General features: G+C 37.3%; 4 protein-coding genes across 4 annotated transcripts; 3 read left to right on the top strand and 1 right to left on the bottom strand.

Annotated features, from left to right (window-relative positions):
• Positions 1-18,443: 18,443 nt before the first annotated feature.
• bcl2l16 (BCL2 like 16) lies at positions 18,444-26,121 on the top strand. Its single transcript, XM_028458130.1, has 2 exons — positions 18,444-18,962; positions 25,987-26,121. Exons 1-2 carry the CDS (start codon positions 18,480-18,482, stop codon positions 26,119-26,121), a joined length of 618 nt encoding a protein of 205 aa, XP_028313931.1. The 5' UTR covers positions 18,444-18,479.
• A 3,958-nt stretch (positions 26,122-30,079) lies between these two features.
• On the top strand, positions 30,080-37,639 carry srrd (SRR1 domain containing). The gene is made up of 6 exons (XM_028457940.1): positions 30,080-30,352; positions 30,421-30,461; positions 31,301-31,479; positions 31,554-31,652; positions 35,942-36,093; positions 37,261-37,639. The coding sequence occupies exons 1-6, from the start codon at positions 30,204-30,206 to the stop codon at positions 37,499-37,501; spliced, it is 861 nt and encodes a 286-aa protein (XP_028313741.1). The 5' UTR covers positions 30,080-30,203; the 3' UTR covers positions 37,502-37,639.
• Positions 37,640-42,541: 4,902 nt separating this feature from the next.
• LOC114469791 (clustered mitochondria protein homolog) lies at positions 42,542-79,310 on the bottom strand. Its single transcript, XM_028457601.1, has 28 exons — positions 79,016-79,310; positions 76,623-76,726; positions 71,823-71,994; positions 69,406-69,543; positions 69,174-69,328; positions 68,935-69,089; positions 65,395-65,517; positions 65,190-65,322; positions 64,999-65,091; positions 64,731-64,897; positions 62,294-62,476; positions 61,744-62,220; positions 58,964-59,037; positions 58,785-58,889; positions 58,583-58,683; positions 58,084-58,236; positions 57,945-58,007; positions 53,902-54,149; positions 53,725-53,809; positions 52,753-52,906; positions 52,489-52,628; positions 50,169-50,249; positions 49,963-50,088; positions 49,244-49,350; positions 48,245-48,338; positions 48,036-48,161; positions 47,866-47,939; positions 42,542-43,287 (listed from the first exon to the last, which is right to left on the bottom strand). Exons 1-28 carry the CDS (start codon positions 79,062-79,064, stop codon positions 42,774-42,776), a joined length of 4,194 nt encoding a protein of 1,397 aa, XP_028313402.1. The 5' UTR covers positions 79,065-79,310; the 3' UTR covers positions 42,542-42,773.
• A 5,889-nt stretch (positions 79,311-85,199) lies between these two features.
• ddhd2 (DDHD domain containing 2) lies at positions 85,200-120,326 on the top strand. The gene is made up of 18 exons (XM_028458306.1): positions 85,200-85,324; positions 97,459-97,623; positions 101,085-101,277; positions 102,677-102,864; positions 102,954-103,043; positions 104,757-104,877; positions 104,957-105,046; positions 107,199-107,340; positions 107,438-107,646; positions 107,717-107,778; positions 107,872-107,991; positions 108,073-108,168; positions 111,472-111,648; positions 112,632-112,787; positions 114,283-114,385; positions 114,473-114,634; positions 117,856-118,024; positions 119,826-120,326. Exons 2-18 carry the CDS (start codon positions 97,510-97,512, stop codon positions 119,905-119,907), a joined length of 2,274 nt encoding a protein of 757 aa, XP_028314107.1. The 5' UTR covers positions 85,200-85,324; positions 97,459-97,509; the 3' UTR covers positions 119,908-120,326.
• Positions 120,327-121,257: the final 931 nt, after the last annotated feature.

The raw sequence follows: 121,257 nt of genomic DNA, 5'->3' as shown, positions 1-121,257 counted from the left end.
ACTGAATTTTCACACTTGTACAGGTGGTAACGGTTAGAAGAGTTAGGGGTTATAGTTAGGATATAATAGAAGTTTTTTTTTTAATGGCAAGGCAAGGCAAATTTATTTGTATATCGCAGTTCATACACAAGGCAACTCAATGTGCTTTACATGATAAAAGATTAAATTGTTTAAAATCAATAAGAACATTTAAAATCATCAGTAAAATCAATTAAAATCATCAGTAAAATCAATTAAAATCATCAGTAAAATCAATTAAAATCATCAACAAACACATTACATCAACAACACAACCAAAAATCTCTCTCTCAATCATATGCAGTAGAGAAAAAAAGTGTCTTTAACTTTGATTTAAAAATGTTCACATTGATGCTGACTTCAGCTCTGCTGGCAGTTTGTTCCACTTCTTTGCAGCATAACAACTAAAAGCAGCATCACCATGGTTACTGTGAGCTCTGGTCTCCACTATCTGACCTGTGTCCATAGATCTGAGAGACCTGCTGGGTTCATACCTGACTAACATGTCACTGATGTATTCTGGACCAAACCCATTCACAGATTTATACACCAGCAGCAGAACTTTAAAGTCTATTCTGAGGCTGACTGGGAGCCAGTGTAAAGACTTAAAAACTGGACTAATGTGCTCTGACCTCTTTGTTCTGGTTAAGACCCGAGCTGCAGCGTTCTGAACCAGCTGTAGCTGTTTGATGCTCTTTTGGGGGATTCCTGTCAGAAGACCATTACAATAGTCCAGTCTGCTGGAGATAAAAGCATGGACCAGTTTCTCCTGATCTTTCTGAGTCATTAAACCTTTCACTCTGCAGATGTTCTTTAGGTGGTAGAAGCTGTTTTTGTGATAGATTTGATCTGACTGCTGAATGTAAGATCTGAGTCAATCAGAACACCAAGGTTTTTGACTTGGTCTTTAGCTTTTAAAGATCGAGACTCGTGATACTTGCTGACAGCAGTCCTCTTTTCCTTGTTACCAAAGACAATCACCTCCATCTTGTCATGGTTTAGTTGAAGGAAGTTTTCACTCATCCAGCAGTTTACTTTTTCTAAACAGTCACACAACACCTCAAAACCTGATAAATATAGTTGTGTGTCATCTGCGTAGCTCTGATAATCAACCTTACAGTTCTGTAAAATTTGTCCTAAAGGAAGCATATTAAGGCTAAACAGAAGAGGTCCAAGAACAGATCCCTGAGGAACCCCACAGGACATTGGTAATCTGTCAGATTCAAAGTTTCCAATGCTTACAAAATATCTTTGCTCCTCCAAGTATGACTTAAACCATTGCATTACTTTTCCATTTAGTCCAACCCTTGTTTGCAATCTGTGCAACAAAATTGTATGATCTACAGTGTCAAATAGGGACGAGACATTTTTTTAAAAGTAACAATACTGTGAATATAACTAATGTTTTGTACAAAGAGTTTTATTGCTGTATTCCAACTCTTGTACCTCGTTGGGCTTTCACATAAGATGTTATAATCAATGCACTAAAATGCAAATATAAAGATGCTAAAATGACATTGTACACAAAAAAATGCATATACTCATCACAACGCTATACGAATAAAATTTAGTAAATGAGAATGTAATTATAACTCAATTTAATTGTAATTTATTTGTGATTGAAAAAATGTTGGTTATCGTAATCATATTTGAATTGTAATTGAGCATTGGTAATTGAAAATTTATTTGAAATTGATCCCAACCCTGGCACTACAAAACCATTGGGGCCAACTTATGGTTCAGTGTCTTGCCCAAGGACACTTCAACACATAAGATTGGGATTGAACCTCCAACCGCTGGATCAGAAGACGACCCCTCTACCAGAGGTTTCCTCCTATCTGCTAAAACGTGTCAAGTGATCTCAACCTTTATTGAAATAAATGCTCGGCCACAGAAAGGAGGTTAGGAGCTAATTAATTGCATGTTGTTGGCGTGCACACACCGTGTCTCTGCTCGTGCACGAGGACACCACGGGCGTCTGCAGGCTGGCGTGCGCGTCACGTCCCTCGCCCCCATCCCTCCTGTCTGTGTTTTTGAACTGAGATGAAGCCATCTGCACGGCTCTCCGGAGACACAGCGCTCCCCCGTCTCTCCTCCGCTCTCTGTAATGGGAAAATTGCTGTCTTTCCGCTCTACTTGGGATCGGCAGCGATGATAAGCATTGCAGGGACAATTAGAGAAAGGAGTTTTCATTGAGAGGTTTTCAAACGATGTTAAGCTGCACATCTTTAGGGGTTCATGTCCCTCTGGGACGTATGCTTGTGTCCAACGTGAGTCCCTGTCTCACAGTAGGAGGACACTCCTGCACCTCAGCCCAATGTTTGAGGGGAAAAAGGCCTTTTTTTCCTTTGTTTGCTTGGTTATGATGAGCATGTCATCATCCCAGCAGGCTACCGCCAGCACCACTTGACCTCGCTGCTCTGCTCGTCTTAGAGATGGAGAAGAATCCGGGAAACATCTCGCCGTGCTGCGAGTTCAGCAAGCGGCGAGAGGCCGGAGCTGAAGTATGAAGGTGTGGAAAGGGCTGCGGGCGTTGTTTATAAGCTGAATGAAGTGGACCATCACAGAGGGAGTCAGGCAGAGGCCAGGAAAGCGATGGAGGGAGCGATTAGCGGGGGTAGGGCAGCATTCCTGTGCAGGACTCGACCCCCCCTTCCTTTTCGGTAACAGGACACTCATGTCTTTGCAAGTCGCCCACATTCAGCAACTCTCCTCCCTTTTGTGTTTTTCCCGAAGCTTGAAGTGCCGACTTTTCACATCTGCTACCAGTCTGTGTTGTTTCCCCCGCACTGATCATCTCCTCAGATTCTCAGGTCCAGATCTCTAATTTCCTCATGCATCCAGGGGTCGAGGAAAGCACCGAGTCGCCAGCAGGTTTCTCCCGCGCTCAGATAAAAGCTGGAATAATAACAACACTAAGTGAGTCACAGGCGCTGCATTCACATTGCGCTGCTAATTGGCCATAAATGAGCCCATCTGGTCTGATTTGCTGCCGTTTGGGGCAGCGGGATGAAGGCTAAGCCACAGAGCTCCTGGCCCCACTGACAGCAGAGACCACCAAAGCTGAACTCATAATGTGAAACCTGAACTACACCTCCCAGCGCCGGCACATTAAAAAGGCTATACGTACAGCTTACACCTAAGCCTTCCTTTAATGACTGCGTTATGAATAAAACCTGAGGCCGAGGCCTCCGTTTGAAACGATGTGTGACATTTGTTCTTTTCTCCTCAAGTGCTGAGAGTCAAACTACGCCAGGATTTAATTTTCCTGCTCCACCAAGCACTGATTTGACTTCCAGTCAGACATCATGTATGACTTTGGATGGAGTGAAAATAATAGACAGAGATCAAAAATGACATTCTTTGGACACAATGTGAAAAACTTTCTACCCCTTCTCTTTATCAACTGAGAAAGAATGATGGTGTTTTGCAGTATGGTAGTAGTAGTATCATTTCTAAATAATCAGATATCCAAAGGAATATCAGGAAAATAATACCAACACTGTTATCCATTGCAATCACTTTCTTATCTCTAAACTAACAGAAAATAGAATCAACACCACAACTGACTTAACAAAAATTAATATCTGTTCTGGTTTAATTTAGTCTAGCCTTGCCCAACCTAACCTCGTCTAGTCCAGCCAAACATTGTGCCGTCTTGTTTGGTCTTGGCTGGCCTAGTCTTGTCTATTCTACTCTATTCCAGTCTAGTCTTGTCTAAAGTAGACCATCAAATGTAGACATCTTCCAATTGTGAAGACTAGTCATGAGTAGACTAGTATGGCCTCATAGAGCCTAGTCTAACCTTGTGTCATAGTCTAGTCCAGTCTAGCCTTGCCTTTTCTTGTGTCACCTCCTCTAGCCTAGCCTAGCCTGGCCTATCTAATCTTGTCTGTTTGTGTCTTGTTTAGTGAGTTCCAATCTAGTGCCGTCAAAGTGCAGCGCCCATTCATCATGTGCCAACCGTTGATGTGTATGTTTTAATTTGTTCTGGTCTCTGCTTTGGTTTCTTTTCATACAACACATCTTCAGCTATTCAGATCAAAGGAAAACAACATGCTTCAAGTGGAAGAGGGAAAGGCCCTATGCTACGAATCTAGATAGTTATATCCTCAATTAATCTCTGTTAGCGGGCTTCAACTTACCAAACATTCCCTGTCAGAGAGAAGCTGTTTTATGACAATCGATCACAACTTGCTCATTTAAGCCAAGTGTTTTCAGCCTCAGTACGTGCGCGTTCACATAAAAGCGGTGGAGATTGCAGCGTCTGACCAATCACTACAATGGAGAAAACTGACGCTTTTACGCATTCACAGAGTCGGCGATTTGCATTTACAGAGTCAGCTGATGAAGCCTGTGTCTCGATCCATATGTGCGGATGAGTGAAGTCATCCACCTCAATGCTAGACTTGTAGCAGCTAGCACAGACAATCCACACTGGACAAGATGACAGGGTTCAGAGCCAAAATGAATAAGTCAATGAGTGACAAATGAACAAAGTCAGTGGATAAATGATTGTAGTGGACAGTCGACCACTCTCTGTGGTAGAGGATGTGGGCGGGGCTAGAAGCGGTGCTGGAGATCGCATCATCTGACCCAACTTATGAACTGCTATGTAGAAAGACTATTTCAAACTATATTCATCAGCTTCATCAGTTGTTCTGTTTATTTCATGACACAGATATTCAATTTTTCACTGTTTCCTAAATGCTCTTTTTTTTTAAGTTTAATACACAAAAAATACCCTGAAAAGCATTAAAATAGCTTGATTAAATTGAAGTTTGTAATTTGTGAACAATGCATTTAAAATATTCTTTATTCATATTGCACATTTTGTTAGCACTCAGTGATGGAAATAATAAACAGTATTTTGTTGTTTGAGCTCATTTATTGTTTTAATTGATTCAGTCATATACCAAAATCCATTTAAACTTGGAAAACATTGCTTCTTGTGTCAAATCATTGTTATGCGTTTAATTTAGATTAATCGAGATCAAATAATTACAAAGTCTCCATTTAATTAGATTAATTTATTTAATCAAGTCCCACAACAAGTTTTGATTCATTGAGTCAAATTGACCCTTTGAATGAATCTAAGGCCAACTTGATGTAAAACATTTTACGTATGGACACATTGCAGTGTTAACACTCAGGACCCCCTTCCCCCCTCGTTATTTTACAATCTAAACAACAAACAATCAGGTCCCGTCCCTAAAGTCACCCACTCTATTAACCTTTGCATAGTTTCAGCTCAAATAATGCTAGGTTTGAGCGGTTCCACTCTGTGGGGTCCAGACCCGTTGGCAGCGGTTGCCCACCTTTAGCCTGAGATCAGAGTGTTTGTACAGCTTGCCGCTCACATTGATACATTAGGTTACCTCGAAGCACGGCAAAGCCCTGTGAGCTGTGGTGCTGTGGAGTGGATGCAGCAGCAGCATCAAAGAGGAGAACCTGCTCACAGCTGGATCTGAGGTGACCTCCATGTCGGGGTCAGACGTAAAGCCTCTGATACAGACGTACAGAGAGCGTCATTGTTTTCAACAGTTAACGAGTGATACACCATTACTTAATTATGTTGTATTTATGTCTTCATTTTGTTTCTATCTTTATTCAAGTTTTACTTTCTATATCTAATGTCGTCGTTGTTGATTTTATTTCATAAGCTAATCATTTGTAGCAAATTTTCCTGACCCTTCTTGAGGGAAAATACAGACGTATTAATAATAGCACTGTTTCTGTCCTTTGTCACAGACGTATAAAGAATATTTTTATGTATATAATGCTTTTATTTTTACAGATGTATAAATAACAGATCTGTTACTGGCATTCCTGTCCTCCACATCTTCCAGGGCTTTTTCTGACAGTCTGTGCAGTGACCGTTTCATATTCTTTACAAAACGCCTTCAGGTTGACGGCGTCTCCCCAGGTAAGGCCGGTGTCACGGTCTGAGTTTACCTCCGTGTTGAGATTAAAACCCTAATCCTAACATAGTCCAATAAACAAATAAAACATGTCAGTTCACTTTGAAAACAAAAATAAACAAACATGATTTTTTTTTAACAAAATATCTTTTTTCGATGATGCGCATATACAATCTCAGTACGTAGTGAACTGGTGTTATGTACTGAGTTCACATCGTACTGAGATTGTATATGCACACACGTGCACTACCAAAAAATGAAATTTGACCCCAGTTTGGGAACCACTAGAATATACAGAAATCTCTACAAACATTTTTAACCTAGGGAATATGTATTATCTAAAATAAAATATTAATGCATTCATTTATTTAATGTTTACCTATCAGTATGATATGTTCGTTAAAAGGCCATACATATTAGACCTATGTATACTGCTTAATACTTCTGTAGTATTAAATTGTATTTCATTTGACTTTAAAATCTCCACATCCTAAACATGAAATTAGTCTATTAAATAAATCCAACCATGATGTGTCTTACTGTATCAGCCACTGACACTGAAAACTCTCTAAAGTTGGACATTTTTAAGGTTTGAGCAGCGCTGGCGTGTCGTCTCTCTCTCTCTCTCCAACAGCCAGTGAACGCACCACAGAGAGCGAGGGTCCAAGGAGATCCCGCCATGACAATGTTGTTGGCCTCAGCATTTCCTGTGTTTTATTTTGTGTGTGACGGTCTGACAGACATGTCTAGTGTTCTGGTCATTTATACAAATACGGAGCAAATAGAGTTCTGTTTTGGCTCAGTACAGGGCACACCAATTCATAGCCAAATTAGGAACGGTTCCGTATTTTAAGGGACGGGCGGCAACTCTATCCATACCAGAGACCAGTCCCACATGTTTGGGTCAGTAAACGCACGCACAAAATGATCCCTAAAACAGACAAAATAACAACCAAGTACACAAAACAACAGCAAAAAAACAGAAAAATTTACAAAAAGACAACAAAAATACACTAATTGACACTAAAAATACACATGAACAAATTCAAAAACACAAATAACAACAAAAAAACATAAATTGACTGAAAACACACAACAAGAAAATTACATAAAATAACTGTTACTGCTCAGATTGCTGATTATTCTAATGCTAACATTAATGTTGATCATGTGACCCTCATATCAGATCCAATCACAGTTGTGCTGTGATAAAAGTCACAATTTCTGCTCTAAGGTTAAGGTTTCAGGTAAGCAGAGTTTTATATCCTACTCAAATAGAAGTAATGTTACTGGATTGAAATTGTACTGAAGTACAAGTACGTCATAGATAAAATACTCAAGTCCAAGTAAAAAGTAGCTCAATTAAATAGTACTCAAAGTAAAAATTACTAGTTACTTTCCCTCCATGTTTATTTTTGGTAATAAATCTTGCCACGGATCCCTTGCGTACAGTAAACATCTCATATATAAACTTAAAAGGCATCTGTATAAAATAAAAGGTTTGTCAAAATGTACAATTCTTTTTTAAAACAAAATACCACCAATGAATTCAATTCAAAATTAAAATAAATGATCAGGCTCTAAGTATAGCTACATTTGTGAACTTTAAATCAGTGTCGTGTAGGGAACAACATAATAGGTAGAAACCCCAACCTGAACCAAAGAAAGTGGCACGAATAATAACATATGGATTATGTTTAATGTGTGTTATGTTTAACAGACCATGAAACAGAAATAAAAAAAATAATCACAAAAATTACAATTTACTCAGGAACGGTTGGGTGAAAAAATGTAACACATTACTTTACTTCTTTTAAAATGTACTTAAGTACAAGTAAATAGACCGATTTAGAAATACACTCCAAAAACTACAAGTATCCATAAAAGCTACTCAATTACAGTAACCTGAGTACTTGTAAAACGGTACTTTCACCTCTGCAGGTAAGGCCTGCTTTGGTGTTGGATCATGTGCACGTCCCTTGTGTTTACGTGCACACTCGTGCTTCCTGCTGCTGGTGCACACAGTTGACTGGGAGTGCTGCAGCTCATGCTGGGATGCTGCGGAAACAATAACAACTTTGTGAGTGTGACAAGCTTCCAAGTGGCAAAGTGGGGAAGGCAATTTCCTTCCCATTCATTGTGGTAATGGTGCAGTGCTGTGGAATGTTCCCGCTAATGCAGCACTCACAGGTAAACCCAGTGACAGGAATAGTGCTTTAATCTCATTGTCTGAGGCTGTTGCACCGGGTGTGTGTGTGTGTGTGTGTGTGTGTGTGTGTGTGTGTGTGTGTGTGTGTGTGTGTGTGTGTGTGTGTGTGTGTGTGTGTGTGTGTGTGTGTGTGTGTGTGTGTGTGTGTGTGTGTTTAAAGGAGGCTTCCTCCCACCCCCGGGTGCTCTAATTGAGAGCAGGCTTTTGTTATATAAACACGCCGTGCACCTCCAGTTGAGAATTAAATGTGTGTGGAGCAGGCGGTTGAAAGCGATGCATTGCGGTGGGTGAGCGCCCAAGTCAAAGATGAGCTGCTGAAGAGCTGCTTATGGCTTTGGAGAGGCTGCTCTCTGCACTCTGCTTCCATCCATGATCACAAACAGCCTCTAAAGAGCTATTTCTGTTCCACAGCGCGGGAAAGTGCTCGTCTGCCAATCTCCTTTCTCTCGTTCTCTCCATTTACACAAAGGGTTTCCTCATTCCAGCACAGAATCCACAGGAGTCTGTGTTTTGGCCCTAACATTAGCATGTTAGCAAGTCCTGGGGTAGACACTTGGGTCCTTTCTGTGTGGAGTTTGCATGTTCTCCCCTTGCTGCGTGGGTTTCTTCCCACAATCCAAAAACATGACGGTCAGGTTGACTGGAGTCTCTAGATTGCCTATAGGAGAGAATGTGAGTGTTTGTCTGTCTGTCTGTCTGCGTGTTGCCCTGCGATGGACTATTGCCCTGTCCAGGGTGTACCCCCGGCTAATGCCCAATGAGAGCTGGAGATGGGCAGCAGCAGACCCCCACGACCCTGAAAACAACAAGTGGGTCAGAAAATGGATGGAAGGGAAAATTTTAATTTAATTTAATTTAATTTAATTTAATTTAAATCTAACATCAGTACATATCAATAACGGATTTCCACACATATCCACTAAATGACTGCTTAGATTGGAGATTTGTACATTTTGGAATCAGTGTGTCCATTTTTGTTGTTGTTGTGTATATTATTTTATAATTAGTGTCTTCATATTTAAATTTTGTGTGTTTTCATTGCTCTTTTGCATATTTTTTTTGTGATTTTTTGTCGTCCTCTTGTTCCTTATTGTAGAAACTTTTAACATTTTAGTTGTCTTTTGCGTATTTTTGTTTTCATTTTGTGTATATTTCTCAAATTGTTCATGTTTTTAATAATCAGTTTGTGTACGTGTGTTGTTATTTTATGTATTTTTCTGAAATGTATATCTTTTTGTTGTCATTTTATGTACTGTTGCTGCTGTTTTGACAAAGTTATAGTCATTTTGTGTATTACTGTTGTCATATTGTGTATTTTTGTTGTTGTTTGGTATATTTTTATCTGTTGTCTTTTGTGTTTTTTTTTGTAGTTATCTGATGTTTGTCATTTTGTTTAGTTTAGTTTGTTTTGCATATTTTTTATTAATTCAGTTTGTTTTTACAGAGTAATTTCATTTGTTTATGGAGTCATTTTGTGTGTTTAATTTTGGGGTCACACAAAATTAGTCCAATGGCTCTTGGGCCACCAATTGTCATAAATATGAATACACACATACACGTACAGGTACATAAACGCACATAGAATAAATAAGCAAACAGATCAATAGATAAATAGCCAAATATATATATATATATATATATATTAGGGATGTAACGATTAATCGTAAGGTAGTTAAAAATCGATTCATAGGTATCACGGTTGATATCGATTTTCTGAAAATTGAATCGCAGTACTTTTTTTGACCAGCTATCCACTAGTGTAGGCGGCGGGCGTAGTCTGCTAATACTTTCTTTCTGGCTGCCTTCTACTCTTAAATATGTTAATAAATGATTCATTACCCCTTTAGCACCGAAAGAATATCTGTAATATTACTTGAATATCTGTAAAAGTCACGTTTTTCTATTAGCTCTGTCTGCTAGCATAGCTCCTCTTCTTCACTGCAAGATATCTGCATGCCAACCGACCACTGTGTTACCAGCGCCCTCTGCTGGTCCAAACAAATATGATGTAATTTTTTTTTTAAAGTCCAATTGTTAAGGCACAAAATACATTTTCAGTTGCACTTTTAAAAAGAAAAAGAACTATTATGCAGTTTTGCATTGTTTATTATAGAACCAGAATTTAAATTAATAGGCTTCATTTTCATTTGTATTATTCCTTTATTTATTTCATTCAAGATTTATTTTTAGTTAAATTGCATTGTTTTGAATAGTTTATCAAGGAATTCTTTTGACAATGAAAAATAAAAGGAAAATAGTACCGTATTTTCTAGTTTTTTTCCCAAAAAAAAGAGGGAGGTTTAGTTAAATGGGCGTATTTATTAAAGGCTCAGTAATTGTAATTAATTAAATTTGAACTCAATTGTAATTAACTTGTAATTTTAACTGTAATTGGAAAAAGTGTTGGTCACCATAATCATAACTGAGCTGTAATTAAACATGACTAATTGAAGATGTAATTGTATTTGAAAACATGTAACTGACCCCAACCCTGCTTCTCACATTAATATCCAAGTGTTGTAGTACTCGTGTACTAATACATTTGTGTGTGTTCTTCTATCCTAATCAAGGATGTTACTGACTTACTAAGGCTGAATCTAAATCCTCAATCAGCAGCACAGATTGATGACTGGCGGTTCCATTAGGAATCATCAGCCAGTGTTTGTGTGCTGTGACAGATTGAGAGGGAGCTTTTTACTGGACCCCAGTGACACACAGTGAACCTCCACAACGCTGTTCCCACTGCTAATGGGACCTTTAGGAGCGCTTCAACTCTGCAGTGGATAAAAGAGATGTTGATGGATTTGAACAAGCTGGAATAAAAATGTTAATCATTGCACTGTTCGAGAGTACGTCAAACGCTGGGAATCACTAAGTTAAAGTCGCTATGTTACCATATTTTGACATCTTGTTCTAATAAAGTACTGTCTGCAGCGTGCCTCTAGGGATTTTTACCAGCAGCTTAATCAAAGATCGAACACAAGTAATAGACAAGTTTATTTCATTGATTACAGACTTTGTAATTAATTATTCTCAATCACATCAAAATATTTGACACAAGTGAGTCGAAAAAAAATACTGATAAATAAAAAAAACCCCATAATTAAACAAAAATGTGTGTAAAAAATTAAGTAAGATACAATTAAAAGGAAGATATAAGTTGCACAGTGAGGAAACTATAATATGATATATAATTAAACAAAAATGTATGTCAAAAATAAAAAAGTCATTTAAAATAAAGAGAAAGATACAACTAAAAGGTAGATATAAGTTCTACTGACACGGATAATTCTTTTTTAATTATTGATGTCATATAAAGATGTATGAGAGCAGCATTAAAGGTGCAGTCTGCAACTCTTATAAAAGTGACTTTTGGCATATTTGCTAAAGCTGTCACTATATAAGACAGCTTTACATGAAACTAGTAGTTTGTGTGAAAAAAACAGACTCATTGAGTCCCGCCCCCTGCTACGCCTGCTGCCTTTGGCAGATTGCCAGAATGCACCGTGACCGAGCAAAAAGAACCAATCAGAGCCAGGATTGTGTTTGATGGGCTGTCTGACAGCTGTTGCTCACAGGCCCCGCCCCTTTCCCAGCTGGAGCGCTCTCTTTTTTTACAGTGTATGGTCTGGAGGAGTAGAAGATGGAATTGGTGACTTTTCTGCTTGAAAGGTAATTACTGCTGCTTGATTTACATTATGTTTGATTTGTAATTGTTACACTAGAACTCTGTAGTACATGTGTTGTTCATGTGCGCGCAGCAGCCTCTGTGTGAGCTGCTTTAAGTGACACTGTGTTGTTGCTGCTGCTGAGGTGCGTGTACATAAAGAGAAAGAAGTGTTGCAGTAATATGCTTTTAACAGAACACATTATGTTACTGTGATGTTGCTGTTGGACTAACATTAGCTTGTTAGCTCCTCTGAGGTAGGGACTTTGGAAAGTTTGGAGGCAGGGCAAGAGAGCAGCGGGGAGGGAGGGAGAGAGGGATCTGAGAGTTGCAGACTGCACCTTTAAACACATCACCCTCATTCACAACCCTCCATCACTGGTGGTGGTGGATTGTGTTTGAATGTAATGTTGATGTTCTACTATATAATTTTTGTTTTTATTTCCTATTTTTAGGTTTAGGGCTTTGTTTCTAGTGGTTAGGTCCAGCTTTTGCAAATAAGTAGGTTTTGAGTTTAGCCTTTAATTTGGAGAGAGTAGCAGCTTCCTGTACTAATGATGGCAGCTGGTTCCAACAGCAAAGAGCCTGGTAGATGAACGCTCTGCCTCTTGTTCTACTTCTAGTCATGTTTGGAACTTCCAGTAGACCAGCAAACTAAGAGTTCTGCCTGGATGATAGGGCACTAATAGGTCTTTAAGATATACAGGAGCTTGAACATTTAGAGCTTTTAAATTCTATTCTAGATTTTACAGGAAGCCAATACTGGAGACGTATAATCTCTCGTGCTTCTACCTGTTAGTAGTGCAGCATTCTCAATCAACTGGAGACTTCCTAGTAAGTTCCTGGGACATCCTGACAGTAAAGAGTTACAATAACAAATGTATGGATTAAATGGTGACCACCGTGTCTCCCTGTGATCGTGTGTTTTCATGTGTGAAGTCTGTAATTTTGTATTTGTGTGTACCGTGCCTAAATGCAGTGGGTTACCTTGCCTGATCTGAGGTCAGGGTCGTAGAGTATAGTGACGTACTAAAGTCTGATCGAACGCTTCACATCAGCTGCTCGATGAGAGCAACAAATGTCTCGTTTACTGCAGAAAGAGTCTCTAGATTTGTCACAAAAAGTCAGTGGAAGCACTTGTTCAGGGTGAGTAGTTTCATAAAAATGATGACAGTGACTGATGGAGGGTCGTGGTTTAGAAGAGGTTCAAACATCCCCGAGGTGACGGGTGTTTATTCCCAGTTTCTGCCATTAATGAGAAACACATGAACATGAACATGGAGCAGCAGCAGCAGCTTCACGACGTTGCCACCATCGATCGGAGAAGAAGAAAAGGGAAAAGTTACAGCGTTTAGCCAAAATACAGCAGCTCTGTGAAAAGCCTGCCGTGCTTCGCCTGGGGTAAATGGGAAGTCTGGTGTGAATCAATAAAAGCCATCAAACTCCTGAGGGGTCCCCCACTATCCCACAAACCATTCCACCCCCTGGGCCGCGGCCAGACAATGGACGGGCATCAATACCTGCAATTGGGAGAAGTCAGCAAGCAAGGAACACAACTGGGTCAGCTCTTCTCCAGACGGTAAATGGGCGCCGGATCGTTTGCATCAATTCAGTCCTGTGGGGGACGGAGGACATTAGGAGTGCAGCGTGTGGAGACGGAGACTCAGGGGGATAAAGGTGTTTTCAATTACCCGCAAATTCACAGCAATTTCCTCTGCTTTCTGACCACACCCCCCGCGGTGAGGCTGATGGGAGTCCTAAACAAAGAGGCGTGGAGAAGGCGATTGTTTGACTGCGGGTTGGTGGGCGGCTGCTTTTTCATCGCCTGCTTTGTTCAACCTTGCTCTGTCACCTTGTGTTTTCATCCTTCCTCTTTCTCTGATGCCAGAGCAACTTCAAAGTGCAGCTAAACTTCAGCTGAGATCGTCCACTTCCTGTGAGTGACAGATAGCGTAGTACTAGATAACAGGTGCTCCGACACTGACACACACCATTTTTTGGAGTCATTTTGTGTATTTTTCCATTGTTTTGTGTGTTTTTCTTATTATTTTGTGTGTTTTCAAAGTCATTTTGAGTATTTTAGAGTTTTTTGGTTTATTTTTCTCATTAATTTGTGTGCTTTTGTAGTAATTTAGGGTATTTTTTTTTTGGAGTCATTTTGTTTGTATGTTTTTCTGACATTTTATGTATTTTTCTTATTTTGAGTGTTTTTGAAGACATTGTGTGTTTTTGTTTATTGTGACATTTTATGTTTTTGTTGTTGTATGTCCTTGAAGTCATTTTGTGTGTTCATGTGATTAATTTTGTGTATATTTAGAATTTGTGTATTTATCTGATCATTTTTATGTGTTTTTAGTGTCATTTTGTGTATTTTTGTTGTAATATTAGGTGTTTTTGTTGTTATTGTCAGTTTTTCTGTCATTATGGGCCAGGCAGCTTATCCTGTGTTCTTCTTCTTTTTCTGAGAAAATTTTCCATTTTCAGCTTTGAATATCTTAGGAACTACACCACATAGGAAACTGAAATTTGGCATGGTAATACAGCTCCACCTACTCTCTCAGAATATGTGAAACTATCTGCTATGAATCCGATCTGGTGGACATGCTAGCCCCTCAAAATTGGAGAATGGTTTATCACAGTTTGGGGCTGGAACATATGCCTTAGCTTAATTACAGCATGCCTATTACATAAACCTGGAACAATTGGTAAGAATTTCAGAATTTTTTGAGACCGAAGTCCGAGGGTCATTTGTTTAAACGACATGGAAGGACCCAACAACATCAGAGCATTGCTAGGATAGAGGGGAAGAGAATGAGAGTAAGACCAAGAAAGTCCTGGATATACAGTACAATATAAAGGATTGTACTGGAATGAGCTGGTGAAATAAATGAATGCAGAACTGTGTCATCTGACCCATGGAGAGTAGAGTCGAGAAGAAGAAGAAGAAGAAGAAGAAGAAGAAGAAGAAAGTGTTGTTCTGTATTCACAATATTCAACATTAGAACCACTGACTAAGGTGGCATTGTTGAACCAGTTTGATTGACGTGTTTGCATGATAAACACGCTGCACTGTGAGGGTGTTCCACTTTTATCGTAAGCTCCAGTTTGCTTCAATGTTTGCAGCCAAATGAGCTTTTTCTTTAAGAGTGATAAAAACAAAAAACACAGCTTTGGGCAGGTGGCAGGAAATTTCCTGATGTTACAGATGTTGCCACATGAACGTATGAGAGGAGCCCCTATCAAAGCATGTATAACCTCCTGTGTGTGTGTGTGTGTGTGTGTGTGTGTGTGTGTGTGTGTGTGTGAGGTTATTTCCGCATGATTAGCCTTATCACCCCTCTCATGCACATTCACGGTGCATGCTGCAGCAGATGGCCTGAGAGCGCAGAGTCGCTAATGGTTGCATTTGATCATGTCTTTGCTCGGCAATAAATCAGTTTATTAACAGAGAACACACACACACACACACACACACACACACACACACACACACACACACACACACACACACACACACACACACACACACACACAGACACACTAAACAAAGCTTTCACTCTGTAAAACAGGGATGTCAAACTAACTTAGTTTAGGGGCCAAATATTTATTTATTTTTTTACAACAAGAAGCGCAATCTTTTTAAGAGAGCAAAAAATATATATTTTAACATCATTGTTCCCTACTCTTTAATATTAGTCCCTGCCCGATCTTCACTTAAAAAATTATTGATTTTGTAACCATTTTTTGTGTAATTTAGAGGAATTTAGTGGAATTGTTTGTGAGAAATTGCAAGATCTGTGTAAAAATTGAGAGTTCTTTCCACAATTTGCAATTAAAAATGACTGCATTCATGTGATATGAACAAATGAAATAATTTACACAATAATTCATGGTTTTTCTGACCTTTTTTACTTTCTCCTGCGGGCCGAACTATGTGATGGCACTAGAGAGTGGAAAATGAACAAATAAAGTGTCAGTCAGGTGTATGATGACTGGAAATGATAAAAAACTATCAAAATAAATCTATTCAGGAGCCACTAAATAACTGTTTTTCAACCTTGGGGTCGAGATGGAATGTGGGGACACCTGAAATTTCTGAAAAATTAAAATAGATTTTTGAAATGTTTTGATTATTATTATTATTATTTTTAAAACTGTATTTGTATACTTGTACTTTGTGAAATATAAATCTAGTTAAACTAAAATGCAGCAAAATATATATATCTGAGCTCAAACATGATCAAAAACTAATTGTCGAAAAAAAAAAAAATGTTTTTGGGGTCGCCAGAAATTCTTGATATCAAAATGGGGTCACGATCCAAAAAAGGTTGAAAACCACTGCACTAAATACTGTTTATTTCAACTTATTTACAAGATGAGATTCTTTAAAATGTGTTTTATCACCAGTTCATTCTATCATTATGCTCTATAGTTGTTTTTAATAGTTGTCTAAGCAAAATGTTGTAGTTGGACAAAGGGGGTACATGGGTTCAGAAATTAAGAGAAAGGGTACTTGAGCCAACAACGTTTGAGAATCACTGCTCTAAAGGGCCAGATTTGGCCCCTGGGCCCTGAGTTTGACACATGTGGCCTCAGCCAATCAGAAAACAGTTTCCATCACTGGAGAAGATGTTGTTAATAAAATATTGAACAGCCATTTTATTCAAACGACCGTATTCGTAAATACTGGCGGATATATACCGAAGTGTGGATCAAAGGGTTTCTCCTTTCAAAATAAAAGAATAGGATTACGTGCGGCTGTCTTTTGGGTCCCAACCCATGAGTTGAGAACCAAGCACGTAGCTCAGGCTCTGAATGTTACTGGTGTGTGTGTGTGTGTGTGTGTGTGTGTTCATAAATCGAGCCTGCCTTGGTTGTACAGTAGCGCCCTCATGCGGTGAAGCACAAGCCCTGCACAGTTTTTTAAAAGAAGATTTTAAAATTTACGTTTGTTTGTGAATAAATTCAAATTGTCCAAAAATCTATCATCCACGTCTAAAATTCTAATTTCATTTTCCATTTGAGCCCCGCCCACCACACAAACAGCAGACTCAATGAGTATATACTGTAGTATATACTATAAGTATGATTATGAGCATTCCCACTGAAGTATACTTCCAAGCAGAGGTGAAAGTAATGGATTACAGTAAGTACTCACGTTACTGTTATTGAGATGTTTTTATGGGCTCTTGTACTTTCTTTGAGTATATCTAAGTAAAGTAATTAGTTACATTTTTACACCCAGCCGTTACTGAGTAAATAATTATTTTTAGTTTTAAATGATCAACGGACATTGTGAAACTAAAAAAATTGAAATGCCCAGACAACAAACAAATGCATCACATCATTGCCGACCAATCAGATTAAATGAATAATGCACGGCGCTAAAACAGCATAAAATGGAGGTTATTTTCTCAGTTTTAGAGTTCATAAATGTAGCTATACTATTACTTAGAGCCTGAATTTGTGTGTTTTTGGATTATTTTTGGAGTAATATAACTTTGGGGGCCACATGACTATGTCTGCTGTACAGCAATAATCCAGATCAGACATTGGCTACCTGCCCATGGGCAACATGCAGTGTGGCTCTAAAACAAACACACAAAATTCCTCCAAAAACAACCAAAAAGTGAATAAAAACACAGAAATTACCATTTACGATCATTTGGATTCATCTCCGTTAGCGAGCTTCACCTAACCAAACACTCTCTGTCAGAGAGAAGCTGTCCTATGACGGTCGATTACAACACGCTAACTGCGTTATTTCTTTAAAAAATATTGTGTTACAGTACTAGTTACAGTCAAAAGTACCCCCCAACACGTTACCGCCCAACACTGACCCTTTTTTAACCTTTTTTCTTTGGCCATTTTGCAACGTCTTTTGTCCTAGTTTTGCCCCTTTTCAAAAAGTTCTGACATTTTTTTCAGACTTAGTTGCCAATAAATATCCCCTTTTTCCTATTTTTTGTCAATTTTTGCAAGTTCTTTTTTGGCATTTTTATCAAATTTTTGTCTTTCCTTTAATTTTTTCTGGCCACTTTTCATCCAAATAAGCTAACCTTTGCAGCATTAATACCACTTTTCTCAATATTTGGCCTCTTTTGCCCTTTTTCTCTCTTGTTTGCCACATTTGCTCATGTAAGCTACCCTTTGCCATACCACCTGGTTCATCTTTTCTTGCCACGTTTTTGACACTTTTGGACCATTTTAGTCACCTGTTACCATGTCTGCCTCCAATCGCTCGTCAAAAAACCCCCCAAAAAAAAAACAGGTAGTGGACCGGGCAGGCCCACTTCGGGTCGACGCCCACCGGGACGATGTCCGTATGCCAGATGGCCAGTCCACCTCTGCCTGCACCTCACTCTAATTTCCCAGCCTGCAGCACAGTTTGGTGGAGATTGTTCAACCCATGATGAGGAAACATTTGAGCAGGTATGTGAAAGTTGATGTGATGAAATAAAGAAGGAAAAAGCCATCACGCTAAGCTGTGGCGCTATGTTTAGCTGCCTGTGTTATAGCAGGTATGTGTGTCTGGGTGCTGCGGCTCTGATGAAGTCGCTCGGTGTCAAGTTCCAACATGGGCTCTATATTTAGGAGCAACACACACACTCTGCAACATTGAGAGAGGTGCAAACCTGAGTGTGTAGCGTGGTAAGCAGTCACCATGTGTCAATCTGAGGTAGCAGAGCCGGGAATGGGTCTGAAGAGTCGTGACCCCCTGGTGAGAGAGGCCCACCTGATGGCCTATGACTATCTAGAGTACGTGACCACAGGAGGGGCAGAGGGCATTATGGGTAGCGCCCCCTCAGCTTGCACCGCTGCCCTGAGGCACGCAGGAGACGAACTCCTCACCCGCTTCCCCATCTTCTTCAAGCGCTGGCCACGCGTCTTCCAGAACGTGACGGCGACAACGGCCTGCCCGATGCTCATCTCCATCCTGGACGATCACTTCTTCCCGGTCACCTCTAGGGGGCGCCGGCGGGACCTGGCGTGGAGCGCCGTGCTGTCCGTTTACGTCCTGGCGGGGCAGATGGCGCTGCACTGTCAGGAGAAGGGTATGGAGGAGGTGCTGCCCGAGCTGAAGGCGTGTGTGGGCGAGTACGTGGAGAGAGTCGTCTGCCCCGATATAAGAGACAAAGGAGGATGGGTGAGGCGGCGCGTTGTCACCGACTCTCACAACCACATCACAAACATATCAACACAACAGAGCAGCGTGATTACCATGGAAATAAAATGACGGGCCTGTACTACGAAGCTGGATAAGTATATCCTGGATACAGTATCTCTCCGCTAGCTTCACCTAACCAAACAGTCTCTGTCAGAGAGACCCCAAAGTAGGATATAAACACGTTCACTTTAGCGAGTTGATTTCAGCCAGGCTACTTTCGCGCTCCTGTGACAGGGGGTTGAGATTGCAGCGTCAGACCAACCACAATTACGGACAAACTGTGTAGAGCAATTTGGGTAATATTTTTCCTCAAAATAGTGATATACAATATAAATCTCAATAATTTTATTACAAATAACGTTGGACCAGAAAGATAATTATATTTGCTGATGCAAAATGCCTCACAGGCACATTTATTGAGAAACAGATGCACGTGTGACACGTTAGGCTTTTTCTCCTGTAAAGGACCTGTGAGTAGGGATGTAACGGTTACCGGTATCACAGTAAACCACGGTAAAGTTTCCGACGGTGAAGGTTACGTTTATGTTTTAATTACTATGGTAACCGCTGCGGTCGATAACCACGGTGAGATACTTTATCAGTCTCCCTATGCATGCGCAGCGTCCAACGTGCGCTTCTTTTGTAAAATGGTAAATGGACTTGATTTATATGGTGCTTTATCACCACACTGAAGCAGTCCCAAAGCGCTTTACATATCAGCTCCTTCACCCAATCACTCTCACATTCACACACCAGTGGGACAGGACTGCCATGCAAGGCGCTAGTCGACCACTGGGAGCAACTTAGTGTTCAGTGTCTTGCCCAAAGACACTTCGACACATGGTCAGGTACTGGGATAGAACCCCCAACCTCTCGATCAGAAGACGACCCTCTACCACCTGAGCCACGGTGGAAGACATTTTTGGTTTTCATAGAGGATTGATTGAAAATCCTCACAGCGTTTTTTTTTAAAACATTTTTTTATTATAATGTTTATTTTGAACCGTTTTAAAAAAAAATTTTTTTACTGTGGTTATTGTCAATGTTGCATTTTTGATACATTTTTGCTGTGACTTGTTGGAGTGACTTAGTTTTGAGTCTTTTTTATTTACTGTATTTATTTTTTTTATACATAGTTAATGTTAACTTTGCAGTGTTTTGTTCAGGTTGTTATTGTTAAGACTTAAATATATAACCAATCTATTTAGATAATTTAGATATAAATCTTGGTGAAATTATTTCAATTTATCAGTGTTTTTTGAAGCTAGTATTTTGAAGACATTTAAAAAAAACCGCGGTATACCGATAATTGTGATAATTTTGGTCACAATGTAGTGTGTATTTGGAGTATTTTAATATATTTTTTCATTTCGTATTTTTTATGTATTTCAGCTGCTTTGTGTAGCTGCTAAAAAGTGTGAATAAAAAGGTAATTGAGGCTGAGCAGTAAAATAAGAAGCTTTGGGCTCACTAGCTCCTCCTAAATACACAAAATGATAGAAAACACACAAAATCACACACAAAATTACTCAAAAGACACACAAAAAAATAGAAAAAACACAAAATGACCAAATATAATACAAATTGACAGAAAAGGACAAAAAATGAAACAAAACGATACAAAATGATTTCAAAACACAAAAACTAAGATGGTAAAATACACAAAATGTGAACTGATGGTCATATTATAAATATTCAGCATTTAGAATAATGATCAATCTGAGCACTAACAAAGGAAACAACAAAGGGTCTGCGTGTGTTTTTGGAATCATTTTGTATGTTTTTTTTCCATAATTATGTGGTTGTTTTTTGTTTTTTTTGTGTGAGGGTGGTGTCTTTTTGTCACTGGGTATTTTTTTCCTTAAGTGTGTTTAAGTCATTTACTTTTTTTTTTTTTTCAGCAAATGTTAGTCCAAACTTAGATCAGTAATCAACCCAGATAGCACACATACATCTCGTCGACGTTGGCATGATGAATGATGTTGCATTGGCGAGACGTATTATGGACAGTGTTTGCTCATTGAGCAGACATTGCGCAGACACCGGCGTTTGGCCGATGTTTGGACGATGGATTTAAGATGCTCAGCGCGGCCTCACTACAGCTTATATTAACCTTTATTTAGCTCGGATCATTCAATTAGTATAAATATCTCCATATTCATCATCGAGTATTTACTTAAATCTGATAGGAATATGGCAATATCACAAAACCATATATATATATATATATATATATATATATACTACCACTAAATAGCTTATCATGTGTGGACAAAACAAAAGAGAGAGACCGTTCATGATCATAAATGTATTTTCAGCAGCATAGCCAAAAGAGCCCCAGCACAAAAACAGCTTCATGGAAGTGACATTTTACAGTTCTACAATTTTATAAGTGGTATCACTGATTTGGGGGGGAAAAACACACACAAAATAATGCATTGGGAGTAGAATGCCAACGCACAATCTGAGGCCGACATTGGCGAGACGTATGCGTGCTATCTGGGAATTGTATTTAGCTGATTTCTATACTTGAATTATTTTAATACCTTTTCAAGTGAAACAATTCACTTCAGTAAAAACTACTTCCGAGACTAAAGTATGATCAATGCCGATTCTATTGTTTGTGAGTAATTTAGTTCCCTGGAGGTACCAAGATGGCGCACTAACAAGTCGTATTTTTGAGAGCGCTGCACAAGACCGCATAATTTGTTGACTGAAGGTGCTTTAGCCCATCCAAAGTGGTAATGACCAACCCTCGTAACGTGATTAAACCTGCAAAATTTCAAATGATGCCTCCAAAGACTCTAAAAAGACTCTCCTGTCAACAGAAAACAAGCATGGCTATACTATGGATGCTGCAGCTTCACTAACCAAACGTGACCGCACTGTGGACTCCACGCCTTTAACGCCAAGTAAGACACCTGTTGAAAAGAAAGTTAAGCCAGCAAAAATTGAAGACACTCCGTAAAGAGTTAGGATAAAAAGATAGACAGTGTGGAGACTCAGCTAGCAGATGTGAAAGAACTGACGCGACAGCTAGAGCAGTGCTATGATTGCTAGCTTATCCAAGGCTGTGCAGTACAACGCGGAGGAGTTAAAGTAGTGCAAAGTAAAAGTCTCAGAGCTGGAAAAGGCTAATGGACATTTACTAAAAGAGTTTCAGGAGCTTAAAGAAAGCGTGAGAGAGCAAGAACAGTGCAGAATGAGGTGGTGTCTCAGAATTAAAGGACTGAAAGAGAAAAAAGATGAAAATGTTCGAGCTAACAATATTCAAATGCTACAGAAGATTGTTCTAGACCAAGGTGTGAAGAGGGACGAGGCGGTGGCCGTGGTGCACAGGCTTGGGAGAGTGGCTGATAACAAGAACAGACACGTTATCATCTTATTTGCACAAAGAACAGTGGAAGAGGAGTTTGGAAAAAATCCACTTTGCATAGATGATCCCGTGGGAAGATTTGGAGAACTGACAGCTCCTGTGGCCCCTGATAGAGAAAGCAATATGAACTGGTAAGCAGGCCTTTTTCCGAGGGCCCCATGTTATCATCGAAGATACAGGGTGAATTTGCTAAGAATTTTAATGATTAGAAATATACATGCGGTCTTGATGCTCTGTGTATTTATTAACAGTTACTGTTTAAATCCTTTTGGTTAAAAATCTGTGTTTATAGTTCATTTTGAATGTGAAGATTTTTTTGGGTTCGTTAAATGTTTGGAGTTTGAAAGATTTCATTAAAAGAAAAGCTTTATTTTTGTTTTGTAAATGGCAAAAATCAAACTGTTTATTTTTGCAAAAGACTCATTCCTCAGAGGTGGACACTTCATTTTTGACAAATCAATGGGGCGATAAAAGCCTGTTTAGCCATGGCTCTTCCAGATCTGGAAGTGTGGCAATTTGCTTCCATTAATGTCCAGGTCTGATTGAAACAAGGAATTTCAGTCATAATTAGTGAGACACAATCCGTTTTTTTTAAAAGGAAGGTTTATTCATAATAATATCAGACTTGTCTTGGACCTATTGATTTATTCTTTTTCTCATTTTTTACAAGACTTTTGACTCAGTTGAACATGACTTTATTTTAAAGACACTTCATAATTTTGGTTTTGGAAACAGTTTTTAAATATTATTGGTATACTATACAATGACATAAATAGCAGTGTTACTCTTGGCCATGGAACTTGCAAAAGATTTACAGTAATATTGAAAGAGGAATTCACAAAGGATGTAAAAGTTCTCCACTTTTGTTTATAATGGTTGCAGAGATGCTATCCATCCTGATTAAAAACTGTGGTATAATGGGTCTTGATGTAATGGGAAAACAAGTGTTAATTAGTCAATTGGCTGGCGACACATCATTTTTTTAAAAGATTCAGACCAAATTCATCTTGCATAACAGAAGATTATTTTTTTCTCAACGGTTTCTGGGTTGAAAATCAAATTGAATAAATGTGAATCACTGGCTTTAAAGGAGCAACATCTGCAATCAGTAAACAACATAAAAATTAAGAAAGAAGTGAAATATCTTGGTATTGTGGTATCTAGGGGGTTTGGGGTGGAGAAAAGGAAAGGACTGCCAGCCACTGGGGGGCGCAAGCATGCAGCCTCTTGTGAACGCTTCACCCGCCTCTCCTGTAGCTGGCAGGGAGGGAGGGCGGACGCTTCATTCTGATATAGTCAGATGAATTGTGACAAACTTGAGTAGATCTGGTTCAGAAAACAAAGTTCCAGGTGGCAGTGGGGGAGAGGAGGAGGATGGGACAGACTGTAATTTCTGCAAAAACATCCTGGTGGATAGATGAGACAGCCTTGGACGACTGACTTGGGGGAGCCAATGATGATAAGCTTTTTGTTTTTGATTCAGGCTAGTACAGTTTCAATAGCCTTGAGTCTCGGTCTCTAGCAGTAATCCAATAAGGTGGCCTTTTAACTTGCAAGCCGAGCATTTAACTTCTTCAAGATGGATTCAATTCCGCGTAAACGTTCCAAAGTTGTCTTCTGCTTATTTTTGAGTTCGTTCATCACATGAGTCTGAGTGTTGAGAGCCCTGCCCCATCAATCAGAAATGGCTGGGAACGTAATACAGTCTTGCGTATAGGTCAGAAAGCTGCCAGCTCCAATCAGCTGCATACCTGCTGACATAATTCCAATCATGTAGATGTCTTCACATCCTCTATGGAAAGAACCGACAGACCCATGACCCGCCACTTTTCCCAAGAGTCGAGCGCGTATGCAGCCGCAAACGTACCGTTCGGACAGGCAGGCTTATCTCTGCTTGTTCTTTTTGTCGAAAAAATTTGGTCGATTGCATTGAGAGACCAACTGATCAATTCCATAGTTTCAGTTTTGGATAGAGATACTGTATAGAGAGAGGCTCCAATTAGATTCACAAGACCAGACAAAACAAGCAGCAGCAAGGACAGATAAGGGTGGGAGAGAGGGAGCATAGAAAATGTGACGGACCGCCTTGGTCAAGTGCAAGAAGAATATATACTGTATATATATATATATACATTCCAAAGTTATTCCTAAATTAAGAGTTTATTAATGTTGAATTTTGAAACCCTAAATGTAATCACAAATTTATTAGAAACACTTTTTTGAGTTCCTGTTCCACAAACTCTGCTAAAAGACATTACATCCTCAAAGATTTTAAAATTGACGAAAGGAAAAAGATTAGATGCAAATATTATTTAGGTTATTCAGTTAATTTCCCAAAGCGAAATAAATTCAGTTCAAGGTTATTAATGATGTTTACCCCACAAAATAATTATCGAGACAGAGATTTAATTTGGATGTTGCTATTGTATATTTTGTGAATTCGGAAATGAGGATTTGGATCATTTTTTTTCTTTTTTTGTGATGTTCAGAGTTTGTTTCTATCTAAAGGGATTCATCTTGATGTGTTCACTGTATCAGATGTCAATTTTGGCTTGTTTGTTAATGATAAGATGGTTTATTTTGGTGTGAATAATATTGTTTTGTTAGGTAAATATATGCGTAAATGTCGTTTCTTTAAATGTAAGCCTTATTTTAGCCGCTGGAGGAACGAGCTTAAACTTTTTGCCAGTTCTTTATCTTTTCTTCATGGCAGAAATGCATCTAGACTCGTTTCTTTTATGAAAAAACTTGACTTTGATCAATAGCCCAATTTGTTTTGTTTTTTTATTGTAAGTACATTGTTTAGCCACTTGGTTCTTTTATGTTTTGTCATTTGTCTTTTACCCTCTATAATCTGTATTATTGTAAAAAGGCGCCTTGTTTTTATCTGTACTTGTTAAATTTTTAAAAAAACAAACAAACAATGTTTCCTATACAGATGCTGCCCCCCAGTGGACAGAGAATGAAGCCGCACAATGTGTGTTTATATGTATCAAATGTGATACAGGAACATCAAAAAACTTTTTTTTTTGAGTAATATGGGTTTTGTGTATTTTTGGTTTTGCGTTATTAGATCGATCTATTATTATTATTATTATTGTTATTATTATTATTATTATTATTATTATTATTATTATTATTATTATCATTATTATTATTATAATTATTATTATTATTATTTGGTGTTTTGAGTAATTGTTATTTTTTTCAGAGCCTTTAAATTTAACTGATGGGCATCAGTCCTCAACGTGTGCTTTAAATGAAAACAAAACTTGCAAAATAAAATCTAGAACTATTTTAATTGTGCATGAAAAGTATTTCACGTTCAAGGTCTAAAAATCTAAGAAACTTCATCAGTACAGGATGCAGATTTTAAACATGAATACCACCATTCATATAAATATTTAATTTTCATGGTTGTTGCAGAGAAAATTATTCAAAAAATGTTTTATCTAGAAACAAATGTATAGATACATTTTAGTGGTTAATAATTAGATTGAATAATTCAACTTTAAATTTTTTTTTTAGCATTATTTGTTTTTGAAAAACTATTCTCTATCTTCTTTATTCATTTCCACCAGAAAATAAATGTTTACTGCTGTAACCAAGGTAATTTCTCTTTGACAGAGTGGATTCGTGTCCCGTTTTGGAGCAAAGCTGGACTGGGAGGTGCAGGTGAAGAAGGTCTGCAGCTGGACTCTGATGGCATTAACAGTCTGTATCCTGACTCACTTCATCTGGAGAAGAACCTACTGTTTGTGAAGCTTCACTGCTCTACATGAAACTCCATTATATATATATATATATAAATATTCTGATCAATATGTAAAATAAACACTGAAACCTTTTGTGTTAATTCAGCTGTTCTAAGTGTACTTAGTAATTAGAGACACATGTCAGATTCAGAACTTAATAACCTCCTTCATGGACATGTGACTGCGGAAGATGGTGGCGACGGTGGGGTAGCCCCCTCTGTGTCGTGGCCTTTTGCCCAGTTGCTACCAGCACCACTTTGACCTGAACACAATAAGCTAACTCAGTTTTCTGTGCACCAAGTTTAAGACAAAGATATTTGAAATTCCATAACTCACCAGAAACAAAGTTATCTGGCCTAAAGACCTGCTCAAAAGGTCCAGACCTGACAGAGTCCATGGTACCAGGCTCAAGGTCCACAAGCACAGCGCGGGGCACATATTTGCCACCTGTGAAAAACATTAAACGCATCAGAAACAGGAGGAAGAAACATCAGTTAAACAAACGCAACTCTTTATCTGCTCGTCACTAATCACCTCCCAGAAATGCTTAGGAATACAAAAGTGTCTTAAACAAATCCATGAAGTGCTTTTAGCAGCTCACAGATACTGAAAATAGTAGCATTGCCTGAATAGATAATGCACAGAATGAGGGGAATACATATTGGATGCAAAACATGATATTCCTTCTCCTTATGAATCCTTTATGGTGCTTCTCAGCTAAGCAGTTCCAACTCAAATGCCCTTTGAAAAACCACCAAAACGTATATATAGTTACACTAAACACAGTAAAGGACTTAGACTTGGTCTTAATATCTAAAATAGGTCAGGTTATCTAAATAAAAATATTTTGTTTACTATATTATTGATATTGTTTATCTCTTTCTTTTTGTTGTAGCCTGCTGTGGAATTAAGTACAGTCTAATCAAAGGGTTTTTTTGAAACACTTGACACATTACCCTCAAACTTCTTTAAAACTGTTGTAAAGTCACTGATTAGTGTCAGATAATTAACTGATCATTCCAATCAGGCACCGTACCAAAAATCCCTGAAAGTAGCTGCTGTGAAACCTCTGTTAAAAAAGAGAACACTGGATGCCTCTATACTGGCTAACTATCGACCAATCAGCAACCTTCCATTCATGGCCAAGATCATTGAGAAGGGGGTTTTCAACCAACTGAGTCAATTCTTAACATTCAACAAAATATTTGATAAATTTCAGTCAGGTTTTCATTCTCATCACAGCACTGAAACTGCTCTGATCAAAGTGATCAATGACATAAGGTTGAACACTGATTCAGGAAAAGTATCTGTTCTCATTCTATTGGATCTAAGTGCTGCATTTGACACTGTAGATCATACAATTTTGTTTGGCAGATTGCAAATATGGGTTGGACTAAATGGAAAAGCAATGCAATGGTTTAAGTCCTACTTGGAGGAGTGAAGTTATTTTGTAAGCATTGGAAACTTTGAATCTGACAGATTGCCATTGTCCTGTGGGGTTCCTCAGGGCTCTGTTCTTGGACCCCTTCTCTTTAGCCTTTATATGCTTCCTTTAGGACAAATATTACAGAACTGTAAGGTTGATTATCAGAGCTACGCAGATGACACACAACTATATCTATCACTGAACCCAGATGACCATGGTCCCATTGAGGTGTTGTGTGACTGTTTAGAAAAAGTAAACTGCTGGATGAGTGAAAACTTCCTTCAACTAAACCATGACAAGATGGAGGTGATTGTCTTTGGTAACAAGGAAAAGAGGACTGCTTTCAGCAATTATCTTGAGTCTGGATCTTTAAAAGCTAAAGACCAAGTCAAAAACCTTGGTGTTGTGATTGACTCAGAACTTACATTCAGCAGTCAGATCAAATCTATCACAAAAACAGCTTCTACCACCTAGAGAACATCTCCAGAGTGAAAGGTTTAATGACTCAGAAAAATCAGGAGAAACTGGTCCATGCTTTTATCTCCAGCAGACTGGACTATTGTAATGGTCTTCTGACAGGAATCCCCCAAAAGAGCATCAAACAGCTACAGCTGGTTCAGAACGCTGCAGCTCAGGTCTGAACCAGAACAAAGAGGTCAGAACACATTACTCCAGTTTTAAAGTCTTTACACTGGCTCCCAGTCAGCCTCAGAATAGACTTTAAAGTTCTGCTGCTGGTGTATAAATCTGTGAATGGGTTTGGTCCAGAATACATCAGTGAGATGTTAGTCAGGTATGAACCCAGCAGGTCTCTCAGATCTATGGACACAGGTCAGATAGTGGAGCCCAGAGCTCACAGTAAACATGGTGATGCTGCTTTTAGTTGTTATGCTGCAAAGAAGTGGAACAAACTGCAGCAGAGCTGAAGTCAGCATCACGTGAACATTTTTAAATCAAAGTTAAAAGCACTTTTTTTCTCTACTGCAACAGGTCAACACAGTTATTAAAACGTATTTTAATGCTGTAGTTTGTATTTTTACGTGCCCTTGAAAGCATAAGGTCTATGGATTGAGCCCACCATGGGCCACATTTCTAATTTTGTCTTTTTGGGGATGTCTAGAAAGTTGTAAAAATGTTCATTCTGCACCCGCCAGAGACATCGTCTCAACTTTAGGCCTTCACGTCATTTCAACGTTGGTCTGCTCAGCAGACGTATTCCAGACATCCCAAAAAAGAAAGATGGCCCATGGAGGGTTCGATGACTAGACCTTTAGCTTTCAAGCGCACCTCCTTTTCTGTTGACCTCCGTAACCACATGTAAACTAGGAGATCTCAGCATGTCGCATCAAATTAACGTTAAACTGAATCTTAATAACTGTGTTGCACTGTTGTGTTGGGAGTGTACCGTGAAGTGCAGCTGGTACACCTGCCATGACCGCGCGTTCGATCTCCGCCGCCGGGAGAGAACCAGCCATACATATCACCCAGGCAGGCATCGGTGAAGGGTGAAGAGGTGGGTGGAAGCGGCTGTGTGTGTCTCTGCTTGTGTATTGGTTGAGGTTACAAGGGGCGGGGTCAATTAGCATATGTGCGAAACATTTAAGTTAAACATTTAGATTTAATATTTACATTTAGATTTAGATTTAAACATTTAGATATAAGATTAAGCATTTAGATATGATATATAACATTTAGATTTAGATTTAACATATAATATTTACATTTAGATTTAAACATTTAGATTTAGATTTAATATTTAGATCTAGATTTAACATTTAGATATTACATATAACATTTACATTTAGATTAAATATTTAGATATAGATTTAATATTTAGATATAACATATACCATTTAGATTTAAATATTTAGATTTAATGCTATTTTTACCTCTATATATGTGGTTAAATGTTGTGTTAAATGTAGGAAAATGTGCTAAATATGAGAAAAGTGAGATAAATAATGAAAATGTGTTAGCTACAACTTTTATACTAAATTTTTACACTTGGCACCCTATAGTTGTTAGCATCTCTTATGATAACGCATCAGTTTGACCCATGACTTAAATCAGCTGTAAAATACAATAAAAACAAATATCTAAACTAATAATACAAATACATTTGACACTTTTAACACTCAAAACAATTGATACAAAACTAGAATTGCTATAACTGACAATTCTTATAAAACTTTCATGGCAATTACAATTACAAAGTTAATTGTTTAAACTCAGTTACAATTGAATTACAATTACGACAGCAACAGTTTTTTCGCGCAGCAAAAAATAGACTGGCGGTTAGCTTTACCATGTACTCTGAACAAAGGGCTAACTTTACCGCAGTACTAATATGAAAGCCATTCAGACTTATGATTTATGTTTTATCTTCAATATTTTTTGTATAATGTTTTATTCTGAAGTTGTGCCTCTGTTTTTTTGCCCTCTTGTGGTTATTGCAATATTTTCACATATAGAAAGTTTTGTTTTTGTTTTTTTTAAATAAAGTTTGGGAAGAAAAAAAAACTAAACCGGAAGTGTATCACACCAAAATCGGTCCTACGTGTTTCTTGTTCGATGCGCACAGACAGCACCTAAACCGTCCTCATCCTGCTTTAAACTCCTGTTTGAGTGATTCAGTGCGTGTATGTTTAGATGTCAGCACACGCATGTCGGATTGTGCAGATGAATGGCAGGTTGCTCGGCGAAGGAAAGGTGCGGCGAGGAAGTCCAAACCACTTCCGGTGTGTGCAGTCTCGAGCTGCCAGCACGAGCGTGTGGACGTGAAGAAAAGTGTGAAACGGATCACAGACACAGTGTAAGAACACATGTACCTCAGACACCTCAGAGCTGTGTGAACAAACCTTTGTTTATTTATATTTACAGAGCAGAGTTAAGATGTGAGCACATGTTAAAGGACTGGACAGGTCAGTGAGTAGATCATTATCAGCTTTCATATGGGGAGAGATTGGTCTCAAAAATATTTACTAATACATCCACAGTTTTCATGTGTTTTTTTTACAGTTTCACGTTTTTTACTTAGATTTTCACATTTTTTTTATTTTGTCGTATTTTTTAGATTTTCAACTGGGGTTTTTTTTTTTTTTTTTTTTTTTTTAAGATTTCCACATGTTTTTTTAGATTTTCACTTTATTTTAGATTTCTAAATGTTTTTCAGATTTCTAAATGTTTTTCAGATTTCTAAATGTTTTTTAGATTTCACGTGGTTTTTTTGAGATTTTCACCAGATTGTTAGATTTTCACACGTGTTTTTCAGATTTTTACCATTTTTTTTAGATTTTCACATGTTTTTCAGATTTTCATGTGTTTTTCAGATTTTTTTTTGGATTTTCACGTGTTTTTCAAATGTTCATTTTTTCACGCATTTTTTTAGATTTTCACGTGTTTTTTAGATTTCACGTGGTTTTTTGTTTTACGATTTTCAGATTTTCACCTGTGTATTTTTAGATTTTCACGTTTTTCAGATTTTTACCTGCTTTTTAGATTTTCATACATTTAGATTGTCTTGTTTTTCAGATTTTAATTATTTTTTTTTAGATTTTCACATGTATTTAGATTTTTCACACACCTTTTTTTTTTAGATTTTAACATGTTTTTCAGATTTTCACATTTTTTCAGAAATGTCATCGACACACAAATTACGCTTGTGAAAAACCTGAAAGAGCCATGTGAAGATTGTGGATATATTTGTGAATATCTCTCCCCATACTTCCACTCCAGCCTGCTGATTCTTCTCTGTGCTCAGATCATCTCCTGGCAGCAGCTTCCTCACTCCCAACGGCCATTCCAGGGAACAAGGAGCACAAGGAGAGAACATCAGCTCAACATCTGGAGTGCGTGTGTTTTGGCCTGGGCTCCTTCTCCACATGTATCTCAGCTCGTTACCAGCTGGCTCTGCTACTGCTGCTGCTGGATGCTGGGCAGGTCAGGAGTCGCACACTCACAGGGTGGCGTAGCTGTGGTGAATCAGCAGGTTTCTTTGTTTTTTTTCCTCACAGATCGACCTGCAGAACTGCTTTCTTTATGATCCGGTTTTCTCTCCGGCAGAGCAAGATGTGTTGAGAGAGCTGGGCTTGACTGTGCTCACAGAGAACGAGGTGAGGGGATGAGGAAACTATTCCAGAAATATTTCATTCATAAATAAAGGTATTTACAAGATAAATCTTACTCTGTAGAAATCACGATTGATGTTCCTATGAAAAACAATGCAGAATATAGTAAGTTTTAAAATTAAAAAACGCTTCAAAATACATAGATACATTACAAATTCAAAACTAATAATGAAAAAACATTTGGTTTAAAAGTATCGCTCTAAACACTCAAGGGCACTTTGCAAAGTGATACAAACATAATAAAATAACTTAAGGAACAACAATTATACAAAATTGCTCAGACATCCAACAGAAATGACATTATCAGAACACCAATAGTATATTTTAGAAATTAAAATTCCATACATACATTTTTGTGATTAGAATTGATTAAGTTACATTTTTGGGAATAATGACCAATATATTAATGAACTTTATTGAAGGAAAAATACCCTAAAAAAATGTAGAACATGGAAAATGTGTTATTAATAAATATTACATGATCAAAAATAGATGTTTTTCTGATGCAATGGTTTCTTATACTTTTTACACAAGCTTATTTTAACAGCTAATGCTTCTTTTAAGTCCTGTCTTCTGAATAAATGTTGTGTATTACAGTTTTAACTCTGTCCTCCAATGTAGCATTACAAATAAAATGTATTAATATTATGTTAATAGCAGGGGTGGAAAGTAACGAAATACATTTACTCTCGTTCCTGTAATTGAGTTGCTTTTTTGTACTTCTACTGTTTTGAGTACTTTCTAAAATCTAATTTTACTTTTACTTAAATAAATTTAATTTTAAGTAACAGTACTTCGTTACATTTGAAATAGATTCCGTTGCAGTGTAAAATAAATCCCGCATGTGGATGGGAGTCTGCTACATTTGTGCTATTGAACGTACCCTAGAGGTGTTGTTAGGATCAGCCAATAAAATGTGTGTATGTCTATGGCCTGCTCTGTTGAGTCACATGACGTCACTCACATTGCTGCATCGTGACAAAGCGAGAGCGCTAAATTCAGATGGAGAGCAGGAAACTTGAGAATCTGCCGTCTGAAATCATCAAAATGCCCATATTTTGTGTTGGTTACGCTAGGGATGTAACGATTCACTCAACTCCCAATACGATTCGGTTCACGATACAATTCTCTCACGATTTATTTTACAAAAAATGTAAACAAATGATGACTGAAAAACATTCCTTTATTTTTTTTGGGAAAATACTGTACTATTTTCTTTTTATTTTTTATTGTCAAAAGAATCCCTTGATTAACTATTCAAAACAATGCAATGTAACTAAAAAATAAATCTTAAAGAAATAAATGAATAATACAAATTAAGAAGAAGCCTATTACTTTAAATTCTGGTTCTATAGTAAACAATGCAAAACTGCATAATAGTTCTTTTTCTTTTTAAAAGTGCAACTGAAAATGTATGTTGTGCCCTAACAATTGGACTTAAAGTCCTGGTCACCCAGTGGTCGGTTGGCATGTAGAAATTCTTGGAGTGAAGAAGAGATGCTATGCTAGCAGACAGAGCTAATAGAAAAACGTGACTCTTACAGATATTCACGTAATATTACAGATATTCTTTTGGTGCTAAAGGGGTAAGGAATCATTTATGAACATGTTTAAGAGTAGAATGCTGCCAGAACGAAAGTAGTAGCAGATTCCACTCACTGTCAACACTTCTGGACAAGAGAAGGATATACAGCGCCCTCTGCTGCTTAAAAAAGTACTGCGATTCAATTTTCACAGTATCGATGTGAACCGTGATACATATTAATCGATTTTTAACAGCCTTACGATTAATCGTTACATCCCTTGTTTACGCTGCTCCAGTCGTTCTAACTGAGAAAAGGTAAAGAGATTTTATAGAGAACCGAAGATTGTCGTTCACAAAGGTGAGAAATGTAAAAAGCTCACAGAACAACGCTGTAAAAAGTGGATTTTAAACCTACGTCTGTGGTCGGGAGGAGCAGAGTCTGCTGATGCTGTAGCGACCACTTCATAAGGTATGTTAGCGAGCTAACTTTGTTTTTGTGGCTGTTTATATAGCATTAGGTTGTCATTAAATGCTCATTTACTATTATTTATTTTATTTCTTTCACCCCTGCTGCACACTGTGCACATAAAGCTGAACACCCTAATGTTATTTCACTACATGTCATAAAGTCCTACTTAGTAGTAGTATATATATATATATATATATATATATATATGTGTGTGTGTGTGACAAACAAACCTCATGTATCCTTGACTGTCAGACTAACGTTGTCAAGATGTTTTGCATGTTTGTTTACATTATAGCTGTTAGTGCTGAGGACGTTGTGAACCCACCTGCTCAGAAGTGCGCAGTGTACCCCCCGAAGTTCTCTTTAATGCCCCCCATTTAATATTGCCTGGCTCCGACTCTCTCTTATGCGTACGGCACGGTCAGAGCTGCCGTGGAGGTGCGCACATTATCTCGCCAGGTTTTTTTTAATAAGTCCCAAACGTTGCTTATAAGTGGTGTACGCTTTTTTACGTACGCAGCGTTTATAAATGAGACCCCTAAAGAATGGTTCTGTTAGTTGTAAATGTCTGCACTGACACAAGCACCGTTACCTCTCATACATTTTTTTTATGTTTTCTTTGATGTTTATGCACAATTTAAGCATAATAATGTAATCTGTTTATTAGACAGTTTGTTCTAAATGCATAAATGCAGTTTTTGACATTCTACCTAGAATGTTTTATAGACTTTATATAACATGCTGTACGTGTTTCTTGCTTTCAGAGATTCCTAAAGATAGGAAATGTTTTATTGGATGCTCTGACACATTGGATGTATTGACACAAGCGCTTACATCATCGAATTGACATTTATTTTATTTTATTTATCCAGGTTAGCCTCTGTTCTCATGCAAGTTATTTTTAAATGGTGTTCTTTAGTAATATAGATCGTAGTTTGATCTTTATACACGTTTTTGTACTTTTTTATTGCATGTGAGAGATGCCACCCCCCCAAAAAAAAAAAAAAAGACTTTGACTTAGATTTTTACACGAGTAACTTTACTTCTACTTAAGTGAAATGTAATCAAAGTAACAGTACTTCTACTTAAGTAGATTTTTTTCTGTACTCTTTCCACCCCTGGTTAATAAAGAAAAACTAATAAATACTAAATGATTATAAGACACAGAGGGGTTATTATTCCAAGTCAATTCACAAATGACCCACGCACTTCGATCTCAAATAATTCTGAAATTTTTATCAATTGTTCCGTGATTATTCAATAGAAACCCTACATTTTTAGTTTGATAGGATGAATACTTTAGAGATTTAGTGAGGGGGTGGATTTCTGTGCGTCATTATTTTTCTGCCGTTTTCAGATTCTAATATCTCAGGAACTACATCACATGGGAAACTGACATGTGGTACAGTAATACAGCTCAACGTACTCTCTCAGAATATCTAAAAATATCTGCTATACATTGTGTCTGATGGACATGATGAGACAAATTTGAAAAAAATGTTGTCTGGGTTTGAGGCTGGAACATGTTTGGTCCTTCAGTAAACAACTTAACCTCAGCTCCCTGTGATTGAATCAGCTTTAAGCTATGAACATAGACTGTTCACATCACTAATGGTTAGTCACAATTATGCATTTGTTCTTTGGTGACAGTCTCTTAAAATCAGAAAAATACTTTTAAAAACATTTTTTTTTTACTGGCAATAACTGTATGTGGGAAAAATCTGATCTGTTTTAATTTATAGAATAAAGGTTACTCTTTATTGGATATAAAACCATTTTTCTGTTTGAGAATTCTTCATTTTTTTTATTTGGAACCCAACTATGAGTTATTTCACTATTCGCAAATATTAAAAATCCTTTACATGAGGTCATTGTAGTTTGTCTCTGTGTCTTATCATTTATTGTTATTTAGATTTTCACTTGTAACATTCTCTTTTTTGGGGGATGTTTCTCTTTGAAAATACATTAATATATATCCAATGTTCATAATTATACTGGTCATTATTCCCAAAATATGGAATCCTTTTAAATCACAAAAATGTACTGTATGTATGGAAATACATTTTTTTAAAATACTGTTGGTTTTCATTTCTGCTGTATCTCTGAGAAATCCTAATCAACAAAATCCTCCCCAAATTAAGTCACAAATTCAGTCGTGGATTGTGTTTGTATTGGTTTAAATTAATGCACACGTAGAATCCAACCTAGACATTGTTGTTTAGTATTATCCCAGAAAGCTGTGCATTAACGGACAGATTTTTGTCTCATTGTAACAAACAGGAGGGGAAGCGTCTTGTAACGCGGCCCACACTGTTCTACCTGATGCATTGTGGGAAAGCGCTCTACAACAACCTCCTGTGGAGGAACTGGAGTTTGGAGCGTCTGTCTTCATTGGTGATCATTGGAAACAGCTTCAGTGGCATGACGGAGAGGTTTGTAGCAGAACTAATGCCGATTTTTCATTTCAAAATATTCTCAATTCTGTTTCATAGTCGACCTGTTTCCCATTCATCCTCTTTGCTTATTAAGATGTCTTTATTCTAAAACTTCCTCACATCGTACCAAACATGCAAAATATCAAGTCAACTACTCTTATTACTTTAATATTTATACGCTTCCGATGACTTGGTGGGTTAAGCTGAAATCACACACGATTATATGGAATCAGAACAGTATCATAATGAATGAACTCTTGCAGAGTTTTTCCACGAATGCACATGCTTTGTTTCTCAAATATATATTTTATGCAAACTTGTAATATAAAATATGAAATGCACATGCTCTACTTCACAAATATTATTTTGTGGCACACTTGTAATATAAATCCTGAAATGATGCAAATTGCTGAATGTGCATTTACAAACTGCTTCTCTGCTGTGAAACATCTGCGTTTTTGTGAGAGAAATGTGTGGTGAATTATGAGACTGCCCTGACGTCGCGGGTCAATGAACATCGCCATTGGCTGATAAAACTGATTGACAAATTGCTTTCAGCCAATCATATGGCTTCTTACATTTTCTCTACACTCTTGTTTGAACACTGCGTATGCGCGCACACATATCAGTAGCTCTGCAATTGGTTTAAACCCTAGAACTCACAATATTAACAAATATATCCACAAATTTCCACATGTATTTTTCACATGCGTAATGTGTGTGTTGATGTTCATGAAAAACATGTGAAAATCTTAAAAACACATGTTAAAATCAGAAAAATGAGAAAATCTGAAACACGCGTGTGAAAATTTGAATACGTGAAAATCTGAAAAAAACTGGAAAATCTGAAAAACGTGAAAATCTTAAAAACCCATGATAAAATTTTTTTTAACACATGTTGAAAATCTAACAAAAAAATGTGTGATATAAAAACACGTGAAAGTCTAAGAAAAAAAATTGGAAAAAAATCCATGTTGAAATTTAAAAAAAAATGTGAAAATCTTAAAAACACATGATAAAAAAATCTAAAAAAAAACACTTGAAAATCTCAAAAAAATCCATGTTGAAATCTAAAAAAACACGTGAAAATCTAAAAATAGCACGTGAAAATTGTGGATAAATTTGTGAATATGTTTGAGACACTGATGACTGTTGTGTCTGCAGGGCCATTGACAGAGAGTTCAAACAGGACTACAGCTACATCAGTCAGGCTGCTGGTTGGTGTGAAGAGAGGCTGCTGTCCTGCCCGTCTCGTCTCTCTGACGTGTTTGGTGATACGTCTCTCATCAGTTTTCCCGCTTGCAGCCTCAATGGACTCCCACAGTCTATGTGGGCGGAGCCATCTGAACCACAGTACCAGAACTGCTCCGACCTGGAGATCATACTCAGAGACACTCAAAGCTGAGGCAGGACGAGTGATACGCTTAGATATGTTTAAGTTTTAAAAAAAAGTTGTTTCATGAATCTAATAATTATCATCAAACATCATAATTCTATGGACATTTTTATAAGTTTGTACAAATAATAAAACTTACACAACGAATACACAAGCTCCTTTCCTGTACCATCATGATAAAGCAGTGGAGTGCTCTGATGCTGTGATTTTCAGATTGGGGTAAGTGTACCCTAGGGGTACACAACGGCACTACAGGGGGAACTTCAGAGAGAGTGGAAAATTAACCAACGAAAGCATTAAAACTACTATTATAATATCATTATAGTTTTATAATAGGTTCATTTTTAGTTAAAATTATAAATATTATTATAGAAATGAGTTTGTCTTGGTCCCACACCAGGCAGGTTTTAAAAACCACAGAAATTGGTTAAAAATTGCAAATTAAAGTGGCAAAAAACAGACAGAAAAAGTGATGAAAATGGTTCAAAGTGTCAGTAGTGGAACAATAATTTTAAACTGGTAAATAATGGGCATGACAAATTGTGAATATGGTTAAAATGGCCAAAAAAAAAAGAAAAAAGCATAGAATATGATGAAATGAGGTTAAAAGTGTCAGAGTCAACATACTGTATGTGACAATAGGTGGGAAAAGTGGTGATAAAAGTTTACAAGTGTTGAAAATGTTTTTAAAGGGGAAAAAATGCAGAAAAGGCATTGAAATTAGATAAAGTTGCAGAAATTGGAGTAATGTAGCAAAAATACATTAAAAGGACCGAAAACATGGCAAGAAAAACTGATGAAAATAATTTAAAATATGGCAAGTTTAATTTAGTTGTAGGAAAATGGTTAAAAAAAAAAAAAAAGCAAAAAATGGGCTCAAGGTGTTCAAAAATATTCTGCGTTCAGGCAAATGTGGCCCAAATCCCATCTTTTGGTGATCAAGTGACTAGATCTGATTTTTTTTTTTTTTAAATCAGTGTGAACACTCAAATACAACCCATATCTCACTTTTTCAAATCAGACTCAGGCCACTTTCATATGTGGCAAAATTAAGATTAATCAACTAAATCCCCAAAGTATTATTTTCAAAATTGATTTCCTGTAGTATATAAAAGACCACCCAATGAAGATTATCTGTGTTTTTCAGGTTTCTCCTGTTTTTTTATAGATGGTATTGAAAGAAATGTTGTAATATTTAATTGAAAAGTGTTTTCCCTCAGTTTGTCTGATGTAATAGATAAAAGTGAACCTCATAAACCTTATCAAATGTTTTCAGATCATCAGGGCTTTTTGAAGCAGCTTGAAAATTTAAAAAAATAACAAAGAATAATCAATATAATATACATGAAATCAAAAATATACAAAACATTTTGGTTTAGCATCAAACAGCTACAGCTGGTTCAGAACGCTGCAGCTCGGGTCTTAACCAGAACAAAGAGCTCAGAACAAAAAGTTGAGTTTTAAAGTCTTTACACTGGCTCCCAGTCAGCCTCAGAATAGACTTTAAAGTTCTGCTGCTGGTGTATAAATGTGTGAATGGGTTTGGTCCAGAATACATCAGTGACATGTTAGTCAGGTATGAACCCAGCAGGTCTCTCAGATCTATGGACACAGGTCAGATAGTGGAGCCCAGAGCTCACAGTAACCATGGTGATGCTTTTAGTTGTTATGCTGCAAAGAAGTGGAACAAACTGCAGCAGAGCTGAAGTGTATGGAGTGGTGGCCTAGTGGTTAAGGACGCTGGCCTCACCTGGGCTATCACTGTGGGATGTTGAGCAAGTCCCTTAAGTCCCCGAATAGCTCCCCAGGTGCCGCAAAAATGGCTGCCAACTGTTCCCCAAGGAATGGTTAGTGAATTTCTCCATTGTGAGATAAAGTATACAAAAAAGAAAATGAAATGCGCTATACAAATAAATTTGCCTTGCCTATATAAGAGTAGTAGTATGACCAAATGAAGACCATCAGTGTCCGCATTAAAATTGGTCACGTTCACTTTGTTGACGGTCCCTGCGCAACGTCGCATTGTCAGCTGCTCATAAGAAACACTCGCAAATTTCCAGCTGAAATGACGAATAATTGTATTGAAGATCAGCTCGTTGCAGCTTGTAGCTCATTGACTATCTCATAACGGTTAGAATGAGACTTTTTTTGGATCATAGTAACGTTTCATTGCAGAGTTATTGGACAGTCAATTGCGACTGTGCCAATATTTCTCACTTTACTGAAGTGCTTGAATGATCATAAATGGTCTGTTTTTAAAAGCAAATCAACGTCATAAAAAGCCAGAACATTATTTGGCTCTTTTTTTTTCTAATTTTTCCTCCTCCTCTCCACCTAATCCTTCATTCTCTGGCTCCGCTGCTCAAAAACTTTGAGACAAACACGACAATGCGCATGCGGGTCAGATTGGAGACTCAAACCGTTCACACTGGAGTCTGATACAGGTCACATTTAAAATGGTAACGTGAACGGATGAACAAAAAATCGGAATTGAGCATTAAGGCTTTCAATGTGAACGTATAGTTTCTTGAAGGCATCTAGCGACCCTCTCCAATTGTCTCGTGACCGCATGTTGAGAATCCTTGCCTTAGAGAAGGTACGCTTGATTTGTTTACCTAGCTGTCCAAAAATGATATTACGAGGGATGCACCGATACTGGTATCGGGTATCAGACCGATGCTGTGCTAGTATACTCGTACTTTTTAAAGTTTCTCGATACCAGGAACAGATACCCATTCCATGCATGCATTACTTTGAATGGTGGCCTGTCATTTCTAGTGTATTTTTCAGGATTGGCCGCCAGACAGTGCCAACGAGTTGAACTGATTTATTTCATTCACATGTGGACACAATGCAATAATTTTATTATAGTTTTGTTAATCTGACAGCTGGAGACTGTGCCAAAGAGTTTATTTTGTTTGATTCAAAAGTGAAAACTCTGCAATAGTTTCACGTTTCTTTTTCACTTGAAATACTCGTTTTATAGTAATCCTTTTGAATATTTTTTAAATCTAATATGTTATTATTTTGGATCCAAGTATCGATATTGTAATGGTTTGGGAAAAAGTGGTGGCAGTGCATCTCTAGATATTAGTATTTTGTGTGCACGTTAAGTGCATTATGTGTGCCTGAATCCAGCAAGTTCATTTTGTCTTCTTTTTGAATTTGTTAAAGTTTTCTTTTATTCAGACATCTTTTTTTCAGAAAATTCACTTTAATCTCCTGACATGTTTTAACTGTCAACTGCCAGTCTTCCTCAGAGGAGTCTGCTGATTGCTGCAGAAAGAACTCAATAGGGACACATCAAAGAGATCAGCAGATGCCTCTGAGGAAGACTAAATTATCTGAAAAAAGTTGTCTGAATAAAAGAAAACTTTAACATATTGTGTACATGAAGTATTGTTTTGTGCTAAATTATTATTATTAGGGCCCGAGCACAATGGTGCATAGGACCCTATTGTAATGTACCTCATTTTTATTATTATTATTATTCAAATTATTTTATTTTATGACCAAATGATCCCATTTTTGAGGGCCTAAACACATTCAAAAACTTTGAATGGCTATTAGGACTTGCAAATAAATTTATATTTTGGGGGAATTGGTCATGTGGATGGCAAAATGACTCAATGGCGCCCCCTTGAAAATTATATTTGCTCCCAGCTGGCACTGATGACATCATCACTGTGGAACTTCTGCAAAATTCTAACATCATCACTCTCTAAAAGTGATGACATCATCATCACAGACAGACAGAGATTCCTTGCTTTTTATAGAGAGACACATCTTGCATCCAACACTGCACTGTTAAAATACTTCACACATTCATATTTTTATTTTAAACATACATGATTATTTGGTTGTGTTATAAAACAATCTTGACAAAAAAGTTCAGCCTTTATAGATTGAAATATTCCTCTTAGCAGCCTGTTTGCTTGGATGATGTGCTACGCTTATGGAAGTTATTAAGAGTTTGTAGAGCTAAGTAGATGCTAAATAATTATAGCAGCTTTCATTTGTATGCCAAAAAAAAAAAAAAAAAAAAAAATGAATTATGGTTTGGTTTAATCCAACTGTCATTCATAGTCATAGCGCCACCTATTGGTAAAAGGAAATCATAGGCATATTTGGACAGAATATTGCAATAAAGTTTGTGATCTAATCCTTAAAAATGGTCAGCTACGTCTCAACACTTTAAAATTTCTCCCACACCCCGACATGCAACACACCTCAACGTCCGTCATGTCCCGACATGTGTGTGGTTGCGAGGGCCCGTTCAACGCTGCTTTAATTATCATTTTTGACCATGTCTTGAGGCTTTGTATGATACCTCCCTAAACTGAGTTCTTACGCTAAGACATTGATTACTTTGTTCAAAGTGAACAAAATGGTAGAAAATTTGGTTAAATGGGATTTTAAAAACCACAGAGATTGGTTAAAAAGTTGCAAATTAGAGTGGCCACAAACAGACAGAAAAAGTGGGAAAAAAAAGTTAAAAGTGTCAATATTGGCTTAAAGGTGGCAGAAATGTGGTAAGGTCGGATTGGGATAATATCATTTAAAAAGTAGAAACAATTAGTTTAAACTGGCATATAATGTGCATGCCAAATTGTGAATGTGGTTAAATTGGTAAAAAATAAATATGCACGAAATATGGTGAAAATAGGTTAAAAGTGACAATAATGGGTCAACACGTACGACATTTGGTGGGAAGGGTTTATTAGTGGTGAAAATGTCTTGAAAGTGGAAAACGTGCAGAAAATGCATTGAAATTTATTTATTTTATATGGCAAGAAAAATTGATTAAAATTGGTTAAAATGCGGCAATATAGTGTAGTTGCTAAAAAAGGTTAAAAATAAGCAAAAATTGTTAAAAAAATATTCTTAGCTCCCTGCTTTATGGAACTTTTATTGTTAAGTAGTTCACGTGTTAACCAAAGGGAATTCCCTGATTTCTTCTTTCCAAATGAATTACTGATTTGTATTGTGAACATCTTTTTAAATAGTGTATTTTATGTCAGTGATAGAAGTAAAGCGAGGAGGACATGGTTTAACACACTGAAGTGAAAGGTTTATTGTTGGAGGGGATGGGTAGGGGGGAAATACAGCAAGGTTGATGAGTAAAGCCTCTCCCATGCAGCATCAGTGATAGTGTAACATCATCAGCAGTAAAGCTCCTCCTCTGTCTATCCCTGACCTATTACAGCACAGATCATGGGAGAGTTTCATCTTACATCTTACAGCAGTGAATGTGATCAACGCGTGTGCAGATGCTCTGTGGTCACTCCTCAGCTACGCCGTTGGCTGTGACAACATCTGGAACTCCGTTAACTGCTGCTTTAGCTCGTGCACCGTTGGCCACGGTCGACTTGGAAACGACGACATCTGCCCACGTCAGAGGACTTTTAGGGATTTTAGGGCTGATGGCCACTTCTGCCTCTCCGTTCATCTCCCCATTTAGCTGCTCTGACTTCATCTCATCTGGTGCTTCATTCCCTGTCTGCGCCTCAACGCTCTCGCCTCCTCCATCATGCTGACTTTGCTTTTCTTCATGACTGTGGGCTGAATCTGTGGCACAGGTTTCCACAGAGCCCTCAGCCTCCTGTTGGCTCTCCTCTGACGGTTTTCCTCCTTGCTCAGCTTCCTTCCCACTTCCTGTTTCCTGATCATGGCGTTTTCTTTCTCCGTTCACAGTTTCCAGGGCGATGAGTTTGCTCATCAGCTCGATTTCCACTTCCTTCCTGGCTGCTGCTTTTCGCTCTTTATGCTTCCGTTTGTACTCCTGAAACTTGTCACTATAGTGAAGATGAAAAAAGGTAAATTACAGTCACGAGGAGGTTTCCATGTTGAAGAAACAATCAACTCTGACAAATCAACAGGTCCAAATGTGTTTAAAGCAGTGGGTGACCCCATTTTGATATCACACATTTCTGGCGACTTTTTTTAAGAACAGTATTTTTTGATAATGTTTGGGATATAGTGTTACAAGTAGCACTATGGTAATGTTTAGTACTTTTGTACTGTATTTTTTTTAAAAAAAGCTCGATTTATATTTGAGGAAGTGAAAGTATAGAATACCGTTGAGATTGTGTGATGGTGTTTTAATTTGAAAAATAATAATTAAAAAGATTTTAAAAATACATTTTGTATTTTTTATCATTATTTGCTATTTAATTTTTCTGCTGTATTTAAACTAGATTTATATGTGTGGAAGTAATTAGATTTTTATTATTATTTAATTATATTTTTCTACTGTATTTTTTTTAAAATAGATTTATATTTGAAGAAGTGAAAGTATAGAATACAGTTGTTTGAGATTGTCATGGATGTTTTAATTTAAAATATAATAATAAATAAATAAATAAAAATATTATCTTTTTTATTATTATTGAATCATTTAATTAACTATTTAATTTTTCTACATATATTTTTTACACTAGTTTTATATTTGAGCAAGTGAAAGTATAGAATGCAATTGTTTGAGATTGTGTGATGGTGTTTTAATTTGAAAACGAATGATGATTTAAAAAAAATACAAAAATATTATCTTTATTGTTCTTATAATTTATTAACTATTAAACATTTAATGTTTTTACTGTATTCTCTTTAACTAGATTTTTATTTGAAGAAGTGAAAGTATAGAATACGGTTGTTTGAGTTGTGAAATTTACTATTATTATTATTATTATTATTATTATTATTATTATTATTATTATTATTATTACCACTGAATTATGAATAAAATATACAAAAACCAAGTTGAGAGTTAATCATTTCTAGTGAGCTTTTTTTTGTCTTGCCACCCAGTGGTTTTGCTGAGATACATAACTGTAGTGAATGATTGATTAAAGGGTTGACTTTAACTTACATTAATTATATTCCAAATAACAATTTTTTTTTGTAAAAAAAAAGTAAACAAAAATCTTATGACAAAGAGTGATAAAAATGCATGTATTATAGCATAAAAATGAAACTTTGGTCTGTATCTGTGTTGCTTTTTGTTACTATGAGAAAATGTCAAGAATTATTTAAAAAAAAACTTAAAAAATAAAAAATCTAATAAGTAGGGGGAATTCAAAAAAATGCGTTGATTATGGGCGGGGCTCTGACATTTTTCAGCAAAATACACCAAATTTAAATCCTAAAATGTTGTAAGTTAACCAGAATCAATGAACAGCAAAACTTAATACACAAATAAATAAGCATTCAGCAGAAAAAAAAAGTGGTTTTGGGGTTTATTATAGATCTTTTGGACAAAAACAAATGACGGAAATATATTTGGTTAAATTGAGCAGTAATTCAAAAGTTTCTGAGCAAATTACAGTACTTTAATTTATTTATCTAAATGTAATATCTTAAGAATGTGTGGGCTTAAAACACAGCTTGTATTTTCTGGTGTAAAACAGATGTTCTTAACACATCAGTGAAAAACCCATTTTTAGTAGGTGTTACTTTAAACAAGATTCTAGTTCCTTACACAGTTTGGAGCATTAATGATTTTCTTGTTAAGGAGGTAGTCCAAAGTAAACTTTATTTCTATACTTTTTGAAGGATGTTTAAATCATTTGAACATCTGTGGGTTTAAATATTCAGTTCTGATTTTTGACTTTTGAATAAAGCAGTTAGGCTTGATCATTTTTCCATTAAATTCATGTGCAGATGCAGCTGATTAGTGAGAAGTATCTGGACCATGGCACACATAGGGAAGTGAATACAATACAAATACAAAGGGGAAACGTGACTAACTCTTTGTCTTGCTGTAATTTCTTCACCAGACAAGGAGGGCAGGGGTTGGCTCAGTTCTATTTTTGTTCTACTTTGTTCCTGGTATTAATGTCACCTCACGCATACTGATACAGATCTTTTTGTGTTAACTCCCAAAATCTTCCTTTGTGTTTGCAGCAACTGACAGTAAAAACACCAGAAATGTGTTGGGGAGTCACTTTGGCAGAGTTTTTATGGCAAACACAAGAAATCCCAGTAAGAATGAAGTAAAAACACTTCTATGCATCTCTCTACAGGACTCGCGTTTGATACACTGACGTCATTAGTAACAGCTTGAGCTGTGAACACAGCATCGCTGCCCGACCCGCTGTACTGTCCTCTGGAGCAGAGAGAGAGACAGGCTTGAAGCATCCACTGTTGAATCAATCTCTTTTCTGCACAAGAACATGGATTATTCTTATATTTGATACCTGGATAATGTAAATAGATCCACTGTCTCTTGCGCACACTGCGCCTAACGTGCGCTTGTTACCCCGTACGCTGATCTGTTCTGTTGACATTACAGGGCCCATGTTACGCTAAATCAACTTTTCTGTGCTTTAAACATCATAAAGTGCTATTAGGGCTTCATACACATGTCTAAAGTGTGTTTTTCATTGATTCCCTCAATCATTAGTTAGAGGGTGATTTGCTCCTTTCTTACTGCAGGGTGAGCCCAAACACCTCGCTACAATTTGATGACGCGTTCCCACTTTGATGACGAATTTGACGTAGCACTGAGCTGGAGAAGCCGCGCCTCCAGGAAGCTCTCTGCCGTGATTGACATGTAAACAGACACGGCCACGAAGGTGGGCATTTCAGCGTCCTTCGCACAGTGTTATGTATGAATTTTCTACAGTATATGTACTGTATGTACCAGTCAACCCCCACGCTCTGTCTCGTGTTTATAAAGCAGCATGAGCTTGGCTACGGAGTGGGTGGGAGGAGGGTGGGCCGTCCTCTGGCCCTACGTCACCCTGCGGGGAGGAGGAAGTCAGTGTCCCCTCTATAGACACGCCCACTCATGAATATGCATAAGTAGGATGCAAATCAGCCTGTTTGTGTAGAGTTGTTCAGAAAATTACTTTTCAGAGGCTAAAACTGTTTGCGAAAATAAACCTCAAATACTATGTTTTTGGGGTTCTTAGAACAAACGGGGACGGGTGAAAAATAGCATGACATGGGACCTTTAACAACTGTCTGTTAATTAAAGCAGGCTTACCACTAAAACAAGCGTAAATATGTTATTTGTATGAGGAAAAAAGACAATTTTTAATTGTCGGATTCGGGTCAGGCACCGATATAAATACCTAATGTGTATCAGACCTGTCAGTTTTGGTTTTGCTCCGTCTGGTTTGGTCAAAGAGCTAAAGTTCATATCATTAATGGTCTGTGTTTAAAAGCAAAATTGGCACCAAAACATTATTTGGCTCATTTTTTTCTTTTTCTTTTTCTCTATCCTCGTCCTCCTCTCCACCTACTCATTCATTCCACGGCTCAACTGCACAAAACGTTTGAGAAAAACGCCATAATGTGCATGCGTGTCAGATTGGAGCCGCAAACCGTTCACGCTGGAGCCTGATAAAGGTCACATTTTAAATGGTAATGTATGAACGGACAAACAAAAAATCGGATCCGAGCAAAAAACATCGGAATTGAGCATTAAGGCTTGCAGTGTGAACGTAGCCTTAGAGGGTCATTACAGTGGAGTACGGTGGACATGTTAGGACATCTTCAGGTCTCATGGATCAGGAAAACCTCTGTCAGACCAAACTGATGAATGACTCAGCAAAACCGTCGTCAAATGAAATGGCCTCAGGCTTCAAAATAAAAGCCGTCAGACTCAACCGCCTCAGAATGTGAAACACGACATGATGTTGTATTTTGAAGAAACAGGAAATACACATGACGCCATCAATATGTGCTGCCTCGGATATGAGAGTAAGTTGAAAGCTGTTTTATATCAATGTTTCATTTAACTATTTATTTATTAATCAAACAACACGGTGATAATATATCTCAACTTTTAAAAAATAAAAGGAAAAAACGGCTTTTCAACTTACTTCGTCATGTGTACTTCCGGTTCATTCAAAATAAAACGCCATGTCATGTTTTACAGACTGAGGCCGTTGAGTCTGATGACTTTTATTTTGAAGCCTGAGGCCGTTTAGTTTCACAGTGCTTGGTTTAAGGAGTAAGGCCGTTTCATTTTCCAAAGGTTTTGCTGAGTCATGGGTCTGATAAATGACAGAGGTTTTCCTGATATCTGATACCTCACTCTGAGACCTGAGAATATCCTAATATGTACACGGTAGTGGAAATCAAAACACACCTCAGAGCAGCAATTTCAACCAAGTAAAAGATCTTGGATTTATTGATTTCAACACTTTGTCTTCATTGGATGAAAAATGATCGTCTCCAGCAGCTTTAAATAAAAAATAAGTTGGTTAAGTTGCTTTTCATTGCCGCATAATCTTTGCTTATGTGGATCACGCCTTGTTATTGTGAGAACCTCAGCAGTAAAACATTCAAGCTGTAAAATCATGGTGAAAAGGGGCGTCTTGTCTTTAGATATACAGTATGACAACATGCACACAGTGTTGACGTACCTTTGTGTAATCCTTCTGATCCCTGTAACCAGAACCATCTGCTCCACTAGGGTGTCAGTTGTTGCAGTCAGACACTGAGGACAGAGAGCAGAGGAAGCTCAGACACTTCTTACTTTCCTTTGTTCTTTTGTGTGACTTAAGAGGGATTTTCTGTGACACGTGTGTCGTACCTCCACACTTTGCTCCGGGCCCTCAGCTCCAGCCTGTCTGAGTGTGCGCTCCACCTTCACGGCCTGTGTGGTTATGGCGCACAGGAAGTCTTTGCTGCATTTAGTCTGTGTGTGATCATCTCCAAACTGAAAACAACACATCAGATGACCATCAGATGCCTTCACGTGCATGTGCCACATGTAGTTTTTGTCCTTTTGGGATGACTAACCATGGTGGTGAACGCAGTGAGCGCCTCTTTCTCATGTGTCATGGCGCTCCTGTAGTCACCTTTACTGCACATCCACTGGGCCAACAGATGGTGGCTGCACGGGCCAGAAAACACACACACACACACACACACACACACACACACACACACACACACACGAATGCTGGTCAATTTATCTATATATCTAGCTATACTTAGAGCCTACTATTTTTTTACATTTTGAATTGAAATCATTGGTGTTATTTTATTAAAAAAAAAAAATTGTACAATGTACAATTGTACACAAATGTTTTATTTTATACAGATGCCTTTGTGGAAAATAAATGAAGTTCCAATCATGCAAGATTTGGTCTCTGCCTTTCTAAGTTTATACATGAGATGTTTACTGTATGCAATGGAACCGTGGCTCAGTGGTAGCGTGGGTTGTCCAGTGACCGAAGGGTTGGGGGTTCAAATCCCGCTCTAACCAAGTCATTGTCGTTGTGTCCTTGGGCAAGGCACTTTACCTTCAATTGCCTTGTATGAGTGAGTATGAATTGTGCATGTATGTTGGTGGTGGTCAGAGGGGCCGTAGGCGCGAAATGGCAGCCGCGCCTCTGTCAGTCTGCCCCAGGTGCAGCTGTGGCTACATTGTAGCTTACCACCACTGGTATGACTGTGTGAGTGACTGGTGTGAATGAATAATGGTTTCTGTAACGTGCTTTGAGTCTCCTCGGAGAAAGCGCTATATAAATCCAAGCCATCATTATTATTATTATTAGTATTTAATTGAACTACTTTTTACTTGAGTATATAATGTGACTTACTTGTACTTGAGTACAATTTCAATCAAGCAACAGTACTTCTACTAGAGTATATATCAGTACTCTTTACACCTCTGCAAATCAAACACTTGGTGTTCTCAGTGGTCTCCCATCCAATTAACCAGGCTCATCAGATCTCATCAGAGATCTAATGAGATCAGCCAATGACAGGCAGGTATGGTCACCACAGTCTCACCTGAGAGCAGTGTTTACATCTGTGGAACCGAAAAAGGAAGTGTTGAGTCTCAGGCTGTTCTTTAGAAACGTCTCAGCGTGATCAGTCAGAACCTGCCCCAGACAGCTCTGCAAGAAGGAAGCAACAGCACAAAACAACACATTCATTAAGAGACGGGCAACTTTTACCACAAAAATGTGATTGTTTTATGATCCGAGGGACACATTGATGATAGCAATAATAATCATAATAATTCCAGCAAGTTCATTTTGTCTCCTTTTTTAATTATATTTATTCAGATGTTTTTTCAAGAAATTTTACTTTGATCTCCTGACTTTTTTCAACTGTCAAGTGCCAGTCTTCCTCAGAGGCGTCTACTGATTGCTTTGATTGCTCACTAAAGGGCCAGATTTGGCCCTCGGACCTTGAGTTTTGCACATTTGCTTTAAAATGTGAATGATCATTGTAGTAGGATTAGGATCACTGATCCACATAACTTCAAAAATGCACTTTTAAGAAACTTTTTCTACAATTTTGTGTATTTTGGGAGTAATTTGGGGTGTTCATTCAGTCATTTATATGTTTTTGTTGTTCCTTTGTGTTTTTAAAGTCATTTTGTGTGTATTTTGTTGCCTTAAATTGAATCCACCATAGATTGTAATTCAAAAAGTTCAATTGACACATGACTGAAAAGCAGTAATCAAAATGACGGCCCGTGTGTGCACTAAGGGTTGACCTACATCCAGTACTGCAGCGTAGGGATGGTCTTCACCGTGGACTGTCAGCATTAGCAGCCGAGCCCTCAGCAGACACTTCTGAGCCAGGGCCGTTTCCCCTCCAGCAAACATGTACACGCCCAGTAGCGCCTGGATCAGACACAAAAATGTTGTTATTCTGCCTGCAGGGGTTCAAACTCCAGCTCGTGTAAACGTGCAGCTGAGCTCACATATTGCTGGATGGTATTGGGATGGTCGAAGCCCAGCACTCTCTCACTGATCACCACTGCCTTCAGCTGGCTGCTGCGAGCCTGCGGAGGAGCACAGGACGACACAATAATAAGAAACTCTTTAAAGAGTATTACGCTAACTTTACACATATGTCAGTTAGGCTTTATAAGGTCAAAGTTAACATTCAAAACACACGTAATAATTGTATTTATTGTAAATCAGTGGTTGTAAAACTTGTTTGGGTGTTCCCCATTTTGAACAAAGGTGAAGTTTCAAGCCCCACCTACGCCCATTGCCCCCCAAATAAAAATGATAGGAAACAAGTAACATCACGTTTCATAATAAATCAAAAACTAGATTAAACTAATAACGTGCATAAAAACATTTTAAAACTACAGTTGTCAAAAATACAGGAAATAGCAAAATATTGTTTGCAATCTGTACCAAAAAGCTTAAGAAAACAAATGAGGAAATTCAGTGCAAGTATGAAATTAACTAACAGGGAACAAGTAACATCATGTTTCATAATGCAAGTAACATAAAATTCATAAATCAATCAAAACTCAAAAACTAAATTAATTACCAGCATAAAAAAACAAATGTAAAAGTGCAGAAGTCAAAAACAGGAAATATTGTTTACAATCTGCGCCAAAAAGCTTAAAAAAACCCAATGATCATTGTCATTACTTTTGCACTTTAGTTCCACGTTACATTTTGTTCCTGTTGGCACGACTAATGCAATCTAATAATTTAATGCTCTTTTAATTCCTGCTACATTTTTAGGCTTCTCATTTTTAAAAACGCACCACTGGTGTCATCTATCCATTCCCAAACAGGGGGGCACGCCACATACTTTGAGAATCACTGCTTTAAATTAAATATATTTTAAAAACCCACAAAGTAATTCAGCAGTGAATTAAATAATACTATAAAATATTGTACATTTTAAAATATCAATCATTGATTATTGTTTAACTTTATTTACATGAAAATAAAGTGCATTGTGCAATAGATATTTAATTTTTTATTTTTTTACTTGTCTGCACATGCTGTCAAAGGTCAACACTACAAGAAGTGCAATCTTTTTTTAGACAGCAATGCATTTTATTTTTTATTTTATTGTTATTGCATATAAATAAATTGCATTTTTTTTATTGCATAATTGTGACCATCACCAGCCCACCCCAAGGAAGGTTAAGAAATACTTTATTAAAGGGAGAATATAAAAAGAGAGGGCAGTGTTACACCTAGGTGAGGGGGTGGGGGGGAGGAGCAGGGAGGAGCGATTCAAGGAAGAGAAATGGAAGGGTGGGGAAGAGTTGATTACTGTAAAGTGAGATGTGAAGTAGACGTAAGGCTTAACTATAACGGTGGTGGCTGTGGGCAGAGGGAAGGAGTGAGTGGTAAAACCTGAAACAGGTATTTGAGATCAACGTGTCTAAAGTTAAGCCCACTACAAGTTTTATCCCACAGTCCAAGGCATGATAGTGCATCGTAGACCGTTGTATGTGCAAGAAACTGCCACTGTAAACCCAAACGCTGCCCCGGACTCGAGGACGCAGCCAGAATAGCAGAAAGAGCGGGGGCCAGCGAGCCCAGGCAACCCCCCCCGGCCGAGCAACCTCCCAGACGCCCCCAAGACACCAAGCCGAGAGGCACCCACCGCCCCCCACATACACACCCGATTAAGCACCTAGAAGCCGAGGAGCCGGCGCACTCCGCCACCGCCCCCCAACCCCAAGGCCCCCCACCGTATCTGTTTGTTTGTCTGTTAGCAGGATTATGTCACAAGAACTCAATTGATTTAAACCAAAGATAGACCTCAGGCCATGGAAGATTACATTAAAATCTTGGACTGGACCAGGATCAATACACTGATTCTGTTTCAAAATTAGAATAATCCCTATCCCTCATTTTGATAAGAATTGAAAAATTCACATCTTGGTTATTAATTGACAGGATCTTTATGAAATTTGACTCAGTTATGTCAGACTGGATTCCTCTGTTACTTCACTGAGTTTCATCCAGATTGGAAGTATATTGCACATTTTATTGCAATAAAAAAACTGTATGTTGATTAATGTGGATCTAAATTTGTTCCAAGCATTTAAAGTGTGAATGTCAATGGTAGAATGATCAGAATCACTGATCTACATTACTGACAATATGTGGCTAAGAACAGATTTGGAGCTTGGAGGAGGTTTGTGCTCCCTGAGTGCGACTGCTTTGTGTATTTTTGTTGTATTTTTTATGTACTCTCTAATAGAGCGTATTCATTAAGCAGGCAGTGTAACAGTGTGGATATGAACCCATTGGTACCTCTGCTGCGTTCCCCTGCAGGTAGGACACTTTGGCCAACAGGCTGTGACAGTAACAGGCCTCTGGGTGCAGGTTGTTACACACTCTACCAAAGAGGTAAGCAGCTTCTTTCAGGCCCTCAAGAGCCTGTTCCAGCAGACCTGCATCAGGTAACACAGCATCACATTACATTTATCATGTTTGGTTTCAACTTAGATAAAAATGTGAGCTATTCGGAAATAAATACGGTGTGAATCTGCAGATGAAAAGATTAGGTTAACCCACCCTTTTCCATAGAGATCTGTGCTGCACGAAATGCATTGGAAGCATCAACCATGGGCGTGTGAACGTGCTTGACGACAGGGAAGATGTTGAGGATGTCGTCTGGGCCGATGGGAGCTTTGTTTTGGTTGTCCAGAAAGTAGTCCTTCAATCTCAGCTGCAGACACACAACATTTTGTTACATCAGTGTTTAAAGTAAAAGTTAACGTGCAGCATGTCAGTCTCACATTTCTCAGGCCCTGTTTACACAACAACGTTTTCAAGTGAAAATGCAAAAGTTTTGTTACGTTACGGATTTTAAAAACTCATCAAAACGTCCGGCTTTCCCAGAGACCCTGAACGCATCTAGGGGAACACGTTAATTGTCGATTTGTACGGTTGCCGTGCGGACAACCCCCGGTGCTTTTGGTACGGTTGCCAAAGCACACGTATGTAGCATCTTAGGGTTAGAGTTAGGTTATAACCCAATATTGCAACAATTTTTAGGGTTAGAGTTGTGGCCAAAAAGATTAGATGGACAAAATTTGGTTAAGTGTCAAAAAGAACTTGAAAAAGGGGGAAATAGGTTTTTATTGGCGAAAGGTAGCTAAAGTCTGAAAAAAGTATCAAAACTTTTTGAATGGGACAAAAGAAGTTGTAAAATGGACAAAGGAAATAGGTAAAAAGGGATTAAAATGTTTCACCAATAACAATAATAATTCAAATTAAGACATAAAAAGGCACATGTTGAGCATAACTGATTAATAACAGTGGTGTCACTGATAATGTAGTGGACTGGTCTGGATAGAAAATGCCAGGGTTGAAATGTCACCCCTGCCTGGCATGTATTTGATATTTCCCGCAGTCTCTTGTGAATGGAGATTGTTTTGAAAACGTTGCAGTGTGAATGAGGAACTTTTTGGAAACAATAACGGAAACAGAAGCAAAACGTTGTCGTGGAAACAGGGCTGAAGTGACAACATCTGAGTTTGTTACCTGCACTCCCGTCTTTAAGCAAAACTCTCTGAGCAGGGAAAGCTTTTGGAGCCCATAGTGCTCCACGAGGTGGTTGAGGCCAGAGCTGTCACAGAGAAAAGTGACAGTTGAACCCAAGCTGAAGCTTTACATAACAAACATGCTGATGGTGCGAACAAACAAAGAGCGTGTCTTCACCCGAGGTTGTCCAGGAGGCCGTACGTCTCAGCAGCATCCTGACAGACCAGGTTCCACAGCTCAGCCCCTGTCAGCAGACCCCAGGCTGTGCTCTCAGAGGCCCCGCCCCCACGGCCCCCTCCTCCTCCTCCACGCCGCCTCGACCGCTTCTTACCCTCCTCTCCGACAGGACTAGGTGTGAAGTGAGGAACCAATAGGCATCCGAGAAAGTGACTGACAGCGGCGGAGAGATTTGACACATCCACACCCTGCAAAGAAAACGACCCGAGGCTTAAGCTTATTGTTAGTGAGGCATGCGACCCCACACCCACACCCACACCCACACCCACTCCTGTTTCAACACCACACTGCACAAGGTGTGCAAACATGGAATTATGAAATGTGCTCATTCACATGTCTGCACCTTCTTCAGAATGTGACTGCGGCAACTCTAGAACAGTGGTTCTCCAACTTTTTTTTGAGTCAAGTGCCCATCCATCCATCCATTCATCCATCCATCCATCCATCCATCTTCTTCCGCTTTATCCGGGGCCGAGTCGCGGAGGCAGCAGCCTCAGCAGAGATGCCCAGACCTCCCGATCCACGCACACCTCTTCCAGCCATTCTGGGGGGACCCCGAGGCGACACCAGGCCAGCTCAGAGACATAGTCCCTCCAGCGTGTCCTGAGCCTTCCACGAGGCCTCTTCCCAATAGGACATGCCTGAAACACCTCCCGAGGGAGGTGACCAGGAGGCATCCGAAACACATGCCCGAGCCACCTCAGCTGGCTCCTTTTTTACGTGAATTCAATTGAATCAATCGTAATATAGGGTACAATAATATAATAAATAAGTTGATTTATAGTTTTATTATTTCCGGTCATCTTATGCCTGGGGTGGAACCAAGACGGACACTTTATTTGTTAATTTCCCGTGCTCTCTCTCTCTCTCTCTGTACCCCCTGTAGTGCCATTGTGTACCCCAGGGGTACACGCACCCCCATTTGAGAAACACTCCTCTAGAAGACAGGTTATTGCATAGCTATGAAGAATTTTAATTTACTTCTCTTTGGATTACTGACCTATACACTGGGTCAAAGACGGGCAACTTTTATCACAGCGGAGCCATGAATTGTCTTTGTATTTGATCCGAGGGCCAAATTATCAACATTTCATTTCCTTATTTGTTTCTCACTTCAATAACAAAAATACAACAAAACAATGAAAGCAAGAAGTCAATTACATATGCATCCGTCAACGGCCACATGTCACAGTATAAGTACTCAATTCAACTAAATGCAACATAAATACTATATACATATGTAACACTCATATTACCTTAAACGTTCCATTAACAATACATAAATTACACAAACAATATTATTACTCAGTATGTTTGTAAGAGTCAAATTCCATTTGTTTGTATTGTATTATATAATAAACAGTGTATTATTGCACAATTTTAGGGAGTCATTGAGTTTTTCCTCATACTGGGCAGGCCAACTGTTAATACTGTTTTAAAAAAATGCTGTGTTTTCAAAAAGAGGGGATTGTTGTGGTCTCTGTAGACGGAATGATTAATCCTTACTGTTAGATTTATTCATGTCAGCACTAGGGGTGTGACCATATCGCAATACGGCGATATATAGCAATATTTTTTCGCACGATTATTGATATGCTTGCGCTGCGTATCGATTTAAAAAAAAAAATTATATATATATACTTTTTTTAATTTAAGATTTATTTTATTATTTTCAAAACATTTTCTGTTTTTTCACTAAAATGTGCAGGTAAGTCTTCACAGAAATTGTGTCAATGTTTGTTGAAAGAATCAATATATTGTTTACTGGAATATTGCACTATACTAGTGTCACGGGTAAGAAAGACCCTATTTTTTGTTTACAGAAAGCACAAGTGGAAATAATTATTCGTTTACATTGGTATGTTGACACTTATTTACAGAAATGTTGCACTAAAATAGTGTCACTGTTCATAGGACACTTTTTCAATTTATTTATTCAATTCAATTCAATTTATTATCTTTCAGAGATATAAAATAAAAAATGTATTTTTTCACTTGATCTTTTTTTTCTTATGTCATAGATTATCGTAGATTGATTTCTGACCAACATATCATAAATCGCAGTACAGTACCGTCATATTGTGAGATAATCGTTATCGTGAGCTTTGTATCACGTATTGTATACGTACGTACCTAGTATACGTACTAGGTTCCCAACCCTAGTCAGCACTTAAATAATGAGCAATCTGAGTATTAATGCAGGAAAGAACAAAGGATTTATGTTTTTCTGTCAATCTGTGTGTGTTTGTTGTTGTTTTGTGTATTATAAGTTGTTTTGTGCATTTTTTTCTTGTGATTTTGTGTTTTCGGAGTCATTTTTGTGTATTCCTGTTGTTGTTTTGTTTATTTTTGTAGTAGTTTGTGTCGTTTCTGTAATGTTTTGTGATTTTCTTGTCTATTGCTTTCGTTTTGTGTATTTTTCTGCATGATATATGTTGATGTTGAGTCATTTCTGTGTTTTCTTTGCCATTTTGTTCATTTTTGTTGTGAAATTGTGAGTTTTTGTATTAATCTTTTCGTTATTTTGCTAAATGTTTTCTCGTCTTTAGTGTATTTTTTTCCTGTTGTGTATTTTCACATTTTGTGTTTTGATGTCATTTTTCACCAATTTCTGATTTCTATTTTTTTAATTTTTTATTATTTTTGTACTACTTTTGGGTGTTTTTGGATGGATTTTTTGTTTTTTCTTGTCTTTTGTATATTTCTGTTGTACTTGGTTGTTTTAAGTATCGGTTAATATCGTTAGTATTGGACTTTAGTATTGGACAATATCAACATATTGAATATCGGCAAAAAGTATGTATTTATCTATTTATCTATGTATGTATGTATGTACATATTGAATTATACTCCAAAAACACAAACTTACTTCCAATTACAGAAGTTTTGAAAAAACATACACAATGAATGACAATAAAATACACCAAACGACTGAATAACACAAAATGACAATAAATTTACAGAAAATGACTCTTAAAACCCACTAACTAAAAAAACACACAAAACATCAACAAAAACACACAAATCAATTGTTGTTTCTTGTGTTAATACTTAGATCACTTAGATCATACTTAGTCACATGATCAACATGAATGTTGATCATGTGACCCTCACATTTTTGTGGCCCCCGCTGTGATAAAAGTTGCCATCTCTGTTGCAGATTATTATGATGTGAATCATAACACAACACAACACAACACAACACAACACAACACAACACAACACAACATGATTTCAACTCATGCATTCGACTTAAGTACAGGAAATAAATATGTCAATAAGAAGAGTAAACTAAATTAACCTTGTTAAGAATGTTTGACAAGTTTATACAAGTTTAATAGCCTGTAATGACATCTGATTAGGGAACGTAGATTAATCATATGAATCATGAATCATAACATGACATAACATAACCACTGGAGCAGACATGGGCTCGTCTGTGAACGGTAACATTTACAGACCTTGGAGTTGCTGTTAGCTTATCAATAAATGGGAAGAGATTCATCACCTTTATAATAAGTGCTGACTAGGCCACTGGGAGTGAGGATCAAGGTCAAGACAGGCTGACTTGATGATAATGTATCATATTTTTCTGCAGTCAGTGTCTTCTCCTCGTCCTTCTCTCTCTGCTCTGTTTCAGGTGATGTGAAGCTGATGATGACAGTTCCTGATCTGTGGTTCACGTCTCAACTAGTCTGAGACACTCTGATGTTCTATCTCTCTATCCTGTTCTGTTGGTCCTTCTGTCCACTAACCTCAACCAGTCAACGCAGATGGCTGCCACCTCTGAACATGGTTCTGCTGGAGATTTATTCCTGTTAAAAGGGAGTTATTTCTTCCCACTGTCACTAAATGATTGTTCATGTGGCTCTTGTTGGGTTTTTTCTTATTATGAATTTTATATTTTGATAAGGGCATTGAGATGACTCTGTTGCAAATCGTGCTATACAAATAAAGTTGAATTGAATTGAAGTGTAACAAACCTGAATGAAATTGTTGAACACTCTTCGTGTTGAGCGGATGAAGACTTCCCCGATGGCCACTCTCTGAGTGTGAGAAGAGGAGGTGAAATAAGGAGCAGCGTGACTGTCACTGTTCCTGTTTGGATCTTCTTAAACAAACCGTGATGTGCCTCAGGTGCTCCCTGTCTTCTGACTGACAAATGGCTTTGATCACATGACCCAGGTACCGCAGGTTGATGCCCCTCTGGTGTAGTGCTTGTTTCAGAGAAGCTCCGTCCATCGGTGCCTCGTTACTTTGTAAACAACTCTGCATCTGTAAACACACACACACACACACAGACTACACATTAGGGCAAGGAGACATGGAAACAGGTGGCCAAAAATGCTCCAAAACTGGCAAAAATGTGGCAAGAAAAGAGTGTAAAGTGACTAAAATGGGCCAAAAGCAGTCAAGAGTGGCCAAAAAATGGATCAAGAGAATCGTTAATATCGTAATAATTGTACATTACTCGAATCGTAGCACCCTGAATCGGAATCGAATCGTGAGGTTCCTTAAATGCCTACACCCCTACTACACATAACTAAGTTCTTCACCATGACAGTTTGTAAATAAGTTTGTGTAGTTTAAATTAGAATCCATGTTGGTTGCAGCCACGTACAAACTCAGGTATCTGATGTGTGACGATGAAAGCTGCTGCTTCTTTCTGTAGTTTCTCTTGATGATTTACTGTTTTACTTTCAGCTGGTGGAAACGTTACCCCTGAAAGATGAGCACACACACACACACACACACATTAGCACACTCTGTTTTCTAACAAAGTTTACCAGTGATTTTGTGTGTCTCCGTGTGTAGTTTCATACCTGGACAAAACACATTTGGGTTAAAACGCATCTCAAAGATGATGTCACTGACTGAGCCCACTTCGCGGCACGCTGCTTTCACTGCATCAGTAGACCGAGAGTCGCCTGAGGGACGACACACGCATTATAAGGACATGTGACGATGACAGACAGTGTAACACGATCGCACTGACACTAACCTGATGTTGCACATTCTTCAAAGCCTCCCTTTTCATCCAAGGTCTGTCTGACATGCTGAGTGAAATGGCGATGTCTAAAAAAAACACAAAACACAAACGCTCAATTTCCGGATAAAGAGTTTGAGATGATTGATGATGAGATGATGGTGTCACTGTAAAAATACCTCTCACAACAGATCAGAAAATACAGCATAAGAGATCAATTTATGTTTATTTGACCAAAAGCAAGATTAGAAGTTAAACAAAGATGTCTCGGTTGATGAAGAAATAAAAAATGAGTGACACTCATTTCAAAAAGAAAATGTTACAATATATTTTAGAGAGTCATGTGAAGCAGTGTTTTTGTTAAATACTGTATATATATAATATGCAACTCTAATGAACTTGTTGAATGCTTGTATTTATCTATTATTGGAAAAGGTAACTTGAATGTTATTTATGTTGGGCATATAAGCATTTTTACTTCTGCCTCTTTCAGTCTTGTTATATATGTTCAAATTGTGATTTATGTTTGAATATTTTTTGTTAAACTGAAACAAACAAATAAACCGAAACTGAATTAAAATTGTAATCGCGTAATTGATAATAAATTACAAATTATGACGTAATTATAAGTGTAATTGCAAAATTATATTGCTGTTGTAATCACGATTGAATTGTAATTGATTTAAGACGACTGACGTAATTGTAAATGGAAATTAAAATTTTATACAATTCAATTAAAAGCAAACCTGTGGAACCATGTTACAGTTAACTTATTATTATTCCCTTTAGATAGATAGACAGACAGACAGACAGACAGACAGACAGACAGACAGACAGACAGACAGACAGATAGATAGATAGATAGATAGATAGATAGATAGATAGATAGATAGATAGATAGATAGATAGATAGATAGATAGATAGATACTTTATTCATCCCCAGGAGGGGAAATTCAATCTTATTATTATATTAGCACATGTGCTAATTTACAACACTTGTCCACAGGAGGCTTTTAAAAAGGTTAAAAGTAACGTGAATAACAAGAAAATAAGGAGGAAATCTGCATTGCACAAAAATTACAATAAGAAAAGCAATATTTAAAGTTGAATACAGTCATTAGTTATAGGGCAGAGGCAACATGGGCAGGCGAGGAACCACATAAAACTATAAATGTGAACACTGTTGTTTTACACATATTGTAAGTAGTTAATTATTAAAATAAGTTTTGAAATAAGTTTCATATCAAATTTTCCCATGACATGTTAGCTCTCTTGAGGATCATTTTAATATTTTTTTTTTTTTTTTTTAAATTGAAATCTAGCAGTATACTGACAGAAAAAAGGCTGAGATGCCCTCATCAAAAAATATGAATGCCAATATTTTCATAAATAAGGACGCCTAACAAGGTAACCAATAGATTAAAAACAAATTGAATGATAGATACAATTTTTTGGTGTATTTTACAGCTGATTTAAGACATGGGTCTAAACTGACCCATTATCATAAGGACACTAGTAGATGCCTCTGAGGAAGACTGACAGTTGGCAGTCGAAACATGTCAGGCGATCAAAGTAAATTTCAAATTAAATGTCCTGAAAAAAACATTCTGAATGAATGAATCCTTAACATATTATTATCATAAGAGATGCTAACAGAAAGCTAACACAAGCGGAAGGTTAAGTTTTGTATTTATTAAAGGCTTAGTAATTGTGATCAATTGCAATTGACTTTCAGGTGAAAAATAATAATTGGAATTGGAAAAATTGCCAGTCACGGTAATCGTAAGTGAGTACTTTATTGAAAACGTAAATAGCTAGTTTTCCATTATAGATTTTTGCAAAATAAAAGCGATATTTGACAAAGTATAATTGCACTTTGCACCATTGAACGTTGTTTTGGGAGGAGTCTCGTAACTACTGTGAAATCTCATCGAGACTTCGCGGCAGGAAGTCTAACGCTCAGAACCTCCTTATAACACTACGTATTCCTTTTTCGTTTCACGTCCAATGTGGCACTAATGAATTTAAAGTATAATGCTAAGCAATGTCTCCGTCTTCTCTTCCGGTTACACGTACCGCACCATGTTTACTCGGACAGCAGTACTCATGTGACCAGGTACCTAACGTTCTGTGACGTGTATTTTCAGAAAAACTGTTCCCATAATAATGCATTGGATTTTATATAGCGCTTTATCATAGACACTCAAAGCGCTTTACAGAATTAAGGCATTATTCTTTCACTCCACACTTAGTGGTGGTAAGCTACTATTGTAGCCACAGCTGCCCTGGGGCACACTGATGGAAGCAAGGCTGCCATAGTGCGCCATCGGCCCCTCCGACCACCACCAACACTCACTCACACACTACATTCATACTAGGCAATGTAGGTGAAGTGCCTTGCCCAAGGACACAATGACAGATACCACTGGAGCGACTGCCCCCCACCATGTCACCTGGAATTCTCAGTGGTCTCCCACCCAACTACCATACTAACCAGGCCCAGAGCTGCTAAGCTTCAGAGATCTAACGAGATTGGGCAATGACAGGCTGGTATGGCCAGCGCTTTTGCAATACATTTCAATATTGAAACGCCTAAAACACCTCCTCAAGAAAGCATAAAACTTTGTAGCAATATTTGAGTGTTTTTTTCTAAATTCAGGTGTTTCAATTACCAGTTTTTATTGCGCTATTCAGATTTTGTGCATTTCCACGGGGTAATGAAAACACAGCTATTGTAATTGAAAAATGTAATTGAGCCCAACCCTGATTCTCAGTAATGACATTAAGAACATACTTGTGCTGGATGAAGGCCTGCACCAGCTCTGGCCTCAGTCTGCAGAGGTTGTGAGGAAAGCTTTTTGGAAGTTCGTAGTTGGAATGATAGTCTTCTGGCCAGGCTGTTCCTTTGTAAGCTTCCTTGCACTCATTCTCATCATCACAACTGTTTTTTTCTTCCTCCCCATTCACTGTTGGAGTCTCCGTCTCCCCCTCTGGACAGCTGTTGATAACAGGACTTTTGATCTCGACGTCTGGACAAAAGTTGGCATCAGCTGGGAAGGTTCTGAACACATCCAGTATGTAAAATCTCCCATCCGCCCCCACCAGTCCTTGAGCGTCCACTGATGTGAACAGTGGCACCTTGTAACCGTCGGGTGTCAAGACCACATTTTTCTGCAAGGACAGATTTTTGGCTGCAGAGGCTAAAAGTCCCAGTAGCTGTCTGCGCTGAGCAGACTCCTGAGGTCCTGCGTTGACCCCGTACAACAAACCTCTGAAGAGAGAAGGAGGAGTTACATGGTACTGTGTCTGCTGCATTTCTCATCAAACTGATCCACTACATGTACCTGGAGGCAGGAGTCAATTCCTTGTCCTGCTCGGAGCTTTCTAAACCAGGAGCCAGACCCTGAGCGGATAGACGCACTCCTCTGTAGTCCACGATGGCCGTCGGCAGAGTGTGGAGGCCTCGAAGGGCTTCTTCTAAGTTGCTGTAGGCTTGCACACAATTTAACTCCAGCCTCTGAGCAGCCCTGGTAGCAGGAGGACAAAATGTGAATAACCCACCAGTCACTGACATGGAATGAGGCCAGAAGAGGGAGATAACTTCAAGGGTTCCTCTCCTGATTTTACAAGTTTGGCCTAAAATCTTTAAAATATACTTATTATAATAGTGGTTCCCAAACTTTTCAAAGTCCCGTACCCCTTCAGACATTAAATCTAAAGCCATGTACCTCCTTCTCCTGCACACTTAAAAAAACATAATAATGTAATGTCATATACAGTGAAATTTGTCTCTGAATTTTACCTATTCTGTTATGGAACAGTAGATTGAAAAAAACAAATAACAATAAATTAAAAAATCTTATTCAGAATTATTGCGCCATTTATTTAATTAATTAGCTTACTGAATTTTTGTTTGTTGATTGAACATATACTGTACCAGTAATACAACATATTCATCACCCTGAAACTGTGAAATACAACTCGCTACGACTTTAATGAAAAGGGTGAGGTTGAGAGGATGCACAGAACTCTGCAATGTTTGGCTGAATTTGAGGGAGTCTGAGTCTTTAATTGTTTTCCAAGCAAAGTGTTTTTCTGTATTTTGTTTTCATGTTTGTCAAAACTGAAAATCCACTTTCACACAAGTATGTGGTGGCAAAGGGCATTAAAGTTTTGACAGCGGGAAAGGAATGTTGCTCTCATCATATTTACTGCTACCCCTCGGGGGAAATGGGTTAAATGCAGAGAAAGAATTTCACTACGGTTTCACTATGGTATTTATTAAAGACAAGATGAATGACATTATATTTGTGCTTTTTTAATAAGATTGTTTCTCTCTCACCACTAGTCTAGTCTTCCATAGACCAATGTGTAATTTATGGCAATGCATGGAGGCTCCTGACTGCTGCTCTATTTATATTCTAGTTTACAATGTTGTCAAACTGTTCTAAATTTTTATTCACGTACCCCTTATGACAATTTGCGCACCCCACTATGGGAACCTAGGTAGTGGAAGATCCATGCCTAACAAAACACATTATTATGCACCATATTAATTGTATTGCCTGTTTAAAAATGGGGCTGCTTTACAGTTTTAGAGCCTGTGTTCCACCATCTTGAAATCACGTGATTGATGATGTCACAAGGCCCCACTGCCTGTAAACATCCCATTGTTTTCTAATGGAGTGTGGCATTCCGTCTGATTTTCAGATCATTTAGCATCTTTTTCAGTGAAAATAACAACTTGTGCTGCTTTTGGTTGTTTAAAAAAAAAAAAAGAGGAAAAGTTAAAAATGTTGCTGTACACCTCTTTTGTAATAGACAGTGAAGCAGAAAAGAAGAGTTCTCCTAAGGGACCTTTACTCCCCCTTACACAGTGCATGGTTAATACTCTGGTGGCTGAAGTTAGCGAGTATATAAGGATGTTGGTAGTTGTATGGATCAATGATTCTAATCAGGGTTCCATGTTCATTCTTGGAAGACATTTCTATCCCCATTAAAAACCATACTGTAGGTCCAAATGTAAGGACAAAAAAAAGTTGTGTCAGGTTGATGAACCAACCTGACACAACTGAGTCAAATTTGATAAAGATGAGTCATTACAAACTAAATTTTGCCAATGATAACAGATAGAACAGTTTCAATTTTTCAAACTGATCCAGAATCAGTATATTGATCCGGATTCCCTCCAAAATTTAATGGAATCTTTAAATGGCCCAAAAAAATGACTTAGGCACTTTTGTTATGAGGTTAGTGATAACCAGTTTGAAATTGAAAGTATCTTTTTATTTACAGGTTTTCAGTACCTATGTACATATTCACATGTACAATGTTCTATGTCCATCCCGCTGTTCTAAAATGTTTCAAGTTGACTTTTAAAATGAGATATTAAATTAAAGTGCTTTCATGTCATGGATTTTTTCTGTGAAAGTTTGAAAGATTTTATTTTACTTCTGTTTTTTTAGGGTCCCAAAAATGTTTTTAATTAAGTTTTTATTGGCTTTATTGAGGTTATTTTTCAGGGTGTTCAATCTTATTTTTTACTTTCTATTATTCATCAGTAGAATATTCTTCTGTTTAAGGTTCAAATGTCTGTAACCCATTGGTTAATGATGAATGGGTCAGGTGTTTTCTCTTATAGATATCTGTATCTGCCAATACTCACGGCAAGGAAGCAAAATCGTTTTTGTATCAAAAGTGAAAACGTTGTATTTGGACACCCTTAGTCATGTTACTGAGTGTAGATTCTGTTTTACATCTTATTGTCTATTTTGTTCTTACCTGCGACCCCTTTCACCCCCAAATGCAGGACTTGCTGCCCCCTGGCTCATGAACAGTCCGCCCCAAAGGAACGCAGGGTCTTCTGGGTTCCTATTGACTGGCTCAACAAAACCATCAATCACAGCCTCTGCCCCCTGCATGACCGATCTGACAAATGCTCCGTTCACCTGAGAAAACAGGACAAGTCGAAGATTTAACATCAAGAAACCAGAACCACATTCCTGGAGATGCTGTTTCTTTCATAATTCCAGGGTTCACAGTGGGTTACCTGTTGCACAGCTCGATCTCTCTGCAGCCTCTCCTCCAGACTTTGGTGTGGCAGATCTCTGGCTGTCTGTAATTCCTCATTCCAATCTGGAGGCTATGCAACACATACCATTCACACCCATATTTCAGTATCACTGCCATGAGCAAATTAAAATGACTATTCACAAAAAGCAAGAGTAGTAATCAAACAACCTGTGCTGCTGCCTGCTTATCTATTCCCAGTCTGCTGAAGGTATTCTTGTGAATCCGAGAGGCACATGGGGGTCCGAGCCAGCTCAGCGTATGGTACAGCGTCGGCGCCATCTCAACTGACGACTGCTGGGGTCTAAACAAAGAATTATCAAAGTCAATCAAATTAAATTCCATGTCTTGCTTTACTGGCAGAAGAATATCTGACCTGTTTTTGAGTGCTGTCCAAGTCTGTTTGAAGGCAGGACTGATGTGACAAAGCAGGTCAGTAAAACAGTGAAACACTGAAGAAGAAGGAGCAGGACGAGGATCGAACACGTCCTCTGTAGACCTGAAATTCAAAATATGTGGCTTGAATACAAGTTTGGAATCTGATGTTACAAGTTTAGGCCACTATTACCTGCCACAAACTGTGAGAAGCTCCACTCACTAACGATTATTTCATTGACGTGAACCCTAATATTATGCATTGTTGTGCCAAACTTAAGGCCCTGGGACCAAATCTGGCCCTTCAACCCCCAAAATAAAGGTTCCAGAGACCAGGGACCCCCACTGTATCTGAAAGTGGTTGAACACAGACATGAACATTCTAGAACAGTCACGTGGAGACAGGACCATCTATAAGGGGGAATGAAGGGGAGAGATTTTTCGGGCCCATCCATAAAGTCAGCAAAATGATGGTCCATTGTTCTATGAATCTGTGATAACCACATTTATTTATTCATCTGAACAATATCCACTGTTATCGAGGAAGATAATTATTGTTATTTGTGCCATGGTTATTTAAAAAATTTAAATCCTTGTTTTAATCAGAAATAAATTGGGTTAAAAATGGTAAAGTGGGGTTTTAAAAAACAAAGAAAATGGTTAAAAGTTGCAAATGAGGGTGGCCAAAAATAGACAGAAAAAGTGGCAAAAAGGGCTAAAAGTATCAATATTGGAACAATTAGTAGGAAGAATTAATTTAAACTGGTAAAACACTGGCATGTCAAATCGTGAATGTGGTTAAATTGGCAAAAAATAAGCACGATATATGGTGAAAAGAGGTTAAAAGGGAAAATAATGGGTCAACATGTGCGACATAAGGTGGGAAAAGTGGTGGAAAGGGTTTATAAGTGCTGAAAATGTCTGAAAAATGCACAGAGAAGGCATTGGGAATAGGAGTAATAGAGAAAAAATATGGCAAGAAAAAGTGATGAAAATAGGTTAAAATATAGCAAGTTTGGTGTAGTTGAAGTGGGCTCAAATAGTTCAAAAAATATTCATAGTTTCATAGACCCCATTTGTGTCTTACAACCACAACTGGGGTCTCGACCTCAAGGTGCAGAACCCTTGCTTTAAAGCATCCAATTCGGCCCAGGAGAAAGTTAAACATGAATCATTGTGTAAATCACAAACTGGTTCAGTTGTAGATATCTCAGTCCAAATACACAAGTTCAATGAAACTTTACAGTTAGGATTTTTTATCTTTTTTATCTGCATATGCTATCCAATGTCAACAATATGTCGTGCAATCTTTTTGCCACAAAACAAAAGAAAATAAACTTAACAATATTTGGAGCACTCACAGTTTTCTCATGCTTATGTCACATGATGGCAGTCATTTCTAATCTCAAATATTTGACAGAAATGCTTTCCAAAATCCTGAAATTTTCCTTAAAACATTCCACAAAATTTTCCAAAATGAAATAAAAATTGGTCAGAGTCAATAAATATCTATCATAATATCTGTCACTTATTGCTTGGATATTGTCAATGTGGAAGTACAAACGAGGGCACATGAAGTTGAAAATACTTGTTTTCTTTGCCTATAATCGGTAGCTGAGTTTGGCCCCTAAATTAAAAAAAGAGTTTGACAGCCCTGGTTTAGCCTATCACAAAGTTAGAAGATGAGATTTCATGTGGAGTTAAGTCATTGTTGAGAACTAATGAATTTATCGTTATTTACTCTGACTGTGCTTCGTTTACAGTGATGGGCATTGACCTGTCAAACATCTGGGCTGGCACCTGGGCTATCCGATAAGATTCCAGTCCCCCATTCTGATCCGCCCCGTTTGCTGGGGGGCTTTACCATTAACACACGCTCTTCCACTGAGCAACATCTCTTTATGTGTGTGTGAATCTGTGTGTTTTGAGTCCCTTGTCCTCCTTCCTAGCCACGCCCAGCTCTAGACTCTGAATGCTGATTGGTCTGTAGCATGGACTTTTCCCCTCGGGGTCTAATATGTTTTCTTCACTCTTCAGTCAAGTTCTGTCTTGTGCCCTGTGACCTTCCTCCTAATCAGTGTCTCTGCCTGTTTCTGAGGAATTTCCTCCAAGGATAAAGAACAGAAAAGGTTGGATGAGACATTTGCTATCGAGTCTGTAGTTTTATAATCACTTGTTTGTAAAATATGCCACAAATCTGACAATGGCCACGGTTACATGATGCTTTTTTTAAAATTCGGAATTAAATCATTCAGAAATGAAGTATTCTGTTTCGTGTTTACATGGAAAGAGTAAATCCGAATTGAGGTTTACATTGGATACAGGTTTATTCGCCTTTATTCAATTCCGCTTTAGGCCAGCGCAACAAGACGAAGATAATTACTGTATAATCCGAAGGGCCACTAGTTAGAAAAGCACTTCTTAAATACTAAATGTTTGGTTTCATTTTAATTATAGGGTCAGATAATAAGGAAGGGCAAGCAGTAATTTCAAAAGTTAGGGAATGTTTAAGTTTCAACATCCAAAACTTTGTCTCCTAAGTTATGCAATTGTTTTATTTTCATTACATTTCATAAAGTTATCATCTTCCTATTTTACTAGCTACTAACAAACAACTTTTAACTAAACAAATAACATGTAACATTTGTAAAATGTAACAATTATGTCCAATTTTACGAAAATGTATTTTATGTACTTCATATATATAACATACCACTGACCATACACCTGATCTGGAGCAGTATTAACTCCACTACGTAATAACTACATCTGTCATATGTTTTTATCCTGGAAAGTAAATCAGATTTTAGATGAAGCAATTGGTGACGAGAGCTATATAAAGCTATGTTTCCTCCCTCCCTTGTTATTCCAAACGGGCGAGTTAGATTTTCCTCGCGTTATGACGTCACGACGTAGAAACTCCTCCTCCTGACAATCCTACCTTACATAAGAATGAGAGCTCCTCCCTCTCGAACTACCTCACACGTAAAACAAACATAGAAAAGGCAAGTTGATATTACAGTTAATATCCCACTTAATATCACAAAATGTGACGCAGTAGTTGGACAAAACAACGGACTATGACCTTAAATGGACTATTTCTGAGGTCAGTAGAGATGAGGGGGAGAAGGAAACCTGTTAATGATTTACTGCTGCTGTGATAAACACACACGCTGAAGTAGTGTGTGTGTGTGTGTGTTTATGCCTATTCATGCATATGCACGAAGGCCCAAAAAAACAGCCTGTTTTTAGGAGCTCTCTGAAAGGGACTTTTCTGAGCGCTAAAACTCCAGAAAACAGGCAAGTTGTACTATGTTGTTAGGGTTCATGGAACAAATGGAGATGGATGACAAATAGCATAGAACTGGACTGTTAAGTTTAATTCGGAATGGCCATTATCATTCGGAATTAGGTGTTTATGAATTGATTTTTCATCTTTTTAAAAAGGATTTAAAAATAATTCTGAATTAAAGGGAAATTAAAGCTCCCATGTAAACATAGCCGTAGACAAAAGCAGCAAAAGTAGGTGGAATTTTGTCACCTGTTGAGGAAGAAACCTTTGGGACCTGATGTGATTTCGAAGTGTCGTCCCTCGTGTGTCACCACGGTGATGTACATGAAGTCTCCCTGAAGCTTCCTTTGTCCTGGAGGTGGATTCCAGCTGCTGAGGCACAGGTCTTTCAGGAAACTTGGAGCCTAGGAGCGCAGATATCAAGTGATATTAAATATGTGCATGAGTGAAAAGAGGGGTTTGAACAGGGTTTTTAGGTATTTTTGCACCTCTTGTTGGGAGCTATGGGGTAACAGAGCCATTAAAGGTCTCTCTGAAGAACCAGGGAGGAGGTACTCAGGCGGGGCTCCATCTTGGCTGTTTGACTCTGTTTTTGTGTTGCTTGCAGAGCGTTTCAGGGCTTTTCCGTTCGGTTGACTGGAGTCTGGAACATAATTTAAGGGTGGCATTTGTATCATGCGTTGTGTCTTTGTGTGTGTGTGTGTGTGTGTGTGCGTTAACCTGGTGTTTGTGAATGTGTGAGAGTCTCCAGGACGCTTGGTGAGCGTCCCTCCCTCAGTGCATCCTGGGGTCCAGATGCTTTCAGCAGTTCCAGGATGCGAGACAGATGGAACCTGGCAGAGCGATGTGTGTACGGGTCTGCAAAAGACACACACTCACACTTAGGTGCAAAGCAGAGGGAATTTCAGTGTTATGGTTAAATTATGACAACGTGATGATTGTGGTTACATGCTAACATCTAGAGCCGCAATTCTCAACTGGTGGGTGAGGACCCAAGAGTGGGTCGCGGACCTGTACTGGATGGGTCGCTGACAGCTTGTTAAAAATAAATATATAAATACTTAATGTCTGTCATATTGGACTTGCCTTTTATTTTGAAATATTTTTTTCTTTTGACATGCATGCTGTGAAATGCAGGTTGCACAGGAAAATATATAGATTTATGTTTTCAAAAATGATTACATGTGTGTTTTCAACAGCTATTTTAAAAAAAACTAAATTTGGTTGATTGAATTCTGAAAAAAAAGTGGGTCGATAGTTGAGAACCCCTGGTCTAGAGCAGGGGTTCTCAACCTTGGGGCCAGGACCCCATTTGCGAGACACTGGGAGGGGGTCACCAGATGCCTTCAAGAAACTAAAAATATTTTTAAAAATTTGAGTCCATTTTTGGTTATTTTTACCTTTTTTCTGCAACTACACCAAACTTGCCATATTGTAACTTTTTTGGGTCCTTTTAATTAATTTTTGCTACATTATTCCCATTGTTGACCCATTGTTGTCACTTTTAACCTCTTTTCAGCATATTCCATGCTTATTTTTGCTTTTTTCCTTATTTCATCGAGAGGAGGAGACATTTGCACATTATGGGTTTGTGTGTGGTTGTGACTGAGTAACGCTGAGTCAGCTGTTCACGCAGAGGTAAGAAAGTGAGCATGCAAGCTAAAGGTGAGCAATTACAAAAGAAATTCTTTAACGCTGACACTACTAAGCCAATAATGTAGCATGAGTTTCAGGTTGATTACTCATTGTGTCGTTTGAAAGCAGGCTTTCATTCAGTCTGAGGTGAAAAACTCAAACTCAAAACCCATCTCTACCAATCTGCACATTCTCTGTAATTCTCATTCCATCATTTCTGCTACATTGAATTTTAATTTTTGGTATTATAACAATTATTATAATAATAATGAAAATTCAACTTTTTTCAACTTTTTCAACCTTAATGCTAATGTTAAGCTATTGCTACATTATTGTCATTAGTAGGCGAATGCTAATGCTATGTTATTGCTATTGCTAGGCCAATGCTAATGCTAGGTTATGGCTTTTGCTAGGCTAATGCTAGATTAGTGCTAATGCTTGATTAATGCTAACATTAGGCTAATGCACGGTTAATCCTAACATTAGGCTAATGCTCGGTTAATGCTAACATTAGGCTTATGTTAATGCTAGGTTAATACTTTAATAATGCTAATGCTATTGTTACTAATACTATTGCTAGCTAATGCTAATGTTACTTCTAACATACGCTAATGCTAGCTAATCCAATGCTAATGCTAAGCTAATGCAGTGCAATACGGGCCAGCACCTGCATCCTCACTTGCATTTTCTAGTTCTGTTTTATAATGTACGAAGTGTCTATAGTTCAGGACCCGGACCTCAGACAAGTCTGACTATTGTTCCGGCACTTCCGAGTGGTCTAAGGTGCTAGATTTAAGGACATTTCCTTCTGTTGACGTGGGTTCAAATCCCACTTCTGAAATTTTTTTAAATTTTTTTTCATTTTAACATATTTAACATGGCAAATTCCACCTTTAAAATACATATATGAAAAAAAGAAACATTTTAGGGTATTTCCTGGGTTAGGGATAGAGATAGGGTTAGGAATAGGGATAGGGTTAAAATAAAACTGACGAAACTATAGCGAGAAGGACACGGTTCTGGCAGCGATAGGGACGGGTGCGGCAGTGACGGATCTACCGACATTCGGCTTACTGCGCATGTGGAAGCATGCGCACAGGAAGTGCCGAAACTATAGTCAGGATTGTCTGAGGTCTGGGTCCGGACCAATAGCGACAGCCTATAATGTATTGCACTGTTTTCATTATTCTGCTTTCATTGTAAAGTGTCCTTGGTCGCTTGAAAGGCACTTTTAAATAAAAGGAATTATCATTACTATCACTTTATAAAAGCAAGGAATCTCTGCCTGTCTGTCTGTCTGTCTGTGTCTGTCTGTGTGTTCCTCAAATATCTCTGCGGATCAGGATCAGGAGATCCGGGTCTACGAGGACAACAAACTGGAATTGGAATAGATGGGGTTCAACTTCTATAGCAATACATACTTCCTACAGGCACTGCACTAGTTGTTATAAATATTATTAATAATGGTAAAATGTGTGACCAAAAAATAGGACGGACTCTACCTTCCACCAGACGAACAATGCCTCCAGCTTTCAGGCCCTTGATTGTTTGCAGCTCTGCCAGTGGATCCAGAGCCACGCCTGCGAGTGAAAGTGACAGATTGGAGCGAGGACACACCTCACTCCTCGAAAGCAGACTCACTACTGCATCTTGAACAATCCAGAATCCATGGACCTATTAAGAGATTACATGGGTTCGTCAAAAATGTACTAAAGCATGTACAAGACAAATACCAGAGGTATAAAGAGTACTGATATATTCTACTCAAGTAGAAGTACTGTTACTTGACTGAAATTGTAGTCATGTACAATTCATACATAAAATACTCAAGTACAAGTAAAAGTAGCTCAATTAAAAAGTACTTAAAGTAAAAGTCACCAGTTACTTTCACCCCCACGTTTGTTTTTGGTAATTAATCTTGCCATGGTTCCCTACACAGTAAACATCTCATGTATAAACAGATGAAATCTTGCACAATTGGAACATCATTTATTTTCCACAAAGGCATCTGCATAAAATAAAAGGTTTGTCAAAATGTACAATTCTTTTTAAAATATAATAACATCAATGAATTAAATTCAAAATTTTAAAAAAAAACAATTAAAAAAAAGTGAGAAATAACCGGCATTCAATGCTGTTTTTGATCCACATCTTTGTAGAGTTCAAGCAAACAAATTTAGTTTTTCCAAAAATAGCTGTTCAAAACACACATATATAACCTTTTTTTTAAAAACATAAATCTATATATTTTCCTGTGCAACACGTGTTTCACAGCATGCCTGTCAAAAAAAAAGTTTCTTTCAAAATAAAAGACAAGTCCAACATGAGAGACATTAAGTTATTTATTTATTTTTGACTAGCTATCAGCGACCCACTTTTGGATCCCGACCCACCAGTTGAGAATCACTGGGCTATGATGTGATGCATTTTTTTTGTCGTTTCACAATGTCCTTTGATCATTTTGAAACAAAAAATAATAATTTACTCAGTAACGGTTGGGTGTAGAAATGTATCAAATTACTTGACTTCTTTTAAAACGTACTTTAGCACAAGTTAGATTACTAATTTAGAAATATAGTCAAAAAAGAACCAATGAAAGCAACCCAATTACAGTAACGTGAGTACTTGTAATCCGTTACTTTCACCTCTGATGAATGCACATTAGGAGCACTGACAGAGGAAAAGCTAGAGTTAGAAATAACCAGGGGTGGACTGGCCATCTGGCATGCCAAGCATCGTACTGGTGGGTCGTCAAGCCTAAGTGGGCCGGCCCGGTCCGCTGCATTTTTTTTTTTTTTTGATGAGCGAGTAGAGTTAGACATGGTAACAGGTGACCAAAAAGGGTCCAAAAGTGGCAAAAAACATGGCAAGAAAAAAATGAAAAAACAGTGAAGAGTGGCCAAAAATTGGGCAAATAAAGAGGAACCAGGTGGTATGACATGACAAAGGGTAGCTTAAATGAGCAAAATGTGGCAAACAATAGTGAAAAAGGGAAAAAATGTGGAACAAAAACTGGAAAAATGTAGGGAAAAAAGGAAACAAGTTTTTATTGGGCCAAAATAATTAAAGAGAGGACAAAAATGTAAAAGAAAAAGAAAGTGTCAAAAATAGGAAAAAGGGATATTTAGTGGCAAAAGGTAGCTAAAGGCTGAAAAAGGTGTCAAAACTTTTTGAAAAGGGTCAAAAATTGGACAAAGTTAAGGAGCAAAATGGCTGAAGGAAAAAAAGAGGTTAAAAGTTTCCCCTTTTTAATTATTTCTGGAGGAATACTAATTAAAATTAAGACATAAAAGACTACATGGTGTCACTGATAATGTAGTGGGCTGGTCTGGGCACACAATGTCATGGCTGAATTTTTGTCCCAGTCCAGCCCTAGAAATAATACCTATAAACAACAGGACAGGGCCAGAACATCCACATGACTGCAGGTGCAGAGATATTACAGGTGATGAAGCAGTGATGGGTCAAATGTGGGTCGGGGCTCATTGATGCTCATGGGGAGTGAAGGCTGATCAAACATACTGTATAGCAGCTGGCAGAAATGTGTCGGAATAAACACAAGTGTTTGTTGTGTATGGGGACCGTAGAGAAGTTCAGTCAACACAACCCCTGGACAGAGGCTGGAACCTTTCAGTGCTGAGTTTGCATGTTTGATCACTATTTGTTCAGGTAAAGTCAGCTTACAGTCCTGTGTGTTACAGTGATGATCTCCACCAAGGAGCTCATATTTTCACTAGTGCCTGTTAACAGGATTATATCAAAAGTACTAAACAGATTTCGAAAAAATCTTAACCAAACTTACACCATTAATCTTTGGAGGAGATCCGGATAAATATATTGATTCTGGTTTTAATTTGAAAAACATCTAAAGATGCCAATCGTTCATCATTTGTGACATTTTAAACATTCATATCTCGGTTCCAGAGGTGAAAGTAACTGATTACAAGTACTCACATTACTGTAATTGAGTTGCTTTTATGGGTACTTGTACTTTTTCGAGTATATTTCTAAATCAGTAATTTTACTTGTATTTAAAGGGAGAAAGTGTCTATTTGTACAGACATCCCCCAGTGCTATTGGTACGGTTACCGAAGTACAAGTACGTAGCGTTTTAGGACTAGGGTATGGTTATAACTCAATATCACAACAATTTTTAGGGTTAGGGTTATGGTTAGGTTTAGGGTAAGGTTTAGTCTTAGTCACGCGACCTGAACTGGCCAATGACTGACCTATCATGTGACCTAAACTGGCCAAATACGGGCGCTGAGTACAGATAGAATGTCCATATATTGATACGGCAACCGTACAGATAGCCACTGTCTTAAAAGGCCCATGTTACGCTAAATCAACTTTTCTGTGCTTTAAGCATCATAAAGAGCTATTAGGGCTTCATACACGTGCCTTGGGTGTTTTTTTCATTGACTTCCTCAATCGTTAGTTAGAGGGTGATTTGCTCCACCTCGCTCCAATTTGATGAAGCGTTCCCACTTTGATGACGAATTTGACGCGACACTGAGCTGGAGAGGCCGCGCCTCCAGGAAACTGGAGACATGTAATACATGCTTACATGTGATTGACATGTAAACAGACACGCCCACGAAGGTGAGCATTTCAGCGTTCTTCGTGCAGTGCTTTGTATGTATTTTCTACAGTCTATGTATGTACCGGTGAACGCCCCGCCCCCACACTCTGTCTCATGTTTATAAAGCAGCATGAGCTCAGCTATGGAGTAGGTGGGGGGAGGGCGGGACGTCCTCTGGCCCTATGTCACCGTGAGGGGAGGAGGAAGTCAGTGTCCCGTCTATAGACACGCCCACTCATTAATATATGCAGAAGTAAGCCGCAAATCAGCCTGTTTGTGTAGAGTTGCTCAGAAAGTGAATTTTTAGAGGCTAACACTCTGGAAAACAGGCAAGTTTGGGAAAACAAACCTCAAGTACGTGCTCGTCCCTAGCTAGTTTTTGCTTGCTGCGCATGAGCACTTTTCACTTACCAGTGGCAAGTCTGACATAGCGGGAAAAGTGCAAATCTCCTTTTAAAAAGTAAGTTTGTATAAGCGATGCCGACACCAAGTTGTACACAGAGCTGTGCACGAGGAAAACTGGGCTTGTGTACGCTCTCTCGCACCCATATAATAGGCATTCCCTCTTGGGAGCAGGTACAGTGATGCGCATGTGCATATTTTCCAAAAGTCGGCGTTTCTTTTCTAAACTTTGGGAAAATCCTCCTCTATACCTTTGAATACAAGAAGTAAAGTAATTCGTTGCATTTCAAAATTATTGTTTTTTGTTTTAAAATGATCAACAGACATTGTGAAATGTGATTTTAATTGAATTCATTGCTGTTTTTATTTATTTATTTATTTTTTTTAAATTGTACATTTTGTTGAAGCTTATATTTTATACAGATAGCTTTGTGGAAAATAAACTAATATGTTGTCTGTTCTTTTTTAAGTTTATACATGAGATGTTTACTGTATGCAAGGGAATCGTGGCAAGATTTATTACCAACAATAAACATGAAAGCAGCTAGTAACTTTTACTTTATGTACTATTTCATTGAGCTCATTTTTACTGGTCATGACCCCATTTTTATATCACAAATTTCTGGCGACCCCGGAGACATTTTTTCTCTAGAATTCGTTTTTGATCATGTTTGTTATAATGTGCAGAGTTGCCAGGATTAGTGCACATGATTAGTTGTTTATTTATTTAGTTATTTGTTCCTTTCATGAAAATGCAAACCAACATAGATTTTTACATCAAATAATATCACAGTCCAAAATGAAACATTTCCATAATTGGAAAGGAGCAGTAGTTCTGCCCTTTAACTCAATAAATACATAATTAATGACCTCACCAACCTTTCCCTGTCAGTCCACACAATTTGGCATATTGGCATATTTTTTTGCCCTAAACATTTTTTCAAAATGACAAATATTTGTGCAAACCTTCAAATCATTTTTCAGATTTGGGAAATTATAGAATAACAATTAAATAATAATAATAATAATAATAATAATAATAATAATAATAATAATAATAATAATAATAATAATAATAATAATAATAATAATAATATGTATATATCAGTTTAATTACAAATGTTTGTAGCAATTTCTAGAAATTTCAGGCAAACCACATGGGGTCATGACCCCAAAGTTGAAAAGCACAGCTTTACAGTGTGAATGCTTTGTGGAGGTTTGCCGTCTAACTGCTCTTATTTGACCTTCTTTTAGCTTTAAACGTGTGAAAGTGACTGTGTCCCACGCTCTAAAACACTCAGTCTTTTTTTTTTCTTACCTGCAGCTCAAATGGCTCGACTCCTGCTCCCTGAACCTTCACAGAGAACGATGATCCATCATCAAGTTTAAGCCCGGAGGCATCATTTCCATAGCTCATTACGTCTGTGTGAGGGACACAGAAAGAAAGAATATGAAGCAAAGACATTCAAAAGGCCACGCAGGAGTCAAATAGACTTTTATTTTCTAATTTATTGTTTAAAAAGAAAACCATCATCATCAATGGTAAATAGCAGAATTATAAAGGTATAGATATGTTGCAAAAATAGGAGAGTAGAATGTGATGCGAGAACATGTACTGAGGTCACCAACAGCCCACATGGACCATGTGAGGGGCCCTCAGGAGCTCGAGTCACCAATGAGCTCCATCTAAAATCTGATTTACTTTCCAAGATTCAAACTTACAAAGATTAATGCATGTAAATGTTGGATTACAATTTTCAAACATTTGTGAATATATTTTCTGTGACTTCACATTCAGATCATCAAGCATGTGTGAATATTTCTTTTGCATTTAAATTATAACTCTACAGGTTCACATTTTTCCCCATTATTTGTGACGTGAAATTCATTTCACGTGTGTGTAGATTTTTTTTTATACACAAGCTCTCACATCACATCCTACAAACTCTCCCGTTTTGTATGGGGAGAAATTTATCCAAAAAATATTCACAAATATATTCACAATTTTCACATTTGTTATTTAGATTTTCATACGTTTTTTTTTTCTAATTTTCAAGTTTTTATTTTTATTTATTTTTTTTATTTTTTAGAATTTTCAGATGTTTTTCAGATTTTCACGTGTTTTAGATTTTCACATGTTTTTTTCTTGTAATTTGAACTTTTCTTCAGATTTTCAGGAGTTTTTTTCAGATTTTCACATGTGTTTTTCAGAAACGTCATTGACACAAATGACTTATGTGAAAAATCTGAAAAACTCATGTGAAAATTGTGGATATGTTTGTGAATATTTTTGAGACAAATCTCTCCCCATATTTTTTGCACATATCCACCTTCATACACTTTCAAGATCTAAGTGAACGATTGTAGTAAGAGTCTGTTTCATTCACACCTTTAATTTCACTCTGAGACGAGGTGTGTACGTGTGTGTGTGTGTGTGTGTTTGTGAGAGAGTGCCTGAAGGCAAGAACTAATTTACTCAAAGTGAATGGCAGGGAAAATGAAAGTGGGGTGTGTCCCGCTTCTTTTTCTTTTTTACACACACTTGCAGAACTGGAGGGTGAGCAGGACCCGGCGTGTTCCACAAACTACACTGTGACTGAGCCAGTTGATTTTGCCCATCGGCTTCTGTGTCATCTCAGGGTGAAGGGACAGCCACACCCTGCACTGGCATGTGGAAACAGCAGCAGCACCACACACACACACACACACACACACACACACACACACACACACACACACACACACACACACACAGTAGTGCTACTGAACCAGAAACCCAACCAACCAACCTGGAGCTGCACAAGGATGCACGTACAACACGGTGTGCATGACCAACTCGGCCATTTACCCATACAACTGTCTCTTCATTCTTCAGTAAATCTTCAGGTCTTTATATGCTAGTCTGGCAGTACTTTACTAATGGAAATCATCCAAAAAGAAAAATCCAGCTTTGGGATTGGCTGGAGGAATGTCCCTCCTCACAGAAAACTTGGGAGTCTTCACTGGTGGAGCTTTACTGCTACAGAAACCACTTTGTTTTCCACGATTAATCTTTATATGTCAGTCATGCCACATTTACTTTTTTGGGGAAAAATCTTTATTGGAGTCAAGCCAACACACACACACACACACACACACACACACACACACAACAGTTTAATCATTCTGTCCTATGATCAGCTAGTGTTGATACAAGATAATGGATTCATTTGAGTGAGTTGGAAATCCAGAATCATTCGTGCAGAAAGGTTTAACAAATGAATTGTATTTAAAACACTTGACAGGATGGTTGTTTTTAGTATGAGAAATAACAAAAGTCAATAGAATCCCAATGAGATCTGACTAAAACCCAAATGAATTGTTTAAAACACTTGACAGGAGGGTGATTTTTGGTACATAACATAACAAAAGTCAATAGAATCCCAATGAGACCTGACTAAAACCCAAATGAATTGTTAAAAACCCTTGACAGGAGGGTTGTTTTTGGTACGAGAAATAACAAAAGTCAATAGAATCTCAATGAGATTCTAAATCTGTTGAATAGTGAAGAAAAGCCAACCCTCAGCCATGTTTAGAGCTGTACTGCTGTGCTTAGTCTACCACTCACACATTCCACACAAAGGGGAGGCACCTCACATAAAGAAAAGGAGGAAGAGGAAAGTGTAAAAGAAAGACAAACATCCAACATGTCAGTGCACAGGAGTTCCTCACCAGCTTTGGCTGAGTTTCTCCCTCCGCCTCGTCTCACTTTGTCCTTCATGCTGATGTTGTTCCTGTTGAGCTCTCACGCTTTTCGTTGCTCTGAGCTGGTGAAGCTGCTTCCTTTTCAGCGTCTTCCTTCAAAACTACTGACAGACTTTCAGAGAGAGGGAGGGACAGAGGGAGGAAATGTGCAGCTGGACTGGAGTGTGATCCCCAGCAGAGTGAAAGTAAACTACTGCCTGTTCAGAACTCTGACTCCTGCCCCCCCCCACTCCACTCCTTTACAAGGCAAACTCAAGCTTATCTCTTCTCTTGTGTAAAAAAAAAAAAAACAAGGCCCCACCCTCCTATTGCTCCACACAGGCTCATTATTACTCTGCTTGTCTCACACACTTTGTTGAACTGGGTGTGTCTACGTATGTTGGAGCTCTCGCTCTTCTTTCAGGTTCCTCTCCTCTGTCTGCAAACCCAAAATCATTCAGGTTCCCAATGTTTGTTGCCCCCCCCCCACACCATTACCACCCCCTCGACCAGAACTTTGGATTCTTTCAGTGCAGATATCTGCACACGTGCTAAAGACAATGAAAAAGCTCAAATGAAGGGGATGGGTGCAGCCTCGATGGAGGAATCTCTTCATGACAATCCTGAGTATGAGGGGAAAAAAGCGATGATAGTTCACTTGCCCCCAGCGGTGGCTCAATTACAATTACCTTCTCAATTACTAAAGTTCAATTACAATTGGTTACAATTACTGAGCCTTTAATGAATTACCCCATAAAACTTAACCTTCCTCTTGTGTGAGCTTGTTAGCTTTCTGTTAGCATCTCTTATGAGAACGGGTCAGTTTTGACCATCGTCTTTAATCAGCTGTAAAGTACACTCAAAAATATTATCGATCATCTAATTTGTTTTTCGTCTCTTGGTTACCTTGTTAGGCTTCCTTATCAATGAAAATATAGGTATTAGTTTTTACGGTGTGGGTGAGTGAGCCTTTTTTGTGTCAGTACACAATCCTTGATTTCTTTTCTTTTTTTGTTTTAAAACGAGAACTAACAGGTAAACTTGATCCCTACATATGTGTGTGTAAGCCATAGAACTGTAACATAGTTATTATTACAGGTATAATTTCTATGCCAATTACAAATACAAAGTCAATTATCTGAACTCAATTACAATTCAATTACTTTTGCAACAGCAACAAATACAATTAAAATTACATCATAACTGTAATTAATTATCAATTATGTGATTGCAATTATAATTGACCCCCACCATGGTGACAAGTAACAAAGTACACACACTTTTACTCTACTCTACTAATTTTTTTCTGGTATCTCTACTTTACTTGAGTATTTATTTTTTTTGGCAACTTTTTACTTTTACTCCTTACTTTTTGAAACAAATATATGTACTTTCTATTCCTTATATTTAAAAAAAAACTGAGCTTGTTACTTTTAAGACCTTCTAAGATGACGCCATGATGTGAAAAGACGCAAAAAAACAACTGCGAAGCTGGAGGGGACGTTAGACGTGTAAAGACTACTGATATATACTACTCAAGTAGAAGTACTGTTACTAGATTGAAATTGTACTCAAGTACAAGTAAGTCATACAAAAGAATACTCAAGTACAAGTGAAAAATAGCTCAATTAAAAAGGACTCAAAGTAAAAGTTATTAGTTACTTTCATCCCCCATCCATGCTTATTTTTGGTAATAAATCTTGCAACGGTTCCCTTGCTTACAGTAAACATCTCGTATAAACTTAAAAAAGAAGAGATTAATTCATGCACAATTGGAACTGAATTTAATTTCCACAAATGCATTGGTATAAAATAAAAGGTTTGTAAAAAATTTTTTTTAAAAATTACGAATCTTTATTGAAAATAAAATACCAATTAATTCAATTCAAAGTAAAAAGGAAAAAAAAGTAATTCTCAGTCTCTAAATATAGCTACATTTATGAACTCTAAAACTGAGAAAATAATCAGCATTCAATGCTGTTTTGGCGCCATGCATTATATTAAATCTGATTCGTTGTCCTGTCATTTAATTTTCTGTTTGTTGATCATTTTAAAACAAAAAAAAAAAACTATAACCAGTTTTCTACAAGTTCTTCTTATTATTATTATTATTGAAGAGACATTGTTTTCCTTCTCTTTTTTTTTTTTTTTTTTACTAAAGTACATTTAGCAGCATGTACTTTTTAATTTTTAGTCAAGTGAGGGAACAACTTCAATACTTTTACTTTTACCAGAGTCATGTTTTATTGAAGTATCTATATTTTTACTTGAGTACTGAAGACTAGTACTTCTGCCACTGATCAGAATGTGGGTTTGGGTTTTGTTTACTCATGAGGAATCTGCTTTGGAATGTTGCTGCCTTTCCGCTCCCAATGGCAGACATTAAGGAGAAAAAAGAGCAGATTACTGCTAAAAAATTAGACGAAGATCACATACAAGCAAAAACGATGTATCCATTTCAAAGTACTTTTTATGGGGGTAATTCATTTGTGCCTCTTAACCATTTTTATTTCAGAATCATCAATACTTTAATGAATTTACTTTTGTTACAGTGACTCCAAGTAGAAATTATAAATTAAAAAAAGGTGAAAAGAAACACAAACAAAGGCTATTTAAACATGATAAAAAAACTCAAATGAGACAAGACAAGACCATGAATAACATAACAAGAATTTAATACAAATGATCAGGATTAAATATAGTATGTGTGGAAGATAACACAGATATACAGGGATATGCAGGTACAGTACTTCTCTGAAGTTAAGGTCTGCTGTGTTACAGAAGAGGTAGGATATATTAAAATGGAAGATTTTTCTTTTTGAGCAAATGCAAGGTATTTTTTAAATGTTGTAGGCATAGGCAGCGCTCTCATTAGTGTACTGTAAGTGCATGTGAGAGTTGAGCTGTTTATTTAACCCAACAAACCCTATTCCTTTACATGTCTCATATTTATTCACCACACTGGAATTTGCACCCATGATCAGGAGCAGTAACAAAGTAAATGTACTTAAGGACTGTAATTACGCAGTATTTCAAAGTATTTTTTGAGTTGAGTATTATTTGGGGGTGATACGTTTTTCTTTCACTCCACTACATTGGAAAGAATAATATTATACTTTTGACTACATTTCTACGGATACTTTTCGTTACTCAGTACTTTTTATCTTCAGTCAGCTCAGTTTTTTTTCCCATCGGTTCAGTTCTTATACAAAACATTTTCTGTTGTTGATTGTTTATGGTTGTCCCAGTTCTGCCATACTTTTTAAAATACACATCAGTGCAAGAGCCATTCGGAGGGAGACAGGTCACGTCTAATAGCAGCGTTGTTTGGATAATCTCTTTGTCAGACATTGACCCTGTGAAGGAGCATCCATGTCCGTATTTTAGGCCCACGTCCAAGGTTTTTGAATCCATACGAGATTTGTATCATAAAAAAAGTCTGGTTAGCTTAAAAAAAGAAGCACTGAACATTGTATTGAATAGTTCTTTAGCATTTTTAATTACACCTCGTGATGCTCAACTGTTACTACAGTTGTTGATTAGTTTTGTTTTTGTCAAATGAAACAGTTGTATTGATGAATGCTGCTAAGCTAGTTACATTTCTTACCTTTATTTGTGAGAAGCTGAGCCTGTTGAACAGCTCTTTGTTCATTCTGTGAATAAAGGTGATTTCATTGGTTTACACAAAGAGTCAACAAACTACATATGTGTTATTCACTTGTAAGTTGTACAACAGCATGGGGTTAGGTAATTTAGATTTAAGATTTAAGATTTAGATTTAGATTTAACATTTTGATTTAGATTGAGATTTAGAATTAACATTTAGATTTAGATTTAACATTTAGATTTAGATTTAACATTTAGATTTAACATTTAAGATTTAGATGTAGATTTAACATTTAGATTTAGATTTAACATTTAACATTTACATTTACATTTACATTTTACATTTAAATTTAATCATTTAGATTTAGCATTTAAGATTTACATTTCAACATTTAGATTTAGATTTAACATTTCAGATTTAAATTCAAACATTTAGATTTAGATTTTACATTTAACATTTAGATGTAGATTTAACATTTAGATTTAGATTTAACATTTAACATTTTACATTCAACATTCAACATTCAACATTCAACATTCAACATTTCCATTTCCATTTAATCATTTAGATTTAGCATTTAAGATTTACATTTCAACATTTAGATTTAGATTTAACATTTGAGATTTAAATTCAAACAATTAGATTTAGATTTAACATTTAGATTTAGATTTAACATTTAGATTTTACATTAACATTATATATATGCGAGAAAAGTAAATATCACAGATTTCACAAATATTGCTGTAAATCTGGTCAAAAGTAACAAAACATAAATAAAAAAATGCACATATGTTATTTAAACATGGTTTGTTGCTAAATGTTCCAAATACTTGCTGTTTATTTTAACACGTGACACTTTACAATCGCCGCCCCATAAACATGTAACACATTGTGCATCAGTGATTTTCTATTTACAAATTTAATGAGGAAAATTATGCTTGTATGTATGTATACTTTCAATACTTAAGTAATTTCTTATGCAATTACTTCAGTACTTTCTCGTGATATTTTGATTTAGCTACTTTTACTGGTACTGGAGTCGTTTTTTGACAAGGAGTGTCTGTAAGCAGAGAGTGTACAGCAGCGCAACTGCTGTGTGTATGAATGAATGAATGAATAAATAAATAAATAAATGAATTTCCTTCTATGCATCCGTCTGCGGGACTCCACATCCCACAATGCAATGCTCAACATCTTTCCAACAATGCCAATAAGACAGTATTCACAGTGGAGATGAAAAAAAAACAAATTTTCAAGCTGCAATTTCATCCTTTTACATCTTTTTTTTTTTTTTTCTCCGAGCAAATGATCTTTAATTTATTGATCAATGTGGCCTATACTATATGTATTTATCTGAAAAAAAATTTACCATCTCCAGCAGCTTTTAGTTAACTGACGATTTACTGTATGTGAAAGTGATTGTTAACTGACTCAGAGATACTGTGGTCCTTCAACAAAGGAGATCTGCAGGTAAATATGGGTTAATATATAGTCTTCTCAAACAAGTCACACAAGTGCCTTTGAAAAACTGAGAGTAAAACTAGTTTTTCAAGTGCGTTGTTGCTTTATATGTTCTGCTCAACTGCTGTTTTACCCCCTTGCCCTCACAAAAGCTGATGAACTTCATTCAAGGTGCTCAGATGGGTGTGTCAGTGAGTGATGAGGTGTGGCTGATGGGCATATATTTACTACATTCACATTTTACACATATCTGACCATGTTTTAGTTCACAGAGGATTATTATTATTATTATTATTATTATTATTATTATTATTATTATTATTATTATTATTATTATTATTATTATATTATTATTATTATTATTATTATTATTATTATTTATTTATGTATTTATTTTTATTTTTTTAATTAATTAATTTATTTTTGCGTAGGCTAAACTTCTGTTTGGGCTGGTAATACTATAAAGTTTTGGAATGAAACTCAGTAATTTTTAATATGATAATAAAGCAAGGTCCAAGTTACATCCTAACTAATAGACAGAAAACCCAGGATATATGTTCAAATCTGATGATTTTACAGAACACTGTATTTGCTCGGCACTCAAACTGTGAAGCTAATTCATACACGAGTGCGGTTTGTGTACTTTGTGTTGGATTTGTTGGGTTTAAAACACGTTTTCCCTGTTGGACCACAACTACTTCAACTACCTCATTACAAATTCCTGACGTCATCGTCGTTTTGAGGGCGGGGTCTTGGCGCCGAGACGTGGTTTGTGTGACATTCAGGTACACTTTGGAAATGATCTAATCCCATTAAAAACTATCTCTCTCTCTCTTTAAAAAAATAATTAAAAAAAAAAGTTATGTTTATGTGTGATGATAGAATTATAATTAAATATATTGTGCGCGCACTGTATGTTAGAAAAGATTAAATGAGTAGAAAACTCAAAATTATTAAGGCTATTCTTAAACTCATTTATCTACGCTGGTTTGTTAAGTTTCCAGTCCAAATGACTGTATCCACTGACTGATGAACCGTAATAAAAACACTACACAACTAATGTTAATAATGGTTTGTTGTTGACTGTTTATGTAAACTTGTGTGGTGTTTGTATTTCCGAGGGCACGCTAACGCCCCGTTTTTGACGCGTCTGTCCTTGGCTAGCCTGGTTAGCATCAGCTAGCTACAGCAGGAAGCACAGCGTCCACTAAGAGCCTGACAAGGTGTTGGTGAGTGAAACTAACTTGCTTTAATAATACTGACATGATGTCCAAATCACCGACAGGTCAGTCATCTCAGCACTGACGTGCCTTAGCATCGCAGCTAACAGCAACACACGTCAACAACCGCTAGCCTTAATGTAATATATTGTTTACTATAATCGATAGTGTCAGCAGTCATGACTGTGACACTTCTGATGTTTTTGCCAACATATCCTGACTCACTTCTGACACATTATCACTCCGTGCACATGACATATGCGTTTATTAATCAATTAATCCCATAACAGGAACTTGCATTATATGTAATGTATCTCCTCAGTCAATCATTGCTCTACTTACTGTGTACCTCGTGATGCTCAAGTGTTATTACAGTTGTTGATTAGATTTGTTTTTGTCAAACTGAACTGTTGTATTGATGAATGCTGCGATGTTGCGTTTCTTATGTTTATTATCTTTATTTGTGAGATGTTATCATGTTTAGCCTCTTTGTGAATAAAGGTGATTTGATTGGTTTACACCAGAGGTGGGCAATTCCTTTCACAGCGGGGGCCACAAAAATGTGTTTGTTTGAGCTAAGGGCCACATGATCAACATTCATGTCAGCATTTAGAAAAAAGACCAATCTGACCATTGACACAGGACAGAACAAAGAGCTTTTGTAGTAAATTTGTGTGTTTTTCTGTCATTCTGTGTATGTTTGTTGCTTGTTATGATTGCGTTTTGTTCATTTCTGTTGCCCGTTTGTATATTTTCCCTGTAAAATGTATGTTTTTTGGAGTCATATTGTGTATTTATGTTCTCATTTTGGTTGTTTGTTACTAGTACTGTGGGCTTCGGGAGTCTTTTTTGTTTTATTAGTTTTTCTTTTTGTGTACTTTTGCTGTCATTTTCAGTATTTTTTTTTAAAATTTTTACATTTATGTGATTCATTTTCCGTAATTTTGTTGTTGTTTTGTGTTATTTGGAATAATTTTGTGTATTACTGTTATCAGTTTGGTAATTTTTGTAGTAGTTGTGTGTGCTTTTCTTGTCTTTTCTGTGTTTTTCTTGTCTTTTACTGTATTTTTCTGGAATGTAATTCTTTGTATTTTGTAACGTATTCTTGCTTTTGATTTTTGTGTATTTTTCCGCCATTTTGAACGTTTACTTTGGGTGCCACATACAATTAGACCGAGGGCCGCATGTGGCCCCTGGGCCACCAGTTGTCCATGTCTGGCTTACACAGTCAACAAACTAAGTGTTATTCACTTGTACTGCAGCAGGGGACTACATTAATTAGATTTAACATTTAGATTTAGATTTAACATTTTGATTTAGATTTTACATTTAGATTTAGATTTGACATTTAAGATTAACATTTAACATTTATATTTTCATGTAACAATTGTATTTAACATTTAACATATAAGATTTACAGTTAAAATTGAGATTCACCATTTAGCATTTAGATTTAACATTTATATTTCAATGTAACATTTAGATTTAATATGTAATATTTATATTTAGCATTTAGATTTAACATTTATATTTAAATGTAACATTTCAATTTAATATTTAACATTTCGATTCAGATTTAATATATAACATTTCAATTTAGATGTAATATTTTACATTTAGATTTAGCATTGAGACATTTTACAAGAAAAACAATCACAAATTTCACAAAGATTGTTGTAAATCTGGTCAAAAGCAAATTAAAAAACTTCACATACTTTATTATTTAAACGTGGTTTGTTGCTAAATGTTGCACAAAAGTTGCTGTTTTATTTTAGCATGCTCAACTTTACAATCAGTTGTATTGATGAATGCTGCTAAGTTAGTGACCTTTTTACCTTTATTTGTGAGATGTTGAGCCTGTTGATCAGCTTTTTGTTCATTCTGTGAATAAGGGTGATTTGATTGGTTTACACAAAGAGTCAACAACCTGTTATTCACTTCTGCTGCAGCATGGGGTTAGGTAATTTAGATTTAACATTTTAACATTTAAATTTCGATTTAATATTTAACATTTATTTTTAGTTGTAGCATTGGCATTGTATTTTTACAAGAAAAAAAATCACATATTTCACAATTACTGAAACTGTTCAAAAGGAACATTAAAAAAATTCACATCCATTTTTTAAACATGGTTTGTTGCTAAAAGTTGCTGTTTATTTTAGCACGTGCAACTTTACAATCGGCGAACCATAAACATGTAAGACATTGTGCATCTGTGTTTTCTTATTTGCAATTATGAAAAATTATGCTGTATGTTTTTAATTACTTTCAATACTTAAGTCATTTCTTATGCAATTACTTCAGTACTTTCACATAATATTTTGACTGAGTTACTAAATGCACATTTCCTGTACTACAGTAATAAAGCCGTGATCATTTGGGGTTGACATATCAGTTTATAATCAAGTATTTCCTGTAACAGGAACTTGGATTATTTCTAATTCATCTTATAAAGCTGAGCTCATGGCACAAGTTGTACTGCGGTACTGACCTTGGCTAAGAATAAGAAATGGGGAATGTTGAATTTTCCATCAGCCTATTTGTGGCACCTGGACTAGGCTACGACCCTGACCCTGTCCATCATAAATAGAAAAGAGTGTAATGATAATGTGATAAACACGTAGAGCCAAACTCAAGGTCTGGGGGTCAAATCCAGCTCTTTCTCGCAGTGGTTCTTAAACTTGGATTTTCAGAGACCCTCCTTTGTGCTACTGACAAAACTTTTAATTAAATTCAAATCATGAGCCCTGTTTATAACATAACGTGCCCACACTTGAAAACCCTTGGCCTGACATTTGAAAAATCATCAAATAATTAGCTGTCACGAAAATTAATTACTCTGATTTATTGTGAGGGAATTTATAGTTGGAAATGGTTCATCCATCACATTTATAATACTGGTAGGGCAATAAAATTTTATTAAAAATGATAGGGATGTCCCGATCAGGTTTTTTTGGCTCCGAGTCCTTTGATTTTGAGAATTTTGTTCACCTTATTTTAACATTCAACCCTAAACAGAGCACTTCTGTGACGTAGCTTGATCAATCAAGCAATACATTAAAAGAAAAATCACTTTAGACCAGGCAAGATTAGATAATATTAAATAAAAATGTCTAATATAAAAATGAACAGTGCCTCATCTTAAAATACCCAACAGGCATGTTAACAAAAAAAAAAATCAAAGTGCCACAGTGCTGTAAAGTAAGAGCAGTAATGTTCTTTTAGGAACTGCTCTCTTAAAGGAGACATATCATGCCTTTAAATTCTTCCTTTTTACATATAAATCATACAGTTGTGGTCTATATAAAGTGGAACTGCACTGCTTGGGTCTGAATTCCTCATTATTATAGCTCCACCCCTTTTCTACCCCTTTTCTGATGTGCTTCTGAGAGCAACTCGTTTTGGTGCCGCCTCTTTAATGCAAATGAGACACTTCATACCCCGCCCCCTCTCTAGGTTGCAGAGGTGACACTCGGTTCAACTCCACCCTGTTCGGCCATTTTTGTAGTTTGATAGAAGAGATACGATTTTGTAGCGGCGCAGAAAATGTTTATTCACACGTTATTTACAAAATGTCAACAACGGAAGTCTTGTCCATCCAGCTTTACATGTTCGAGCCAGAGTCGGACCCGGCGGAGCGAGATGAAAATGAAGCGAGCACACAGCGCTAACATATGAAGACGGTGCAACTGCTAATGCTAACAAAACAATGACAGGGACGTCTTATCATCGCACTTTTTAGCGTTATTTACAGCTTACCGAAGTGCTCTGTTCGTCGTCTCCAAAGATAGAAGGAATCGAACCCTCAATCAGACAAAGTCTTTCGGCAAATCCTTCTTTATACTGGCGGAGGTTGCTGAAGCAGGCATCCTTGAAGTGCTTCGCGCACACAAAAATGACCTTACCCACAGATGTGGGTACATTTCCATAAAAAATAAAACTCAACCAGGCACTTTGAAAAGGTTCTGATGCTGGGAGACGTTGTAATGAAGCGTGTGGGTTACTACATCCAACAACCGAACATTTTGACTTATCCTCTCGTAACTTCGGCATCCTGGAGCTTGGACTACAAAATAAAAGCGAGAAATAAAAATGGCGGATTTCTCGAAGTGTTGGGCCTGGAGTCGATGTCCTAATTTGGCAGTCGTGTGTGATGTTATTGTTCAAAAAACGTAATAGAGAATAGAAAAATCGAAACAGATTGAAAAATATGACCAAAACAGAATATAAAGATATCAACGGATCACCTGAAGAGACTAATTTGAACTTTTCTGTACTTCTAAACACTCTAAATATACAACAAAATGCATTTAAGGGCTAAAAAAGTGGATTTAGCATGATATGTCCCCTTTAATGCTTACTCTCCTCATTAAGTATCACAGATTTTAATGTATGTTTTTCTTGATGAAAAGTATGACCACTTAATTTTGTTGGCATTGCAGGTGCAGAGCATGTAACATATTAGCTGCTTACTAAATAAAGTGTGTGAGGTCTGCAGATAGAGGTTGATTTAGAACAGGGGTTCTCAGCTGGTCTCACCTTGGGACCCGCATTTTTCCACAGTAATTAAATCATGATGCACTTTTTTATTTATTTTTTTTAAATTTTTTTAGAATTCAACCAATTCAATTTAGTTTTTCAAAAATAGCTGTTGAAAACATACACATATATAATATTTTTTTAAACATAAATGTATATATTTTCCTTGCAACAAGCATTTTACAGCATGCTTGCAAAAAGAAAATGTTCCTTTAACATAAAAGACAAGTCCAACATGAGAGAAATCAAGTATTTGTTCATTTTTGACCAGCTGTCCACGACCCACCCAGTACAGGGCTACGACCCACTTTTGGGTCCCGACCTACCAGTTGAGAATCGCTGATTTAGAACACACCTGCACGTCCTGTTGTAGGCGCTTGATATAGTAAATACTGCAGTAGATTGACTTAGGATGGTCTATTTTTCTCACACACAAACACACACAAATCACACAAACACTGGCGCGAGTGTGCACGCACAAACACGCATGCACGCGCAAACAAACACTTGAACGGAGCACACAAACACGTCCTCAAACATCTGTGAGCAGCACACACACTAGCAACAGGCTAGTTACCAGAGAGGCTAAAGATACGTTTGGTTTCTTCCAAACAGAACAAAAGTTGTAGGGATTTACCTGCTGTTCAACTATTTATTCACAAACTTGTGAGAACTTGGGTCTAACTCTCCACCTCCGATCTGTATCCAACTTGTTCTGCCGACCAAACAACAGACAGGGTTCTTCTTTTTGACACAAGTTCTTCTGTGTCATCATGTTCTACTACTTCTGTGGCTTCAGAGCTTTTTTATCCATTTACACTAGGAGTGTGACGATATCACAATACGGCGATATATCACAATATTTTTTTGCACGATCGATTATCGATAATCGAAGTATTGATTTTTTTTTCCAAAACCATTTCAGCGTTTTCACTGAAATGTGCCGTTAAGTCTTCACAGAAATGTTGTCACTGTTTGTTGAAGGAACCAATATATTGTTTCCTGAAATATTGCACTATACTGGTGTCACTGGTAAGAAAGACCCTATTTTTTGTTTACAGAAAGCGCTATTGGAGATAGTTATTCATTTACATTGGTATGTTTACACTTATTTACAGAAATGTTGCACTAAAATAGTGTCACTGTTCATAGGACACTTTTTCAATTAACTGTCTTTCAGAGATATTAAATAAAAAAAAAAAAACATTTTTAATCTTTTTTTCTTTTGTCATAGATTATCATAGATTGATTTCTGACCAATATATCGATAATCACAGTATTGTCATATTGTGAGATAATCGTTATCGTGAGCTTTGTATCACGTATCGTATCGTATCGTATTGTGATGTACCCAGAGGTTCCCACCCCTAGTTTACACCGTAACCAGAGCACTACTGTTTACCTTCACAGTGCAACATTGAAAAGGCTCCGGTCTGACGCGGCGCAACGTAGCGTTCCGAACATTGTGTAATCAATATACCGGTATGGTGGTATATTAAAAATGTATATCATAACGGTATTTGGTATGAACCTGTATACTGCTTGCCCCTGTAATGATAATAAATATACATTTATGTCCGAGTCTTGATCGGGAGATAATGTCCTATTCCGATCGAGTCTGAAACCACGTGATTGGATCGGGACATCCTTACTGATTTTATAACGTAGTAGTTTCTGTGACAAACACATAGATAAGAAATTTTGCCACTAATGAAGAGCCCTGAGTGAATGTCACCTTAGAGCAAGGTATCAATGCTCCACCTCCTTTCCTTCTTTAAAATCAGTCCACGACAAAGTTTTTTTTCAAAATCCTCAAAAACACTGTTTTTTCGCCAAAAATCAACAGACTGTATTTTTTTTTCATTACCTGGAATCCCCCCATTAGTACCAATGTTTTGGTATGAGAATGGTTGGTGGGTTATGCATTAAAAGACCTACACCACTCTACACACACAGACGGACAGACCGACAACGAACTGATGACAAACTGATGACAATGTCCTTTGATCGAAGTTGGCCGAGGGTAGAAAGTGTTAAAAAACTAATGGAAGACATGAAGAGATGCTTTTGATATGAAGAAGGGATGTTTGACTTTTAACTTGAAGCCGGTCCCAGGTCTATTTTTAGGAATGTGCGATATTTTATCGTTTATGATTTAACGTCAAAAATATTCTCACCGGTAAGAATATGTCACCCCACGATATAAACGATAAATTCCCATGTCGGAAATTAGCGAGGGCCACGGGCCATTTGTCCCTCAATTTAGCCAATAATGCCCATAAAATCCTTGTTCCACAGGCCAAAACTGCCTCTGTATGTTGTCAACTTTTTATTTTCTGGAGCGGAACGCTGTTTACGGGAGCTCCGCAGCAAAGCCTCTGCAGCCGCGGTGTGCATCACGCCTCCCTCTCCCAGCTCTCACACCCACAGACGTCGAGGCTCGTCTTAGCTACCTGAAGCTGCCGAGCTGCGATTCATCATGGACCGCTACTTGGTTAAAACCAGACAACCATCCAACAAAGGGAACCAATCCTAGTTCCTCCATCAGATCCACCCAAAGTTCCACAAACACGGGGGCAGAGATGAACCCGTAGCAACGATTATGAACTGGAAACTCAACTAAAGCTAACTATGCTAAGCTAACTCACCGACACTTACTGGGCTAAGAGCTAAAGCTATCCACTCCATATATGGAATAAATAAATACATTTCGTACAATAACACTAATAGTGACACACATGCACTGATTTTTAATGTGTTGATGTATTCAAATGCATTTGTGTTTGTAAGGAACCTGTTTACACTTTAAGTTGGGAATTGTTTTATTCATCTATAGTTTTTTTTATTTATCGTGATGTTTATCGTTATCGTGATAATTACCAGAAATTATCGGCATAATTTTTTTTAGTCCATATTGCCCATTCCTATTAGCTGGCATTGCATCATGGGGTGGTTGAATATGACTAGTGTGCCCACCGAGCATACTTAAAAAATGTCTCCATATAGTATACATCTAAGTATTTCAATCTTTTCATACTAGGAACTTAAATGAGTTTAACACCCCGGGAGTAGAGTTTGAGGGGTTGATACGCCTCCCATTTTCACTATGTTCTTCTAATTAAGCATAAGTCCGATTGATTAAGTCTTTCCCTGGCAGTTTTCTGGACTAATACACAGATTTCACATTAAGCCTCTAAAAGTCTAGTGGAGACAATGGCTCAACAGGTCCATATTCCAAAAACGTTTTTTAAAACACAAAAGCCTGGCCTGGTGTGTGTGTTAAAGAAACTGAAGCTGATAAAATCATGAAAATGGTATGAAAAATAGAGAAAATCTCAGTAACTCCGTCAATCGTTTCATGGCTACTTCAATGGAAAAAAACAAAAAAAAAAACAAAGCCCAACTTGTCTCAAACTGGTGTCTTTCTTGAGCTCTACAATGAGTTTGATTGTAGTCTGAGTCATCCTCATTCCAGAGTCAGCAGTTCTCAGTCTAATAAAACAGCTTTGCCTTGTGGAGGAACAGAAACTTCACACTATGTGAAGATGACACTTCGGTTACATCTCTGACTGATTGGTTGGTTGATATTTATTTGTTCTTGGTTGTTTTCAAACATCCATCCATCCATCCATTTTCAGACCCGTTTGTTCCTGTTTTCAGGGTCACAGGGGTCTACCGGTGCCTATCTCTGGCTCACACTGGGCGCTAGGCGGGGGTACACCCTGGACAGGGCACCAGTCCATCGCAGGTTTTACATATACAATGAAATACAAAGAATTAAAATGTATTTTGACAACCAAAAATGGAATGGGCTTGGGGTCAATTATTATTGTAATATTATTGATAATGATAATTAATTACAATTATGGCGTAATTGTAATCGTAATTGTAATTTAAAAAGATCTGTTGCTGTCGTAATCATAATTAAATTGTAATTGAGCTTAGATAATTTATTTTGTAATTGTAATTGCCATGAAAATTCTTTTAAAAATGTCAATTATAATTTCACGCAAAACTGGGGAGTCATGTTACAGTTTTAACGGAATTGTGGACAGAATTGACCAATGAAAACAGTTAAACGCGGAAATGGACAGAATCAGCATGGAACGCCGTCACCGCGAGACAAGGAATGTTTTTTTATGGGGAAATGTTTCTGGGGAGCGCTCATTAGGTGCACCGCCCTCCCCCCTCGCCCTAAACACCGTCTAAACTGTCAAAAAATTACACAAATCATCACTGACTCCTTAGTACAGAGCCACCAGTGCCGGTTTAACTTTGCTGTGCCTGTAAAACTCTGTCCATTCCTCGTGTAGTGCAGCAGCACTTAATGAAAACGTGATCAGCTTTAATCAGCTTCGCCTGCTTACACAACATCTCATCAGAGCTACAGAAGATCTGTGGATAAAGTTGTTCTGTTGTTGTAGACGAGACCATTGATGGCAGGGATTGTAGAGTCTGAATTAACATCGTAGGTTCATGATACTTCTGATATTGTCAAATATTCTGGTCCCTAGTGGTGAACTAACTGATGCATTTATTTTTGTGTAATCATTACGGTCTGGAATGATGTCATCAGGATCATTTATATTAGGTTAATTTAAATTAAGTTGATCAAAACTTAAACAATAAACCTGATCAGATTCAGCAAACCATTGCTCCCTGAGGGGAAATGGGTGACTGTGACATTAATGCTGTTCAAATACTTTTCATGTGACATAAATAATCCATGTCACTACAACTTATATCAACCTTTTCATTGTATCTTACTTTATTTTTGACATACATTTTTGTTTAATTATGTTTTTTTTTTATGTTTTTTTTTATTTTGTTTCCTCACAGGAGTCTAAAAACAAATATTTTCTGAAAAAAGATGAACAGTTCTAAAAAAAACAGAATTTAAAAAAATTAAAGTGGAAAACATGGAATTTGGGAAATATTAAAACAGATTAAATCAGATTTTATAGGGACCTACTATCAGCCGTCATGAGCTGCTACGCCGCTTTCTTTTCATCCGTACCTCTTCTGGTCACAGGAATAGTCCATTTACTGTGATAGTCCATTGTTTTGTCCAACCCTTGCATCTCATTGGGTCACAGACACATCAGATCATCCTATAAAGGCGATACAAGATGGTATAACGGCTACTAAAAGTGAAACTGATAGTGAGCTGGATTATGTACTGAACGTAAAGATATTAACTGTAATATCAATCTGCCGTTGCTATGTTTGTTTTACCTGTGAGGTAGTTTGAGAGGGAGGAGCTCACGTTCTTATGTAGGGTAGGAGGAGCCAGGATTGTCAGGGGGAGGAGTTTCTGTGTTGTGATGTCATAACCAGGCCACACCAGCCTGTCATTGCCCGATCCCGTTAGATCTCGGAAGCTAAGCACGTCTGGGCCTGGTTAGTGGTTGGATGGGAAACCACTGAGAATTCCAGGTGCCACAGTGGGGTGGCAGTCACCCCAGTGGTATCTGTCATTGTGTCCTTGGGCAAGGCACTTCACCTAGATTGCCTAGTATGAATGTAGTGTGTGAGTGAGTGTTGGTGGTGGTCGGAGGGGCCGATGGCGCACTATGGCAGCCTCGCTTCCGTCATTCTGCCCCAGGGCAGCTGTGGCTACAATAGTAGCTTACCACCACTAAGTGTGGAGTGAAAGAATAATACCTTAATTCTGTAAAGCGACTTTGAGTGTCTATGATAAAGCGCTATATAAAATTGATGCATTATAACGCAAGGAAAATCCAACTCGCCCATTTGGAGCTGACTTTTTACAAAATGTGGAATACAAAGGAGGGAGGAAACACAACTTTGGCCCTCTGAATGAGGCTAAAGGAAATATTAGATATAACTGTAGCAAAACCATTATAAAATGATTTTTTAATAATACCTTTAAAGTACAATCTGTCCTACACGATCCAAAACACAATGTCTATATAGACCATAATCTCTAGGATAGATCTTCAGCTGCTTGGTAAATATATTCCCTAAATCCTTGAGAGGGGCTGGACCTCCTCTTGGTTTAAATCCTCCTGAAGGAACCAGCTCATGGTGGTCCAAAGGTATTGACAGAAGAAACATTGAAACAAAGTAGAACAAAATACCAAGATGACCACATCACAGGTTGCTATGCAACTGTTTATCCCAGGCTGAATATCCTCACACAGAGTGTGGATAGTAGATTACATCAGTGTTTACCCACAATCAGACATCTTTAATGGAAACTGGGGCTTGTTTTGGTCGACCACAGCAACTTTTGCTCAAGCTTTTGCTAAATCCTCTCTAAACAAGAGGAAGAGTAAAGTGTCAATGACGTGGCACCTAAATATTCTGTCCAACTGCATTTATTTTAGTTAAAAAAGGTTTGAATGTATAACAACACTGTAAACACATTTTTATAACGTTACTTACTAAAGTACTTATGTCATTTATTCTGTTATTCACCGTGTCAAAACCATGTGGTGCAACTTTCTGGACATGACTATGGTTTAGATAATTTTTTTTTTAATTACTCTAAATCTATTCAAATTAATTTTTTGCTCTATTTTAGTTATATTATAGTCCTGTATAATATTTCAAAGTATTTTCATTTTTATTTCCATTATAATATTCCTGCAAACCTTGCCCAATGATGCCCATTTCATAAGTCATTGACCCTAAAATAGCTCCAGCTCAATACAATATAACATTGGGCAACTGGTGCCCGGGGGCCACATACAGCCCTATGTGTTTTTTTTGGGAGGCCCCCAAAACGAATACAGAAATACACGCAAAACCAACTTCGTAGTATAGGCCCAAATTAACAGAAAAATACAATAAATGACAACAAAAACATTGAAAATGACAAAAAAAAAAAAAAAAAAAAAAACACTAAGTAATGTAAAAAAAAAAAAAACAGACAAAATGAGAGAAGAAATACACAAAACTTCAAGAAAAATGTACTAAAAAATAACAACATAAATACACAAAATGACTCCTATACCACAAATGACACTAAAAATATACTAAAAAATGACAACAAAAACACCCAAAATGACAACAAAAACATTCAAAATGACAAAAATAAAATATAATACAATACAATATAATAAAAAAATACACAAAAAATATACTAAATGACATAAAAATAGAAAATTTAAATACATAAATACACAAAATAACTCTTAAAAAACAAAGAATGACACCCAAAACAACTAAAATGCACAAAAAGACAAAAAACCCACATAAATTGACAACAAAAATGCACAAAGCCTTAGTTAATTCCTGTAATGTTGTTCCGGCTGGTCAATATTCTAATCTGTGACCTTTGTGTCGAACAAACACATTTTTTGTGGCCCTCACTATAATTACATTAGTTAGTGTGATAACAGCTATTTCTCAATGAAACAAGGTGCTGACTTCAGTGAATTTTTGTTTCTAGAAGGAGTAGTGGATAGTCATAGTTGTTGGGTGTTTTTGGCATTCCTGTAAGAGATTTCCAAGCAGCAGCCTATGATTAAGTCTGAAGGTCAAGTAGAAAGGGATGTGGTAATTATTCACACGTTCCAACCTGTCCTCCCAGCCCCTTTTCCACGTTTAATGCTTTTTTTCTCAACGGATTGTTACAGGTGCTGTGCTGTGCTGTGCACCCCCCTTAGGTAACCCTGAGGGTTGGGCTTATGTCATCCAGTCAAGGAGAAGAGGGGGGCCCCTCTGAGTCTACCCCAACAGAGGACAACCAAGACCTGTTAGAGAAACCGGCTGAGGCCCCCGGCAACACGGCTGAGGGACAGGTGAGGAATGTTTTCACCTATCCTGAACCTGAAGCACACTCAACTTCAGTTTGTTTACTTATACAGTCGTTTGTAAGATTCAACACAAAGTGACCTCACTGGAATGAAACCTTTACCAACAATCGATTGGAATGAAAGAGGCCCCACTTAAGGATTAGTGTCAGGTCTGGACTTGAGTCATAAATGTCAATATTAACATCATTATAACTCATTCACCATCAAAGGCCCGGCACTTTAATCTTCACGCGACAAGGTATCATCTTCCAACAGAAATGAGCCACTGTACACGCGGCCCTCGATCTATTTTGTGTGGCCCCCAAAGTAAATGCACAAACAAAATAAAATAAAAAAATATGAAAAATGACGGTAAAATACACATGAAAACAAAAACGTTAATAAAAACTGAACATTTTAAATTAACAACAAAATAAAATTAGGACTCAAAAACACACAAAATGACTCTGAAATCACCCTAGACAAGAACAAGAATATACAATAATAATAAAAAAAAAACATAACAAAACCACTACAAAGCACAAAAATGACTACGAAAACACACAAAATGACAAAAAAAAAACTGAAAATAGCAACAGGCACACACCAACCAAAAACAAGAATATACAAAAATGAAAGCAAAAAAAAACACGTAAAATTAATGAACAAACACTAAAATTGCTCCAAAGACACAAAATGACAACAAAAACACAAAGAAAAACTTTTGTTCTTTTCTGCGTTAATGCTCAGATAGGTTATTATTCTAAATGCTAACATAAATGTTGCTATTGTGGCCCTCAGATCAGATTCATTCATTCACATTTTTGTGGCCCCAACTGTAATAAAAGTTGCATGTCTCTGGTTTAACCCTTTTGAGATGTGTATGTATTAAATAAAACCTAATGAGGATCAAACGTTCTGTGGAAATGAACCTTAAGTCACACTGAGGCTAAAAGAGTCCAGATGTACATACAGTATTTGCACAGCTACAGCAGTTTGGACCTGAATCCGATCCATTAAAATTAGTTCACATCAATTTAATAAAGTTTATCATAGTTTTGTCAGTTTTTTTTCTCTTCTTTTTTTTGTTCTATTGTTGTTGCTTGTGCTGTTGGCGCTCCTGACATGCCTGACAAAAATAGCCCTAGCATGTGCGTTCTTGTGTCTTAGTGAAGAAGCTGGGATAGGTGGACACTGGATAGCACATGCTGTACAGTCCATCTTTATGGTTTTCACACTCTGTAAACGTGGCACGCAGCCTACAAGCAGCAAAAGCTCACTGTGTCTACAGACCTGGTTTACTGGCTATGGTTGAAAATCAATGGTTTTATATTTATTTTGATAAATAAATGAATTTATTTAGTTTGATATAGACCATGTAGTACATACATATACTTAGAGAACAATCTAACAGTACTTAATAACAATTATTATTGTTTCACAAAAAGTATAAACTATTTAAATCCCACGGCTTTTTCATAATTAAACTTTAACTAATGACATCTGGTTTCCTCCGAACCACATTTTATCACATTTATCTGGATTTACATAACTCATATTCTCATTTAACACAAATTAATGTGTATTCAATAACTCAATATATCATAAAGTACATAATTTCATAATCACATTTAAACCTAGCCTAGTCCACACTATACCGAGCCAAAATACTAGATTTGTACTGTTTCGTGTATCATTTGTTTATTTGTTTTTCATTATGTAACAAAAACATGGAAAACGAAAAAAAAAAAAAAACACTCATTATTTAATATTTGTTTCCAAAACCAAAATGAAAAAACGGAAAACGCCTTGTTTTTCAAATTCAAGCTGTTTAGCTTCGGTACAGAAAAGAAAAATGGAAAACATTACCGATTGGCCAAAGTACGTGAAGATATTGATTCGCTTTATATTTCCACATGCATTTCCTTTTAATTTTGGCACTCCTGTGATTCTGTGATCTGAGCAATTTTTTTTTACATCGTGTTCCAGAAACACAGTTTGCACAAGTTTGCCTTTTCTTATTGATCACTGGCTTTACAGTCCTGATGCTGACAGTGTTACTAATTGAAGTTCTTTATGTAGTGTTCTTCTTCTTTGTCTTGTACAACAGCGTATTATGAATGTTGAAATACTGAGCCTTTTGGCCCATCATCACAACACTGTCAGTTTAAGGAATTTAAAGTGACTTTGCAGATGTTTATGTTTTTTCAGACAAAAGAAAGCGACTGATTTGGAGCAAATAGTCTCCTATGTGGAGGAGGATCCAGATGGAAGTGGTCGACTTCAGGTCTATTGGTGTTAGTTGCATTCACCTTAACAGGGAATTCTGAGCGCTAGCCTGTACAAGTTAAAAGTTTTTTTTTTAAGATGCTCCTTTATTCTCATAAAATCACGACTCTATTATTAAAGTATTATGACCTTAATCTCGAAATATTACGACTTTAATCTCAAAATATTATTACTTTAATCTAATAAAATAAAAAATGCATTCTCGAAAAATTACGACTTTAATCTCGGAGTGCTTAGATTTCATTTTATTTTAATGTCACCCTAATACGCTGTCGTAGTCTTGAATCATATTTTAGCTCTTATAAAGTTTTGTGTTCGTGTGCAGTTTATATCCGTGTGTCTCCTCAAGTATATCAATCTTTTCATTTCATATATTGACAGATGTATTGGTTAGGGCTGGGCAAAAAATCGATTTAAGTGATTAATCAACTTCGTAGATAAAAACGATTTTTATGTTGCAAATTCGAGTTTAAATTATTATTATTAATATAATTTTTTTTTTTTTTAATTTCCCACCACAGTTTTTTTGTACTTTTTCGTGTTCCGATGTGAGCCCGCCCCCTCTTTGTTTACATGTGTTTACCCTATGAGTAGGCTATATACATGTGCCACAGGTATGTTCAATTTTTTATTTGCACTATGCTGAGATGCTAAGAGAGGAGTTTATTATTTTTTTTAATTGTAATGTCATATGTTATAGAATATGTTATCTGATTTCTTAATCAGAAAATTTAAGCTACTGTGAAGTTGCTGTTGCACTTCTGCTTAAACATGGGTTAAAGCTTGAAATTATTGAATGACAGAGCCTCATTTACTTTTTATTTTGGGATTGTTCTATGCATTTTAACTCTTGAGGACAATCACAGGAATAACTTTGCATTTTTGACAATATATCTGATGTCTGCAGTCATTTTTAAGTGCATTAAAAAAAAATTGAAAATCGAATCGAAACACAAATTTTTCTTTAAAAAATCGGATATTTTTAAATTTTTTTAGGCAAAATCGCCCAGCCCTAGTATCGGTTGTTGGCAGATTGATCAGTTGCCGTCTTTTAAAAATCCTCAATGTTGGTATTGGGCTCTACACTGCATATCAAACTGCTCTATAAAATGAATACTCACACAGTCTGTGTCATCACAACCTATATTGAAAAAGCTGTTGCTAATGTGTTTCTTTAGGTTTCAGCTGCAGTGGACGAGGCCTCTCCTTCCTCTGTGTCCTCGTTTGAAATGCTTGACATGGATTCGACGACCACTCCTTACCAGGAAGTTCGACCCCACTGGTTCTACTGTAGACGGGCTGATGACAACATGTCCTGGCTTCCCTTCAGCAGAGAAGACTCAGACAAGCTAGAAAAAGCATGCAACACTGGTAAGAATGAGTTCTCGTGACACATTCAAGGGTTCAAGGGTTAGAAATGAATGAAGACCACATTCCTCAAAGATTGACATTGTCAGCAGCACTAAAGGTCACAACATTGAACTCGGAGCATAGAAAAGAACAAACATTAGAGCCTTTGATTTTCCGTTTAAAATATTGCCAATTCTGCTTCGAAGTTTACCCATTTCTGTTTTGTTTTTGTTTAATTCAATTCAATTCAATTTTATTTATATAGCGCAATTTACAACAGAGTCATCTCAATGCGCTTATCAAAATATAAAATTCATAATAAGAAAAAAAAACCCAACAAGATCCACATGAACAAGCCTTTAGCGACAGTGGAAAGAAACAACTCTCTTTTAACAGGAAGAAATCTCTGTTAGAACCAGGTTCAGAGATGGCAGCCATCTGCGTTGACTGGTTGAGGTTAGTGGATAGAAGGACCAACAGAACAGGATAGAGAGATAGAACATCAGAGTGTCTCAGACTAGTTGAGCCGTGAACCACAGATCAGGAACTGTCATCATCAGCTTCACATCACCTGAAATAGAGCAGAGAGAGAAGGATGAGGAGAAGACACTGACTGCAGAAAAATATGATACATTATTATCAAGTCAGCCTGTCTTGACCTTGATCCTCACTCCCAGTGGCCTAGTCAGCACTTATTATAAAGGTGACAAATCTCTTCCCGTTTATTGGTAAACTAGCAAGGCCTGTAAATGTTACCGTTCACAGACGAGCTCATGTCCGCTCTAGTGTTTATGTTATGTTATGATTCATGATTCATATGATTAATCTACGTCCCCTAATCAGATGTCATTACAGGCTATTAAACTTGTATCAACTTGTCAAACATCCTTAACGAGGTTAATTTAGTTTACTCTTCTTATTGATTTCATATTTCTTTCCTGTACTTAAGTCGAATGCATGAGTTGAAATCACTCAAGATTTTGCATGAGATTTGATCTGTCCATTTGCCACTCACGGATAAAAAATACAAATAAAACATAATGGAAATCTATGTGAAAATAAGATGCTTGACCTCCAAGTAATGCCATGAGTAACTAAGAAATCTGTCAAAAATCTAAAAAATAATCCTAAAACTATACAATGAGATTTCTTAATATCTGTTTTAAAGTAATACATAGAAACAATAGGAATTAGCTAAAGACCAGGTAATGAAGCCGCCTACTTAAAAAATAAAAATATCAACATATTCATCTAATATTCCTGCCTTAGATGTGAGTAGAAAATGTACCTTTTTCTGACAGGTTGATAAGCATCAAAATATATTTATAATATTAATGATTAGGCTCCATTCTTGTTATTTTTTCATAGTGTATTTCTTAAATAGTGGTTATCTGTGAAGTGTAAACTAAGTCTTTTGCAGTGGGAGATGAGGAAATGGTGGTAGCTGTGGAAGGGGAACGCTTTGATGTAAACGTGAAGGAGAGGATGCGCTACCCTGTGTACTGGGAACAAGCTCCCACTGAAGTACGCCGCTGTACTTGGTTCTACAAAGGAGACAAAGACACCAGGATGATGCCATACTCTGAGGAATTCAGCAAAAGTCTGGAGGTAGTTCTACATCCAACCGTACCTTACTATTATTGTTATTCCCTCATTACCTTCATTAGTGTTCTCACACCTTTCTTACATATTTTCAGGATGCCTATATGATAGCGGTTACTTTGGATGAGTGGAAACGAAAACTGGACTTTCCTACTGGAGAGACGGTCATTTTACACAATCCTAAGGTAAAGTCTGATGATTTGATACCAATTCAATCTAAAACAAAATAATTAGTGAGGGTTGCAAAGGGCCGGAAAATTTCAGGTAAATTTTAAAAGGAACTTAAGACTAGAATAGAATAAACCTTTATTGATTGCCATAGGGGAAATTCACAAGCCTGGGAATATACAAAGTTTTTATGGAATTAACTGGATTGGGAGTAACTTTTAAAGGTATAGTCCGTAACTTTCAGATCCCTCCCTCCCCCTCCCTCTCTGCCGCTCTCTTGTCCTGCCTCCAAAGTCCCTTCCTCAGAGGAGCTAACAAGCTAATGTTAGCCCGACATCAACATCACAGTAATATAACATGCACTGTTAAAATCATATTACTGCAGTGCTTCTCTCTCTCAATGGGCACACACCAATCTATCAGCGCAGCAGCAGCAGCAGCAGCAGCAGCAGCGTAACAACACAGTGTCACTTACAGCAGCCCACACGGAGCGCGCACACAAACAAGCAACACATGCACTACAGTTCTAGTGTAACAATTACAAATCAAGCAGCAGTAATAAACTTTCAAGCAGAAAAGTTGCCAATTCCATCTTCTACTCCTCCAGACCATACACTGTAAAAAAAAGATGGCGCTCCAGGCACTACCTTGCTATGATCATTGCTGTGTTTTGGCCATGGTGGAAAGGGGCGTGGGCTGTGAGCAACAGCTGTCAGACAGTCCATCAAACACAATCCTGGCTCTGATTGGTTCTTTTTGCTTGGTCACGGTGCATTCTGGCAATCTGCCAAAGGCTGCAGGAGCAGCAGGGAGGATTCAATGAGCCTCTTTTCACGCAAACTACTAGTTTGATGTAAAGCTGTTGTTTTATAGTGACAGCTTAAGCTAATATGACAAAAAGTCACTTTTATAAGAGTTACGGACTGCACCTTTAAATAACCGAAGCTGATATTTTAGAGGATATTATCCCAACTATAGTTAACATACCCTTTATTATCCAACTTTCAATTTTGAAAATATTTTTCGTGAATTCCCAGGAAAAAAATTCACAGAATTTTGCAGCCCCGGTTGAAATATTATGGTTTTTTAATTGTATTATTTTGAATGAATGCTAACATTTATGTTTGGATATGATACTGTTATTTCTGGATAATTCAAATAAATAATTCCCATGAGAAGTGTACATTATTCATTTTTTTATTCTACCTTGTCTGCACATACTGTCGAAGGTCAACTCTACATGCAGTGCAGTCTTTTCACCACAGCTTTGGTTGTTTTATTATTGCAATTAGATAAATAAACTTGTTTTATTGCATAATTGTGACCATCACCAGCTCTCTCTAAGGAAGGGTAAGAAACACTTTATTAAAGGGAGAATATAAAAAGAGAGGGCAGTGTTACAGAAGAGGGAGTCAGGGTAGGACAATGTAAGGTGTAGGGATTTTTGAATATTCAAAAAATTCCTGAGTTTAAGTTCCATTGTAAATTTACCAGAAATATTCTACCCCTTTGCAAACCTCATTTATGTACATGATGAAATCTTGTTCTGAGTCTTTTGAATGCACAGTTCTCCTAAAATAAAGGTGATTTCAAGCTGAAAAATGGATCATTTTTACTATAAGTAAATGCAGCACTAACTGTAAAGTTTTTTTTATTATTTTTAAATGACCAGAATCAATTACCTTTTTAAGTTGATGCTAAACTGATGCCTTTTCATTTTCCACTCTCAGCTTATTATGGAGTATCAGCCAATAGGATTGCAGGATGATTGGGTGTCCTCCCCCTCAGAGCAGACACGCCCGCGCACAGTAAAAAGAGGAGTAGACAACATCTCTGTAGAAATACCTGATGGTATGTTTGCTCTACTGCTATAAAAACAATGACCTTTTCCCATCGCTGGGGCCTTATAGTGTGTGTTTGTGTTGTGCAGGTGAACCACACAAGGTGGACCACCTCGTATTCATGGTGCATGGCATCGGGCCGGCATGTGACCTGCGTTTCAGGTCAATAATACAATGTGGTGAGTTAACTTCCTATTAAGGATGAGGAGTGCCACAATTAAATAAATAAATACACTGTTCATTAATTAATTAAAAGTATCAATAATTAATTAAATCCAGTCTACATTTCATTGTCATTCCAAAAAGTATGAAGTGTAAATATTTCACTATTTATTAATTTATTTCATAGTCTGATGTTGCAGCACTTCATGAATTAATTTTATCTGTGAAACTTGCTCGTCAAAGTCTGTGGGGGCGGGGTTAACATCAATCCAGCCAAATCCATTGCTTTGTTCTTCACTCTTTCCAATCATGGCGGCTACGGCAATGGAGGATGTGCATGAACTTTCCACGGAGTTGGTAAGAGAGATTGTAGAAGCAGTAATATACACTAGTACAAAACCAACGTACAGATTGTATAGCTCCGCCCAGTGTTTAGTAGCTCTGCCTCAATCCATTTTCAGGGACCAATTTAGTGTGACTTGATGTGCAGGTAACCAATCAAGTGTTAGGAAACCTCCCCCACAGACTTTGAGGAGCGAGTTTGACAGATAAAATTAATGCATGAAGTGCTGCAACACCAGGCTATGAAATAAATGAATAAAAAGTGAAATATGTATACTTCATACTTTTTGGAATGAAGATGAAATGTAGAATGGATTGAATTAATTATTGACACTTTTAATTAATTAATGAAGGGTGTATTTATTTATTTAATTATGGCATTCCTTGTCCTCCATAACAAACACTAGTGTCTATATTCATGAAGCTTCTCTCAAAGAGCTCCTTATTTAGCCTCAAATTTCCTGGCAAAGAATCTTAGCTTAAAAGTGATTAAGGGAGTTTCTGAGAGCAAGGAGGGACAGAAACTTTTATCTCACTGTGGAGGTGTGGTTGACCCCGTTGCTACGTATGATGCAGTCTGCAAAGAGCTGTGATTGGTTGTTACAAGAAGAACAAAAGAAAGAAAAAACAGCGCTCTGTGCTCCTGCAATGAATGGAGAGTAAAATCAACAGATCGTACTTGGACCGCATTAAATAATGTGTGGTCATGAAAGTATTTTTTTTCAGCAAAATTAAATGTACACATCTTTAAAAAAGTTTGAACTTTGTTCACATGCCAATTATTATATTGATTTACTGATTGTTGTTAACTGTCCACGTTGGTAATTTTACCGCTTTATGTATTTTATATTAATGGTGGACGTACAGTAGATGAAGTTGTCAGTGATCACTGTGATTGCTGGAAGTCTTTTAAAAAGCGAAATACAAGAGTATAAAGTGGGAAACTGGGTCTGTGTGAGAAAAGTACACACATCCCCAAGTAAGTCGACCACAAACATTATCCCTGCATGATCAAGTCTGTAGCGTTATTAAATCACTGTTGTTAAACATACATAGAATATATTAGGGTATCACCAGGTACCTCGCGATGTGATACTGTCACGATATTTTTTTTGCCCATGATAACGATGACATCATGATACAACAATTCTGTGATAATCAATATATTGCAATAAATTTCATCCACAATACATTCTGATATCTGTGTCACTGACCAAATTCAGAATTTATTGACTGCACTGAATCCTTTTCACAGGAATTAGAAAACACTGTCAATCAATTTCACATGAATGACAGCCAAGTAAAACAAAGTGTATTCTGCACAGTGGCTCTTCTGCACACACACACACACACACACACACACAATTTGTAAATATCTGCTTGTCTCATTGTACTGTGTATGTATTGCCTTATTTTTGTGTATATGTATATTCATTATATATAGTTTTCGTCAAGTCTTGTATGTTGCAATATCAAAAAAGAATAATATATTTTTTTAATCGATATTTGACGCCAGTATATCGATAAAGTACAGAAAGACAAAATATTGCGATATATCGTATTAATATTTTAGCACACCACTTTAAGACACTCTTAGGCTTCTTAAAAGTCCTCCTCACTCATCCTTAGGAGCCTCTTAGGGCTTAAGATGCTTTGTGAATTACTTTTATCTTAGTAAGGGAAAATTCTAAGAAAAAAATGGAAATTTCGAAGAATTCTAATATTTTTGTAAGAGTGACGTCATTAAGAGCAACTTTTAGCCTTAGGATGCTTTATGTGAATCAAACATCTGCAGTTTTGACTCCTTTTTGTCTTGTTTCATTCCAGTTAATGACTTCAGGAGTGCCTCCATGTCTCTCTTGGCCTCTCACTATAAAAGAGCGCAGCAGAAGGGCCAGGTGGGCCGGGTGGAGTATCTTCCAGTCAACTGGCACAGTGCCTTACATGGGGATGCAACTGGTGTGGATGAGTAAGTATGAAGAGAACCCACCTTATGTTGTTGCAAAGCTGCTTATTCAGCGTGATTAAAGACTTCTTTGCTTCTCCTCCTCCTCCTCCTCCTCCAGAGACATTCAGAGGATCACGCTACCCAGTATCAGCAGGCTGAGACATTTCACCAACGACACACTGCTCGACTTGTTTTTCTATAACAGCCCCACCTACTGTCAGACTATCGTTGACACAGTGGCCTCTGAGATCAACAGATTGCATTCCCTCTTCAAGCAACGACATCCCGAGTTCCACGGAGCTTTTTCAATAGTCGGGCACAGCCTTGGTTAGAGAACTTTTGATGAGAACCTCAAAATAAAAAGGATGCCTTTTGAACGTTTTTTACTTTTGCACAGGTTCACTCATCTTGTTTGACCTGCTGACCAATCAGAGGAATGGATCAACAGTCAGAGAGGGGGTACATCTTTGCCTTTAAAATAAAATAAAAAAACCTCAAGGTTCTGTCTTTATTTTCTCTGTATGTTGACCAGAAAATATCTATATTTTGAAGGTGTGTCCTGGTGCATCCTGTCATCTGAACTGTAACACATTAGAGCAAACTCTGAGCACTCTGGGCCTACAACAGTACCTAGAAACCCTGCAGGCAGAGAGCGTCGATCTGGAATCACTGGTGACAAACTGGAACAGACAAGAGTGAAGTTGAATCGTGATTGTGAGACTTTTGTTGTAAATCACAGTTGTTTCATTTCAGGCCCTTTGCAAAGACAGCGATCTGAAAGATTTGGGAATTCCCCTTGGACCTCGGAAGAAGATTTTAAGCTACGTCAGGAAGAAGTGGCTTCCAGAGGTCAGACAATATATGGTGTTTCTTTATTTTTGTGCTGACAGTTGTTGCTTCCTTGTCGCACCTTAAAAGAGTTGCTCTTTTATGAGAATTTCTAAGCAAGTTCTAAAGTATTTACAATCTATTAAACTTGCTCCATATGGGATTTCTACAATTTTCTTTACTTCAAGGACAAACTGTTTGTTTGCCTCATATCGTCACAGTAGCATGTGCCATGATAATGATAATGTTTGTTCCTAATGTTATGGCTCATATGTGAACATTCTGAATTTCTAGATCTGTAATAAATAATGTTAGAACATAGTTAATCCAATCATACCTGATTGGTTTAATTTCTTAATTCTTATTGTTTTTTCCCTTAAAGAAGGGGTATCATGTTTTTTTCAAGCACATAGTACCATTCTGGAGCACACAATTTGCCTCAATTTCGCCTCTGTCTCTTTAAGAAACTCCAAGCTTGTCTGACGTGCCCATGAACACTCCCCTCTCAGTACTCATTCAAACACGCATAGATGTTGTTTTTCTGTGCGCTGCATTTGGCTTCTTTCAACATTTTGACATTGCTACAAAGTGAGGAATGCTAACGTACGGATGGTGATCTCTCTTCCCTGTCACCGACACACACACACACGCACGCGCACACACAATCACATAGAAAGACGCACGCTTACCCATGCTGCTGCTGCTGGTGCTATAGTCCAGAAGAGGGATCACATTGTGTTTGTGTATTTATTAATCCACTTTCAAATAAGCGCTTGTTTTAAAGCAGTCATCTGAAAAGGCAGGCAGCTACTACGATGAGCAGAGTAAACCGATTGACACGCAGTTATCTCTCAGCTGTTTGCTGTGACTGCAGCTGTTTTGACGGAGCTGGAAGCGGGGGAGGGGTACGAATTTTATTTGATTTTTTATTTTTATTTTAATGAGTACAGACAACATAAGCCATGGGTTTTCTTACAAAAGTATTTAAAATAAGTAAATGAAAAGCTATATCGGTAGAGGCGGCGCTGTGGGCTGAACTGAGGACGAGAACATAGGAGGGGGAGGCGCTCTGCTGTGGAACGGTGGGCGGTAACTTGGCTGGTGATGAAAGCTCTGAGGTGTTTCTAGGAGGTGGGGGCGTTCCTTGGAGGTGGGGGCGTTCCTAGGAGGTGGGGCCTTTCCTAGGAGGACTCAGGCGTATTTACACCTAAAATGGATGCCTTCAGAGTTTTTAAATATTTCTCAAACATACATGAAGGAGCCAGGGCAACACTCCAGGTATGTCTTTAATGAGGGAATGACATAGTAACATGATATAAATCTTGAAAAAGTCGATTTTATATAATACCCCCCCTTTAAAGCTGCTCGGGACTCATAGATTTAAAAAACAAAGATTGGGGCTGGGAAATTGACGCGTTAATTGCGATCAGTTACTTATAGGAAAAATATTGCATTTCTACAAATGAATGTAGTGGATAGTCGACCACTCTCGGTGACAGAGGATGTGGGCAGGGCTAGCATCGTCTGACCCAACTTATTAACTGCTATGTATAGAAACTATTTTAAACTAAATAGTTGCACGGTTTATTGCATGCCACAGATATTTTAACTATGTTACACTGTTCAATTTCCACTTCACTGGAATGTTCTGTACTAAATGCTGTTTTTTATTTTAATACATAAAAACACATTTGTTTCAGAAAGTTTGCAAAAAATCTGCAAAAGCATGAATATAGCTTAGTTCAAGAGTAACTAAATCCCTGCTGACCTGCCACTAGGGGGGAAATTCAAAAACTGCCTTGATTATGGGCGTTACTCCTGACACAGTAAGACACGCCCATTCACAGCGCAAAGTAACATCTGTGATCAAATAATACTACAATCACACACACACAATCCCCACGTGAAGCTGCACACACAACACCACACACACTATCACTGGCGTTCCAGCCTCAGTTCATGACTCAGCAGAGGCTGGAACGCTGCTTACACACACATAGGAAGACGCACACACGCCACAAGAACGTCCGCGCACACTGAGAGACAGACCGAAATACACACATGATGTGTCTGTAAATACACAGATAGCTTGATAAACCCTCTGATTAGCACAGAATCTGCTTTTTATAGAAGCATAGAGTCCAAAACGTCACCACTGAAGAGAACAATTCGTCATTAAAACTGTCAATCAATGCTCACTGGGGCTGTGATTGGAGGAAACCCTCCTTCATCATCTCAGCTTTTATAGGAGGGGCGGGGCCAACAGTGACAGTTGATGACGCAGGGGAATCTTAAAGAATCCTTTTCAGCCAATAGCAAAATTCACTTGTAATAGCCGGCGTTCAATCCTTAGAGGCCAGTAACTAACATTTTACAACTACATACGCAGAATTAAAATACTTTTACTAAAATGTGAAAAGTGGGACTAAGATTAATAAACAGCACTACTTAATACCCAGATACATACCTATGTATTCAGTGGACACAGTTTTTACTTAATTATTACCACGATTTTTTGTGAAAGCCCCCAAAAAACTCTGCCAATGTAACTTCTGGTGTCTGAAAGTTGTGGTAAAACAATGGTAGATCTTTATTTTGTTTTTTATTTGAATTTGATTTACCTTATTAATCCCTGAAGGGAAATTACATTGCACTCTGTTATTTTTAGGGACATGCTTCTCACACACATAGGCCTTGCTCAAGGGCACCTCGACAGAAGTGCCCTGGCACCTCTCCAGCTACCAGAACAACTTCCATATTTTGGTCCGCATTGGGACTTGAACCGGCCACCCTCTGGTTTCCAACCCATGTCTCTACGGACTGTCTCTGTCAGCCGTGACGCGCTTTGAGTGTGAGCTCGTGCACGTGAGGGATTGAGAACAAGCAGGGAGACGTGATTGGTTAAAAAAAATGGTTCTTTTTTTCCCATTGGTCGAAGTTATTACAGATCAGAGCACTTAAGATCTTAATTTCTGTATGGACAAAAACACAACTTCAGCCAATAACTTAAAAAGTGTATCTGGATAAAATCGCCTACCCGAGCTTTAAGATAGTTAGTAATATTATATTCTGATGTGATAATATTTTCTTATGCATACATCTACTCTAAGTTCTTAGTTTTTGGACATTTACGAAAAGGTTGTGAGTTATAATGACAACCAATCTGGCGGTGGCTGTTGATGAATATGTCTTCTTGTTGATATTGGATATATTGATCTTTGAGGCCAACACTCTGCCGTTCATATGATAAAATGATTGAAACATTTGTATTTCTCGCTGTAGTGACTAACCTGACATCACTTTTTTCTTTCTCTATTCAAACAGGGTTGTAGGACAGGAGCCGTACACCAAGCACCAGATTTTCAAATTACACCTCAAGCCACCAGTGAAAGCAGCTGTGATGCGTCCTCAGAAAGAACTCCTCCAGAGTCCCAGTTCCACAGAACACAGTCCATCACCAGCGCTGTGGACTATGAGTACTTCGATGTCGGCATTGGACAGGTAAACCATACGCACACAGCGGTATTAGGGACGTTTCTCTCTGTGAGGTGGTGGTGAGGTGTCGATGCATCACCTTCCCTGCTTCTCTCCTCTACCTGCTTGCGTGGACACAGGTCAATGGAGGCATAGCCAAGGGACAGGTGTGTCTCACAGTGGTGTCTACTTCCTCCTAGCCTTTGTGCTGTGCTGTCGTTGATCTTATTGCCCTTCACATGAAGCGCCTCCTGATCAGTGCTTTTCCAGGCGAGCAAACATCCATGATGATGAATGAAATCTTCATAGAAAGCTCACTTTGTGCTGTGACCCGTTTGTCCCATCGAGTGGTTCAGTCCAACACTGCATGAGTCATCTCACCTGTGTCATGTTACCTGGTGTCAGGGTGCATCGTCTATTATCTCACTTTGGCTGGTTCGAAATGGCATACTATACACTACAAACTCAATGAGTAGATACTGTCTACTAGAAATGTAAAAGTATGATTAGGATGAGGACCGATGACGAGCGTTTCTACTGAAGTATACTTCCAAGTTTCCCAAGATACATTTCGAATCTACAAAGAAAAAACCTGAAGCACACTGATTCTAAATATATCCGTTGATTCTCCATCTTCGGAAGTTCTGAAAACATATTTAGTGAGAAAGTGACCAAGTAGAGTGTTGAAAAACTAATGGACGACAAGCAGAGATGCTTTTGTTTTGAAAAGGGCATGTTTGTCTCAAGCCGGTCCCAGGACGATTTTACATTCTGCTCGCAATGCATCATGGGGCGGTTGAGTATGACTAGTGTGCCCACCATGCATACTTAAAAAATGTCCTCATATAGTATGCATGCAGGTATTTCTCACGTACTCAATATTTTCATACTATCCAATGTGAACGCACTACATACTCATTTTGACGTCAGAATGAGTAGTACGTTAGTATGACATTTCAAACACAGCCTTTGACTTTCATTTGTCCAACGATTCTCTCATCTCTCCACAGGTGTCCATTGATTACCCACAGCTGGCCTTCCACCCACAGACCTTTTTTGCCTTCGGTTCTCCGATCGGGATGTTTTTAACTGTTCGTGGGCTTAAACGCATCAATCTCAACTACAAATTTCCAACCTGCAAAGGCTTTTACAACATCTACCACCCAGTGAGTATCACTTCCTAAAGCATCAGCTCTGTCCTTTCACCCTCAGACAGTTTCTCATCAAACCTTTATGTTTTTTATTGTTATTTATTGTATTTTATTTTATCACAGGATATGAAAGTCAACATTTAATGAAAAAAATTGCGTATTACCTCTAAATAAACGGAATTTGGAAAAAAAATGAAATTGATTTTATCGTTTACACAGATTTCCCAATAAACTGAATCACTGTTAATTTGTTTTTGTAAATGTGTTCAAAAATAGATTAGAAAATTACAATAGAACCTTGTTCAAAGCCATCAAAACTGTCACTTGATGATTGTCTTACAGCAAATTAAAAAGCACATAATTCAAAAATCTCAGAGAACTAGAATATTACATAATTAGAAGCTTCGATTTTCAGTTTCAAAATTTCCCAAATTTAGTTTTGCCTGTTTACATGACTTTACTGGCTATTAAGCCTCCAGAAATCATACCAAACATGCTAAATAGGGTTAATCTACGATGGACCAACTCTGCCATAATTAAAATGTAATGAATAAACAAATACCCACAGATATATGCCATAAATAAATCACTTAATACCTAAATATATGCCATAAATGCTATTTATTTATCCGTATCTTCTCTTGGCTGATCATCAGTCTGATGGTGAACTGTTCTTGTCATTTGTAAATGGTCATGTGACTTTTGTGGAAGTTTTGTGCATTGCATTGTGGGAATCTCAAAGAAGAATGTGAAGCGGAACCTTCCTTAAAAATGTTTTTACTTCATTTATGTGTTTTATTGTGTCCCTTTGTCAGAGAAAGAAGAAAATTAATCACTATTCACTAACTATTCATTAATCACTACTTTATCTTATTTTTAACTCATAGTACTTTGAGATGTATTTTAAAGTAAAGTGCATTAAAATTAAGATTTATTATTATTAGTTTTGTTCAACTTTTTTGTATTTCCCATTATAGTTTCTCTACATTCAGTTGTAATCGGCTGTTTCCATCTGTCAACAAATGTATTATTTACAGTGGAGATCAAAACAAACTTTTATTTATTCATTGATCTATGAGACCTACACGATCTCTTTATCTGTTACAAAATTAATATTATTGGGCGCAGCATTTCATTTAAAAAATATATATATTTGTTACTTTTAATAAACTAGTCTTTTCCTGTTAACGTTGGTAAATATGCTATATTTATATTTTTTTTTTCATTAATGAAAAAGTACTTGTGTAATTATATTTGAATTTAACTAGTCTCTAATCAATTCTGCTTAAACTGGAAATGGAAATAAAACTGCATTTATATGAAGCTGCTAAAAGTCTGGAGGCTAACCATTTCTCTGCTTTACTCTTAAATAAATAAATAAATACTGTATTTGTATATCATGATGAACTATAATTCTTTGAATATTTAAATTTTTTGATGTTTTTTTTTTTGTCTACCACATTAAATTGTCTACTAAAATGCATGTGTGCTTCCCCACGTCCAATCGTAGTTTGACCCTGTTGCCTATCGGATAGAGCCCATGATTGTCTCAGAGGTGGACCTGGAGCCCATGCTTATTCCTCACCACAAAGGTCGTAAGCGGATGCATCTGGGTAAGACTGGGTCATTGGGTTTTAGTTATCTTTACAGTACACTGGACTTTTTCCTTATTCATTGCTTGTTTCTATTTGTTTTTGCAGAGCTAAAAGACAGCTTCACCCGAATGAGCATAGATTTAAAGAACAATGTTCTTGGGTCGCTGCGGACAGCGTGGCAATCCATTGCAAAGTTGCCAGTTGCTGCATTGCCCTCGCTGGAAGAAGGAGAAAGTACATTAAAGACAAACCTGCAGCCGATGCACGGTAAAGAAAATACTTCACCTCATTTTATTTAGCAGGATTTTTCCTATAGATAACCATAACCCTAACGTCTGCCTCTCACCTTAAAAGGTACCTGTAGTGGAAATGTATATACTATAGCAAAAAATGTGTTCAATGTATTACCAATAAACAAAATATGTGCTTTTTTTTTTTTTTTTAAACACACATTAAAAGGACTTTTGAGAAAGATTTAGTACCTTGGGGCATTAACTATCAGGGTTCCATAAAATCCAGGGTCCCCACGGTCATTATATTTCTGTAAAAGTAAGTATGTAATTTGAAAAACCGATTTTCCAGTTTTGGAAAGTCATGGAATATTTTAACTGTTTTGGAAAAGTTTGGGAAATATAGCCTTTTTATTTTAATATTTAAAAATATGTTAAACCCCAAAGATGTTAAGCATTATCTCAAAGTGAAAGTGCTGCTTACCGGCAGCATAATTGTACGAGAATCACGAGATCTCACAAATTCACGCAAATTCACCTCATTTATAAAACTGTGCGTAGGTAAGATCACTTCAGCTGGCGTACGCTAAAAACCAGGAAATGCATACGCAGAGCAAATCTTAGCGTTTCAGAACTGAGTCATAGAAATTTGGTAAAATATTTTTGAAAAGTTTTGAAAAAACATTGTGAAAAAAGTGTATCTGAATATCGGTACGGGATATAAATATAAATATATATATATATATATACATATATACATAGTATATACCTTTCCATTACAGGTACCCTTTAACCTTCTCTGGGTTTCTGATGTTTAGTTCCACAGTCATCGTCACTTTACACTTAACATCAATCTATGAAACAGACTCTAATGAAGAGAAAAGTATTTATTTCTTTCATTCAGAAAATTTTTTTTCAGGAATTTTACTTTGATCTCCTGACAAGTTTCGAATGTCACTGCCAGTCTTCCTCAGAGGCATCTCCTGATTGCTTTGATGTGTCCTTATGAGTTTTTTCTGGGCGTGGCCAACTTGACAGTTCTGGCCACTCCTAAGGGTGGGAGAGTGAAAGAACTCCCAGTTTTTTTTCTTTTTTTTTACATTTACTGACACATCCTTTTAGGACTTCCCTCGTTCCGCTCCCATACATCAACAAGTCATGCTGTTGGAGTTATCAATATGACTCAAGTGTCTGAACAGTTGCCAAATTGGCTGAGGCTGACAGTGTGAAGTCCCTAGTCGGTGCATGTACGATCACGTCCTGCACCACAAGCACGTAATCTGCAGCTGTGTCAGCAGAGACCACATCATTCACGCTTTTTTTGGTGTATAAATGTGTATTAATATTTTTCTCATGTATCTAATGTAATGAGAGGTAAAGTGTGTTCACACCCAACTATAGTTGCTTAAATCGCCCGTGATGAGTCGCTTGAACATAATCACGCTTTTTGGTCGCTTCATCTACCTCGCCAATTTCAAAGCCTGTTACCGGCTCAATTTTCATTTTCAAATAAAACCAGGCCGATCCTACCATGATTGCTGCACTTCACTTGTTCTACCAAATCCAGAAACGACTATAGTTGCTTAAAATGGCCGTGATGAGTCGCTTGGACATATTCTCGCTTTTTGCTTCATCTACTCCAGTGACATGAGGAGAAACTCATTGCTGATTGGGTGTCACAACAAAGCATCACTGGAACTTGCTTGTAAAGTTCAAAATGTTTAACTTTGAGCAACTTCCAGCTCAAAGTTTAAATTGAGTCACTGGATTTGCGCAAGTCGCATCACTTGAAGGGAGGTCGCTTGAAGTGGCGTCATTTACATTGATTTTAAATGTAATCTAGTCGCCAGAGTCACTGAAGTCACCTTCAGTGTGAACTTGCCATTGGATTGTTGTTTTTACACACGTTCACGCCTGTAAAGAGAGATTTATAACCTATCAACAAACACTCCCTCAAACACATCCAGTAGCATGTTGGCTTAGTGCCAAACACACATTCACACAATTCCAGATGCAAAGATAACATCTGGTTAATAAAACCACAGTTTGGAAAGCTGTTTGAGCCTAAATGTGATGTCAGTGATATAATCATCCATAGTTAAGATCTACTGCTGCTCACATTTGGAGCACATGTTCTCAGTTTAGGTTTACTAATGCAAGATTACAATTTACTAGTTAAGCAAAATGTGTCACTGGTACTAGTGGTTAGCATTACTGTATACTAATAAGAGGGTGGGGAAAAGAAAATAACAACCAATCAGGGAGCTGGATTTTGTTTAGAATTGCATTAGGTCCACTATGAACCTGACTATACAATGGGATTCACAATTTTCATGTCACGGTACTAAACAATATGATATACATTGCAATATATTGTGATGTCAATAATTACAAAATTCACCTTTACAAGTACAAAATGGGATGAAATACAATTTATTTCATTTTTTTTTTATTTACTTGCAAGAACAAGTAAATAGTAACTAATTGAAATTCAATAACCAACATCAAAAACAAGTGGTATGTTTATCAAACTGTCAAATTACATTTTTCGAAAAAGTGTAACTTTTGCTTCTTCAACAGATTCTGATTCTGTCAAGTTCTTAAATTATTAAAAAAGAAAAAAAAAGTAACCACATACATATAAAAGTGCTCAGCATGTTTTGGGAAAATAAAGAGTTTTTTTCCTAGTTTTCCTACTTTACTCTCAAATAGAGAATTCAGTACAAAACCTGCCTTTTTTTCCTTGTGTTGAACTCATTTCTCATCTAAAATGATATCTCGTTGCTCTGTAACATGTGCAATGACAAATAAAGCTATTCGTTCATTCATTCATTAAATCAGTTTTTTATAAAATGTTCAAAGTAAATTATCAGAACATAATTTACGATTACAACAGCAACATATTTTTTAATGACGATTTCAATTTTAATTACATCATAATTATAATTAATTAGCAATTACATGATTATAATTGTACATTATGAAACCTTAGTAGTTCTGTGGCTGAACTTAGTGAAGCTGAGGTTTATGGTGGGATCATGTCAGCCACTATCTGAAATGTTAGGAATACTTTTCTTTTAGGCCCAAACCCAACATTGTGCATGAAACCAGTTTATTTGAATGCTAATGGTTGCTTTGCTAGCTGCAGGCTGAAATAACTCTTTGATTTAGTTATTGGACCACTCGCTGAGCAGATGCCTCACCACACAGATCATGTTTAAGGGCTGACATCATGTGCTCTGACTTGTTTCAATGCAGCTGTGTGTGAAGAGGCCGAGCCCTCGGCATCAGCGGAGCAGCCCGAGCAGCCCGCGGTTGCCATGGGAATGCTGAATGAAGGGCGGCGCATCGACTACGTGCTTCAGGAGAAACCAATCGAGAGCTTTAATGAGTACTTGTTTGCCATCCAGTCTCATCTGTGCTACTGGTGAGGGATTGTTTCTGTCCTGTGCGTCACAGCAGTGCTTTGTGTTGTTTTTGTTAGGTTTGGGTTCAATTATAATTGTAATCGCGTAATTTATAATTATTACAATTATGGTGTAATTGTATCGTAATCCGTTTTTTCTTCCGTCTGCGTTAACATTGTTTGTACGATTTTGGCAAATAAGCTATCAAAAAATTCAGATTTATGCTATCGCTATATGATTTTTTACTTTAAGACTTTTTGATTTACTACATGTTTTCTTTCCCATTCATTTCTATTGGAAATTTCAAGCCCTTCATCCCCAGCTATTCTTCAACTGATCATTTAACCTTTAACGTGTTCAGCAACTTCCTTCAACCAATTTCAATTTCAAACCATTTTAACCATTTCAACCTTTTTCAACCTATTGCTAATTTTCAGCTAATGCTAGGTTGGTATTAATGCTAGGCCAATACTAATGCTAGGCTAATATTAACATTAGGCTATTGCTAATGCGAGGTTAGTGCTATTGCTAATGTTGGGCTAGTGCTAATGCCATTGCTAGGCTAATGCTAGGTTAGTGCTAAAGTTAGGTTAATGTTAATGCTAAACCAATATTAACGTGAGGTTAATGTTAATGCTAGGCTAATGCTAGGTTAATGCTAAGCCAATACTAACGTGAGGCTAATGTTAATGCTAGGTTAATGCTATTGCTAGGTTAATGTTAATGCTAGGCTAATGCTAACATTAAAGTTAATGCTAAAGCTATGTTAGTGCTAATGCTAGGTTAGTGCTAAAGTTAGGTTAATGTTAATGCTAAACCAATATTAACGTGAGGTTAATGTTAATGCTAGGCTAATGCTAGGTTAATGCTAAGCCAATACTAACGTGAGGCTAATGTTAATGCTAGGTTAATGCTATTGCTAGGTTAATGTTAACGCTAGGCTAATGCTAACATTAAAGTTAATGCTAAAGCTATGTTAGTGCTAATGCTAGGTTAAAGATAATGTTTGACTAATGCTAACAGGTTAATGTTAATGCTAGGCTAATGCTAGGTAATGCTAAGTGAATGCAGCACGACCTGGGCCAGCACCTGCATCCTCACTTGCATTTTCTTCAGGAAATGCAAATATTCTAGTTATAATTGTAATTGTAATTTTAAAGATCTGTTGCTGTCGTAATCATAATTAAATTGTAATTGAGTTTAGATAATTGACTTTGTAATTGGCATGAAAATTCTATAAAAATTGTCAATTATAACTAGACGCAAAACTGGGAAAACATGTTACAGTTGTATGTGCAGTTCTACAAATATGTAGTAATTATTAAATGTTGTTTCATATCAAGCTTTCCCACATTTTACCATTTAAAAAAAATTAAATCTAGGGGTATATTGACACAAAAAAGACTCCGATGCCCACACCAAAATTATTGAAACCTACATTTTCATTGATTAGGTAGCCTAACAAGATAACCAATAGATAGGAAAGAAATAAGATTATAGATATTTGTTTTTAGTGTAATTACACGTGATTTAAGACCTGTTAGCATAAGATATGCTAGCACAATATGAAGGTTACCTTTTATTAGGTTATTTATTTCAGGCTCAGTAATTGTGTTTGATTGTAATTAAACTTAAGTAATTGAGAACGTAGTCAAAAAAATTATTGTAATTTAATTGTGATTGGAAAAATGACCAGTCACTCTAATCATAATGGAATTGTGATTGAACATGGGTAATTAAAAATGTAATTGTAACTAAAAAATGTAATTGACCCCAACCCTGGTTTGTGTGAATGATCACGTGTTGAACTACTTTTTCCAGGGAATCGGAGGATACCGCTCTTCTTCTGCTGAAGGACATTTACGACAAGCTCGGTGTGGCCTTTGAACAGCCACAGCAGTAACTGTGATGCACAGAGAACAGCTGATGCTACACTTAAAGGGATCCTCCACTGTTTTTACAAATGTGGCCTCAAATCTTCCAAAATTACTTATTAGAAGATCTATGGCTAACAAAACATATTATTATGCACCTTATTTGTTTTATTAACTTTAAAAATAGGGACTTTTTTTTTGTTTTTTTTTACTTTAGATTTTTATTATATTTTCCACATGTACACATGAGCAAAGAACAACAAACAACAAGCATGGCATCAGGTCTGAGTGTACACAGAGGTTTACAGTTTTCAGTTAACATTCATTTTCTTTATTATACAAGAAAAAAGAAAAGAAAAATGTAATAAAAAGGGTGACTCCCACCCAAAATGACTTCTATCATAGGGTTTGTGTGTCTTAAACAGTCCATGATTACTCACTAACTTCAGCCACCAGAGCATCAGTCACACACTGTTTAAGGCAGATTAAAGGTCCCTTAGGAGAGCTCTTCTTCTCTGCTTCATTGTATACTACAAAATCACAGAGTTGGAACTGTCACCCCTTGCGGTCACAGGCTTTTTTTTGGGTCACAACAATTTTTATTTTCTATCGATAAATAACAGTTTTACATTGGTATCTTTCACTTTTCCTGATTATTTAGAGCAACTAAAAGTTGTCATTTTGATTGAAAAAGCTGCTAAATGATCTAAAAAACAGGCTGAATGTTTCACTAAATGGGATGTTTACAGGCAGAGGATGTGACATCATCAATGACGTGAATTCAAGATGGCAGAACACAGGCTCTAAAACTAAAAGTAGTCCTATTTTTAAAGTCAATAAAACAAATGTGGTGCATTATAATGTGTTTTGTTAGGCATAGATCATCTAACGAGTACATTTCAAAGATTTTAGGCCACATTTGTAAAAACAGTGGAGGATCTCTTTAACAATAACAAAGCACTTAAAACATTACTTCTGTATGACACAAATTCTATTTTTCAATCATTGCTAATGTTCCTTTGAATTGCACTTTGACAGTCGTTGACATATCATGCTTTCAACTGAAGTTGTGACGTGCTGAGAACAGGTTATTATTGGTAACAACAACTAAACGCACACGCCCTTATATGGACATTATTCATGACCTTTTCAGAACTATGTTGTACATTGATTGTTTTAAACAGTATTAATGTGTGACGGGCGGTGAACGTGGAACTTTCTGTAGGTCAGATATTACACACGTTCCTGTTTTTTTCTCTTCACTCTGTTGAAAACTCGCCTCAAAATTAAGAATGATTGTTTTCAGGTATTTTCCTCACTGAGGGTCCAGTGGAGCTTTTTTTTATTTCATGTCGTTCGTCTAAACAGAGTTTTGTTGT

This window comes from Gouania willdenowi, chromosome 9, assembly GCF_900634775.1.
Source record: "Gouania willdenowi chromosome 9, fGouWil2.1, whole genome shotgun sequence".
NCBI classification, from domain to species: Eukaryota; Metazoa; Chordata; class Actinopteri; order Blenniiformes; family Gobiesocidae; genus Gouania; species Gouania willdenowi.
Note: the sequence above shows the minus strand (reverse complement) of the source record. Positions and strands in the feature narration are given on the sequence as shown.

What these genes read in the sequence shown, in the direction of transcription:
- bcl2l16 (XM_028458130.1), top strand. Translation starts at nt 18,480, where the DNA reads ATGTGTCAATCTGAGGTAGCAGAGCCGGGAATGGGTCTGAAGAGTCGT. An exon ending in TAAGAGACAAAGGAGGATGG is followed by an intron (nt 18,963 to 25,986) that starts GTGAGGCGGCGC and finishes TCTCTTTGACAG; the next exon opens with AGTGGATTCGTGTCCCGTTT.
- srrd (XM_028457940.1), top strand. Translation starts at nt 30,204, where the DNA reads ATGTCGGATTGTGCAGATGAATGGCAGGTTGCTCGGCGAAGGAAAGGT. An exon ending in CATGTTAAAGGACTGGACAG is followed by an intron (nt 30,462 to 31,300) that starts GTCAGTGAGTAG and finishes CTCTGTGCTCAG; the next exon opens with ATCATCTCCTGGCAGCAGCT. An exon ending in TGCTGCTGGATGCTGGGCAG is followed by an intron (nt 31,480 to 31,553) that starts GTCAGGAGTCGC and finishes TTTTCCTCACAG; the next exon opens with ATCGACCTGCAGAACTGCTT.
- LOC114469791 (XM_028457601.1), bottom strand. Translation starts at nt 79,064, where the DNA reads ATGAAGGACAAAGTGAGACGAGGCGGAGGGAGAAACTCAGCCAAAGCT. An exon ending in CAGGCCTTCATCCAGCACAA is followed by an intron (nt 59,038 to 61,743) that starts GTATGTTCTTAA and finishes TGTTTTTTTTAG; the next exon opens with ACATCGCCATTTCACTCAGC. An exon ending in ATCAGAAGGATTACACAAAG is followed by an intron (nt 43,288 to 47,865) that starts GTACGTCAACAC and finishes TCTTCACTATAG; the next exon opens with TGACAAGTTTCAGGAGTACA.
- ddhd2 (XM_028458306.1), top strand. Translation starts at nt 97,510, where the DNA reads ATGTCATCCAGTCAAGGAGAAGAGGGGGGCCCCTCTGAGTCTACCCCA. An exon ending in AGAAAAAGCATGCAACACTG is followed by an intron (nt 101,278 to 102,676) that starts GTAAGAATGAGT and finishes AGTCTTTTGCAG; the next exon opens with TGGGAGATGAGGAAATGGTG. An exon ending in TCATTTTACACAATCCTAAG is followed by an intron (nt 103,044 to 104,756) that starts GTAAAGTCTGAT and finishes TTCCACTCTCAG; the next exon opens with CTTATTATGGAGTATCAGCC.